This window comes from Coturnix japonica, chromosome 1 (genome assembly GCF_054131305.1).
Source record: "Coturnix japonica strain WE chromosome 1, WE-NBRP24, whole genome shotgun sequence".
NCBI lineage: Eukaryota > Metazoa > Chordata > Aves > Galliformes > Phasianidae > Coturnix > Coturnix japonica.
Window position 1 is genome coordinate 153,098,574 of NC_140663.1, and position 144,179 is coordinate 153,242,752.

At 40.8% G+C, this 144,179-nt stretch overlaps 5 protein-coding genes and 1 long non-coding RNA gene across 35 annotated transcripts; 2 read left to right on the forward strand and 4 right to left on the reverse strand.

Moving 5' to 3' along the window:
- Positions 1–1,195: 1,195 nt before the first annotated feature.
- On the reverse strand, positions 1,196–46,328 carry ZC3H13 (zinc finger CCCH-type containing 13). 25 transcript variants are annotated; one of them, XM_085536128.1, is made up of 20 exons: positions 45,772–46,328; positions 40,246–40,368; positions 39,689–39,798; positions 34,472–34,583; positions 27,585–27,693; positions 24,439–24,578; positions 23,267–23,427; positions 22,373–22,570; positions 20,342–20,434; positions 16,750–17,060; positions 14,814–15,278; positions 14,047–14,226; positions 11,782–12,325; positions 10,583–10,686; positions 9,232–10,245; positions 7,687–8,202; positions 5,126–5,275; positions 4,000–4,200; positions 2,271–2,434; positions 1,196–1,681 (listed from the first exon to the last, which is right to left on the reverse strand). In XM_085536128.1, exons 1-20 carry the CDS (start codon positions 46,048–46,050, stop codon positions 1,511–1,513), a joined length of 5,145 nt encoding a protein of 1,714 aa, XP_085392254.1. In that variant the 5' UTR covers positions 46,051–46,328; the 3' UTR covers positions 1,196–1,510. The 25 variants fall into 25 exon arrangements, with proteins under 25 accessions (XP_085392254.1, XP_085392253.1, XP_015707253.2 ...); XM_085536127.1 differs by having other exon boundaries at positions 5,120–5,275; XM_015851767.3 differs by having other exon boundaries at positions 5,120–5,275; positions 10,583–10,689.
- Positions 46,329–46,678: 350 nt separating this feature from the next.
- CPB2 (carboxypeptidase B2) lies at positions 46,679–58,692 on the reverse strand. Its single transcript, XM_015851772.3, has 11 exons — positions 58,591–58,692; positions 56,159–56,234; positions 53,507–53,631; positions 53,293–53,401; positions 52,641–52,742; positions 51,976–52,080; positions 49,982–50,098; positions 49,080–49,170; positions 48,385–48,587; positions 47,052–47,136; positions 46,679–46,925 (listed from the first exon to the last, which is right to left on the reverse strand). Exons 1-11 carry the CDS (start codon positions 58,659–58,661, stop codon positions 46,741–46,743), a joined length of 1,269 nt encoding a protein of 422 aa, XP_015707258.1. The 5' UTR covers positions 58,662–58,692; the 3' UTR covers positions 46,679–46,740.
- A 1,306-nt stretch (positions 58,693–59,998) lies between these two features.
- LOC107308140 (uncharacterized) lies at positions 59,999–82,530 on the forward strand. Its single transcript, XR_014942109.1, has 4 exons — positions 59,999–60,150; positions 60,401–60,615; positions 70,057–70,165; positions 82,393–82,530. It is a non-coding gene; the product is annotated as an uncharacterized LOC107308140 (long non-coding RNA).
- On the reverse strand, positions 65,068–102,795 carry LCP1 (lymphocyte cytosolic protein 1). Of its 5 annotated transcripts, XM_085536144.1 has the most exons (18): positions 102,679–102,766; positions 92,615–92,750; positions 80,801–80,891; positions 79,397–79,548; positions 78,197–78,326; positions 77,444–77,576; positions 76,955–77,036; positions 75,596–75,761; positions 73,911–74,053; positions 72,394–72,420; positions 71,959–72,054; positions 71,246–71,441; positions 70,573–70,651; positions 70,205–70,319; positions 69,192–69,325; positions 68,612–68,735; positions 68,019–68,143; positions 65,068–66,530 (listed from the first exon to the last, which is right to left on the reverse strand). In XM_085536144.1, exons 2-18 carry the CDS (start codon positions 92,630–92,632, stop codon positions 66,398–66,400), a joined length of 1,944 nt encoding a protein of 647 aa, XP_085392270.1. In that variant the 5' UTR covers positions 92,633–92,750; positions 102,679–102,766; the 3' UTR covers positions 65,068–66,397. The 5 variants fall into 5 exon arrangements, with proteins under 5 accessions (XP_085392270.1, XP_032297985.2, XP_085392267.1 ...); XM_032442094.2 differs by lacking the exon at positions 72,394–72,420 and having other exon boundaries at positions 102,679–102,795; XM_085536141.1 differs by lacking the exons at positions 72,394–72,420; positions 92,615–92,750 and having other exon boundaries at positions 102,679–102,795.
- Positions 102,796–102,873: 78 nt separating this feature from the next.
- LRRC63 (leucine rich repeat containing 63) lies at positions 102,874–120,661 on the forward strand. 2 transcript variants are annotated; one of them, XM_015851775.3, is made up of 10 exons: positions 102,874–102,945; positions 105,453–105,600; positions 108,319–109,248; positions 112,496–112,630; positions 113,245–113,405; positions 117,428–117,526; positions 118,606–118,742; positions 118,840–118,923; positions 119,385–119,624; positions 120,418–120,661. In XM_015851775.3, exons 2-10 carry the CDS (start codon positions 105,513–105,515, stop codon positions 120,578–120,580), a joined length of 2,037 nt encoding a protein of 678 aa, XP_015707261.1. In that variant the 5' UTR covers positions 102,874–102,945; positions 105,453–105,512; the 3' UTR covers positions 120,581–120,661. The 2 variants fall into 2 exon arrangements, with proteins under 2 accessions (XP_015707261.1, XP_032297982.1); XM_032442091.2 differs by having other exon boundaries at positions 108,322–109,248.
- Positions 120,662–126,225: 5,564 nt separating this feature from the next.
- Positions 126,226–143,956, reverse strand: RUBCNL (rubicon like autophagy enhancer). Its single transcript, XM_015851780.3, has 15 exons — positions 143,763–143,956; positions 141,723–141,831; positions 138,565–139,236; positions 134,972–135,057; positions 132,977–133,184; positions 132,231–132,335; positions 131,423–131,465; positions 130,910–131,042; positions 130,516–130,658; positions 129,822–129,886; positions 129,172–129,410; positions 128,432–128,493; positions 127,348–127,501; positions 127,137–127,227; positions 126,226–126,689 (listed from the first exon to the last, which is right to left on the reverse strand). Exons 1-15 carry the CDS (start codon positions 143,829–143,831, stop codon positions 126,577–126,579), a joined length of 2,292 nt encoding a protein of 763 aa, XP_015707266.1. The 5' UTR covers positions 143,832–143,956; the 3' UTR covers positions 126,226–126,576.
- Between the last annotated feature and the right edge of the window lie 223 nt (positions 143,957–144,179).

A 144,179-nucleotide genomic window follows, 5' to 3' on the forward strand; every position in this document is an offset into this window, starting at 1 on the left:
TAATTTAACAAAACTCTCTGAACTCCATCACTGCCTTTACATGGTACAGATGGCCCACTGTCATACTATAGAATCGCAGAATCATAGAATGGTCTGGGTTGAAAGGGACCTCAATGATCATCCAGTTTCAACCCCCCTGCTATGTGCAGGGTCACCAGCCACCAGACCAGGCTACCCAGAGCCACATCCACCTCCCTCTCCCTGCTGGCCACCCCTTTTTTAATGCAGCCCAGAACACAGTTGGTCTTCTGCATCTCTCTCCATCAGCTGGAAATAGCCTAAAAGTACAAACTGAGATAACAAATGTTTTGGACCTAATGCTGGAGCACCTGTAGACACAAGTGCATCCCTCTCCTTATGTTGCTCCAGGTTACAGGCTCCGCCACTGCTCCACTGCTGGAGCCCTATGAAAGGAAATCTGGACAACAAGCCTTTCAGCTACTCTCCTTCCACGTAAAATCAAGCCAAGAGAGAACTGGGTGCATACATCCACCTTGACAGTTTTACAGGAAGAGTGTTTAAAGCAAGCACGGCGTAATTAAATACCAAACAGTGAATCTAGTTTGTGTACTGCAGTCTTAGACAAGGCCGTTTCTTGCTATCAAACATTTTTATGTCTTTTAGGGAAGGAGATTAAAACAGGCCTTAACGTAATTGGAAGCAATGATCTAATACTTCCAGCTTAAAGGCAGCCTTAATGCAGCTATAAAATAGGTAAGAATGAATTTAAGCACTGAATAGCTTTGTTAACTCTTGCTTGGTTTAAGCTACTATATGTCTAAGAACATATATATTTTTAAGACTATTTAACATCCACTGTGGTATTAAAAGCCAACACAACTGTCATTAAGCACAAGACAGATGCAAGACAAGCTCACAACGCTGAACTGTGCAGTCAACATCCCGTATTAGCATGCTGGTTCTAAGCAAAAAAAAAAAGGATAACAAACCAATACCAACCAACCACCAAACCAACCACCAGTAGCTCATAACTCCTTTTTAACCCCCCGTGAAATCTCTCCCTAGAAGGTTTTTCTTCTTAAGTAACTCTTGACGAGCGTTGTCCAAATCCAGATCCACACCAGACTGCTGGAATAAGGATAGGGATTTGGAAAGCAGAAGTAGACAGGCACTTCAGAAACCCCATACATGTATGAAGAGTATGGGGTGGTTCATAATACGGAAAAGATTCATGCACAGTTTTCTTCAGTTTATTATCAGGCAGGGTTATAAACTGCTAAAACCAGACATCTTCACATTATTACACCTGATGCTCCATAAAACAGGATTTTGTTAGCGTGAGATGCATCCTATAAAGCTTGCAGAGAACTTCACACAGAAGTCTTTCTTTTTTACCACATTTATTCACATCCAAAATTATGAATTCTGCATACAAATGGAGTCTTTTCTTCCATCTTCTACAGCTGCTTTCCAACCCATCAGTTCTAAAACATCAATACCAACACTGGTAGTGGGATATCAACTAGAAAGAGCCACTGTTGCCATTTGCTTAAGACACACACAGTTCCTGCTGGATCGCTGGCTGTGGAATTTTACTGTCTTCTGTCTTTTCCTGCCCAGGAACTTGGCACACAGTCTTGCGTTTGAATAACCGTAGACTCAAACGTAACAAGTCGCTGTCCATTGCTGCAGGATTTGTGTAAGTTTGTTTTGTTGCTCCCTGTTGAGATTGAGAAAAAAATAAAAATAGAAAATAGTTGCTTTTAACATGCACGCTGAGAAACTGACCTGAAGAGCTCTCTGTGGCTACAAGTTTAATCACATACATATTCATAAGAAATATCTGGACAACTATAGATTTTTCTATTAGCGCGCAAGATCACAAAACATACCATGGAGTTGGAAATGAATCAGTATTTCCTTTTAAAATTATCCAGGTTCTTTTTCATTTGGAAGAACAGAATCGAATAATTCATTTAAGAGCATGGACTCTCAAGCAGGAAAATAATTCAACCACTGCCTTTGAAATTATATTTTAACCCATTACCTTCAATACTCACTCTCTAAATGCAGAAAGTGCCTCCTCAGAAGTTAAATGCCAAAATAAGAAACAATTTAAGTCTCCAACCTAAAGTAATCTGGCAGCATTATTAAAACATTGACATCTTATGACTTCTCAATAAAAGTCTGTTATTTCCTGCACTAAGTCTGCTCCAGAACAACCAACAGCAACTAGAAAAACCCCCTCCCTAGAGAAACAGTACTACCTGCTTCCACATTTTAGCCACACGCTGTAAAATATCACTTGCCTTTTCATTCTTCATGAGCTGCTTACGAATGGCAGAATCCCTTCTAAAGCACAGAGCTTTACAGCAAGGACCCAGATTGCTGAGAAGACCTGCTCTCTCCTCTTTTCGTAGAAGCGCAGCCATGTTCAAGGCTCCCAGCTCATGTTCAAAGAGGTTTTCTGCATCTACAAAGAATTGGCATTTGCAAAGATGAACAAACACATGGTATTTTTAAATGGTAACATACAATAATATAAATTGACTGGAGTTAAAAAACAATATTGAAGGAGATTTAACAACTATCTTGAAGTTATTCTGTTGGTATTTCTGCCTTCTAAAAAATACCAAGCTACTACTGCAATTTGTAGAAAAAGATTTGTAGAAATCTTTAACCAACCGGTTACAGATTAAATGTAGGTGTACTTCTATGTAGCTTCAGCACTGCAAAGCAGGACTGGCACAGCAATCACAGAGAAGCCTAAAAATTAAGTGACAGCTGTGGGACAGAACATTCAGACTGTGAACATTCATGGTCAGAAATGTGTGACGAAAGGTGTTTCCTGCTAGTATTTATCAGAAGGTAGGTAAAGTTTCACTTCCCTGCAAAACATAGGATAATTGTACCACTGTCAACTCAGGGTTTCAATGGCTAAGTATGAGTGAAATATGGCTATTTATCTATGGCAGTTGAACCTGGAAAACAAGTCAACAAACAGTAGTGAACTGCACCCCACTTCAGGCCTACCTAAAGTAGGCTAATAGTACTCAAAGGCCCAACATAGTTCTTTACTACAGAAAACAGAGAAATGAAGTTAGAACATATCAACCAAAACTGCTTTTCCAGATGGCTCCTAACGCATACCTCTGTAATATCTTTTCTGTGAAATGCTGGCAAAGACAAAAAGAATACAAATGCCTGGACTGTAGTATATTTATTTATAAACCTTTCACAATAAATAGGAAGATACTGAAGATGTTATATAATTAAATATTCTATGTTCTGCCTTTTAATAGTCTGATGCAATCTTCACTATATAGCAAAACATGTGGTGTTTAGCTGAGAATCCTAACAGGAGAAAATGCATATGCTTGAAAGCACAGCGGCAGCTTCACTTGTGGTAACTTTGATGAACAGGAGACTGCACACATCAAAGGAAAAGTAATGGAGACACTTCAACCTCTTTCTCTCTAGAGTAAAGTCTCCTGCAGCCGGGTAGTCTCAAAACAACACAGAGGAACTGCTTGAGAGGCATCTACTATCACTGCTCTGCTGAACTTTATTTCTAGAGATGCATGCAAGGACTGCTGAGGTGGTTTCAGGTAATATTGTAAACAACCAAGTGAATTCTGCTCTGCAGTCCCTGTTGCAAGAAATGCGTGATAAGAGCTGGTGAAGGATAAAGCAAAATTAAAGCTTACAGAGAAAACAGCATTGTTTCTACTTTTATTGTATCAGACAGTTTGCAAGCTCAAGAAGATAAAGTAGTGTGTTATATCAGTTATGGAAATTCCTAGGCATAAGAGCTAGGATTGCTTTTTAAACTAGAGAAAAGCAAATACTGCAAAAAAAAGAACTGTAAGCATCACAGAATTGGAATGCTGGAATTAAGACACTAATCTGATTGATTGATATGCAGCTGTATTAGATTCCTGAAATACTTACACAGTGCTGAGGATACACTAGCAACCATTACATTAAACACTGTTACTAAGAACAAAAGGACAGTTTAATCCCCGAAGAAACAATTACCTTTAGGTTTTTCTAATGCTTTCTGGCACGTCTCTTTAATTTTGGTGAAGAGTTCTGGTCCAGCCAATCGCTTGGAAATGCCAACTCTCAACATAACAGCACCTGGTGTGAACTTTAAGAGCGCAGCCCCAGCCTCTCGTGGTTCTTTTGGCTGCTTTGGCATGAGACTGGACCAATCAACATCTATAACATCCACAGGATCTGCAAAAACATTGACAGAGAATGAGTTATCACAACATTGTCTCCTACCACAGCTGATTAATTTCACAGGCTACATACATTCATCTCCTAAGAGCAATATCTATCAGACAAACATTGCTCTGGAGTTCTCACTAAAGAGAGTTCCTTAGACACTTCAATTAAGAGCACTCAAACTCACTTAGATTGGTGAGAATAAGGTGTATACAATTCCTTAAAGAACATAAAGTTTACTGGCTTAAAATAAACACTCCTAAATTCTGCTTCATTTGGATCCTAACAACTTTGCGAAAGGCTGCTTGGACTCTGCTTAGCCAGCAGATACGGATGCATCACTCAGCCATTCATAGCCATGACAGCACCACTGATGTGCTACGATATATCCAAATTTCATGCTTAAAAACTAGTAACTCAACCCTGGATGCTTCTCTTCTGAAAAGAGAGATGTATTAGTTATCAAATAACCATACAACTATGGGTATAAATTTATTACAGATATGAATGCTGATCATATAACTCAGATGACCTAACTGAAATTATGACAAGTAGAAGACTCCGTGTTTTCCAGCGCATCTGAGAAGCATTCTAGCAATGATAAAATCTGTTCCTAAAAGTATCAGTTCCAAGTAACAACCAATACCAAATGAGACAAATAAAAGCACATTTATAAAACTAAACCCTATCCTCCTAGCTACGTAGAACATAACAAATATTACTTAAAAACATAGCTCTTCATACTCTATGCTTCACAGGCTTACCTGACAGCTACAGGACAAATGAGGAATACTGAGAAGCACACAAACAGCATTCTGAATTCAGAACTACTGTACATTGAAATATTATCTGGAAAGGACAAAGCAGCACCAAATGCAAACTGATCTAAACTTTATATTCAAATAATCACAAAGAGGTTTTGCTATACTTTTACCAGGCATCTTCTCATCTTCCTGTTGATCCTCCCTCTTTTCTGCATCACCTGCCAGGATTTCATCCAGTTCATCATCACTGATTGGCTCGTATTCTCCAGCACCAGATGCCAGTGACTGCACATCATCAATCTTTGCTTCATCTTCTCCTCCTACAGAGGCAGATACATACTGTAGCTTTAAAGGAGTCATTCTTGTTTTCCAAACATGCTTTAAGCAGGTTGAAGAAAAAGAAATTTGCTAAACTACCTTTTGAGTTCTTTGGGATGAATATATTCAAAATGAATATAGGTATTCACTCACAGAGGCAGAAAAACTTGTTTCTCCCACATCCAATATGGCAGTTTGAATTTGACGCATCTTGGTCAATTTGTTTTGTGCAATATTAGTCAAACTACATACTAAAGGCCATACTCAGAAGAAATATATGTTGATGATCTGGTATGCAGTTACAAACGTAAATCTAAGTTAGCACCAACACAAATTCTTCCCACGAATCCTATGATTTCCCACATGAATGCTAACTCAAATATTCCTTAAAGCCAGGAAACATAGGACACTCAAACTCTGCATTCGTGAAAGGCGCATCTGAAGGTACTCCCTCATCTCCAAGCCTGAGAGACCTGACCAAAGCATTCAAAAACCCAACTGTTCAAAATTCAGGCTTAAAGGTACTTGCCAGTCGTGCAGTGTAAAACAGACAGAATTTTTAAGGGTCCTTTCCTGTGGATGATTGTTCTACTATCTTCTATTTTCCTTCTGTGTTAATATGCAATTCCTCATTTCATTTTGTTCTGGGCTTTTTTCTGCCTTTGTAAAAGCTCAAGGAAATGCCACCTTAGCTAACCTAAATATCAGCATGGGCAAAGCAAGTAAAATACATGCTAAAAGAGTGTAAATTAACCATTCAGATCACCTGGTATTGCTTTGGAGGAAACATATACCATAGTGTCATAGAATGGCCTGGGTTGAAAAGGACCACAATGATCATCCAGTTTCAACCACAGTGCTATGTGCAGGGTCACCAACTATTAGACCAAGCTGCCCAGTGCATCACTTAAACCTACTCCTGCAGCAAACACATTAAGGTTCAACACACCACCATAATTAACTATATCCTCAAATATTTTGCTAGAAAATATATTACAGTAAATTCATTCAAATAAATTCCAGACAAATCACCAGAACCAGAAATTGCAATGTTAGCTTTCTATCATCTTTAAAATGAAAATATGGCAATCTCTAAAAGATTTTGTTTCTTATAACTGGGCTTCATGAAGAGAAAATTGTGCCTGACCAATCTGATGCCAGTTTACAATGGAGTGACAGCATCAATGGATAAAGGAGAGGCAACCGTCTACCTGGACTTGTGCAGAGTCTTTAACATGGTCTGGCACTACGTCCTTATCTCTAATTTGGAGAGGGATAGATTTGAAGGCTGGACTATGCATGGATAAAGAGCTGGTTGGATGGTTGCAGCCAGAAGGCTGCTGTCAATGGCTCTATGTCCAGACAGATGGCGGTCACGAGCGGTGTTTCCCTGGGGTATGTCTTGGAACTGGTGCCCTTTCAACATCTTTATCAATGACACAGACAGTGGGACTGCGTGTACCAAGTCTGCTGATGATACCAAGATGAGTGGTGCAGTTAATACAAGGAAAGGATGTCATCCAAATGGATCAACCTCAAAAGAAGGTCCTACGGAAGGCTTCCCATATAAGTTGTAGATGTCCCATCCCCAGACCAAGGTCAGGTTGGATGCAACTCTTGGCAATCTGATCTAGTGCCTGATTTAGTGGCTGGCAGCCCTGCCTGCAGCAGGGGGGCTGGAACCAGATGATCTTTAAAGCCCCTTCCAACCTAAGTAATTCTATGATGATTTACATGCCTTTCTCTGCATTTAGATTCTTGCTTCTTTTATGTTTTTATATAGGTTAGTTCTATTTCCCAAACTCTCTTCTGGTAAAGAAACTGTTTGCCCCTTACTTTACTGATGTTTTCCCCGGTACCACTGGGGATAGCAAACTGAAGCTGCACTTAGTGAGACTAATTCAGCAAAGTCATTTTTGGATCATTCCACCGAGCCATAAATACATTTAACCTACTAATTAGACAACCATTTCTATGATAATTGGACTATGCAGAAAAAAAATCCCAAATAACAGTTGCAAGTCAACACTCATTTTTTTCACTCATTACCTGTCAATTCCAAACTAACAAATAGATGTTAGAATAGTGTACTGAAGCAATTAAATTTTTGGCATTATTCTTCAGCAAACTGGCTATGCAGAAATGTTACACCTTGGCAAAATTACATCTCATATCATTTATGCTTCTTTGACTCAAGATTTCTTTAGAAAAAAACCAACACTAATATTCACATAATTAACACTAAGGAAATGCTCATTATAATTCACCCTCATCCTATTATGCCTACAGATAGAGAGGCTGGAGCCAATATCCCTTTCATTAACAAAGCTTTCTAACATAGCTCTGTTCAGCACTGTGCTAAAAGGCAAAGAATAAAGTATGACAGTCAAGGTGCTTTCCCAGAATATCTCACCTTCTAGACTCTCTACCTTTTCAGCCTCGTTGCCATCTTCAAAACCTTGCAACGGTCCTGAATCTTTGTCAGGTCTTTCCTTCTCCGAAGCTGCAGAATCTCGACAAACACCATCAAATTCTTTTTCATGATCTCTGTCCAGTTTTGTTTCACTGTGTTTTGTCGATTCTTTTTGAGAGGAAACATCAAGAGTTCTGTCCCTCTCTCTTTCAGCAGTATCAGGCAGCTGTCTGTCTCTCTCTCTGTCCAGCTCCCTTCTCTTTTCCCTCTCTCTCTCGCGTTCTCGGAGTCTCTCTCGCTCCCTGCTCCTTGGCCAGTCTTTGTCAATGTCTCGGTCTCGATCCCAGTCTCTCTGTCTTCCCTCTCTCCTGTCTCTGTCTCGCTCTCGATCGTGGTCATGCCGATCTCGCTCCTGAAGCCTTTCCCTGCTGTCAAAGGACCCAGATCTGGAGTGGACCTGACGATCCGATTCAGGAGAACTTCTTCTTGAACTGTGGCTTCTTGAATCTTGACGATCTGAATAAAATATTTTAAATACAGGCATGACAGCAGCTCACGAAACCATTTTAAAACAACAAACTATTTTAAGGAGCCTGGTATAAAAACTGACTTCTGAAAAGTATCATCTGGAAATTAATAATGATATTTCTCCAAGTACCCCCAAAAAGATTTTTGGTGGCTACTTTCCACTATTACAGAAGCAAAACTGAAGTATATAATTTACTCAGAAATTCGAACAAGAATAGGAAAAAAAATAAATAGGAATTATCTCTTAAAATTTATTTTCAAAACATGTTTGTTTTGTTTTTTAAAGCTAGAGATGTCTTGGTTAGCAAATGATAAATTCAGAGATATGTTCTGGCAAAAACCATTATAAGAGTCAAAGCTGATTTAGGAATAAGATATTTTTCTATTGATGTTGTTGATATTTTGCAGAAAATTTTCAGTCATTTCTTTATAGGAATTACAGAAATAAAATAAATCAATCGTGATTCCTTGGATTTGCAATAAAGATGATTTTCATATGCACTGAAAGTATCGCTGTGAAGAATCACAACAGATTTACCTCAGCAAAAGCAGCTCCTCAGATCAAAATGGATCCCTCTCCCTCTCCCAGAACAAAGGGACATTCTGCATAGATCTCAGAATTTCCACATGAAAATGAATGTTGATAATTCATTTAAAAACATTATTTCAATAAAACTAGTTCAGTGTTCTGTTAGCAGAAGGATTTTCTCTTTCAGTTTCATTTGTCCTAGAAATTACTTTATCCTCCAGACACCGCAAGCTGCCAAATCTGACTGAATGTTTTGATATGAACAAAGTGGTAATGATGCCCGATGAGGATAAACTTTTCAAACACAGCAACACTTCCAGGAATCTTGATTCACTCTAGTTTTACTATGAATGGCAGATAACTTCCCTCTCCCTTAATTCTGCTTACAAATTAAGAGAGTATACAGCCATACAAGAACAATTTGGGATTCGTACCTTTGCATTTCCGCAGAGAACAGCAGTCCAGACTCACTAAAAATAGATTCTTACCTGAAGATGTGCTGCGACTGGGCTCCCCTCTTTTCAACTGATCAATTCTGGACTTTCGTTCCCCAGTGATTTCTAAGCTTTTCTTCTCTCTGTCTCTATCCCTGTCCCTAGAGGTACTGTGCAGGATCCTCTTCCGTCCGGTCTGGTCATCGCCACTGCGATGAGCTGACTCATTGGAAGGGGATCGGAGTCTGCTTGAGGCATGGCTCCGATTACTACCAAGACTGCTGCTGCGCTTCTGATCCACGGGTTTACGATGTGGTCCATCATCTATTGTAACATGTGGGGCTTCCACCTTTTCTACTCTCATTCTGTGACTTTTTCTATGGGATTCCTCAGTGCTTCTTTCTGGAACGACAATGTCACCACGTTCTGGAACATCTTCATCAGACCAGTCACTAAATGTTGTCTCTTCTCTTTTCTGGGGGACTTCTGCCACAGCTTTCTCAGGTGGTGCTTCAACCAGTTCCTCTTTTGTCACAGGAGGGGTTCTCGGACCTTTCTTCTTTTTATGATGTGGAACAATTTCTTCATCGGAAACCTCAGAATCACCCTTGGACCTCTTCCGCTTTTTCTCTACGTTCTTCTTTTTTTGACCTTTCTTGGGAGAAAAGACCTGGCTTTCCTCAGTCGTTGATTCATTAGTGTACCTTTCCACCCCACTGTCATCATCTTTCTTTTTCTTTGTGGCCTTCTTCTGTATTTTAGACTTCTTCTTGCTGTCATCGTGCATTCTATCAGAAGCATCTCTTTCTTCAGAGGGACGGCGTCCAAGACTTTCCTGAACCCTGGACCGGGAGCTTTCCGAAGCATCTGGTTGCTCTCTCTGCTTATCTGATGAAGAAATTCTCTCTTTAAACTCTGGTTCTTCATAACGCCGGGAACTTTCCTTTCTGTCTGATTTTCGTTCCTCTTCTTTCCAGCGGCTCTGTCTTTCTTCTGTAATGTGAGAGGGACTCAGAGATCGGGATTCCTGGGGTCGCACAACCTGGCTCAGAAGTCTGTGCTTTTCATCTACAAAATGGTAAAAAAGAATGCATTTGTATAATCTAGAAAGGACAACAGGTGAATACGTGGTACCTTCTGCATGCTAAAAGGTTTCAATCACAACAAATAATCTATCATTTCAGTTACATGCTTTGTTTTCCTGTTGGCTTTTTTTTAACCTGCTGCAGCAGCAACAGACTACTTTTGTTTTTTGGTAAGCATGCATCTTAACAGACATGGAAGGGGAAGAGGAGACCTACAAAAGCTTTCTTCATGTTGTTTTTTTTCTGTTTAAGATTGCAAGTTATTTTCCTTAGGCAAAGGCTAATCCTGGTGCTGCAGCAGACAGCCTACTCCTACTTACTTTTATCATCTCCACTGTTATAAGCATCACTGTCAGGAGAGTGCTCACGGCGACGTTTGGGTGACTGACGAGGGCTTGGACTGCTTTCATTTCGGTGACGCTTCCTGCTGAGCAAATATTTGTAGTCAAATTTCTTGAGGATTCTTTCAAGAAAACATTTTCAATAATTGAGTTTATCATCGCTCTGATCTCTAAAGCATAAGCACCACAAACATAATACTTCTCACACAAGATATACACAAGCAAGAATGACAGAAAGTTTTGTAGCTTTCTAAGTTACATTAAAACCTGAAGTATTTTTTCCTGTCATAAATACGTAAATTATCTTAAACAACAACTCCAATACTTCAAACAACTGTTTGTTTGTTTTTTTACAAGAAGGTATGAAAAAATATTAAAATCACTTTTTTTTTCCTGCGGCAATGATCCTTGCAATGGGCTGACCTCAGCCAGCAGCTAAGCTCCGATTTAAATACTTGCTTTTCCCCCCAAAGGGATGGAGGAGAGCTACATTATTTACAGAGCTCCACAATTCTCTCACACAAAACCTACTATTATATCCAAGCAAAGCTGCAACTCAGGACAACATGGCTTTGCTCATTATTGCTGTCACAATGAGAATTTTATTGTACTAGCTGAAAAAAGAAAAAAAGAGAATCAGTGGCATTTACTTAAAAAACAGAAACATCACACATTTACTTGGGTACTGCTCATGTCTTCACTGTGTAGCCTTCTGGTGTTGAAAAGTCCACAGTGCAAAGGGTAATGTATGTTCACCAGAAACTTGATGAATAAAGTCATGATCTTTGGACCCACACAGCAGCTACCTGTCTCATGAAACTTCAAAAGGTACCACAGCCTGCACCAACAGTGCAATGCCTGCACTGTGAAACCAAGGCCACACAGGCACACTTAGAAGAGGAAATGATATGTTCTGATTCAGTTGTTAAATCCCGAGTTGTTCCATGATTCTGCCCTAGGAAAGCACCATACTAACTTAACCAACACAGCATACACACTGATTTTGTAGCCACTGCCACATGATACACAGATGCAGGGAAGACATGGGTCTAGATTGCACCTTTGCATAAACAGGGTACCCTCTCCTTCCTTATGATACCGTCCTGCTTACTAACTGATTGACATCAACACTAAAAGACATTTTCCTTTTGACTGAAGTAACATTCAGATCCACTTACTTGGACTTCCTTTCTTCGTGGACATCTCTTGAGCTTCTTTCTTCTCGAATATCTTCTCTCTTGTCCCTGCGGTCTTCCCTCCCTTTGTCTTTGTCATCCCAGTCTCTCTGGCGCTCTCTTTCTTTATCTCTGTCTCTACCTCGCTCCCTTTCTCGTTCCCGCTCACGATCTCTTTCACGCTCTCGCTCCCTCTCTCGTTCCTCCCTCTCTCGCTCTCGCTCCTTCTCTCTCTCTCTTTCTCTTTCCCTTTCTCTGTCATGGTCCCGGTCTCGATCACGCTCACGATCCCTATCTTTGTCCCGCTCTCGCTCCCTCTCTCGTTCCCGAGCACGATCTCGTTCCAACTCCCTTTCCTTCTCCCTCTCTCGTTCCCGGTCTCTTTCTCGCTCCCTCTCTCGGTCCCTCTCTCTTTCCCGCTCTCTCTCCCGGGCCCTTTCATCTCTCCTATCATCACTCCGATCTACCCTTCGTTCATCTCGTCTTTCATCCCGCTCAAGGTCATCACTTCGTCCCTGATGTCGTACCGGTGAGCTCGCTCTCTGATCTGTGAAAAGAGGAAAGTTTTGGTTACCAAGTGTTACAGAGATGACGTACACATCACTTCCACTACCCTAATAAAATACTGAGTTTTAGTTTTGACAATATAGATATTGGTTTGCATTAAAAGAGAAGTGACTCCCTGTAGAAACCTGGGTATTCTCTTGGGGATGAGAGGGACACAAAAGGCAGTACTAATTTGGATTTCATATATTTTTTAATCAGTATTTCAGGAGGGAGATTTCCTTACTTTAGAAAGAAGTCACTAGGAAAATTTTATCTTCTACTAGATGTTTCTGAAAGGCTTCAATAGGTAATTATATAACTCAGTCTAGACACTATTAACGCATGATTGTATCATTCAAAATCTTATATAAGATCCTGGAAAGCTCTGAATGACATATGCATGAAAATGAAGTATTATAACTTCCTTAAGAAAATGTTACCTCCAAAAACCAAGCGTCACAGGTTTACAAGAACTCACTACATTTATTTTGCTTCAATTTTTACTCTATATCTCCTGCATACCGCCTATCTCGTCCCAGAGGAGATCCCTGCACAGAAATACAAAACCAATCCAACTGAAAAGGAGAGATGATTTTGGATTACAGAACTCATACCTGTTCTATGTTTTCATATGTCTTCATAGCAGCTGTTTCTCAATGATCAGACAGTGGATCACGGTTATCAAGAAAACTACTCTCATGTATAAAATAACTGATCCAGAAGTCCAGCGAAGCTTGATTATCTAGAGGTATTTGCTCACTGGAGATCTATAGCTAAAGTGTAGCTGCACTTCATTACTTTTTAATATATTTTATTTGAGTATTTCTGTAAATTTTGATGACTTTGTAACAATTTTTGTGCTGATGTTAGAAGTATTTCAGCCATGAAAAACCAGTAAAACTCATTCCACTATACATACCCAAAGCATTATACAATAAACATGGACTGCAGAAATAGAGAGGTCCATCACATTGAGTATACTTCCCTGTACATTGAGACAATGTCCACCAGGGACAAGAAGGCAGAGTTTGAACAGGACTAAGTCAATAAAACATGCATTTCCACTGGTTTAATCAATTTTAATCTTGGAGTGAATTAATAATGATTTAATGCTCCCCCATTACCAGGCAAAATTAAAAGTCAACTTGAATGACATTTCTGCTATAGACGTTAATACTTGTTTTTACAGATCTTAAATCATCAGTTCATGCAATTGGTTCCATGAATAGGTTTCACATTCATCAAATGGTATCTGTAACTATATAGTATGATATATGGGGCATACCTAGCTCTAGGTTTTAGACAAGAGTTCTGTAATATTCATTATGTCAGGCTTTGTGACAAAACATCTACACAAAGCATTTACATTACTCATGATACCTACAAGTATATTAGACGTTTGAACATGGAGTGTCAGCACTTCTTAAATAATCTTATTATTTGAAGCAATGTTCCAATGGTTGGGTATGCCTACCTGGGTACTTTAGTTGAATAAAGAGAGAACAAATATACAGGCTTGCATTTTAAAATCACACTGAAATGTTTCTTTATATGTCACAGAATTAAGTACCAACAAGAATCTATCCTGATACTCCTCCAAATGACAAATTTTAAGACAGTCATCTAATCATGGGAACTACGTATTGTATCTCTGAAGAGGATTCAAAATACTGTGTGTGTGTAATACATATCTATGTGTGTGTAATATAAACATTAAAATACCTCTTTCTCTGTTGTCCCGCCTATCCCGTTCACTATGTCTTCTTTCAAAGGAGGAATCCCTTGCTTGGTCTCGACTATCATAGCGATCCCGATCAGGGTAGCTACTCCTTGATTCCCAACTGTCATGGTAGTTTCCACTACTGCTGTGGCCATCAACCTGGGATCCTCTAGTCCGACTTCCTAATAGTGATGTAACAATATAAAAGATGAGCTCTCACACATATGGAAATCCATTCATGTTTTACACTAACTACAGTATTCATCAAACTGTTCAGTGAAGTGCATCAAACTTTCAAAAATCCTGTCCAAATGTAGAAATCCCCCCCCTTTTTTTTCCTCTTCATCAAAGAAGAAATGGGGATGAGAAGGAAACAGGGTTTTTAAATGCCTACACAGTTGCTTTTGAGAAAATAAAATTGGTGTACAGAACTTGGAGATGTGCTGTACCATACTAATCTACTACACATCAGCCTCTTGCTGCTTGTGGTCCATAGGAAAACCCAGGGTTGGGTGAAAGAATCATTCAGATTGTTTCATGGACTTGAGTTTGTTTTAAACCGGTATGGCAGGATATCAGTGTCACGTCTCTTTTTATAGCAGAAGGGCTATAATTTTAATCAACCATTCTAATTTAATAACAATAAAATTGAACATAACTTAAAAGGATGAACCATTTGGCGTATGTCTTATCAAACAAGGTAATACAGATGTCAAGATTCAATCTCCAATGATAAAGATGTTTATTAGTGTTTTAAATCACGTCATACCTTTGTCAGATAATTCTGGACCTCTGCCTCGACTTCTGCCAGTTCGATCGCTTCTGCTCTCATTTCTGGAATCACTTCTGGAGTCATTCCTTGTTTCAGCACGAGAGCTCTCCTCTCTACCATGGGATCTCCCATAGCTGCGTGAGTCCTCCTGATACTGGTCATCCTTTTTATGGGCATCCCGACTTTCTCTGTCTCTATAGTCATGAGAATCTCGCGTGGAACGTGAGTCTCTTTGATCACGACTATCTTTGTTATCTCTGCTATAATCCCTTGTATCTCTGGAGTCTCGAGTGTCTCTGGATTCCCTCGTCTCCCTCCGATCTCTGTTATCTCTTGTGTCCCTCCGATCTCTTCCATCACGAGATTCTCTATCGTCTCTATGATCCCTGGAGGTACTCTGCTCCTGGTCATAATCACGATCATCTCTTGTTTCTCTTTCTTTTTCCCTTTTCCCTCTAGTTTCTGTAAAATATTTTAAAAAGTATTATATACCCTTCTTAATCAAAGCAAGCAAAAATTTAGAAGACAATATTAAATCAATATCATAAAAATATACTTTGACATACACACAGTAAAGTAGAATTAATATGGGAGAAGGAACATGTGATGCTGCGTAACCATTTAATACTCCATAAGCTCTAAAGATCTCTTTGTGAATTTGAATTTGTATCTTACAAATATTTAGCAATTCAGAAGAGAGCGAATATAGTACAAATAAATTTCTAAGACTTTAGAAAGAAAACACAGCTTAAAGACAGTTATCATTTTTCTTCTGATCATAGGTTCTCTTCTACACACATGCACTTTCTCTACTATAACTAGACCATCTGCTTTTAAGACCTCAATGCTCTGCTAAAATCTTTTTAAAAAATTGTTTGCAATGTTATTACTCCAGGAAAGTGAATTCACAGTAGGTCTAAAAAACGCTGGCAAATGCAATCTCTGTAATTTGTCTCTTGAGAGAAATGGCATGTTTGTCCACTACAACTTCACAGACTTCCAGAAGAAATGATTATTTCTTTGCATGCACCTCACTTAATGAAAAATACTTCAGATAAAGCTATCAGTGATGACTAGATTAGCATTTAGGTGCCTCACAGAAGTGAGCAATAATAGGTACAACTATCCTCCTGCCACCCACCTGATTCAATAGCAGAGAATCACAGAATGGCAACCTTGGGTTGGAAGGTACCTCAAAGATCACCTAGTTCCAACCCCCCTGATGTATACAGGGTTGCCAGCCGCTAGATCAGACTGCCCAGGAACCCATCAAGCCAGGTCTTGAATGCCTTCAAGGATGGGGCACAGACAGATTTAGAGATAACCCCATGACAGATGGGGCATTCACAGCTTCTCTGGGCAGCCTGCTCCAGCACCCTCTGAGTGAAGAATTTCTGATTGTTCAGAATTTCTGAAATTCTGATGATGAAACTTGTAACCTAAACCTCCCCATTTTCAGTTTAAATTCATTCCCCCTTGTCCTATCACTATCTACCTGCATAAAAAAGTCAAAACCCCTCCTGCTTATAAGCTCCTTTCAAGTACTGGAAGATAACAGTGAGGTCTTCCTGGAGCCTTCTCTTCCTCAAACTACCTAACTCCCTCAACCTCTCATCACAGGAGAGGTCCTCCAGCTAGTGCTTCATAAGAAGGTAAGATCACTTACCTACTCTTACCATTACTGCTTCACACAAGGAACACCTAAACAGATGCCTACAAGATCTCCTGAATCAGCTGAGCCTACCTAAGCAGTGCCAACAAAGCAAAGCCATTACACAGCCCCCAGAACAGCAGAGAAAGAATAATACAGATTTCTGATTATTTTCTTCACCACCTTGGCCGCTGGGAAAACGCCATGAACTGAAAACCAAGGTACAAAATGCAACATGCAAACAAATAAAAAACTGTCCTAAAGTGCTATTTTTATTCATACCATCCCGCCTTTCGTGGCGCCTGTCATGAGACTGTGAAGTTCGGTCTCGATTGTGCCTTTCCTTTTCTCTTCCAGGAGATCGGTGTCTTGAAGGGCTTCGCTTCCTCTGAGGAGAAGAGGAAGAACGTGGGGGATAGGGGGAAGATGATCGCCTTGCAGGCGGAGAAGCTGTCCTTTGATAGGAGGGAGAAGGAGTTCTTTTGCGGTGCGGGGAAGGAGAATGTCTTTGAACAGAGGAACCTGACTGCGATGAAGAAGAGTGATGTCTAGAGGATATGGGAGAATGACGTTGGCCAGATGGAGAAGCAGACCTGCAAGAAAGGGTCACAAAAGTTAAATTACTAGACCCTACATAAAATTGAGGGATTAAAATAAACTGTGCATTCTCTATCCTCTGTCTGCTGGAAACAAGTCCTACTTCTTATTTCAAAGCACTGATCTTCAAACAGTTTAGACTTGTATCCTGGAAACTCATATGTATTTACTCAAAGGTTGAACAAACATGGACGTTATGAGCAGGGAAATCTTTTACTTTATAAAGTAAGAAAAAAATATACAGAAAGTTTCTCTCATCTTGGAAATCCTGTAGCTTAACTAAATATCATTTACACAACAGTAATCAGTTTTATTCAAAATATGTTACCACATGCAAATCCAACATAGACACATGAAGCCTTTGAGCTCAGCAGTAGCATTTATACTTTATCAGCATCTAAGCAACTTGCAAGTGCCTTTTCACATGAAATATGCATTGCTCTTAATTCCCAGCTCCCTTCCACTTCAAAAGATTTAAGAGACTCCAAACAAAAGAGGAGTCAGAATAACAATATATTTTCAAACAATTCACTTAAGTAATTTTCTTTTTGCTTTCAAATGTCCTTATAGTGTCAGTAACTTTAAACAAATCTCCAGATCTTACAGATGATTTTCTCATTTTCAGGTGACTGACAAAGGGAGGACTACTTCACCAAAGGCAAGATCTTCCCTACAATATTCCACAATAGCCCAGCAGGCTGTAGTTGGTACAGATACATATGTAATACAACTTTTGCTGAGTATCTTGAAAAGTATCTTGAAAATGTCACAGGAAATTATTCTCAGTGGGATAGCTGATGGACTCCGAATAGAACAAGTTCCAGAGTGCATCGGGTCAGCAGGCTTTCAGAATGTCAAGTTGCTATCGAGAATCACAGAATCACAGAATCACAGAAGCTAAATTAACAGCCAATCACAGAAGCTAAATTAACAGCCATCAATGCTGCTCAGCAATAGATCTCATGGCTAAGGCCATTTTTTCTAATAAACCAAGACTGAGCAGGTAAAAAGATACTCCTCACGTCAAGAATGGAGGAAGAATTCAGCTTCCAAGGAGCAAAGCTCTGGGAACAGAACACTAAGTGTAATCAGTGGTGATCTGAGACAGGAACCCAAGTTTGTATGGAAGTCCTATTTGGATAAAAGACAACATGGTGGGAATCTGCTCTTAACATCAGCATTTCATGCTCCTAATTAATGTCAATGACTCAAGAATTAACTGCCTTCAGAGCCTTTCATCATCAAAGGGTCGCAAAGATGGTGATTCCAGCTCTTGATTATCAACTACAGAACCAGATATACTCTCTAAAGGATGCTCCATGACTTTTCCTTGAAATCAAAGAAAATACTTTACAGAACAGGCTGAAACAAAACTTGAAGCGAGTCACGCATCTCTACTAGAAAAACACTCAGGAAGGTGACAGAAAGGAAGTGATGAGAAAGAAAAATAAATTCAGCCTTTGAACATATTTAACTTAAAAAGGCTGAAGAACAGGTTGCATCTGTTTTTTGATTTAATGCATACTGTGTCTCCAAGTCTATATGTTTGCAGAAAAATACTTCCAGGCCTGGAAATCATCCCACTAAGATGCATCTATAATGGTCAATGCCAGAGACTATTTGTAGTACTCAAGAGCAAACTAAGAATTTGCATCTCTTTATCTGAATATATAAAATAGTATGGGATCCAGCTGATGCATTTTTGTAGATTAGGGATGCCTGGAACACCTACAGACTGTCTAACCTCCAGGATGTTTAAGTGTAACCTCTTTTGTCTGAAAAATAAAAATTCTCAAGGTCTCCTGTGCACGCTACAGGTAAATCATCTTCATGGGTGGCAGGAAAGAGTAAACTCAAATTTCTCTGTCTCCATAAGTGCATATTTACACAGGATGCAGCTTGCTATCACAAGAGGGAAGGCCTGACTACTAAGGGCAGAAGACTGATTCCTGAGGGAACTTGTAGCTCTGTATGCCTCTAAGATGGTAATTTGTTCATGCAGTCACATAAGATCGAAATAGACAGCCTGAAACCGGTAGTAAAGCTCCTGAAGAGCTCAGAGAGTAAAATACAGTCAGAGCCAGAACTGAGAGAATCTAATTTCATAACTTAACATTTTTACATTTACTTTTCACTGGAAACTAGCATAATGTTTCAAACATGTTTCCTTCCCTCTTAACTGAAAGCCTACTTTTCCCTGCTTAACTCCATTCCACAATACTTCAAATGTCTGGATAGAATCCCCATGCAAGTAGTGAGAAACAAAACTCTGTTATAGGCTGGAAATGGGGAAAGGGATGCTGCAGAGGTGTTCTTAACTATCCTTACTACTGGTAACTGCAGGGAGAAATAGGATGCTCTACTCCCTTTCCAATAAACAGGCCAATCTGCAGAAAGTCTCCATCAATAATGCATGGATCAATAAGCTGAGTAACAACAGCAGCATGAGATTGCTTACAACTCTTAGGATATCTCAACAGATGTCATATGTTCATGCTGATAGAACAAGAAAAATAAATCCCATCTGGCATCCTTCCAATACGCTTCCCAGTAAAAGTGTGGAAAATAAGCATACTTTCTATTCCATTACAAAGATTAGGGATACAGTATTTTGTACTATCATTCTGAACTACAGCTTAGCAATTCTTTAAGCCTCAAATAAGAAGCTTTCCCTTTCATTTTTAAAGAAGTAGTAACTTTTCCCAGGGTGGCAAAAGGTTTTATCCTAAGATGCCTAGAATCAGCAGGAATTACGTTTTCTCTGAAGAATCTCTGAAATGGTCCTCAAACTGTACTATTTAGTTAGCACTCTTGCATTTCAGGAAAGGTAGAGCCCAGACTACTAAGTGCATCATAGTGTCCATTTCGGAATGCTGAAATTCTTCTCCTTCTCCAGCTCCAAGATAGATTTCTCATATTTTTTTGCTTTCCAATGAGGGAGAAGAAGAGGAAAAAAAAGGTCCCAAATGATCACAGACTGAGCAAGTCTTGTATCAGGCTTGTGAAGTTCCATGTAAAGCCAAAAATCCAAGAAGAATTGATGAATGGAAGCCTGCACAATGACCTGTGCTTCTGACATGACAAGTACTCTCCATGTAGTACTTGCACAAATAAAGAAAAAAACCACCACCATAAAAAAGCCTCTGAACTCCATTTTTTGAGGCAACCACATACCCACAAATAAACACACATGAACAAGCAGTCAAAGCAATGGAGGAAGTTTCTCAACTAGAACTAATGTGGAAGTAAAATCTATGCAGCTGAACACAACACCCACCTGCGAGAGGGTGAGAAGTTATGCTTGTGAGTCGTCGATTTCACTGGGGCTCGTGAGACTTGTCGTCGCCTTGCAGCAGGTGGCGAATACTCCCTAGAAGGGGAAGAATTACTGCCAGAATGATCTGCAGGACTGGGAGAACGCTTCTGTCTATGGGAACCTTCAGAAGGATCTCTGGGAAACATAAAGAGCAGCTTCCTCAACAGGCGTAACAAGGCAACAGCGCATTTCTATGAGAGAAATTTTACTCACAAGATCAAAAATTACCCTTAAAGAAGGGTTAGTTCCATCTGTAATTCCATATATGAACTTACCTTAAAGTTAGCAGAATTACATAGTGCAAGACATTCACTAACCAATGAATTGCAATATTCAGAACTATAAGACAGTAAAATGAAAACAGGCTTATAATTTTATATAACATTTCAATCAGCAGTGAAACAAAACTTCTATCAGTGGAGACCTGACTTATTGCGTGATTTAAACAATTCTGTAACGTCAGTATTTTATTTAAGAACACTCAAGTTCAAAAGATACTTTGAAGCATTAATCTGTCTGAATGTTCAGCGATTCCACTTACTGTATGTCATGAAGATTATCTTCTATAACAAGAAAGGTCAATGAAAATCCAATATGTAAATCAAAGGCTGCAGTTACCACAGCAATACCTGATTATAGTAAATCCATGAGCCTTGTGACCTCTTCAGTACTACCTTAGTTTTCTATGGTTTACAATAATTAAGTTGGCAAATGCAAGTGAAATAATAGATTTCAAAATAAGTTAGTTTTTACTTTATCAATTAAAAATACACAATTTAGTGGTCTCCCACTCCTAAGTCTTTGCTGTGCTGGTTACGAAAGCAAGCATGTACAAATACTCTATTTTTATCAGGGCAACATAAAGCTTAAAAATGCAAATGCGATATTTATCAACTATTAAAGTTTACGTGACATGACAGCCATGCTTCAAAAGACTAAAGAAATAGTCCTAGCAGTCCACCATTTGAGATATACACATTCATATGTGTATGTATGTAAGTGTGTGTATATATATATATATATGCGTTAGTGATAGAACTAGAGGGAATGGTTTTAAGCTGCTTCAGGGGAGATACAGGCTGGACATTAGGAAGCATTACTTTTCGGAAAGAGTAGTCAGGCATTGGAATGCACTGCCCAGGGAGGTGGTGGAGTCACCAACCATGGGAGTGTTCAAGAAACGCTTGGATGTGGTGCTGAGGAATACGATTTAGCCTGGAAGTATTGGTAATGGTTGGACTAGATGATCTTCTAGGTCTTTTCCAACTTTGATAATTCTGTGAAGTGAAGACATCGCAGAATTCCAGCGGACTTCTTCAGATTTTTTAACCAACCCAAGTCTAAGTGTGCCACCAACAATTTAGAAAGATATTAGTTCTCTAAGATTTCAGAAAAGCAGGCAAGTGGACAAGCAAATGACTTATCCTGTCACCTGTCACCAGTGAGGAGGGGAAATGGCCTCAAGATGCACCAAGGAAAGTTTAGGTTGGACATTACGAAACACTTTGTTACAGAATGGGTAGTTAAACACTGGAATAGGCTCCCCAGGGAGGTGGTTGAGTCACCATCCTTGATATGTTTAAGAGCTGTTTGGATGTGGTACTCAGAGATATGATTTAGCAGAGGGTTGTTAGAGTTAGGGTACTATGGTTAGGCTGTGGTTGGACTTGATGATCTTTGAGGTCTTTTCCAACCTGGGTAATTCTATGATTCTATGATTTTGGCAAATGAATTACTTCATTAATGAATGTCCAACTTCCTGAATAATAATAAACCTTTCCAAAGAGCATCTGAAAAACTTACTGTTATGCATCTTAAACCTGCTGATACGTTACAGATTATCAATCCAAGTAACATACAAAATATTTAACCTGTACCAAAATGGTTGTTGGTAAAGCAGGTGTAAATTCTTGACAATTTGATGTTTATAAAAGATAACTTTAAAAGCTAAGTTACGTTAATGTTAAAAGCCAATAACATAACACAACTTACCTCTGCTTCTCTTTTTTCTCTTTGTGTCTTTCAAAGTCACGACCTCTCTCTTTCACCTCCCTTGTCTTTTCATCTAAACGCTCTTTGCCTTTATGCTTTTCTTTGTGTTTTTTTCCTAAGGGAGTTTCCTCTTGTACTGGAGGAGGAGGACTTGGGGTACGAGGACCTTTCTTTTTACTCTGGTTACTTTTAGAACTCCTAGAGATAAATCAAAAAGAAAAAAAAAAAAGTGTCAATTACTTCAAATAGTGACTTCCCAGATGTTGTCAGGAAAAGCGAAAATGGAAAGGGCTTTGCAGCTTTTAGGATAAGATTCACCACTCCATTAGCAAGCAGTGCTCAATAACTTGACTGAAGGGTACAAATTCACACCGAGCTCTTCAATTTACATCCTTTATTTCTGAAGCAAGCAAGAAAAAATAGAAACTGCTCCCATTAAGACAGAATTGTTTCCTAAAGTTACAATGTCCTCACATGAACTGCATGCAGCACAAGAGCAGAACTCTGAAGTAACTGGTCTGCTTAGACTCCCCATTCTTTAATGCAATACCTCACACACGTACAGAAAATAACTTAAAGAACTCATCCTTTAGTTTTAAAGTTAACTACCTGACTCAGCACAAACCATCCACCTGTTCTGGAATACGTATCTCAGTTCAAAAACATTCACATCATTTTTTCATATAAGTGATCACTGACATAACTGCATAAAGCAGCTGCTGCCATATACTACAAGTCAATAACACTATCTCTGTTCTACCCTCTAACAGGTAGCATCATTTTGCGAAGTTCAGAAAGGAAAGAAGAGTAAAAATGTACTGATTATGAAAACCCCAGTAACAAAAATTAATATAGCTCTCTGCTTCCACATTCTCCCAAGATGCATCTACTGACCTTTGCTGATCCAACAGTGGGGAAGATACAGTAGATGCTTTCTTCTCCTTCTTACTAGCTGAAGAGGAAGACTTCGGACTAGACCTTCGTTTTGGAGACTTGCTAGACTTCCTTGGTGATGGTGATGGTGACATCTTAGACCTAACCACCTCTGGAGAAATCTTGAGGAAAAGAGTACATTAAATGATAAAATGTTGATGCTTAAAAGCTTTGCTATATGCTGACATAGATCACATACATAAATAACAGTCTAGATGTGAGACCTTAAAACATTTACACACCTACTTCAAATAAACTAACCAGAGATTTGAAAAAAGGTGACGTAAAATATGGGGGAAGAGAAGATGACGCAGTCTCATACATTAGAAAAATGTATTACTTGATTAAAATCAGTACAATCCCAGTTAGCAGCCAAGTTTTTCCAGTGCATTATCACATTATCAGATTAAAAAAACAAACAAAAAACAAAATAAAAATTACAAAAAGAAAAAAAAAAAACTTCCCCAAAATTAGGGTTTTCAGTACCCTATTCAAAGCTTTTCATCTGTCACCCTACTTTCCTTTTACAGAATCACAGAATTATCAAGGTTGGAGAAGACCTAGAAGATCATCCAGTCCAACCATAACCAAACCTTTTACATGAAAACCATAACCTTTTACATGAAAAGGAACTTTGTACAAGTTGTGCCTTGTGTTTTCTTCTACATATTACCTCTGTTAAAGGTTTCAAGTCCTTCAATTGCAAAGTTTCTCACTGACTGAGGACAAAACTCAGCTATGGTGCTATATGATGCATGGCCAGGCACTGGATTGGCCTCCCCAGGGAGGTGGTGGAGTCGCCATCCCTGGCAGTGCTCAAGAGACGTCTGGATGAAGAGCTAGGAGATATGGATTAGGGGTTTGCTATAGCTATGGTAATGAGAGGACAGTTGGATGAGATGATCTTATAGGTCCTTTCCATCCTTGAGATTCTATGATTCCATGACAATTGAGCAGATACCCGCAAGTGACATCCAATTAACATGTCAAGACATACACATGCCACTCATATACTATTGTGTAACACAGCAGAGTTCGTCCAGGAAGCTCAGGTCTTCCAGAAAACAAGAGGACTGAAGTGGTTGCTGCTTTTTAAAAAACTTTCCTTAATTTTGCATTTACAGAATACAAACCTCCTTTTTAATGACAATCTCCTCTCGTTTCTCCATGTTTTCCTGTTCCAACTTCATGAGTTCTCTCTGAATCTTCTGGCGCTTCATTTCCAAAGACAGCTCATGATCATAGTCATAGTTAACATCTCCATTATCAGAGTCTTTATTTAAAATAAAAAGGCAAATAGATTAACAAATTGATTATATATGAAATAAATAATATTACTTAGTATACCAGATGTCAAACATTAATATGTCAGTGTCTTTCAAACATTACCTAAATGTATCAACAAAGCAAAACCAAATCTCTCCTCAAATTATCTGTATGAATGTGAAACAAACCAAATTATTAACACACATCTTAAAATTAAAATAGTTAACATCTTTAGTAAGATTTCACTTATTTTAGAAACTTGTAAACTACTAATCTGAAGTAACAATGGAAACCCAGAAAACCACTCATTTCTATTTAAGTAACAAAAATATCTAAAACGAGTGTATTCGCAAAGATCAAAAATATGTGGAGCCCTATTTAATTGGGAAATCTCACACAAAGTGGTTTTAAATAGTAACATTCTATACTAGAGCTTTCTGCTTAATACGGTATCTCACAAAACAACTGATACACTTACATCTATGTACATCTGTACATCTGTAGATTACATCTAGAAACTCACTTTAAAATAAAAGGATAGTCTGCAGGACCTCTTCCACATCATTACTGCTTGGCTTTCACATTAAAAAAAAAAAAGATTCTCTCAATTGTCATTAAGTTCTTAGCAGTTAAAATCACCCCTTTCATGCCACACAACCGATCTCTTGTTGAAAAAGTAAGCAGTTTTATTCACTCTGATTACTTTCCTCATTTTGTTTATGGTTACTTAAGCCTGACATTCAAAAATCACTTTGATAAAATAACCTTTGGAGAAGAAGATATCCCATCTAACATCCATTAGCTTTCGCTCCCCTTCTGACAGACAGGAACTACGTAGAAGTTTTTGCAATAATTATTTTCAGCCTGCTAATTTCCTTCACGTGTCTTGAATGCATGGGAAGTGATTACAGAAAGCTGCAATTCTTAACAGCACACATCCTTACTTCCCAGTCCATCAATTCATTTATATAACACTCAGCTTTAAAAGACAGTCATTCTACTTCATCCATCAGACACTACATCTATGATTAACATCATTTTTAAAAACTCAACATTCTCAAGCTGTAAACCTCAAGGAGTATGAATTAAGGTATTCATATCATATATTTATATAGAAATAGACGTTTTTATGATGCACTTTTTTTCTTTTTACTTAGATTCTGTTTCCATACATACATGTCACACAACAATGCTTCTTAAACCACTCTGAAAATTCAGGTTTAGAAACAGTGAAAATACATTATGGGTTAGTTTTGCTAGGAAGGGAAGAGTTCACTGGGAACAACATTTCCTTTGTAATCCATAGAAGTTATAAAGGTAACAACACAATAAGACTTCTCAGAACTACATTTAAAAGAGCCGCTATCATCTTATTCTCTCAGTCACCTGACAGCTTCTGTCAATACACATCTTCACAAATCCTACTCCAACAGTGTCTTAAAAACACTGCAACATGTAGAGCCCAAACAATAGAAAAGCCACTAATTAATAAAACTTACACAGATGAGCCATCCCAAAAATAACTTACAGTGTACTTCACTGTTAATAGATTCATTGTATCTGAATTTGTTTGAGTAATTTCCCGGGTAATTTACTTTTCCAGAGACACAAATGACCTCTCTGACTATTAAACATTTATTTTCTACAGTTACTAAACTATAATACTAGACAATCAATCATTAATCAACTAACAATTACACTTGTACATTTAGCTAAAATAAGGTATCAGAAAAGGTAAACCCCAGCATCTGAAGATTTCTAATTAGGGAGAGAATGTTTACCAAGGTTTGGTGTAAATTTATAGGCATCTTAATTTAAATGAAAATAATATGTTCTTTCTCCTATTGAATAACATACTCTTCCTCCCTCCCAATATTAATTCAATGTATTTTGTTTAAGAAGGCGCTGTGACTGTCTGCATTTTGTTTCTAAGATATGGAACTTCCAGCTAAACATATGCATTAAGCAAAAGAGCTAAGCATACATATTCATCTGCATAATAGTTTGGGGCTGACACAGCGTAGATAATTGTCTAATACAACTACTACTGATATCTGATATAACGAAGTTCTGCACGAATGTGCGGAAGAACTTCTTTACAGTGAGAGTGACGGAGCACTGGAACAGGCTGCCCAGGGAGGTGGAGTCTCCTTCTCTGGAGATATTCAAGACCCACCTGGACACCTACCTGTGTGACATGGTGTAGGGAGCCTGCTTTGGCAGGGGGGTTGGACTCGATGATCTCTAGAGGTCCCTTCCAACCCCTACAATTCTGTGATTCTGTGATCTAGTATCCTTCTTTATAGAAGAGCTACAAATTCATCAGAGAAAGGAGTGTTTCTTTGTCTGACATCACAACCTTTTGGTAGAGAGAATCCTCAAAGGTCAATCAGAATCCTTCCAACCCCTCTCCATTGTCTTTCAATAGTAGGAGTGTGTTAGGATAGAGACTGTGGTTGAGAATGATTTTCTTGTATTTGGTATTGATAATATTCATCCATTTACTATGCAAACAGTCAAGGGAAAATCTGTATTGCTTTCTCAATCTCCTAGTATTTCAAAAGATGACCAGTAACAAAACACTACCTTTAGCCGTTGTTATTCTAATTGAGCCCTCTTTAATGAGATAGCTAACAAAAATAATGCAAAAACAAAAGATCCCTGCTGACTTCAAAGAAGCCCTCCTTTCTTCTCACTGACCAGTTTCAAGATCATCTTGGATCTGCTATTAATCTGAAGACAAAAGGCTCAGTCACAGCATAGACAATAGCAAAGCTCCTTGCTGTCTGAGGAGTCATAAAAACATGATTTTTACACTAAGTTGGTTTTACTCATCGGCACTCCAACTCTGATTGCACCTTTGCTCTCTTCCAATAATGAACCCTAGTGGCTACTGCATAGAAGCACTCTGCTTAGAAACTGACTCTTTATAACCACTTCTGCCTTACACACAGCCCTGCAGATCTTGTATTTCTTTGAATGGTAGTGAGATGATCAGTTTAATCTTTCTTACCTTCTCTATTTGTTTCCCAGTCTCCATTTTCCTCTTCACTTTCTGGTGTTCTCTCCTTTGTAATTTTTATATCTTCCTTTTCTCTATGTCTTCCTCGTGAAGACTCTTTCTATAAGGGAAAAACACTGCATTAGAGTAAACAACTTTATTTTTTAAAAGAAGCCTGAAGAAGCAGGTACATTTTACATGGTATTTAGGCTGTTCCTTTTTAATAGCACAAAAAGCATTTTCCCCTTTAGCCTGTTGACCATATACCTTCTCAAATAAGCAGAGAATCCAAAGGCAGAATATTCTAACGCGATTTCACATAATCAGTATGCAAATAGCAGATTGGGAAAAGAGAGAAAAAGGGATTTGTCAAATAAGAAGGTTTACAGGCAGGGCAAGAATCAAGCATGTGCCAGAGAATCAAGTTTAAAATGGGAATCTAAAGAACAGATCAGGTTCTTGAAACCATAACTATAACAGCATTAAGAGTTCTCAGCTGTAAGTAAGAATGTCATATGAAAGGAAGATGACCTTTGGAGAAGCTGAACCACTTCACTTGGGAGGATAATGTGGGGAGGGAAAAGGGAGAGGCTAGCAGAAGGAAGTGGGGAAAAAGCCCAAAAGGAAAACGCTGGAATCAGGTTTTCTTAGAAGCTTTATCTTTGCTCATTGGCCCAGTATTAAAAATCAAGCCTATCTACCACAGTAGCACTCACTTAACATTTGGCAAAACAGCATGTGGTATATAGGATCATGATGGTCCTATGGATACCTAAGGATGTCTTTTCTTGGAGGAAACCATTTCAAAAGACAAGTGGATCTGTGCTACTTTCCTCACCCCCCCACCCTGCATTCCAGTAGTAAAGCAACATTGCCTCTGTTGTATCCACACTCTCTAAATAATCTCTCTGGACTCAAGCCAAGTACACGACAAATTCTTTTAACTGTATGCAATCAAAATAATAATAATAATAATAATAATAAAAGAATATCCAAGCATAGAAGACTAATTTATTACATAGGATACCAGAAAGAGCAATTAATGAAAGCCTGCCCCACTCCCCTTTTCTTCTCACCTCCCATAGTGCTTTCTTTTGTCTTTTGGGGATTCTTCAGCGCTGGTACGTTGGACCCCTTATGTGAAGGAAAAGGAAATGCCTGAGAATTTCACTAGCTATTCCCCATTGGGACTTAAGCCATTACTTCATTTAAACCCTTAACACCACCTTAGAGACACAGTGAGGAAATAATACAGTTTCATGGAGAGTCACTCCTAAGTCAGTACAATTAAACTATTCCTTTATTTCTTTAACAATGTCAAACTCTAGCTTAATTACATAAAAAATGACAGAATAAGTACTGCATTTATTTTCCCTAGTAAACTGAACAACACTTCAATGCATAGTTATCTTCAAACCCTTCATCTTGATGCATTAAGTACGTCATATTCAAAGCCTTAAAGGTTTTGAAAAACTGAGCATTTACTAAATGCTACATTCATTTACTAAATGATACAGAGGAACTTTTCATTAAAGAACAATTTTGTGTCAAGTGTAATTTAAAGCAGCTTCTACAGTGAGGAAAAGAGAGATTTTCATCGCTTTACGACAGGTTCTCTAAAAGGATGCACATGGTCCTAACCTACCAAGTCACACAGATTTCCAGCATCAACGCAACATGTACCGAAAGCATTCCAGTCTAAGTACAAAAAACTGTACTAAATTCCAAAGCAACTTACTTGAAAAAGCAACCAAAAAATGACTCATGAGATTCGAAGTTTGCAGCTTTATCAAGTCTCCCCTGAAGCTATTCTCTTGTTTCACTTTGAGCACCTTTGTTTTTCTAGACTGCTCTCCTGGAAGGCTGAATCTGTTCTACAAAAATGCTTATTTTTGCTATAGAATCCAACTAATTCCTACAACTATAATCAAATAATAAACATTAGTTCTTAAAAACACCAGATTCTATTAATTCAACACTATTTGGTAGTAGTGAACTACAGCACGCATGTAGTTCAGCATGTATATCTATGAGGAGTACAGCACCCCTCATAGATACTAACTTTAACAAACACCTCAAGGCCGATTCACAAAGCAACTCGCCAACAAAGAACCTGCAGCTTAATCGGAACAACTTAACAGTCCAAGTTAGAAACCATACAGAACCGGTACGTATCTCACCTACATCTCCAAACTTAAAACCCAACCCAACATACTGAAACAGCCTTTATTTTCTCCTTTCGGAGAAGAGATTCAGTAGTGGCAGCAATGGGGCAGCCATACTTCTAAAAAAGAACCGAGAACAAAATCATCTCCATGAGGAATTTTATTGGGTTCCTGAATAGAGGGGAAGGGAACAGACAATTTTTATGTAAGCATGCTAGTTCACAAGTCAGCACAACTGTATCCGAGCTCGTCCATATGCTAAACAACTCGAGTTCAAATTGTCAGAAGGAAATAATCTGGTAGCACCACATCTTGAAAAAATAAATCTGAGCTTAAAAACTGAGTGTATTTTCCCAGGTCACAAAGTTCAAACACTTAAGTGATGACGGTTTAGAACACATTCACATTTTCTCAAGGAAAAGTCTTCAACATATTCCTTTTACGGTACCTGTTTTACTTACAATGAATTTAATTCCCTCATACTATGGGTGATATTAGTTAATAAGTAAATAATTCATTCATATCCTACACCTTACATCATTTCTTTCTGTCTTTCCCTTACAAAGCAAGAATAAAGTAAATCAATCTCCTAAAGGACAAAAGTATGCCTTTCATATGAAGTTGAAGATAATGCATCCACTTCTGACACATCTGCAAACTACTTCTCTGAAGACTCTGAAAAAAAAAATTCCATTTACTGGAAGAGAAACATTAAACCTTTAGAGCAATATAATTATTTAATTAAAATAATAATTAAAAAACAAAAGGCCTCAAGTTGTGTCAGGGGAGGTTCACGTTGGATATGAGGAAAAATTTATTTTCCAAAAGAGCAGTGAGGCAGTGGCATGGACTGCCCAGGGAGGTGGTGGAGTCACCATCCCTAAAGGTGTTGAAGAAACGTTTAGATGCTGTACTGAGGGACATGGTTTACAGGGAAACATTGGTGGTAGGTGGATTATTGGACTGGATGATCTGGGAGTTCTTTTCCATCCTTGATGATTCTATGATTCTCTAAGTGTAGACAATAGTATAGAAGACACTGCCTATGCTGTTTGCAGGTATAAACTATTTACACATGTTAAACAGATGACTACGATTTAATGTTGAACTTCACGAAAAATGCCACTTAAGAAAAAAAAAGAAAACAAAAAACAAATACACTGCAACTGAATGCTATGAGATTTCATTAAATTTAACATCTACTGAAGTTGAAGTTCCACACTTCCTAAGACATAACTGGAACTCCAGAGCACAAGACTTGAGGTCCACCTGGAGTTCCCACTACAGGGACTCACTGAGTCTGCAAAACACACTTGTCATAAAGTGGTACTTTGCCATTGCTGACAGAGAGAACATTTAAAAGGCTCATACTATCTACAGTACTTACAAGGCAGAAGCTTCAGTTTCAGCCTTGTCAATACACGTACTTACAACAGCAATATAAACTAGTTCAGAAGTGCCTATTGCTTTAATTCTAGAACAACCTATCATGTGTAGATCTATATAGTCTTTTGGTTAGGTACAATACTGTTTTACTCTACACGTAATACCTTCATATCAAAAACTACTACCATAAACATACAAGAAAATGAAGTTTCCTCAAAATGAACAGATTCTGATTTCATTTCAGAGATGGAAGACAATGCTGACCTCCATTTCCAGTGTAAGTATTCAAAAGCCAGTGACAAAAAGCACAGATATGAAAAACGATACACATTCCTCACCAACACCTTTCCTAAATGAAAATTAAGTTCTTCCCACTGTTTCCCAGATCACACAAATCTCCCAGTAGTTGCTTTACGCAATACTTCAAATACTCTAGTCAAACTACCTTCTCATAATTCACAGAAAAAACTCAACAGGAAAATTTCCAACTGAATACGGTAATAGTATGAACCTTTCCTAATTCTTCGTACCATACCTGACACACTAACAGGCAGAACAGAAATAATTCTGAACACAACCCTAAGAATCACAAAAAAACCTTAAGCTCACTGTAGTTATCCAAGTAATACGGTATATTGTCCCTGAAAATAACAGTACAAGACATGAAATAATAAAGAACATGCTTTATAAGCTGCCTGTATAGGCATTTTCTTTCTAAATGCATACAGACTTTATTGGTCATCTTATGTCTCCAAACAATTTGAAACCTCTTTTCTTGGGGAAGATTTTATCTAATTACACTGTCTCAACTTTCCATGGAACCTATTCAAGTTCTTTTTTACCGTATCTTCTAGCAATCAGGTAGAACTATTACATATAATGTAAGTAGCATCTCCCCCTCACATTTGCCATTGTTTCTAGTAGGGTAAAGTATGAATAAGACGCACCTAGTTTACATTCTCTCAATCATACATTATATGCATTCGCAACATCTCCTTTCTTCTATTCTCCCGTCTCCTTCTTACTCCTTGCTTACTCCCAAAAGACCTTTGGCTGTATTGCCTTGCATACAGGTGATCATAACGAAACAGTATTTCAAAAAGATCTGGACCATTAATTCCTACAGCACAATATTAATCATTTTCTATTCCATTTTTATATAACTGGGTTCTGCAACTGTGACTGCACTTTGAATAGATGGTTTCATTGAGCTGTCCACAATAACTTCTTTTCCTACTGGATGATTTCAGTGATTTTTTAAGTATTTATTCATGACTTCTTTGCATTAAATACTTCCTTTGCCGTGCACTGCGTGGCACACATCAATACCACGTTTCATCCACCATTGTACTGCCACTTTTCCCCAGTCCCTACGGTGTTCCTCAGGCTTTATTGATTTCAGTTAGCGTCTCCATATCTTCTGCAAAGTTTGACATTTGGGATGGCCAACATTGTTTTCCACATTCTTAAAGTAATCACTCTTTAGGTGAAGCACCACAGCACCCTCAGTAACTTCACCATTTGAAATCGATCTTAATTTTTCCCCTTAGCTGGTTTTTTATTTGTTATTCTTCGATCTAATCTTCAAAAGCTTTGTTTCAAAAGAAGCTATTTAAGATTTCACTTATACCAGTTCTCTTTTAGCCACTACCCTGTTCAAGTTGCAATGCTAGTAGATCGGTGAAACACAAATTTTGACTGCAGGAATAACGCTCTCTCTTCTTTATTTAAAAATAAACCACATAATTATGAAACTTTTTTATGGAGCAAGCTAACTTCCATTACTTCCAAGTAAAATTAAGAAGCTTTAATAAGAGATGAAAATGTCAATTGCTACATCTCCACCATAACAATGGTTCTAATGATGGAGCAAGAATTTTGTAGTTCAGTCACTTCAGTCTTCTGCTCTTTTAGACATCCTGGTTCTCTGCAATGCAATTCTTGATGACTATCTCTCTGCATCTATTTTCTCCCGAATATTTTCTTTGGATATCTCTTATTTTCCACCGTTGCCTCTGTGCCATTAATACAAAAATTCAGTGGTTTCCTCAGTCCTTGTGTTTTATAATATTGAAGCATATTTCTCTGCAATGTGTTTAACAACTCCTCGGTATTTAACAGATCCACTAATTCTCAAACTCCTTTTGATTCCAGTTCATCTTTATTTGGGGTTTAGTTTATTAAGAGTATTTTATTATCGCATTAATAGAATACTATAAAAAAAACAGTGAACTAATCAAAAGAATTACATCAAAATTAAGAGATGTACCAAGAGAGAAGTTACAGTAAATTTTTAATAATGGTTGGAAAAAAAAACAACCACTTTTCCCACCAACCATGTGCTTAATAACTAAACAGTTTATTCAAACTATCAGAAAATAAAAGAAACACATTTAAGTAAAAGAATCAAAAGACTGAAAGTTTACACAAATTAACAGCAACTGAAAACATGATTGGAAGATAAGCCGTTCTGTTAATTTAATTATAGCAGCTGCTGTTGATTTATTTACACCTTGCAGAAAAATTTATTTTACACAGCAAGTAGGAACAGACCCAGAGAAAAAAAAAAGAATGGTGTTAATACCCGCAGAAGCAAAACTGATTTTTCATAAAGAATTTTTTTAACCATTGTCTATATGAAATCAGTCTTAAAAAACATAATACACTGATGCTATTGTTATACAGAGGCTGCAGAATAATGCCATCAGTTCTGCCCCTATTTGTAACATCAGTGCAGAAACAGGCAATGCAATTTTGAAGTAAATTCTGATATCATAGGGGGTTGTTTGCAGAAAGATGCACAGAAAATGAGAGTGATGATGAATTAACTTGTTGCAAAACCCAAAAGTGAGCAGTTGGGATGGCTGATGAATATGTGAGGAAGAAGATGAAATGAACCAGCACAACAGTGACTGCATTGTCTCATCAAAAGCAAATTTGAGATCAACAGCTGGAGTAGGGATGCATGTAAACAATGGATATCAATAAATGGCACGGGGGGAAAACAATGGATGATTCAAACAACAGTTAATATGTTTTCTTGGAAATATTAAAGAATCTGCACTGTTATTAAATACTGGTTTATCAGTATTTATAACATAATTTAGTCTGTGGGATTTATAAAATCGTTGAGAACCAAAAGATCAAAAAAAAAAAAAAATGCTAAAAAAAATTGCAAAGCAATACAACTGTTAAGACACTTCACATTGAAATATGCCACATGCTATTGTACAAAATGAGCTATTTGTTAAACATTTCAAATATTACAAGTCACCACAAACAGGTTTCTAGGACGCACTGCCCAATTGCTACTGAGGGATTCTGGAGCTCTGCAAACTCCATTCTTACCCTAACAGGAGAGGATGATTCCTCTGTACTTCGTTTCTGTGGCTCAGCCTCAACGTCTTGACGTTTGTTCTTCATTCTTTCCCGGAGATCTCCAGTGGGCCTTTCTGGTGACCTGTATAATACAGAAACTTAATATAACCAGTTCTGTGGGATTATTTTAAAAGGAATACAATCTTAACTATATTTGTTATTAGTATATAGAGAGAGATCTAAACCTCTCAATAGAAGCGATATGGATGAAAACAAAGTATTCAGTTCTACTGGGCTTAAGCCTTTAAAAAAAAAAACCAACAACACCCTCTTTTACATTACCAAGACAGATTAATTGTACGTACATATGGCACTATGTCATGACTCACTGACCACCCTACATCAGCTACAGGTGATCCTAGCCAACAAATTGACTTTTTCTGATCATCATGCAAACGTGTTTCACAATAATTCAGATCGTGTCTTTCCAAATATCTTTAGTCTCCTCCACGTTCTAATCTACGTTGATCTATATAGTCGGTAGTCACAAAGAAGAGCAAGTCCAAACACAGATGGAAGTCCATAAGTGCAGATCACCTGCCCTACTTGTAGATCTCTGACCTACTACCTTGGTCAGAGTGCCACCAAAGAATGGCTACCACAAGGCCACAGAGCACAAAAGCAGAGGAATATTCTTGGAGACCTCCGCTGTTGTCCATCTTGCAATAAGATAATTCTTTTATTATTTAGCTTTAAAATACTGGATGAGCTCTTCCAGTCATACAACCGTGTATTTTCTGTTAAAGGCATTACTGTGATGAGGGGAGAGCAGATATTCTGTACTTCTCAAGCTATCTTTACTATTTTATCATTTCCTACTATAGATTTAAAGGTTGATTTATCCCCTACTGGTTAAAAGAGAACAATTCTTGTGTTCAACAAGTTCTAAGGCAAAGGGGACATAGCAGCTCCTTCAAATGATCTTTCAGTTGAAGAAAATTTCCTCTTCATACAAATCCAGCTTGATATTGAGCTTGGCACTTCTGTGATGGCTCTTAGCTTTAGTCGCGTATACTTCTGTGAAATGGTTGTATGAAAGCACTGGATGTGCAATTAACCATTTACATTTAAGTAATAAAGACCTATGAATGCTATTTTAGCTGATTAGAAGTTCTATCTAATACCCGGATTAAAAAAAAAAAAAAAAAAAGGTATTTGCTATTTTTCCCAGTCTGAATTAGATTCCCTTTAGAAATACTTGTTTCTCCCACATCTCTATCATGCAATATATATATATATTGTTAAAGATTCTCTCTCAGCCTATGCATATAAAACATTTAAATTAGTAAGATTTCATTTTCAACCTGTGCTCATGTGAAACACAGTAATTTATCTCCACCTCCACCTTTGCAATGTTATCTGTATTTAATTCTTTAAACAGCATCACAAGGTTAAGCGTCTTAAGATCTAAGAAGAAAAAGACCAGTGACTGCTCTCCTTGTTAAATGCATTTAATTCATCATGCAGTTGTAAATAAAATCACTCAAGATCAGAGGAAAGGCACAAAACTGGAGCGTGCTGCTTCTTTCAGCACTAACAAGGACTGAAAAAAACACCCAGCACACAAACACAAACAGATTAGTTTCCCAGCGTGCAAAACTGTATCATCTCTAAAGTATCTGAGTTCCTTGAAAGTTAGAATTCAAGGTACTTTCCCCTCCTTTAGGAACAGAATTCCTTTGTACTACCAAAATTCTCTGAAGCATTCCAAATTATATTCCAACATTAAAATGGCAATTCAAAGGTGAAATTTGTAATGGCATTTCAGGTATGGAACAAAGGATCCAGATTTACAAAACTGAATATCAATTTAAAAGGCAAAAGAGATTACAGATCATGTACTAGCAATATTGCTTCTCAAGAAGAGTAATTCTCAGGAAAACCCAGTGGCTGAGGAAGTAGAACTTGCATTAAATGTAGCTCACATACTATCTATAGATATGTAACACTTCTTTATGTATATAAAATACTGGTTTGTTTTTATTTTTTTTAATTGGAGAAGAAAAAAATCAAGTTATTTCACCCTGAATACCTTTTCCCACATAGAAGGGGGGAGAAGAAAGAACTTAGTTTATTAAGAGTAATCAGCCTTGCTTTAAGATTACAAAAGTCATCAGGAAAATACAGGAAAGAAAAATGCTACAGCCTCAGGGTTCTTCTGTTGTTGTGCTCTTTTGTTTGTTTTTGTCTGGTTGGTTGGTTGGTGTCTTTCTTTTTATTATTATATTTCACTTTTCAAGCTTTAGGAATGAAGGCAATGAACCAGTTGTTCTGCACTTTCCTCTGCCAAACATCATAAAAGACAAGAGAGTCAAACACTTAAGACATTTTCAGTCTCATTCTACTAAAGGAGTAGTTACTCGGAAAGCTATGACTGTTTTCAGATATTCTGGTTGAATGCACAGAAAAACAAGTTGGACAACTGGTGCCTTCAGGTGCACCACAAGTTTCATTTTCAGAAATGGCCTCCTTCCTGCATGCTGTTTTTCTCCCTTCCAAAAAGGGGCTTTCTGTTATTCCAAATAAAACACACAGCTGAGTTTCAACGGGAAAACACCATTTCATTCTACAGTTTTAACACCACAGGTCTACAGCGCAACTGGCAGGACCCTTCACATAAAAGGCTCCACAGTATTACCACTGTACACTGAATGAAAACTATTAAGGGGGGAAAAAAAAAAGATCTCTGATGAAATAACACTTCGTGTGGGGCCCATATTTTAAATGTTGAATGTCATCATTAGGCTCCACAGGGAGGTGGTTGAACCGCCATCCCTGGATGTGTTTAAGAGCCGTTTGGATGTGATGCTCAGGGATATGATTTAGCAGAGGGTTGTTAGAGTTAGGGTACTATGGTTAGGCTGCGGCTGGACTTGATCTTCAAGGTCTTTTCCAACCTGGGTAATTCTATGACTCTAAGTTTTGCATATTCTTGTTTGCTTCTGCACTATCTTCCAGAGCCAGAAACAGCCCTCTGGAACAGGCACACATTACAGTGCAACTAGAAGAGAAAATAGTAGGTGTATGTGTATGCATGGGTGTGTATTGGCAGATTAGTACATAATGTACAGAACTGAATGCTCATTAGACATCCTGCTTTTAGTTTCCTGTACAACAACATTTGTACTTTTCAAAATCCATGCTTTTTTTCTTTTTAATCTACTACTGTTGAAGTTTCAGTTTGTTTTTTAAATATAGAGTAAGGAAGTTCAGGAAGGCAAGAGAAAAACACTATAAAGCCACCGATCCTGACAATGGTATAAGACAAACAGGAAAGCTGCCAAGCAACTAACAAAAAGCCAGTGAGAAGAGAAAGAGGGCAAAATTCCTCATGGGACAGCTTATTTACACACAGGGCTTTTCTTGTTGGCTTCTCTTTACTTTAGATGTCTGGAAGACAGGCACGGCTATTACTACATTCTTAAGCTTATCAGGAAAGCTTTATATACAAAAATATGCTGGCTGTTTCTAATAGAAAGATGAAAATTCATAGAAAGATGAAAATTCATGCTGCAAGCAACAGCGTTCATTCTGAAAGCTTATGCATGTTACCTTTAAGAGGCCTTTTTGCACTTCAGAAACAAGCTTTCCTACTGTCTGGTAATGCTCTGAACTACAGGAGGCATTACAGTCAGATCAAACCATTAACAATGAGTCTTACTTCAGGCAGGTATGAAATAAGAGGAGCAAGACAAAGGCAGTACAGTGTGCTGCGTCCAGCCAAACTGTCTGCAAACCAGACAAAAGACTTGACCAGCAGGGAAGGCTGAATGCTTGCAGTTACACCACCAATATGCCCCAGGAACACAGACACTGCTTAAACTGAACTGACATGGAATCAGCTTTGCCTCCATCTTTTTGTTGCTGTAGGGCATTTAAAGACCATATCTATTAAATGTTGAACATACCAGGCAAATGAGAAGCAAGATCTGCCCTTTGACCTGTTTAATATTCTAACAGGAAGAAAAATTTAGTAATAAATCAGCATTATTCTTAAGCATTAGTGGTGACAGTGAAGCAGAAACAAAGCTTTAGTCATTAAAAGAAGCATGACTGCTCTTCAAACCACACACAGTGTGTTCCAAATACTTGAAAGCAAGGAGAAAGTGACGTGTTTTTAAACTTCTCTCTACCAGTAAGTCACACATTTTTCCCCACATTCTGTTCTGCACAGAATGTTCCAAATAAGACCTTTCATACACTGAGAGAAATATTAAGCTTACTGACATACTTTGTATCCCAGCTGCTACCACCTTAGAAGCAAAAGGAGATCAAACAAGCAAAGTCAAGGCCATACTGAGACTGTGGCACTGGAAGAGGAAACAGAACCTCTCGCCAACCTCCTGTTTGACCTTCACTGTGTTGCTTTACACTTCGATGCTTCAGTGCACCTACCCATAATCTACAGGTGACACTGACATTACTGCAGCATCAGGAAACAGTCATTTGTAAAATGTGAAGCTTTCATATAAAGGGGTACTACGCGAAAACTATGCCATCTTTTTGGTAATGACAGGAGTAAAATGTATTACTAACATTCAGATTGTTTAACAGCGTTGCACCACACAAAAGGGAAAGTGGGGAAAAAGTACTTTAAAGGGATAACAACATATGAAGACTTGTTATTATATATATATATATATGTATGTATGTATATGTAGGTGGTATTTTTTTTCCATTTCCTCTCTCTATCTATCTGTCCAATATCTGATAAAGTCACCATGTTCTGTTTGAAGAGTCACCGCTGGAGAGAAAGGACAGAGATACTTCACTTGTGTGAGTATGAAGGCAGAAGGGTTACACGTATGGGATTGCTGCTGTAAGTAGTTACAACATGACGTGTTAGTAAAGGACAGAAAGGCATATCAGAAGCTGCAGTGATGCTACAGACAAAAAAAATTAATGCATTAAGGTACTTGATTTTCCTACTTCAATTTATCCAAGAAATCAATCTGTATTTAGTGGACTCTGCTTTGTAAAGCTGCATGCACACAAAAATCTTGGGAAAACCCATTGCATATTGCCAAATCAGTTGCTTTGAGCAGCTTCATGATACAATCGGTTACTGATATAACATACCATTAGGCACACCACAGTATTTCATTATTTAAAGACAAAAACAAAAGACAGTCGTAAAAGCTATTTTCCTACAGCATGTGAAGAATTCAAAGTGAGTTCTTGATTTACCTTCTATAACTGCTGCTATAGCCTTTACCTCGTGGTGAAGGGCCATGTACGAATCTACATGTGTTCCCATAGAGGCAGTTGCCAGTCTTCAGCCAGTTACGGCACTGTGTCTAAGAGACAGACATCACTGGGTGAATTTCACACTCATTTCTGGAAATACCATTGGTGTGAGTGTGGCAGAACAAACAAATGACTCCACATTAACTCCCATTTATCTGTAATTTCTGTCTATCAGTAATATAACTCTAAAAAAATAATAATAATAATAATAATCAACAATGAGCATCAGGTTTGGCAGAGAAAAATTTAAGTTGGTGGAAATAGTATTAAAAAAGCACAGTACTATTGCTCTTCTCCTGCAGATGGGACGACACACGTAATGTGAAATTCTAGTACTAGTAGTTTGTACACCCATGCGTTAAGGAGCTCTTTTCACCTTCACTAACATCTGTGACAGCTATTTGGCACTTGTGAGCTACTCTTTCCCACCATCTAAAAGACCTGAAAAAGAAGATGCTGGGGTGGGGAGGAAAAAGAAGAATGTTTTTACAACTCACCTCTGCAGTACTTCCAGTGCTGGGTCCAAGCCTTTCAAACACACTGGGTCTTCTGGATGTGCTATCGGATATGGTCTTGGTATTTTCCACTGTGACCTTCCTTCTAATTTTTGACATTTTGTACTACTTCAACCAAAAAAGAAAGCAAAACTGTAAAATCCTTCAGTTTGGGGCTACTGACACCGAACTCACATCAACAAAATAGTATGATACACGTTGCAAGAGTTGCTGCAGAGGTGATGAAGAAATAAAAAGGTCAGAAATGAGTGAAATGTCTTTAATTACAAGGAATGCTTGTTTCAAACTAGGCACTAGAACAGCAGTAATGATCAATTTTCACTTTTATTTTATGAACTGCTTCGGATTCTTCAGCTTCCCTCCAGGAAAGATCACACAGTGTTATTCATTTCAGTAGCAAACAATACACTGTACAGATTCTTGGTCATGTACCTTTGTGCAACAGCTCAAGTGACTTCAGGGGACAAAACCTTTTGACGTTACTTCAATGGTCTCTCAGAAACAGACTCTGTCCACTAAAAACTCCCATTTTCAGAACTGCATCTAAAAATGAAAGTTCCATTTCTTCTTTTTCCTCTTGTTTTTTTCATTGTTACGTGTGAGATCCTATTGAAAACCATCCTGAGAGCATCCACAGTCTGTATTTATTACTGGTTTGTAATGAACAACTACTTGGGACTGGCTGAGTATTGGGAAAAAACAACCACGCTGCAACACAATTCTTAAGCTTATAAAGTAGTAATTAATTTTCATTAAGAACAGATTTTGAAGCAAATACAGTGCAGGTTTGACAAATAATAACTCACAACTTATCTTACCTGACAAAGAAAGGAGTTAATGAATATAAAAATAAAACAAAGCACGATATTGGGCACTTGACATGGACTGTACAAAAAGGGCATAAGAGGCTCTAACAGCTATTGTCCATTCTTTAAGTGCTACCAAAAAAAAACCCAAACCCAACAAGTGACCAATATGGGAAAGCCTGCCAGCTGCAGAACAATTTAAATACCACTCAAAAACACACCTACTATACAGCAACTTCCATTCTGGAGCTCAGTAGTCAGTATAGAATGATCAGCCAAGCACTAATCTCCTACCTTTCTGCTCTTATCCTTGTGTTATTCTGTTCAACACACATAGTAGCTAACTTCTCACACCCAAACACGAGCCACAAATGACAAAAAGCTCATTACAGAATCACAGAATGACCCGGGTTGGAAGGGACCTCAAGGATCACGTAGTTCCAACCCCCCTGCCTGGCAGGGCCACCAAACATACACATTTACTAGATCAGGTTGCCCAGGGCCCCGTCCAACCTGGTCTTGAACACCTCCAAGGACGGGGCATCCACAACCTCCCTGGGCAGCCTGTTCCAGGGCCTAACCACTCTCCTAGTGAAGAACGTCCCCCTAACATCCAACCTAAATCTTCCCTCTTTTAACTCAAAACCATTTCCCCATGTCCTGCTATTGTCAGCCCTTTTGAAGAGTTTGCTCCCCTCCTGGGTGCAATTTCCCTCCAGGTATTGAAAGGCTGCAATGAGGTCACCCCGCAACCTTCTCTTCTTTAGACTGAACAAGGCCAACTCCCTCAGCCTGTCCTCATAGGGGAGGTGCTCCAGTCCCCTGATCATCTTCGTGGCCGTCCTCTGGACCCTTTCCAAAATCTCCATGTCTTTTTTTGTACTGAGGGCTCCACACCTGGACACAGTACTCCAGATGGGGCCTCACAAGAGCAGAGTAGAGAGGGACAATCACCTCCCTATCCCTGCTGACCACCCCTCTCCTGATGGAGCCCAGGATCCCATTTGCTTTCCGGGCTACCAGAGTGCACTGCTGGCTCATGTTGAGTCTTTCGTCCATCAGGACCCCCAGGTCCTTCTCTGCCGAGCTGCTCTCAAGGACCACTCCTCCCAGCCTGTACAAGTGCGATTCACACAACCAGAATAGATATTTAACAATCTAGCCCCCAGCAGCCTGGATTAGTACAAAAGATCACTAGCCCGATCAGCATATGCTCCCATAGCATTCAGACTGTAAGCTTCCATTCTACAGCAAAATGTTACATGCATAGGTATACAAAATATAACACCACTGCAGCCTAGATTTTACAATTGGCACTTTGATAACACCTAGTCTTATTTTCCTTGTACCCTGGTGGAAATTAATTATCTGAATCCCAGTGTGAACTGGGTGATGAGACCTCACTTATCGGTCTGACGTTGGTGCCAAGGAAATAAGCTCTTAGTGAACGCTTCAGCTCCTTTATACGCAACAGAAGGAAGCTAATGCCGTGTACTTGCACTTGAGCCATTCCCCAAGCTCAGCTCTCTTGACTCTTCTCCAAGCCATTGGTGATCTGAAAAACACCATCTCCCAAGCGAGGTTCAGATTACCAAGCACTCAGAGAGCAAAAGATAACCACGTGGTGTATACCAGACATTAAAAACAATGGCTAACATTAAATAGTGCTCTAGAGGATGGAAGCAGACAGTGAAACTATAGAATTCACCAGTAGTAGGAAAATTATTTGGGTTAGTAAAAAACTGTGGAGGAGAGAGATTTCCAGAAATATCTATTAGAGTTAGAAAATCGAGTAATACAACAGCAGGTGAAATGCAAATAAATACAATGTAATGCACACGAGAAGAAATGATTTTGTCTATAAATACTTGATGAGTTCAAATTAGTCCAGTCTTCTGAGAAAAAACAATTAGGAGTCATTGTGGACAGCTCAATGTAGTTACGAAGTCTGACAGGATAAATCACTGAAGTTAGAAAGCAAACATCACCCCTAGGCTGGCTGAGCACCATCCTGTCTCAGGATTGTTCTATTCTGTATTTAAACAAAAAGAAACCCCCACTGAATTGGTAAAGTCCCATGCAGCTACTCTTGAATATAGGATACCCGAATATACTGACGTATGCAAAAGCGTTTTTATTAAGACAATCGCATTCCAAATACTGAACTCGCTTTAAGTGGTTACAGTAAAAAGAACCATATCTGAAACAAAAAGGGTTAGAAGAACGGCACCGGCAATGGCATGGGGGAAGGGCGGGGAGGGTTCAACACATGAAGGACAGATAAAATGAGTGCACCTAATACATAAGTACAGCACAGCAACACGATAGCAGTGTACAAATACAACAAATCTGCAACCATTTTGCCTCCTAATTGGAATATCCTTTTATTCACAAATAATCCAGAGGCAAAATATATTAAAATAAAAGCAAAAATAAAAGCACCAAAACCAACAAATGATCACCACGTTACCCTTTACCCAGCAATTAATACCTTCTTAGAATTCATCTCTATAGGAAATGATGAGGTCTAGGTCTAAAAAAATAGTTCTAAATGAGGAAAGGGAATAGGGCAGAATATCACTGTAACCCAATGGATACTTTGATTCCAGCTACACACCGCACCAAACTTTGTCTGATACCTATAAGGGAATTAAGGAAAACAGCATCCAACCCTGTATCTTCTAAGGTTTGGGAGAAGAAAAATACAACAACCAGCTGCTGTTTCAATCACATAAACACTTGGAACGTGAAAATAAAACACAGGTATGATCCTGTCAACTCTATCCTTAGCCCCACACCCGCTGGTTTCCTATTAGAACTATATGATTTCTAAACGAGCTAATTCATGAGAAATAACTTGAAGCAAATGAGAACAGCATGCTGGGACCTGCACGGCACATTGCTTTCTGCACACACACGTTACCTATCACACATTATCTATCACACGAGGGTTTCACTCCTGCAGCCAGAACCACACGGTGAGAATTCCCTTATCAGGGAACAGAGCTGTGACACACACAGGAGGCAGGGTTAGAGTCCGGGCATGTAATTCATAGACACACTAAGCAATATCCACACATTGAAAGATGCACATCGCATATGAGGGGATGTATCTGAGTATGCAGTCACTCCTGTGCTCATTCCCCCTGAGACCAAACAAGTCAGAGAAACAGAGATTGTGAAAACAACGCTGTATTTGACGCTCTAGATGCAAAATGGCAGCTTTATATTACTGACAAGTACAGAAGTGTTCCCCTTGCTCACAGACAAGTAACCCTGTAATGGTTTCTCACTAGTAACAAATATATTAACTCCCTTAAGAAACACTAAGGCACTGATTTAGGATATAAAGTTGATCTCTCTAAGTTCTACACCTAAGGTTTGGACTGTAACAACCATAAAGCACTACCTGTTCCATACAGGAATAGTAATTGCTGGACTGTCTTCTTGTACATTAGAAATGTTTCACCACTATAACAACTTCTTCACTTGTATATACACCGATGTTATTCTTTAAGAGACTAACTCTGCCACAACATCAATAACAGACTGTTTCTAACTATCTGTAACTTGGAGTGAAATACATGTTTATAAAGTAACATCCTAAGGCACCTAAATGTGGATAGATTTAAGTATATCTATGGGACAATATGTAAGTAACCGAATTACTGAAGCATGGTAAGATTGACACAATATCCAGTGTCCTACGTTTGGAAGTCTTCATACTTTTGCTTAATACTTTTGTTCAATAGAACTATGATCTTACATAAGCCACAAACAAGTCAAAAACATCTGAAATGTGCTTTTCTTCTGTTAGAAAACCCTAATCTTCTGTCAACATCAATCCTGCTTCTACAAGTAAACCAGGAACTGAGATGTAACACAGCAGAAGCAAAGACTGTAAGGAGATGAAGCATCCTTAAAAGTCCAAAACATTGGTATAAGTGCACATCACACACAGCCTAAACATTATCAACACCCTACCCGTGAAGCAGTAAATAATATACGTCCAAAGTAGCAATCAAATCTTAGACATTAAACTCTGATAGAACCTATGACACAAACTGATTGCAATACTCCGGGATTAATTAAATCGTTGACAACCACTAATGACTTAATAAAAGCTTGAAAAGAGGAAAGTGCCAGGGCTGCCCTCCATTTTACCCAATGGAGAGGTCTGAGCTGAAAGGCTTTTGCCTCTGATCACAATGTTCTCATTTCCACATCACAACGCTAATCAAATAGCGATACCTGAAGATGTCCCGTAGTTTCACTACCTAAAATAGTGCTAAAAGCAGTAAAACGGGTAGCTAGCTAATTGTCAAGATTTCAAAGCTTGTTTTATCTCTATGGGATGTCAGCACGTCGACCTGAAGCTGTGGCTAATTTAAAGGATCTGGGGGAGGGGGATCTGGGGGTGGGGGGATCTGAGGGTAGGAGGGTCTGGGGGTAGGGGGATCTGGGGGGCGGTTATTGTGTACGCTCCAGGCAGTTGGCAAACTGACAAAGCAAAAACTCCCTCACGGTTACAGAGAGAAGGGGCCGATCGACGGCAAAGACAAAAGGAGCCACACAAACAGCCCAGAGCCGAGAATGTGGGAGGCCCCGACGAGCCTCCTGCCTGCAGAGACAGCACCCCGAGCGGGCCCAGCGCCTCCTTCCCCCCTACCCCGCTCCATCACGGCCCTCCCGCCGCACTCACCTGCTCCTTCCGCTGCCGCGCCGCTCCCCGCCGCCTCCTCCGCCGCCGCCCGGGGCGGAGAGGGTGGGAGGGGGTGAGGGGGGAGTCCGTCCTCCCGGGCCTGAGAGCGGAGCGACGCGGAGAGGAAGGCAGGGAGCGCCGCCGCTCCCCCAGCCCCACGGCGCCGCTACCGCTCCCGCCCGGCCCCGGCTGCGCTGCCCTCCCGGCCGCCCCTGCGCCGCATGGCGGTGATGGCGTCGGAGGGGGCGGGAGCGAGAGCGGAAGTGGAGGGGACGCCATGTTGGGGAGGGGTGGGTTTGTGGGTAGTTCTCAGTCAGTTGAAGCATAAAACTGGGCTCACATTGTTCTCACTCAATCCCTTCGTCTTCTGTAGTTGTGGTCTGCCCTGTGTTCTTTGTAGATCCCTGCTGCCCCACAACCTTAAAGGATTTAAGACTGTCTATACCGTTTTCCCCTCACAGGATCACAAAATTATCAAGGTTGGAAAAGACCTAGAAGATCATCTAGTCCAACCATTACCAATACTTCCCAGTTAAATCATATTCATCAACACAACATCCAAACGTTTCTTGAACACTCCCATGGTCGGTGACTCCACCACCTCCCTGGGCAGTGCATTCCAATGCCTGACTACCCTTTCTGAGAAGTAATACTTCCTAATGTCCAGCCTGAATCTCCCCTGGCGCAGCTTAAAACCATTCCCTGTGGTCCTATCACTAATGACACAAGAGAAGAGGCTGACCCCCAGCTCACTACAACCTCCCTTCAGGAAGTTATAGAGAGCTATAAGGTCTCCCTTGAGCCTCCTCCAGGCTGAACAATCCCAGCTCCCTCAGCCGCTCCTCATAAGGCCTGTGCTCCCTTATAGTGTTAGACAGTGTATAAAATAAATGTAGTAAAGCAGAAATACTTGTAATTGTTATTTGAGTTACCTAAATATAGTCATGCTGGAATAAATGATAGTCAGTGTTACAAGTTTTGAAGAACATGTTGAGCGATCTCTTTGACAGCAGAAAGTGCTTCTAAACAGGTTGGCCTGATTTGTGCAGAAGGAAGCAAAAATCCATAAGTTCCTGTGTCCCGAAGCTCAATGGTAAAAGAATATTTAATGCCAAGATCATAAGCCCAGTCATCTGAACCTCCAGGAGCTAAATCTGTATAATGAAAAGAGAAAAAGTTACGTCAAAACACAGCTTATATTTTCAGTTCAGAAGCTATTTCCTGTTGCTAACGAGCATATGGTGTCATGCTTATTGTTGTAATAAAAAAATAGTACTTACAAATTGTTTGTGCACCGGGACCAAGTTTATAAATCTTCTTTGTTGTTCTCTTTATAGCATTAGCTGCTTTCTTTGCCAGGCTTTCCTGAAATTAATAAAGCATTATTAGCTTTATAGCCTCGTTATTATATACGTTCAGTTAGGATTTATTTACACCATGCTGAAGATCTCATCTTACTTAAACATGCATATAAAAGTCTCCAGAGAACCCACAAAATGTCATTAAAATTTTCAGCATAAGCCTGTGCTGACATTACTTTCCTACTGTAGATAAAACCATACCTTGGACCTTGCCACCCACTTCATTTTTATTCTTCCTCCTGAATGCACTGGCAGTGGTCACCAATGGAAACACAACATTGGACTGTCTGGGACATTGTCAAAATGGGATGCTTCCATTGCATATATTGTGTGCTTTTTACAGTCCTCTTATCCATGGAACATGAAGTTTAAAAAGATATATATATCTTAAGTGTCATAGGTGATGCATATGGTTAAAAATGACAACAGTATTTGGATCACTACCAGCGTGTGCAAATGTCAACCCTGTATTTTTATAGCCTCTTATTCTCTGTAAGGGCTTGTAGAAGATATCACGTGTACCTTAGGCATGTGTTTTCTTGCCATATAACAAATCCCAAAGAATCAAATCAGATTTTACACCATTTCTGGTCCATTTTTAGTGCTATACAAGAGCCCTTGTTTCAAATAAAAGAGCTTGTTGCCTCAGCACTTGGAGCCTAGGACCACTGCAGGAAACCTAGGAAGTGTGAGAGGAGGAATTCTTTGCTCTAGGGGACTTGATGTCTTTAAATAAAAGAATATTTCTAAGCTGTCTATCATTTTAAATAAGTAACTCTAGCAAACAGCCTTTAATAAAAATAGTGAGTATTTGCCAGATCACCTCATTGCATACGAGAGTGGAGTGTATTTTTTAGAATAACATGCCCAAGTGCTTCCATACAGCTTAGCCACCTATGGTTATATACATGCAAACCATGCAATTTAAGCACAAATTTACAAAGATGTCCTTTCAAAGTGTTCAAAAACTGTGACTCTGCTCTTTTTTTCCCCATCAGCTTCAAAGTACCATTGACTGATGATGTGCTAACAATGTGGAATAAGTATTTCAATTTTCCTAAGGTCTTCAAAAGTAGCTGGCTAGCTTACACACTGATAGACTAGCCCAGAAACCCTGTAAGTTCTTAAGAATGGCAGGAAAAAGCTCATTTCCTATTTCTCAATCTTCATAACATTGTGATTCCCTCATTACAATCCTAACCGAACAGGATAAGAAGTTCTGAAATGTGAAACTTAAGGAAGGGGGATTTACCAGCTCATCGTGGTCTTTGCTTTTGTCCATTGTGTAAGAATATGGAAACAATACCATCTGGGAGTAAGAGTGCATTGTTATATATGCTTTAATGATATATTTGTGATCTCTGATAAAGCGAGCCACGGCTTTCACTTCGGGTTCAGACTCTGGATATGGTCCACAGTATGTCTCATAGCACTCATTGGGAGATGCTCCTCTACCTGTAAGAAAAGAGAATATAGGCTAAATAAAAAGTCCTAAAGAAGAAGATGAAAGCACTCCCGTCTCTTTAAATTTGTCAGGAACAAGGTCGTGAGATGCCTCCTTGAAATCTAACAGTACTAAGTGTTGACTCTTGCAATTTGGTCACAACAGGCCCAGGCAACCCTACAGGCTTGGGGAAGTATGGCTGGAAAGCTGCCTGATGGGAAGGGACCTTGGTGTGCTGATGGACAGTAGGCTGAATATGAGCCAGCAGTGTGCCCAGGTAGCCAAGAAGGCCAATGGCATCCTGGCCTGTATCAGGAATGGTGTGGTGAGCAGGACTGGGGAAGTCATCCTGCCCCTGTATTTGATGTTGGCGAGGGAGCCATTCATCAGTTTGTAGATGCTATTTAGGTGCATTTGTCTTTTTGTGAAAACTTTTTCAAAATTACCAAATCTGTAGGCAAAATCTGAGGCAGAGTTACAACAGAAAGTAAGTAAGGTCATACCACACCACTGTGCATCGAAGTTCCTGTTCATGTCAGTACCAATGCAGCCACTGTTACTGTGCGATGAGCGGCTCTTTCTCCACAGCCGATTCTGTGAAAAGAGACAAACAAATCACATCCAGCTGTGAAAAATGAGGGCAGCATCTCACTTAGCTAAGAGTGATGACTTCCCACTTGTATTTCTACAGAGGCCACATGCCAAGGAAGGGATGGGAGGCCAAGGAAGATTATAAAACCACAATCTGGTTGCCAGTGAGACTTTACAATGAAAAGAGGCATCGCATAAGGTGAGAATTAGTCACATCTGCTCTGATTTCAATGGGTTGGGACTGTAGGAGAAGGGAAGAAGCCACACTGTTTAGCCAGGTATGAGTTTACAAGCCCAAGTCCTATCTTTCTGTACATTGCTAGCAGCATGTGTAAAGATGGAAATTTGGTGTGCATCTGTTAATGTGTGTGTGGGGGGCTATCCAAATAGAAGCCAAACTAGGTTGAAGATCAAAAGAGTGAAATAAAAGCACTCCAAGAACTGAACTGTTGCACAGGAGAAAGGAGTGAATTACTGACTGTAATCTCTGATGCATAGTGTTATTCAGCTTGTGCTGGCTTTGTATCTTTACAAAGGCATTTTCTGACATCTAGAAGCTTAAAAATCCCAGCTTCAGTTGTTTCAGTTGCATTTCCAGCATCTTGGAAAACGCAAAATTACTCTGATTCACACAGCACTTAGTTTCAAGACTTGTTGTGGTTTAAATAGGGCAGAGATGCAGAAATTCCAAGCACAGATGAAAAATCTGGGGCATGTAATTCTAGGATGGAAATTGTGCCCTAGACACACACAGTGATAGTTCCTATAAAGAGCATGTCAGTGTGTTCCAGTCAGTCAGGAAATCTCTACATACAGAGGGTTTGCTCCATGTGTACTCATAGCCATCCACATTCATCACGGGCATGACATAGAAATCAAAGTGCTCCAGAAGTGTTGTCATGATTCGATCTCTCTCGCGCAAATGGATTGCCTATAAAACACAGAAAGATCTTATTAAAAGCATTCGTAATGATGGCTTTCTTACCTTCCAAGGAAGGCACGTGGAGGCCTGTGGCAAATAACTGCAATTATCACACCAGTCGTTTACATTGTAGTCTTTTATTACCTACAGGTGGTGATGAGATAGAGTTGAAGCCTATTAGTAGGAAGGTTTGATCTTTCACTGCTTGTACAAATGGTAGGAACACTCCCTCCCTCTCAAAATACCACAAAGGTAGCAAAAAATAAAGCAAGCAGAAAGAAACCAGGCAATAACATTTTGAGTGGCTGATATACATAACATTGTTTCCACTGGCTTCATTATGTGTTTAATTCACTTGTATGCAGAGAGCAAGCTACATTGCTAGTAGCCCATTTTGAAGGCTTTGCTTTGATAATACCTAACCTGGTTGGTTGTCCACTACCCAGGCATGGATTTTAGTTTGTATAAGTGAGGGTTTTTTAAACTATTAGGATTGATTAAGTCTTTATCATTTAAAGAGGGAGATATATATCTGTATATATATTTCTTTATGCCTTACTTAAAACATATTCTTTCATTTTCAACCCTTCCCCATTTTCCTCAGGCAATGGACTTTCTGTGACTCAAAAGAGAAATGTCAGTCTTTCTACAACATAACAACAAAATTAAATGGTAAAGAATGAAAACATTATAAAGAATGTCTACTATTCACCGCAGAGAGCTACTGATTTTAATGTGTGTGCAGATGGGTATTAATGTCAAGTTTTAAAGCGTTACCTCATGAAGTGATGTAGAAATAAAACTTGAGTTTAAAACGTGTAGATCAGATCAAGGGGATGGAGAAGCTAAATGTTCAGCTTGTTAATTCTGAACAATGCTGCAGGGACATGTCATTGCCAAACTGACAGCATAGCTGGTAATTATCTGGAGCAGCGTGAAAAGAGCAGATACATTTCTCTCTAAGGGAACCTTGCAGGCTGGGATTATGAGTGGGTCAGAAGGTACATTCAGATATGCCCGCTCCTAATTCCTGCAGTCTCCTTTAAAATGTTGTTGTTGAAGTTTAATTGTTGTGACTAAGAGCAGAAAGGAGCACATTTCTTATCATCATCATTTAGTTCCGTCATGGACAAACCATATTTCATATTTTAAGGACTCATCTTTGCTGTTACTTTGACTACAGTTCTGGTGATGATGAGATCTCAATCTCATTTAATTTACATTGATTCTGAACTTTGCTTTTATGAAAAATAACAATAAATAATGTTCCAGCACATTAAATGAGCAACCGGGGCAACCTTGCCTTAGACATAAGGGCTTTAGAAGACTTTTCCTTAGATCGTACAAAGAAATGGGCCATCAATTCAGCATCACAAGTTGAGATGCCTCAAATTGAAAAATTAAGAGTGCAAACCATGGATCTGGTATCTTTTGGCATACATTCGTTCAGTATCCTGAGCAGTGTAGATATAAAAGATATCAAAGATTAGATGCCACTGTTGGTCTGGGGCTGCAAGTGAGGGCTGCTCTTGCTAAGCCCACAGTGTACTGTCATCCCATCATGAATGGGTGCTATACATGTAGCTAAGGGTTGTTGGTCCATGTACTTCAACAGACATACCTTAGAATCTCTCTGAACTGTTTTGCACTTGATCCATTTGTCTTTCCCTTACACATACATAACTCCATCTACTGATATGCACCTACATACACAAACACGTTCATTGCTACATGTTTGTTTTAGGCATAAAACCGATGTTGGTTCTGTGAAAGTAAATGGATTAAGATGTTACACAGCTTGGAGTGAAAACAGAAAGAGAAGGTGATTGGCTTAAAATTATTTTTCTTTGCTCTGAAAATGATAATCAGGTATAGTGTCTACTCACATTGCCTATGAACCACAGACAGAAAGCAGGAGAAATCCATTCTCTAGCATGGATACCGCAGTCAATCCATATAGCACTTTTGGGGTTCTCCTGCCTTTTAGAAAGCTGACAACAGAGAAATTATATTAAAATGTCGCTACTGTAAAACGTAGCACATAAAAGTAGAAGCAAAAAGGGTAACCAAGGTGGAAACAGAAGCTTCCGTCTCATGGGTAGTGCTTAAATTGCTCCTGGACCAGGGTACTGCTCTCATGTATGTTCACGCATGGGCAGAGGGCCATATTCAGGCTGGCTGCAGCAAAGTCCTGACATAGACACAGTGATGGCACCAGGCCCTCATGCCAGGATATCAGATCACCATCTGTGCAGGGCAACGGATCATTTTGGTGTTTTAGTCAGTGGAGGAAGGTAATCCACCATGCCAATATTTCATGCCTTTGGACGATGGCCTAGATGAGGTGACTTCTTTATGACCCAACATGTCCAAATGCCTTTATCTAGCATAATGGCACCTTATCTGAAGAACCTAGCAGACTTCTAAGGCAAACATTTACACATTGTTGAAATGTGCATTTAAATATAGATTTAAGACAATGGTAGGGCCAAACCTCATCACTTTCTTACATTAGTACCTGGAAAGATTTCTCAGTAAGACAAAACTGTACCTTCAAGACATAAAGTGGTCGTTTTTCATATGATGATCCAATATAAATTTTCTCTAGTAGGTCAGAATGGACTCTCACTGTTTCTTCCATCCAGTGATAGATCTGCAAAGATAAAGTGAAACAAGTAGTATATAGATCTTTTTCCGTGGTGTTTTCCTTCATTCCTGAAAGTAGTCTGGACGTGAATTCATTGTTCCTCCCCAAATCCTGCCTTTTTAGCTGACTGGAAAGAAAAGCTAATGATTCAGACCAATGTCCTTTTGCCAACTGACTGCTCCTGAAACAAACAGTGAGATATAGTCACAACACAGTCTAAGCATAGCCCTAAAATTCCTCTTCAGTTTTATTTGGTTAAAATCTTATTCACTTCATGCTTCAAATGTTTAAGTATGTGTACTTTGCTGCTGCATTTTGCTTCTGAGTAGGCTGCATTTGAGTGGTGGTCTGAGGTAATGCGTGTATAATAGATTTTGTCTGGTGCTTTGTTCCTCCTTTATATAGGCATCACACTAATTACAGTTCTCAGTGGCTAAGCAATACAATGATCATTATTTACCTGTTGATGGTTCCTTTCCCTGTCTCCTGTCTTAACCATGAGACAAATTTCACCCCTTAAATGAATCTACTGAGGATTACAACTACAGTATCTTACTTCTGTCATAGAATGGTAGTTTTCATAATATGATGAAGAGCTGCGTGGGTTGACTGTGTCGTTGAGTGTCTGTTTTTCAATAAGTCCTTGAACATCTCCCATCAAAACTCTGGAGGAAAATAAAAAGGCAAAGAAAAAGCACAACTTCCTGATAAAAAAACAGTGTTTCCAAACAAGTGCACTGAAACATTACTGACGAGAAATAAATACATACTTGTGTAGGATGGTCAGTTGCCTTAAACCTGCTTTTATTCTGTTTGTACTGGATGCATTGACATAGAAATGGACTTCTTGGTTCTTCTGGATATTTTCAACAACAACAGGTTGCCAGAGAATGACCTGCAAAGTTTCCAGGAATGTTTTATCTCTTTTCATTTTTACTTTCTTTTTAACAAAGAAAAGAAAACAATACTAACATTTAGTAAGTATTTTGCAAATATTCGAAGCATATGTTTTCAATTTAAGAGACTGCTTATAAAAAGCAGTTTAATGTGTGTTGTGTTATAGCATTCTGCTACTGCTGGAAATGAAATGTGTGTATTTAAGGATTTTTATAATGACTTCTGCACATAAATTCATAAATCAAGAACAAAGACAGGAACATAACCTTTACTGAGATAGCATTTCTAGGATAACAGATATGTTTAGCCCATTATTATGTTACAGATTTTCAAGTCTGCTGAGAGTTATTTTCCCTGAGGGTATTTGGAGAATTAATGAAGATCAGACCAGTCTTTGTACTTATTGTGTTCACTGATTACTTTGATCAGGGAGGAAATAAATGCCAGGAGTGGTTTGAGTATAAGTCAAGATGAAGCAGCAATACAGAGATTAGAAACTGGAAGAAAATAAGAAAATGAGATTCTTCTCGGCAAAATTAAATCTTACACAATAATAAAATCAGAAGCCGACATATTAAATAAGAGAATGAAACTTTGGAAGAAGTAATAGCAAAAGATCTAGGAGCAACAGCGAACAGAAAGTTATGCATGACTTTACAATGTAAATTTACAATGTGAAAAAGGTCACCATCATTCTTGGATGTGTTTTTAAAGAGAGATGCAGCCTGGAGTCACTAGACAGCAGTGTTTATTTTATTCCTTTCAATTGCACCAGTAATATTATGTTCTACTTAGGGCACTATGTTTCCAGTCCTATGTCAGCTGTCAGCTGTTTACCTCATTCATTTCTCAGACAGAATCTATCTGCAAATCCATATGGAAAACTCTCCCATGTTTTCAATCAAAATTTTGGGCAATAAATGGTTTAAGAATTGTGCCCCAGGTATAGGACTGCTGTGTGCCATATGCGTGTCATCAACTCTGGAGCATCTCAGACATTATCAGCAGGGTAGTGGCAGCATCAGCAGTTCAACACTGCTTGGAAAAAGCATCCAAGATGCAAGAGTGATGCTTTGCTCACCAGCACCGATTTCCCTGTGGCCTGGACTGTCATAACATTCATGTTCACATATACCAGTTCAGATTTAGTTTCTCATTGATGTAGACATTCTTTAAATTGAGAATGGGGAAAATAAGGAAATTGAGACTGATGTAGCTGAGGTAACAGAGGAGCAATGAATGGGGGTTATAGGGAAGCTTTCATAATGCATATGATAATTCGTTTCTTTAACCATCATTAGCAATGGTCAATACTTCCCCCAGGGCAGCTACCAAAGACTCAGTCCAAGCGTTCCTGCATCTGGATCTTCTAGTGAAAGCTACATGCAGCCTGTGAGCTATATGATCCTTTGTGTAACATGATAATTTTCAGTTGGCTGGTGTTTTTTGGTTTTGTTTGTTTGTTGCCATATTGTAATCAAGATGATTTGTTGGGAGATACCATTGTATCTTCCCTCTCCATCTCCATCTCCCCACTGTATTTCCTTTTCTCTTTTCCTTTTATTTTCCCTTTCCTTTTCATAGGATCATAGGAAGTTATCATCAACACATTCCAGGAACCTCTTTGATTGCTGGTGCCCTACTGTGTTGTCCCTCCTAAAGATATCAAAATATCTGAAGTCCCCCATGAGGACTGTGTTTTGTCACTGTTTCCCCTTCCCTTTCCCTCTCCCTTGCCTTTTCTTTTCTTTTCCCTTTCCCTTTCCCTTTCCTTTCACCTTCCCCTCTCTCTTCTTGGCTTGTTGAGGCTCTTGTGCATAAGAAAGTGATGAATGACAGGACTGAGGAAAAGATGGAGGAGGGGAGATCTATTTTGTTACAAGAAAGGAGATGAATATTTGAGTTGGCCTGTGGAGATGGAAAAGAACAAAGTGATATGAAGGTGTGTGAACTGAAGGATACGATGCTAGGAGAGACAGCAGAGGACAGAGAAAGACAGGATGTGGGTGGTATCAAAAACTCTCAATCATCCAAGACACATCCTCAATCATCCTAAAAATTATGTTGGCCAAGGGAAACACTGCACATTTTGTTGTAAAGTGTTGGCTGTTGGCTTCAAACTGTGAGGATGTGATTGGGGAAATGCTTTTGAAAAGGAAGAGATGCCTCACTTTAACTAAATAGTCCTACTGAATGAAAGGTTGACATAATAAAAATGTAATGCTTAACAGACTTAGAATGTGAATAAGATGCGGCTTTAAGAAAACTATCTCTTTATATCGTAAATTCAATTCCTATCTTCAAAGCTCTACAAGTCACATTGGTCAAGACTGAACTAATGTGCCAAGATCTCCTAGCAAATATGTTTTCTACTTACTTTATGCTGCTGCTTTACCAGTTTTGCAGTGTCTTGGTACACAAAATCAATTGCAGAAGTCTGAGCTGATATAATGCATTGCTATAACATTATGAAACAATCAGTACAGTTTGTGGTAGAGACCGGACAGACACTGGGAAACATTTACCTCGGTGGTGTTCAGTAAACTCTGAAGGTCTTCAACCTGTTTGTCTGTTTTCGGAAAAGCCCACAAAACTTCATCTCTGAAAGAACAAAAGTATTTAGGTGAAGTGCAAGCACTCGAAACTAGAGCAAAGCTAGGGAAGTAGACTTGGTCTTTCTCATCTTCGCTGACTTGTCTGCCATGAACTCAAAGAAGCTTCATAGTGAAGGTGCTGAGCTCCATTCCAGCCTCTGCTTCTGCCAGTTGTATATATGCAAGAGCTGAGTAGCCAGTGCAAGGGGGAAGTACTTCATCTCTTTAAGGAGATCTCCATCATCTGAATGCTACCTTAATGCCCATTTGCTGGATAAACCCAGCCCTGATCTTCAGCACTCTGCAGGACATGTAGTTCAAAATTGCATTGTGATGTGAATAAAACAAAATAATTCAGGTACACAGAGTAAGCTGGGCCCTTATTATCATTTCTGGGGGGGCTGGATGACTCTCATCCTTTCAGTCCTATGGCGCTGGTGGCAGTGCATAAAGGAAGCCCTATGTACCCACAAGCCCTGGCTGAAAAAAAAAAAGAAAAAGCAGACAGAGTTCTCAAAACAAGCACTTTCAAGCTGTGTAACACGACTGTCAGAACTCATTGTTGTGACTGATTTCAAACCAAGACCCGACAGCATCTGGCAACCAGGTGATTCATCTTTTCTACTTTTAGCTGGGCTCCACACAATCACTGCTGCTTCTCATGCAGAACCAACAACATGCCAGCCTTTTTTTCTGCCTCAGCCATCATCTGACAGAGCATCCAAAGGCAATCAGAGGTAGGCAGGGGTGGCACTTCAACTATTTCATTAGACAAGTGCACGCCAAACTTTGTGTTTAGGGCTATCTTAAAAGTGAATTTGTTTCTTCTGTCTGGGAGAGACTTTTCTCAGGGTAGGGAGAGGGATGTTGTATGAGGTTTCGTGCTACAATTCCCACTCTCCCTGTCCACCCTCTCACTGATGTGCTCTGATACCAGTGACCCCACCATGCCAGGCTCTGCTCACAGATCCCAGCATCTTCAAAACAAGCACTGGAATGGGCTGCTCAAGGAGGTGGTTGAGGCACCATCCCTGAAGATGTTCAAGATGTTGTACTAAAAGACATGGTTTAATGGGGAAATACTGGTAGGTGGATGGTTGGGCTGGATGATCTTGGAGTTCTTTTTTCCAACCTTGGTGATTCTGTGACTCTGTACTTTTCTTAGAGGTCCAGATGCAACGATCACACCATAAACTTTAATACCTAACCATTAATTCCTCCAGCCCTGGCAGTCAAGTGAAAGTAAAAAGTCAGATAAAATATATCACCTTTAAAATCTTGCTAGTTTAGACGTTTTCATAACTGGAGCTGAGAGGGCTAGCCTCATGCTTTCTAGTGGGAAATACCATACTCTTCTGTAAGGATTCAGTGTTTTATTTGCATGTTAGATAAATGAGCCTCCAAGCACCACAGAGCAATATTGCTCCACTGAATTCACCTACAGGTTTATTTAATTCCTCTCTTATCTTAACCCCTCCACCTCCATGGCAATCCACAACAAAATACTGTTGTAACACAAAACAGAGATAAATGACTCTGTTTAAAGGCACAGTCTTAAGAGCAACACTGACTTGGGATACAGAGTCACAGAAGGACTGTGAGTTCTTATTTGTGTGGGCATTTGGGTTCTGAGAGCACGATGTGTTTAATCACATCTCATATAGGTTGTTCCGCTTGTTTAATATCACCACTTATCTTTTTGGTTCTACCTATTAAGACATTGCAGGTTTTAAACCACCTGCCCATACAGAAAATAAAAGCACTTTGGCTGTCTTCATCTCTGACATATGCTCCCATGTTTTAACAACCTATTTGGTTTCAGGCCATTTTGGAAGTTTATAGATAGGTAACAATAAGCTGCTTCTGAAACACTGTACAGATACAAAACAGTTATTCAGAAATGATTTATAACTGGAGAAACAGTCATAAAAGCCGCTTCAGAAAGAAAACAGATTGTTAGCACTTTCTGAAATGGTTTCTCTTTCTACCTCAAGAAGTAATTCATTTAAGGTCTTGTTTTAAGGCAAACAAAACAAATTATTTTTTCCCATTAAGTTTCAAATGCCCTTTATTGGCATTCAAAAGCACTGAATGAACTGAATTGATTTGCACTTAGGCTGGAAAGAATAGTTTTAATATGATTAAAAACATAGGATTTATGGATTCAAAGAAGACTTGGAATAATTTCATTTCCTCCACCATCTATATATTAAATTGAACCACAGATCCAATTACAAGAGCGATAAATAAATGTCAGCGTTTGCCAAATGTTTTCTTATGCAACTTGGAACTACTGTGCCTCAATATTTTCCCTGTCCCACACATCACACACTAAGAACCCAACAGCCACAGCAGGTATTTACCTTGGAAGTGCGAAGGCATTCTTCTCCTGAATCCAGATAAATAGAGTAAAAAAGAGCAAGTACATCATCATCTTCACAGCATCCACAGCGAAACCCAATTCTGTTGCAAAGCCAAGGGTTCGGGACCCATATTACTGATTTCAAAAATGTTATTTGAAGAGTGGTTAAAATTTAATGCTGATCTCACTCAACCCCAACCTCCTGGTAGCTAAGTCAATATGACAGAACTCCCTGGGCAGGCTCTGCTCATATTGAGGTCACCCAGCATAGAAAGGATAAGGTATGTTTGGGGTATTTTCATGTTGACGAGTCACTTTGTCGTCTGTGCCTTTGTTTTATTTCATTGTAGCTACAAGCCACAGACATAAGGAAGAACACCAAGCATGATGTTATGCTCCTGTCGTATTTATCGAGCTCTAGCAGCATGCTTTGCATTCAGTACTCCTACAGCATATCACAGCTGAGCGTGAAGCTGATGAGAGGAGAAGCAATGAGGTTATGAAGTCCAAATGATAAAATCCTAAACAGGAAATATTTTTTTTGCTGGTGTTTGCTAGAGAGAAATGAAGTGGTCCTTAGCCCTTGGCTAAGTGTGTTACAGGTGCAGAGAAAAGGAACAAAATCTGTCTCAGTTTCATCCATGCTATCTTATGTAGAAGGTTCTTCAGGTGACTGGTTTTGTTCCATAGGATGTTCATTACGGAATAGGACCAAGGAGTGAATCCACATATGCCCTATTGGAACACCAGGGAGCCAACACCTGGATGTGAATGAGGATATTCTATTATTTGACACTATAGGAGTAGCTTAAGATTGTAGCTCTGTAGCTGGGAGAAAAATACCTGCAAGCAACCTCTGAGTTAGATAGGATGGATTAGGATTCACCCATCATCCACCTCTAAAACAATTCTAGAATGGTCCAGATAAGAGACAGTGCTTCAGGTCAGCAGGCAGCCATGACTTCAGAGATTGAATACAGTCCTGGCTCTCTTTTATTTAGGTGGGCAGATATATCCTAGAAAGCCAGACTGCAAAGTTTTAGGTGGCCGAAGTCAGTAGAAGTGAATCACCTGGTGATTGTGGGCTCTGTGATCTCTGCAATAATACACAAACACTGAAAATCACCAAACTGAAAACGTGGGGTTGAGCTCAAACTGGACACCCAAAGGAAACAAACAAGCAAACAAATAAAAATGCTTACAGAAAGCTAAGCCACTGACACCTCACCTAGATTTTGTAGTTCCTTCTTTATCTTTTCTAAATGCTGTTCAGAGAAACATGAAGTTTGTTTAAGTCCCACAGGCCATTCCCAGCATGAGAGGTGGGCAGCGCTCTGTTGCCGTGGTTGATTTTTAAACTGATAGTTCAGAGGTTCTCCAGTCACGTAGGCACAAAAGAAGCTGCTGGTAAATGAGAAACTGCAGGAGACTAAACTTGGACATCAAGTTGTTCCCAGCTCTGGAAACACCTGATGCACAAATATAAATGTAAAGAAAAATTAAATCTACTGAGAAAGATGGAGCAGAAGATACTGAAAAAAATAGTGGAATAGACTTACAGGTAACAAAGGATCATTTTCATATATATCTTAACATGATAATTAAGTGGTAAAAGGGACTACTTTAACGCATCTACCTGAGAAGGAAATTCTGGACCAGTGGTAGAAATCAGACATTTCTGTACGTTGACTGATTTCCCTATGGGTTCTCCAGCTTGTCTGCAAAAAGATGGCTCACATCATGTTCGAGAGTCACCATTTGCTTAGTTCTTTCATGGTATTTATTATTATTGTTTCCGATATGTACTGGAGATATTTCATAAACCTACATGAAAAAAGATACAATGGACATCTGAAGAAATCGAAGGTACTCAATGAAATTCTGAGAGAAGGATGTACCCAAGTCCTGTGGTTCAAACACCACACACCAAAATGCAGTGAACAGAAAGGGAAATGTAGGATGGAAGAAGTGAGAGACCATGAGTGTATCCACCACTCTGAAAGCTTCTCAGGGCTCACGGCTCAAGGTAAGATGTGAAACCACTGCCTTTCAAACATGTGCTGGATGTTGTTTATTTGGATCATTTCTGCTTTTTTCCCCCTTCCTTTAGTGTTCAAACTACACAAACAGTATCTCACCCCTCACTTACACAGTCTCAGTAACAAGGATGTGCACAGCATACAAAGGCAGCATCACCAGTTGCCATGCTGGGGTCATTTAATGGCAGCTCTGTACCTACCACAACTCTTACTCCATACCATCATCATGACCTCAAGAGAAGTACCCAACGGGAAGCCTATATAGAGGTTACTGGCCATGAGGTTTGTGCTCTGATGAGCAACCACCTTACACACATTGACTACTCCCAAAGCATCTTCATAAGTAAAACATCTGACATAAGGGATGGGAATGTATTTAGACACCAAACGTAAGCACTGACTTTCCCACTTTCACTCAGCTGTTAGGGATTATCATTTGTCCTTTGGCGTAGGTTGGCATTCCCACCATCCACTCATCTCACCCCCTCAGATGAAGAGATTCAGTGCAGACTGTGGCATCTAAGCGAGACACCTTTTGCTGCTTCCATAGGCACTGCAGAGAAATGAGCACTTTCAGGGAGGAATCATAGAATCATAGAATCACAAGGTTGGATTTGAAAGCACTTTGAAAGCTTCCTTTCTCGAGGAAATATATTTTTCTCCAGTTGGGAAACTCATCAAAACCATTCCTTTCCAGCTCCTGATGAGTCAGCACTGCCTGCTGAAATGCTGCTTTGTCAAACATTCCAGCTGAGTTCAAAGTTTTTGCTGCACCTGAATTAATTATTATTGCTGCTGCACTGAGCAGACTGTGGGCTATACTGAACTGGTGCCTGCATGTATTCATGCAACAGATGAAACCCAAAGCCTTGCAGTTGTACTGTGTAGTCATATCAGCATCCTTTGAATGTTGTGCTGGGGTTGTACTTCATACAGATGAGGCTTTGGCAAATCTTTTACTATATGGTGGTTTAAGACAGGAGGGCCACAAATCTGATCAGAGAGCTGGAGCACCTCTCCTATGGGGACAGGCTGAGAGCTGGAGCTCTTCAGCCTGCAGAAGAGAAGGCTCTGGGGGAATCTCATAGTGGCCTTCTGCCACTGGTGTCATCCCCCTGCCTCTTCTTGCTTCATTAATCTATAATGAGTCCCACCAGGGATAGGCACCCAATGGGTCCATGTGACTTAAGCAAAATACAAGAGCCAAGTGGGTCAGTGCTCTTCCTCTTGATTCTTTTAATTCAGCTTCAAGTGCAAAATTAATATCCTGAAAAATATTTACAGGCTTTTTCCATTTTTTTTGGTTCATTATCACTATTAAAGAGGCCAAAGGTAACCAGCTAGCATCCTTGCATGAGGCAAAGGGTGACTGAAATCTAACTAAACTCTGATCCCCATGGCTTGCTATGTGGTGCAGCTGAGGGCTGCTGCTCATGAGCCACACGAGGATGCAATTAGTTTAACAGCCCTTTATTATGAATGCGGCAGAACAGAATTAGAACTCAATTTACAAGGCTCCCTTTCAAACCCATTCAGCTGTTAAAGCCGCATCATCTTTCAGCTTTCCGAGGCATATAATTGATAAATGGTTTCTCCCTGCACACCTCAGCTCCTCATCTTTATTCATGAACCAATTAATCTCCGTAGGACACTGATCATTTACATACATGGCCAATGTCACCAACCTCTGTCATTTCAGTCTGGAAAGAGTTTTGCAGAGCACGAAACCACCAGGGTGGCAAACTGTGGTTTATCTCCAGCTGCCTGTGCTTCTGGCATTTCTCCCTTATGTCAGTCCCAAATATAATAGTCCAATTCTACCTGTGTTAGAAAATGATGGGTTAACCTGGCAGAAAACGAACCTCTCAGCCCTGTGTGAGTGCTGGTGTGTGACTGCTAGATATGAGCAGAGCCTGAAAATACACGTTCGCTTTGTAGGTTTTGAGTACTCACAAGTTTCCCCCCACCTATTTCATTCATTTTTATCCTTTCGTTGCAGTTTAGCTTTCCAGGTCAGCAAAGAACACGCTGTAGTTCAATTCAGCAGCAAATTGTGTATGCAGGTTGAGGAGGTGAGGATTTGTCAGCGCTGGCTGAACGCTTCCCTCATGAGCTCGGTTTCCTGAAGGGCTGTTATCAGCTTCCACCCAAACAGTGCGTTCCCCAGGTGACTCATGTTTTTTGCTGCCAGTAGATATTGATTTATTTGCCAGTATCTCAACAGCTGGCACTTGAAGTGTGACATTGTTAGACAGAGGACATCAAGGGGAGCCACGGGAACACTTGGGGAAGGTGCCGTATGCACTGTGTGCAGTGAGCGTGCTTTGGCTGAAGTGCAAGAGGATGGATGTACACACCTCTTTCCCTCTGTAAGTCACTCCTAAATTAATGCCTCCTATTTATTTTGGTGAAAACTAGAGGAGATGGTGACCCACCACATCCACTGTTTGGTCTCCATAAATATTCAGTAAGTGTTGGTGAATGACAATGGGTGCAGTTTTTTTTCCAGATGGAGGAATTCAGTGACACACCTTCTGCTTCATACGCACTTCCATGTCGTCCACCATTCTGTCAGAGTGCCCCTCTGCTGCCATCTGTTGCACAACAAAATGTAAAGGAATATTGGTGGGAAGGTTCAACCTCTACTGTTATACCACCAACATCTGCCTCTGGCATCGTGGGCCAACATAATAAAATAAGAGACATTACTTCCACACACCTTTTTTGTGTGTGTACATATCCATATACAGATAGATATATAGCCCTGGAGAAGTGATCCCTGTCCCTGAATGTCCCTGAATGTATCAGCAGATATTCCTTGCTGCATTCCTTTAGATCCTTGACACATGCATTTAATGAGTGCCCACCCTGGGGGAGCTCAGTGCTTCTTAAGCATTATCAGTTCTGTGGCTTTCTGCCCTTTACACAAATTTCAGACATATCTTTACTGTTGAGCGTGTGGCCTATGGGAATACAGGCATTTTTAGGCTTTATTAAGGATCCGTGATGTACTTTCCAAGCAGTAATAACTTGCACCCTGCAAGGAAATTGGGTTTTACTTGAGGAGAACGAAGACTCTGAGGGAAGGAGCCAGGAGAATGATGTGATTTTTGTGGTGGCAGAACTGATCTGCATTAAAAATATGAACAAAGTAAGAATTGAATCAGATATTGATCCTAGTTAGTAGAATTGTAGAATCACAGAATGGCTCGGGTTGAAAGGGATCTCAAAGACCATCCAGTTTCAACTCCTTGCTGTGGGCAGGGCAGACTTTGCTTACCCTAAGGTATATAAGGTCCACTGGTACCACCTTAGATTGGCAGTTGTGGACACCAGCCCCTGAAATTGTGTTCTGCCCTTGCAGGAAGGAGTGATGCCCATTCATTCCCATCTCTGGAGGAAGCAGAAACCTGACTTCATCTGTACGAGAGCACGTGCTGTTGGTATCCCCTTTCTAAAAGTAGCCAGGAGAGATGATTTACAGCAAGGTGTAAAATCCTCATCATGCACCTAATTATGCTCTACTGCACCATGGGGAGATATTTCTTTCTGAGTCCATCTGGTGATGAGACCGTAACCTAAAGCACGTGGATTGATTGCCCTCATGGTTTTATTCTTCTAGTTAGGGTAACTGCTGATGCTTTACTTTTATTCAGATGAATATCTAAGCCTTTTAGAAGCTTGGAAAATGATGATTAATAGCGCAAGGCAAATCAATAATGGAAGTGCTTACAAAGCTGGCTTGATTTGGGAGTGATCCCACAGACAGCTGCTTTCTCTGAGAGAGATGGAAAAAGTTGCACAAAAATTCCAAGCCCTACCCCCTCTACTCCCCCCTCCTCCCCCCCCCTTCATTTTTGGTGATGTTTGTCATGAGATTAACTCATTCAGGAGCAAGCAGGAGCTTTATTACAGGCTGCTATTACCAGTCCACAGAAGCAAAAGCTCAAGTCCATTTCCAAAAACCCCAAACCAACCCAAGTATATTAGTTAAACTGAGGTGATAAGTGAAAATATTTATACACTTACAGTTACAGTTACAGTTAGTCCCACATGTCTGGGTCTGTGACAGCTTTATATTGCACAGGAGACGAGAGATAGGGATGAAGAACTGCTAAGGCACTCACAGCAGCATCTCTGCCGACAGATCTTATTCCCTTTTGCGTGCTGATGGGTGCCGGCACTTTGCCTAGGGTTAAATATCCCAATTTTTCTCCATTTCCCAAAGGAGAGCATTTTCAGAGCTCACTGTCTATCAGTCTCTAAACCTCCAGAGAAGCGATGCCATCTTGCGGCTAGCTGGCACTGCTGCACTGGTGCCAGGGCTCACACATACTCAGCAAAGCCACAGCACTGCTTGGTTAAATTTGTCCTACTTTCAGCTATGGGATGCACAGTTCCCCATCAGCACCCGCTCTGCTCACAGCAAAGACCGCATGTTTGGCTTTATAGAACACTTTATTTGGAGAGACTTCTAATATCATTGGATATCGGCTCTTTATTAAGGCAATTCTGAAAGGGTTGGGGGATGGGGGAAGGGGGAAAACAAGACTGTATCAACAGGATCGCATTAAGGCAAAATTCCCTCTTTCTGCATTTCACCACAGCAAAATCCACGTGAAGGCCAAGACAGAAAATGACTCACACCAAGGAAGAGATTCAGTGCAAACACCCGTTGGCCATCCATGGGCAGGGTGAGGTCCTCAGCTGGGGCAATCTGCAAGAGCCCTGGGAGCTGCTCAGCTGAGGATCCTGGCCTGGGTTCAGGGAAGCATTGAAATGTGTGTTCCATTTATAACCACACATTTAAATGCTCTTCTGAATCAGGGCCACAGCCCTTTGAGTGCAAGTCTGAACAGTTCACTGTTTAATTTTCATTCAGTACATAAATATATCATTCTATATCTCTTTGGTTAACTTCTTACCTCTGGTTTGTTATTGCTACTAACTGAGTGTACCCCCCTAGTTTGCTTAACACACTTGTCATCTCCATCATGCTTTGCAAATCTGCTTAATTTTTAAGTGTATTATGGCATGAAAATGAATGATCCTTTGGAGAACATTCCCCGCAGAGGCTCCAGAGCTCAGCAGCTCTTGGAGGACCAGGGTCCAGCATGGTGCTGTGAGCAGTAATGTAGTCTGTGAGTAATGCCAGTGATGGCAGAGGCAGAGCTTGCAGGTAAAGATACTGCACAGATCACACACCTGCAGCAAACAGCAGACCCACACACTTTCCTCTTTCCATCAGCATTTCTTAAGAGGGTTTCCACCATTCCAAAAAATATAGTCACTAGTACTTGCCCTGGTTGAGGAAACCCGTTTTGCAACCCCTAGTGCAAACTGAAGGAAGTACGGCAGAAGCACTGCCAGAAGCACAAAGACATTTCCAGGCAAAAGCAGTATACAACATTTCATAATCCTAAAAGCCATCTGCACATCCGCAGACAAAGATCTCCAAGTGACCTCTGCCAGATAATCCTGGTACGCATTACTTGGAGGTTATGTATAGGCCTCCTGGAAACCTCATTCAGGAATATGAAATGGTTATATCTAGCAAAGTGGAAAGTAAGGCAAAGAAATCAAGCATATATTTCTATTTGAAATAAAACATTTTCTGGATACACGACTTTCATGTGATCTGGCACCATGGATAATATTCATGCCTTAGGAGCATGAGCACCCTGCATGTTTCCTTGATACAGAGAAGAGCATCCAGTTTGAGGGAATCAAAAGGGTGAATACCAGGCATCAGTGCAAGTCTCTTGTGCTTTAAACTTTCTTCATTCCTTTCCCCATAAGGCAAGCAAACACCGTCATAACCATTTTGGGCTTTACTTCAACCAAGTCTTCTGGGAGGGCATAGACTCTTGCTCCAATTTTTCTCGCCATGGAGATGGCATACCTGCATTGCAAGTGGGGAAAAAGAAACCACAAAGAAATAAATCAGTGCAGAAGCATTAATATTCCCTTTGATAAGAAATTTTTTCATGATTAATACTCAAGTGGGTTGGGAACTTTCTTAGTGGCTCACCAAAATTAAACTATTCTATAGGAACATGAGAGCCATGGTCATAAAGCACTAAATATCTCGTAAAAGATAGAGTATGGGCACCTGATCTAACTGTAGGTGTCCCTGTTCATTGCAGGGGAGTTGGACTAGATGGTCTTTAATGGTCCATTACAGCTCAAATCATTCTGTGATTTCTATGAGTCTAATGTTCTTTCATGGTTAGAGCACTGACTACCTGCAGTAAAGGTTAAACTTGTCTGAAACCCATTTAGTCTCCCATGTCCTGAAAGATTATCCTGACAACACTGGTCTTGCTCCTTTTCTCATTGCTTTTCAATCTCTGTACATAAATAAATTCACAAGGAGGGAAAGCACGAAGCTGATGCTGGTGGACATCTGTGTTGTTGGAAATCAGTGTTCAGGGACTTCTGCTTGAGTTCTACTCAAAATTTGTGATCTGACCTTTCCATAGCCTGTTCAGATCATGTCATTGCAGGACTACTGGCTGATGTCCTGTGGGTATCTGTCTTCTATCTTTATAAGAAAAATGCTACAAAAAAACCCAGGTTCTTTCCACTGCAGAACACATTCGTCTGCAAAATCCCCTCACAAATGCAGAGAGACACTCATGAGGGAAAAAAAGGTAGGGAAAAAGTCAGAGGAAGACATGAGCTGAGGGATGGAAAAAATGTAGTACAGGGAGGATCGTAGAGAGGACAGCAAGGAAAGAAAGGAACGGATGATAGGAAATAGAAGGGTAAAAGAACAGTGGGAAAAGTCTTTATAATAAATATTTGCAGCTGTGATTGCCTTGCAGTCATCCTTTCCTCTTTTGTAGCTGTCAGAAAGCAAAGGAGAAGCTAAGCTGATAAGAGACTGGGAGGTGATCCATGTAACTCTGACAGGACAGGGGATGATGTCCTCAGGATTGCTTCCTGCTAGGAAATCATTTGCACTCCGAAAAGACAGTTTTTCAGGCATGAGTCCTGTCTCCCCTTTCTGCATTAACCATGTCCTTGTACCACCTGTATTTCACTAATCAAGTATCATGACCTCTAATTACTGGTTTTCCTGGCTTACGATTGTTGGCCTTATTCCTCATCTCCAAAAGAGTTTTAAGTTTAATGAGCCAAAATAGGAACTTGGGAAGCCAAGTGATTTTGATCTTGTGAAGTGAATGATAAATCAGGAATTGTGACATTATACACTTCATTTCCAATGATAGCCTTTTTTAGTGCCTAACTTCTGGCCTGCATGCTTTTAACTTTGGAGGTTCTCAGCTGAGGATGTGCCAAATGAGAATGATAGCAGAGTGGTTTTGAAGACAATCAGGCAAGCCTGAGCACAGAGTTAAAAGGAGTTGTGTCACTTGGAACCTACTTAGCATTATTTAGCTTCTCCTCATCATTAAGATCCTCTGTTTTCAGGAGATCGTATTTGATTGATCCTGGTTGAATGGCATCAATGAGGTCAAGGACTGGCATGCTGGTGCTGATTTTGCCATCCTGCATGGATGAAAAACACAATTAGATGCAAGAACAGGAAGATATATCTCTCACAAAGACAGAGTCTGGGCTCCAGAGCAATAGAAGCTCATCTACCATTGAGATCTCTACGAAGTGCTGCTCAGCATGATTCTTCATCTAAGGCAGACTCAGAAACCTTTCATGGAAGGGTTTGATACTTTTCCATACTTTGATTTCATGCATCAAAATGGCATTGAAAGTGCTTTCTGTTATGTTTATATCATCTTTCTACTACCTTTCCGTAATAAAGGCCATTGAATAAAATCTACATATCTGAAAATGCCCTTAAAAGGGAATGAAAAATAACTAAACACTGTACTCGATTATATGGCAATGTAGTGTGTGAGTATACGCATACATATGCCTGCATTCACACCATGTATATAACACGCACAAACACATTGCAGAACAGATTCCTGAGCACAAACTTCTAACAAAAATCTGTACCTTGAAACTGGAGATGGTTGAATCCTTGCCAGCTGCAGTCAGTGTTTCATTGACCCAGTTGACAATGATTTCATCATTCACCTTCTCTCCACCACCGATATCTTCCAGAATACTCAGAGTGTACCTGAAAAGGAAAGCCAGAATATTCACTCAAAGTCTGCCATAACCTCAAACCCAAATAGATCAAATGCACGAACCCATTAGACCTCTTAGACCCCCACACACTCAGAGAATGTATGTATTACAACATAACACGCTAATTCATCTAATGTTTCTTATTCTCCACTCCTCAATACAGAGACATTTCATCTTGTTTTTCTCTCTTCCATGCAACGAACATTCATTCATACTATATGGATGGTGACAATAACCTCCTACATGATTTGGATGTAATGGCCCTGACCTCAAGATAATGTGCTTCATGATCACATCCCTAACTAGGTTACTCTGTCTCTACATCTATGTGCAAACAGATGAAAGAAAAAGCTGTAGCCTGTAAATCCTTTTTGTTAATAGTATCTGGAAATCATTACTATGCCAGCTGTGTCTACACTCCTAAGCTTGTATTTGACTGCCATACCTCCTCATCAACTGCCAGATTAAGGCCAGTGTGAGTGTACGGTTTCCTTCATTCAGATCTTGTCCAGCGATGCCAACAAGGGAGAATTTGGCTTGGTTTTTTCCCAGTTCTACTGCATAGTTGCAGTTTTCAAGCTGTTAATGACAGAATCAGTTAATAAAGTTCAAAAATATGGAAAGAAAGAAGTGGCTGACAAGACATCCTCTATTACTGTACATTCTTTGGATCACTTAGCCCATATCCTCCTGGGCAAACTGGTCTATCCTTTCTGACAGATAATACAGACAATATAGATAATATTTGGCTACCAGCAGCCAGCACCATCCCAAAGATACTAAGATAAGAGTCAGCGTAGAAGGAAATGTTATACTTCATCATCAGAGCTCATAAAACACATTACCCTGGGAAATGTGAATCTGCAGCTCGTGAGCACCTCCAGCAACATGGCACTGCACTGAGACAAAGGATCAATGTCTCAGCCAATAATTCAGGTCAATTAATCACCCCACCCTAAGTGGATGGAGGTATTCACCCAGACAGATGGGAGAAAGCTGTGTATTTAGCAGCAGCTTTGTGATCGGCTCTTGAGGCACCTGGTCAAGAATGCTTATCGTCACTGTCTTCATTTGATGTAGAGGGCAGTGGTCCGGACAGCAGCAATTAAGCTGGTGCCATATGACTCACTCTGGAAATACATTACATTTGGTGACTAAAGCAGTAGCAAAAGTGGTCTGCAAATACAGTTTTCAAATACTGATACAAAAGGTGTCAAGTCTTTTTTACATTATCAGTCCTATTCACTTGTCAATGGAGCTAACGTGAGTCCAATGGAGCTAACGTGAGTCAAACATGTTTCTTTTTTCAGGGTGAAGAATTATTCACTGACTAGACAAAAGAAAACCATGTGATATGTTATACTTGGGGCTGGAGAGCAACACGAGTGCTGGTATTGTTGCTGTAGATATTCCTTGAGGGTAAGGCATTGCTATTGGGGCTATCCCAGCTTTCTGTACCTTTTTCATGTTGCCACCTAGTTTAGGATATGGTGGTTTGTTCACTCTGTTCCAGTCTACTGGCACTTTGATCTTCTCGTAGAGCTGGAAGATAACCAAGGCATCTGACAGATCACTGAAAACAACAAAAAAGATAGATTACTGACCAAATAAATGAAGGAAGGTATTCGGCTGAACCATTAGTACAGGTAAACTTAGTTTCCTAAATAAACATATGTATGTGTATACACACACACATATATATATATATACATATATACTTTTGGACCTTATATGCATATTATTTTAAGGCCTAAAAGTTCTTTTATGTTTTCTATAAACAACTTTCTGGCTGCATGTATTGCCTGAAGTGTAAGGCCTCTCCTTACCTATATAAGTGATTTACACGCGGAGTAACGCCCAGGGAGTTCATCCAGTTCCTGAATGTCCTCTCTTCCCTTGTCTCACCTAAAACAACAGATCTATCAATCAACAGGCCTGCACACCACAGCACTCCAGTAAAACAAATGTCTTGTGATGAAACCATAATTCAGAATTTACAGTGCTCTGAACAATAAACAGAATGAGACACTGGCTGACAAGAGAAATGAGAGAGCACAGTGCATGTAATATTTCTTTGTGACCTAGATATTATAGTATTTAGCTACATTGGCCTTGAAATGCCTTCAAGAATTCAAGAGCCCATGCCCTAGAATAAACAATTTCATTATGAGTTTTTTGAGAAACTTAAAAATAATTGAAAATATAGATTTATTCTGAGAATAAATAACCAGAAGCTCAACAAATGACAAACACATTGATGGTCCTGACCCTAGCCCAGAGCGGGCAGGTATTAGGTTTATGTAAAACCATATTCTTAAATTATGCCCTGAATGAAAGGAATGCCAGATCAACTATTATCTCATGCTGAGAAGCATGCTTTATAGTCCACGGAGGTTCAGACATCCTACAGTCATTTTCATCTTTAACATATCATGAACTCAGAGCTGGAGATTCTGCAGCTAGATGCCCAAAAGCATTCTTTATGTGCACTTTCCTTACCTTCAATAGAGCTCCAGTCGATGTCCTGGTTCTCTGGCTTATGCAGGGCAGGGTATTTGTTGAACAAGTTGGCAATGAATGCCAAGTTCAGCTTTGGGTTCCCCCGGACCACATCAGTGGCTGTGACAAACTGCCGGCACCCCAGCCGCTCTGCCTGCTGCAGCATGCACTCTGCACGCTGCACATCGTCCTTCTCCTGTGCCAGCCAAAAACAGAGATGGAGCCACATCAGCATCACCCCACAGCCCAGCACTGTGTGCACACCAAAGCTTCAGATGATCTTTACCTATAATCCAGCTATCCTGCCATGTTTATTTTAGTTATACAGCACATAAAAGAAGAAGGGTTGGATAAATTCCCAAATAAATACATTTAAATATACTTGCTATATGTTAGTAGTTCATTAGTGTGGTTTAAGAGCTGTTGAATGGGGTTTTGAGCAACTTGCCCTGGCAGGAGATATCTCTGCCCATGGCAGTAGGGTTGGACTAGATGATCTTTAAGGTCCTTTCCAACCCAAACCGTTCCCTGACTCTCTGAATATTTAGAGAAAAGTAAAACACACCATTTATTTATTCAGCTTCTGAAACATACAATCATGCTGCTACACTGAGTTTTCTTGTTTTGTTATCTCGATGCAACTTTGTGTTGACCAGCAATGCAAGTAACAGACAGAAAATATTGGCATCTACTCTGAACTCATCTCATCTTACCCTTAATCCTGACATGTCAATAGTAATAGCTGGAATGCCTTCTTCATCTCCCTTGGGGGCAACTTGGTTCAGCAAATGGTAATAAGCTCTGGAGTCCTGTAACAGACAGAGAAATTAAAGGGAGAAAAATTACATCTAAAGCCCAGATCTTGCGTGCCAGCGCTCTCTTGAACAATGTGCACACATGCTTCATTTTTATTACATCAATCATTGGACTACACAATTAAATTACTAAAGCTAGAAGCACTTAACAATCCCCATTTTATGCTGTGTTTGCCAGATCCACTTCTTCCCTAAGCCAATATGTATACACTACTGAAAGCTAAAAGCATGAGGCAAAATGCTGCATTGCACTTATAAAAAGGACAGCAACAATAAGGAGATGTAAGAATTGATATGATACAAACATCAAATTAGATATAAGAAAATGTATACCTTTATAATGCTGTAGAAGTCAGGCTGCTGAGCATTTAATAAAGGAAAATGCAGAAGGAGAAAGCAGAGGTTTAAAGCAGATTTCAAAGAAATGCTGGAACAGTTATAGAAGAGAAAGCACAACTTTCTAGGACAAAAGTTGAAAACAACAGCATCAGTATCATTATTTTTTCAGGCAAAAGGGCAGGGACAAGACAAGAAGTTCACATTTTTTATGTAGCATCCATGTATGGAAAATATTAATCTACTCTCAAAAGTAACTCAAAGAAGAACTGAAAACAAAGCTGTGTGTTAGTGTAGAAGGACCTGACTGCAAAGAAATATTCTTCAAAAATGTAAAGTAGATGACCTCTTTTTTTTAAAAAAATTTTTTATTGCTTGTTATATGACAAATACCATTTATTAAATATTTTTATATTCCCAAAAATTCTTTATACCCACTACATTTGGAAGGTGGGTATTCATACCAGAATTGAGGTGGAGGGATGCTTTTAGAATCATAGAATCACAGAATGGCCTGGGTTGAAAAGGACTGCAATGATCATCCAGTTTCAACCCCATGCTATGTGCAGGTTGCCAACCACCAGACCAGGCTGCCCAGAACCACATCCAGCCTGGCCTTGAATGCCTCCGGGGATGGGGCATCCACAGCCTCCTTGGGCAACCTGTTCCAGTGTGTCACCACCCTCTGAGTGAAAAACTTCCTCCTAATATCTAACCTAAACCTCCCCTGTCTGAGTTTCAAACCATTCCCCCTTGTCCTATCACTATCCACCCTCATAAACAGGTGGTCCCCCTCCTGTTTATATGCTCCTTTCAAGTACTGGAAGACTGCAGTGAGGTCTCCCCGGAGCCTTCTCTTCTTCAAGCTAAACAAGCCCAGTTCCTTCAACCTTTCCCCATAGGAGAGGTGCTCCAGCCCTCTGATCATCTTAGTGTCCCTCCTCTGGACCTGCTCCAAGAGCTCCACGTCCTTCCTGTACAGGGGGCCCCAGGCCTGTAGAAACTGAACTCTCGGCCTCCAAGAGGTAAATGCGTACCTTATTTTCCAACTGTAAACATGGTGAGTGTAGTTTGTTTTTCAGTAGGATTTCATTAGTTGCCCTCTCAGGCAGCCTATGAAAAGATGAAGAAGACTCCATGCTCTTCCCTTTCCACAGATATTCTGAGATCAGTTTCACACCAGTGAACCAAAAATGTGTTACAACAGAAAATTACAATGTTGTATCATTCTCAAACTCCCCTATTGTCTTCCCTGATGCTTTTTTCTGTGTGTCTTTAGTCATGCTAAATGACTCTTCCTATGCTGTACTGTAGGAAATACCAAATGGAGGAACTGGAATACAACCATCCTCTTCCTCCACATCCAGTTAGTTATACATCTGGGTAGGACAGCCTGGGTAGCCTTCCAAACCAAAGTCTAGGGGAATTTAGGGACATTTAGTGATATGTGATCCTTCTGTGGATGACGTGGTTTGGGGTGTGGAGAGGCTGTTGTTGGTCAGTGTTCTTCATACCTTAATATCTGAGCTGAAGTTGTTGACCTTGTTGCACCCCGCATTCTCCAGGTGATAGTTTGCCCACCTCAGCAGCAGCTCCTCTGGAGACAACCTCATCAGATCTTCCAGGCTCTCTCCTTCTCTCAGAAGAGCAATCAAGGCTAAGTAGGTATAACAGAAAAAAAAAAAACAAAACAAAAACAGTAAATGTCACATACTGCACTATTTACTTGTTCACAGAATTCCTTAAAAATAATAATAATTAAAACAAAACAAAAAAACAGCAGGATGATAGGCAACAGGCAAAAACTGCAAGTAATATTCTGATTAGATATGAGGAAAAATAATTGGCTTCATAAAGAGATTATCACTGGGGTAGGCTCATCAGAGAGAGAAGTCGTCTGGATAAGGGATCCTCGTGGTGTTGATCATGGATTGATTTTTGGATTAATGATGTCTTCTACTTTTTTCTTGGCACACGTAGTAGCAATGTCCACAAAAAGAAGGTAAAAAAGATGATATTCAGTAGGTGGCGTAGCCCAGAGCACCATGAGGAAATCAGACAGAAAGAATGGGATGGTGCTCAGTAACAAAAATGGAGCGAAATTCAATAGTTCCATGTTGAAAGACATTCACTGGGGAATTAATATGAATACCAGCTATTAGCTAGAAGCTTCTTATTACGAACAGAGGATGAGAACAACCTCAGTGTATTAGATGTCTTTTGAGCTAATCTGAGCCACCACATGACATAACCAGGGAAAAAACAATCATGATATTAGCCCATACCAGGTATTTCCCATAGATTTTGGGATATTAGCTGCTCACAAAAGCTCTCTAAATACAATGTCCACATTCAAAAAGGAGAAATTTCACCTGCAACAGCTGTGGAGGAATAAACTATCGGGGAAAGAGAAAACCCAAAAAAGAAATCAAAATGATAATGGCTGACAAACTAAAGTCTGAGATGAGAAATAAAGGAAAACATAACATTATGGGAAGAGAGCCACTAAGCCCGGTAAAGTGACCAGCTTCACCATTATTGCTTCACAACAAAGGAATAAGAACTGGGAATTCTAAGAATGAATCCGTCTGGCTATGAAAGGGTTAGAAGGGTACAAGAGGTGAAGCAATGAAGGTGAAATCTGCATGGTAACAGGAGGAAAGTAGCACCACTGCAGGTTGATCAAACTATCAAACACAGCATCAATGGACTGCATGCACAAATGCAAGGCCTTCCACTGAAGCTAGTTCATGGGTAAGCTGGTGGTTGGATGACCAGACCAGAGAACCTTCAGACAAAATTATTCTATGATTACATAAATCAAGTTTTCCAAAGAAAGGGAGATGTTTGGCACTGGTTTCACTAAAAGAAAGAAAAGCAGTGTAGCGTTTCCTTGATCCCAGGTTTAGACAGAATGAATTCTGTGTTGACTAAAGTGCCAAAACACCAGTACACCTGGATGTAGACCATCACACCCAACTCAGTGAGCATGAAATTGGCTTGGCACAAACAAGCCTACACATAGCCTTGGAGCCTGGAGTGCCAGAACTTGTGGAGAGCAAGAGAAATTAGAGCAGTCAAGAAGACAGACAACAAAGACTTAAATAAAACATTGAATTAAGATAGTTTTTAAAACAGTTGTGCTGAGAAGAGTGTTTAGTAATAACAACAGAGCACTGAAACCAAGAGCCACACATACCTTCATTCCTGCTGATTTCAATGTCAGCAAAGAGTCCAATTTTGATGACTTGCCATAAAAGACCCAAAACCAGATAAGGTTTGCCTTCTTTTAAGTCTTCAGCTCCGATGTTAACAACATGGCACCCAATGGCTGAGGCAGAGTTCAGGGCCAGGTTCAGATTTTCCTAGGGAAGAAAATATCTGAATGACATAATAATGGAGAGCTGAGGGAACAGGAATGCAACTTTATGGAAAAGCCCTTACACCCAAGGTACAAATAAATTGCCAATTGGCAAAGTATACAAAAATACAAAAAACATATGGTCATAGGAATCAGTATAAACCTGTTGTATTTTTAACCCCACATTTCAACCGTGGGTAGAACTGTTCAGGACTCATTATTTTCTGTTTGAACATTGGGATGTGAAATCCAGAGCAGGGAGTGTTCAGGGGAAGCAAAGGGCTTATGTAATTCATAGTGAGGGGCAGAAAGAAAGGTGATATTTCATGAATGTTCTGTTCCTTCACCACTTCCTTACCATTTAAAACAAAAGGTGTAAGTAAATCTGAACAGTAAGTCTGCAACATCTAAAAAGGAGGCTTGATGAGCAGGGCAAGTAAACGAGATGGAATAGCCCAGCAAATACCATTTTTCACACAGATTTGCAACTTTCAAATGAATTTCACTGCTGCTGGCAAGACAGGTAGATTTGATTAGCCATAAAACACAGGGAGAGACACGGTGTAAATTTTCATAAGCTGGAAAAATTGGAGCATTTCAAATTAATTATCTTTTCTCCACCAGACAGCTGTAAAAGGGTTAAGTTAAAGTGGAAGCTGTATTGATCGAATCATGTCTACATGTGACAGGGATTGATCTGGGCTGCATCACTAAGCGATGCTGCTGACCAAAACGATTATAACTGAAAAATGTGGTATACAGCATAAAAATCCAATTTAATGGCTTCTGAGCTTACGTGAGCCTGGCTAATGTTCCATCTAATCAGGGTAGCTGAGGGCTAAACTGGGTTAGGTTCACATTCATTCCATATATCTATTTATATTCTGTGCCCTGTTATATAGATGTCGTTCATATAAAAGTCTCTCTCTATGTACTGCTGTGTGAGAAACGTAATAAAGTTTAAGCAGGTGAAAATTTATTTTTTGTCCAGTTTTTAAATTGCATTTATGTGCAGATGATAGAAATAAAGAAAGGATTCAGTTCTCAAGGTGAAAAAGCACAGACTGTAAAGGACAGGCAGAGGTTCTTGTTCCATCTCAGGCCCAGTGCGCCCCATAATACTGCCTGGACCATAGCTGATATTTGGGTGAGAGCATCCTATGTGGAGAAGCAAGGAGTCCTGTTATGTTTTTGTACCTGTATGGTGAAGGGTGTGAGTTTCTTCTTGTTGATTGTTCTCTCATCAATGGTATCTGGGACTGAAAAGTTGATCATCTTACTGGAAACAAAAGAAAATACAAGACACTAATAGTGACATGCAGATAGAGCCTTTGTCACTACAGGAGAAGTCAAAGAGCTGGAGGGTTACTACACAAACACAGTCATCCTCTGCCTTTTCCATTTGCACTCATTCATGGAATTCTCTAGCAATTATTTTGAGTCACATACTATAAACGTGGGGCAAGGATACCATAATGTGAAGTTGTAGAAGATTATTTTGTGGAAATTCCCATGATAGCACTCAGTATCTTATATTACTTCACATGAAACCCCAAAGTCCTCGAACAAAAGTTAACTACTGGGGTCAGATTTCACTGACTTCTCATTGGAATGGTCTGGAGGCAAAGAAAAATCCTCACTGAACATTAAAGAAGTGTAATCTTTTTAAAGAGAAATATTATTTACCAAAGCACAATGCCATCACCGACTGCCTGGAAGAGATCATCTGTTTCTGGGTTCATTGGGACCACGTGTTTACAGTCAGGGTCCTTCTCAAGGGCTTTATTAATCCAGTTGACAAAGGCATACTTTTCTTCCTCTGTGGACACAACATCAAACCCATCCATTTGCCATGTAACATATTTACCGTCATTTTACTTACAAATGTTCATAGGGGAAAAGAACCTACTAAATCTGGATGTGACCAAACAACAAACTTCAACGAGGGAAGAGGGCTCTGAGGAGACAGGCAAAAGTATAAGCTTGTGAAGCTGAAGGAAAGATGAAAAAGGACGTACGGGATGACTGACTACAGCTGCTGTAAGGGAGCAGAACTTAGTCTTGACACAAAGGGAATTGGGGGGAGCATTTGTTCTGTACAAATAACTAACTCAGCTGAGTGAACCAGACAGCTGTGTAACTGCCCATCCCTAACTTAATCAGAGAATGCAAATATATGTCTTCCTCAGTTAGCCAGACCAGCATGGGGGTGTATAAATGGCTCAGCCAACCATAGAGAAGAAAAGCTGAAAAATGAACAAAATGAGATGACAAGTGCAATGGGCTTGAGTTTACTCAAATCTCCATACTCCTTCACACACAGAGGCCCTGATGGGGTCTTCCCCACATTAGCAGAAAGGTCAGGAACCATTTGCTTTCAGATTTACAGAGGGAAACATTTATTCCTGATTGTTACCAGCACAGGACTCCTGTGCTTACCTGAGTAAGAGTGCTGTGTGCCAGCACTGGACTGCTCCGACGTCCCACCGATAGCACAGATCCCCTCCTTCTTGTTGATTTGTTTTCGGAATGATTTAGCAACGTCGTCGCTCTTCAGGTTTTGGAAAATCTTTCAAGCACAAGAGACAATTTTAGATTTGCAGAGAGTTAAAGCAAACTAAAACCATGAGCTCTTTGGCCATGAGACACGTCCCCTCTTCTTTACACATGGAAGAGCACAACTTACATGTTATTTAGCGGGTATGGGGGAAAGTCTGTGTACCCACTCTGATACTTTCAAAGCCATGAACAAAGACCAGCTCAGTAACAGAAACATCTATGGCATGAAACTGTGGAGCTGAAGTCTGCAGGAGGAGCACCTCTGAAAGTTTCAGTTTGAGAAAAAGGCAAGCAAAAATCTGTTTCTCCACCCTAACTGAAATCCCACTGTTTTGGCATTTTTGACCCAGTTTAGACCAGAGAAAGAACAACTCATTGAAATTTCTTACAGACATGCAGCCATAGCATTACCTCTCCACAACTTAAAACCAAAAAACCCCCATCCTGCTGCGTTAACCAAACCAAAAGATATTAAGACAGTTCAATATGCAGCTGCACTCATTTAATTTGTCCCAGTTAACTGCAGGATTTCTAGTTCAGTTACATCTTCCTGTTATCTTTTCCACTGGGGAAAACCTCAGTGAAACGATGCGCTCATGGCTCTCCTGTGCCCCAGGGACCACCATCGTCTGAGTATCAAGGATAATGAGAATATTCTGGGGAAAAACAAACATTTACCCGCAGAAAAGGCTCTTTCCGGGGAAAACAAATCCTCTGCTGATGCAGTGAACTAAAAATTCCCCAGCTAGTTCTATCATGGCCTCAAATTGTGCCAGGGCTAGTTTAGGTTGGATATTAGGGAACACTTCCTGTCAGGAAGGGTAGTTAAATACTGGAATAGACTCCCCAGGGAGGTGGTTGAATCGCCATCCCTGGATGTGTTTAAGAGCTGTTTGGATGTAGTACTCAGGGATATGATTTAGCAGAGGGTTGTTAGAGTTAGGGTACTATGGTTAGGCTGCGGTTGGACTTGATGATCTTCAAGGTCTTTTCCAACCTGGGTAATTCTATGATTCTATCTTTCAGAAGTTGGTGTGCTTTTATTTCTGTATTTATTCTCTGAAATAACATGCCACTTACTGAAATAAATTCATCAAAGCTGATCCTGCCATTCTCTGAGGTTGTCAAATTCTGAACGAGCTCTCTGGCCTTATATCCTGGGAGGGGGAGGTTGGCTGCCTTCAATACATCTGTTAACTCATTGGCGTCGATGAAGCCGTTCCCACTGACATCTGCAAAGATTAAAATGGACATTTAAGATTCTCCATCAGTTGAATGAAATTTTCTGCGCACGAAGGCTGCTGTTTTTATTTCACCTGAGGAGGTATACATTATGTATAAAGCTCTGTTATTCAGATGTCCATTATCTTCAATCGCAAAATGGTTACAATCATCATTTAACATACAAAAATTCACAGTGGTGAATTTACATGTTTTAGACATAATAATATCATAATGATGCTACAATTAGATATATACAATGGGTATACCGACAAACACGTAAGCAATCTATGGAAAGACTATCCTATACTATATACATATGTATATAGTTACTTTTTTAGTATTCACTTTTTATAGATCTGTGAGTATCTTGTTCTGCACTCTTTCCCCAGAGCAGAGGCTGAGGTGATTTCAAAGAAGCGGGTGTCAGTTTCCTGCGTGGTGAGCTGCAACCAGCCACCACTTGTTGCATGCTGCAAAAAGAGCTGAGCTCAGATAAATACAGGTTGCAGAAGGTATCTGATCTATCTCTGGTCCAGAAAAGGTTCTGGATTTGGAGTGGGAAGCATATGGAAGAGGAACGAATACATCCTTTTAGCCTTTGCTTTGGGTACACTGGACAAACCCCATGCCCTGGTGTTCCAGGTTCCCAGCCTGGACTGCTGTGTGTGCTCAGAAATGAAAGCATCACTACCTGAAGTAGGAAGGACAGCTGGTCAACACACAGCCCAGCAAGGCTGATGGATCTAATGGCTAAAGTAAGGAAGTGGTGAGAAATGCGAGGCCCTCTTCTTAGCATTTGGATAAGCAGTGACAAATCTGCATTACTTTAAGGGAAAGAAAGCAGAGGGGAACTTTGAACCTTGCAAAGGAAATACATATTTGAAAAGTAACCAGAGCTTAAAAGGCCACAGGAAAGGGACTGCACATTTTGTAGCTATTTGCACGTTTGTCCCCTCCAGGCCATTCCTCCCTAGTAGAGGTACTTGATTTGCATTTAAATCAAAATCTATTCCCTTCCCAAGGGTTCCTCTGGAGTAAGCAGCATTCTTAAAGCATTTCTGTTCAGGTTTCCAAGCTGTATCCCCAAATCTGCTGCTCTGTCTGCAGGATGCTGCATGGCGTGCTGTGGTTTTGCTGGGAGCTCTGCAGAACAGGCAGGAGACTCTGCGGTTTGTGATCAGCGCTGCTGGAAGCTCATTTCACCACAGCCAGCTGGTTTACCAGCAAAGAGAGTTCACACTCACGGCATCTCTCACTCACCCACTTTGCTGAACGCCTCGCGGAGCTCCGCCATCTCCTCCTCTGAGAAGTGCGCTGCCGATGCCATGCTTTGCCTCTTCAAGGTGCAGGTCTGCAAGAGGAGAGCACACATGTTCATGGGGTGCTTCCTTGGGCTTGTAAGCATCACAAAAAAGAGGGATTTTCATTACGGAAATAATAAGATTTTTTTTTGAGTAAGCAGCATGGATCGGAATTCTCAAAGCAGATGAAAACCTTCTCTGCATCCTGAAACTGAGCAATGGATTAAAGCCTTGAGTATCTGAGATAGAAGTCTATGCCACTGCTGTTGTTTTGCCAACTCCTATTCATTAATCCCAACCCACTTCACTGGAATTCAATCCTACCCCTAACTTTTCTTCATCATGGAGAGAACAAAGTGACGTTGTTCCTTGCAATTCCCCCTTTGGAAACACTATTTCCCATAACTTGTGTGCTCCCTTGGCCTGCTCCTTGAGCTCTGGGGTGCAGATGACCCTCGCTCTGTCCATGCAGAGTGTTTAGGTACTTGCTCACTGAGATGTCTGAGGCTGGCAGTGCTTAAATAACACATGGCTGAAGGAAAATGGCATGTCTTTCCCTGCCTCAAAGCCAGGAGGAAGGATGAGACTGGAATTATTTGAGTTATTAAAAAAGGTGCCTGGAAATTCAAAGTTTGCTTCTGTTTGTCACAATATTCACCACACTGACAGACGATACACACTGTACCTACCCCACTGCTTTTTACTGCACCTACCATCCCTCACACCACAGAGGAAACCTTCCAGGAGGCAGGCAATCTATCATTCTGTGTTTGTGAGAGTGACTCCAGTGTCCTATGTCTCTTTAAGTATTAATTACCCAGTCAACTATTTAAATAGAATACAATGGAAACATGAGCTGATCTTGGAAATAAGTGGCTGTAGTTGCAGCGTTTAAATAAAATAAAATAAAATCAGAAAAGAAATTAAAAAATACCACATTGCCAGGCAGAAAACAGCAATGCATTCTGGCTGCTAGGATTCCAAATTCTATAGAAAGATTTCCATGTAAGAGTTAAAAAATGACAGATTTGCTACAGCCCTCTACAAACACACGGTATATCTGGCCTTCAGATTTAATACTCCTAAATTCATGCATTGATTCCTTCTATCAATGAAGAATACTATAGAAATGGGTTTGAGATTGCTTAAAGGCAATTTTGTGTGGTTGACTTTTTGTCTGTTGTCTCCCTGTAGTATCACGCTTTAGCTGCCTTATCACTTTGATTTTAGATATACCTTACAGAGAAATATATGTTTATTCACAACAACTTCTATAAGTAGAGAAATGCAGCATAATCAAAGGCTATTGCTTTCAGGGCCCACAGATATGTGTGAAGTTTTCAGCACAATGAATGATAGCTATTGTAATACTACTATAAAATTGGAAGTGATTCTAACAACCGTATATTTGTGGACAATCTTGAAGTTCTTTTCTCAGCCTTCAGTGGCAGTCAGGTTCTACTTGTCTCTTATGTGTCTGGACCTTAACATGGGAGTTTTGGGAGCAAAATCCTTCCTTCTATTAATACTTATTATTAAAATGTACCCTAGGGTCTTGAAGGAACTGGCTGATGTGGTTGCCAGGACATTCTCCATCACATCTGAAGAGTCGTGGCTGTCAGGGGAAGTTCCTTGTGACTGCATGTAAAAAGGGACGTGTAAGAAAGAGGAAAGGAAGACCTGGAGAACTACAGACTGGTGAGAGTCACATCTGGGCCTGGGAAGCTCATGGAGCAGATCCTCCTGGAAGAGATGTTAAATCAGGTGCAAGATGAGGAGATGATCAAAGGCAGCCACCATGGCTTCAATAAGGAAAATCATGCCTCACCAATCTAGTGGCCTTCTACAATGAAGTGACAGCATTGGTGGATGAAGGACGGGTAACTGATGTCACCTACCACTATGGGTCCATCCTGAGCTAGTACTTTTTATTATCTTTATCAATGACATAGACAGTGGAATTGAGGGCACTCTTAGCAGGTTTGCAGTTTGCATCAAGCTGAGTAGACCCATAAAACTCAACAAAGCCAAGTGCAAGGTGGTACACTATGGTCAAGGGAATCTCAGATATGCATACAGGCTGGGTGAAGAATGCACTGAGAGCACCACTGAAAGAAAGGATTTGGGTGTTCTGTTAGATGAAAAGCTTGAAACAATCCAGCAGTGTGCACTTGCAGTTGTAGCCTGGAAGGCCAGTTGCATCCTGGGCTGCATTTCTAGATAAAATGAACAGACATAATAACCAGGAATTTTCCTGATCGCCTTTAGATCTGTTAAATACAGAGAATTCTATTAATAGCACACATTTTTACACCTGTGTATACTAACAATATACAGTAGAATGAGGGGCTTTGCTGCAGTAAACCCTTCTGATATCCATTTTAGGCCAATATGACCCTCTCCCTTGCAAATGTGGCTACATTTAGCAGGACTCTGAGCTCAGGTCAAGAACGTGTCCTACATCACCCACAGACTGGTTGTACTTGGGTGATGGAGGAACCATTACTGTTGGTTCCAAAGCACAATTGAGTTATACAAAATTGAAAGTCATCATTGTTTCTGAAATTGTTCAAGCAGTAAACCACAGCATATGGAAATCAAGAGAGAAAAGGAACTATAAAAGTCCAAAGCATTAAACAGTGACAGAAAATGAGCACATGCATTTTTAAAAGACTTCTTTACTACATGTAAGCTGTATACTTTGCTTAAGTCATTAAAAGTAAAGCATGTTTGGGCACATAGAAATGAAAAATGCTTTTGGAAAGTGGTGTAGGAGACCAGGTGCAGTATTTTCTTTCTGATTTTATATGCCAAGAGTAGAGCAATTCACTTCTAGAGGTGAAATACTTTCAGAGCCTTGCTGTCCACAGTGCAAACTGAAATCCCTTGGGCACCCCATCAGGAGGGCATTCAACAGCTCTAGGTAAATGACCCAGTTACTGATAATGCACAAGGTACTGCAAGAAGATGGTACACATCTCTGATCCAAACTGTTTGCAAATCAGTGCAAGACAGACGCAGAGAAAAGGTGCAGAAAATGATATACAAGCAAAGGAGTACATGTGGATATGAAGAGCAATGTGAACAAGTTGAAACAGCTTCTTTCAAGGAGCAAAGGGAATACTGGCTGATGAAAAATGGGTGATGTTCCTATTTGCCACAGAGTAAGCCCACTGTTGCAGCATTACATTTCACAAACATACACGTAGGTACTCAGAATCAATGTAACTGTGAGGTTTGTGTCAATAAAGTTGAATAAATGACTACTATCCAGTCATTTTATACTATCATGGCTTTATTTCATTAATGCTCTAGCACTGTCTTAGTAATACAGTCCCCTCTAAATAGCTGGAGAGTGATCAGATAAAGGTTTACATGTTTTCCCTGTCATAGAATTTCCCTACTTTGTTTTGCCTTCTTCTTTTCAGACTTGCTTTTTGACAGTGATGTAACATCGAGAAATTGCCTCTTGCAAAATACAGCTTTAGAATTGCATGGGGAAGCAGAAGATGGTGCTCGCTTCAACTCTCGTGCTCAAAATTGTGTAATCTACCTTATTACAGTTCACAGCTCCAGCTCCAGCCCTTTACTCTTCTTGTCCCATCCACAAATTCAGCTTCCAAATGTCTGCCTTTCTATAAGGGTTGGGGAGCACTTCCCCAGCTCTTGCTTTTCTAGCTGATTTCAGAGCCGTGACCTGTAACCTTCTCACGTACAGCCCACCTTGAACAATGCCAAGAGCAGGTGGAAATAAAAGACGTGCCCCTAGAGTCGCCTAGAAGCTCAAGATAGATTTGAAACATCAGATCTAAGGAAATAGGGACTATCTTGAACATATCTGTTATTTGCCCCATTCTTGCATCCTTGAGACACTTCTCATTTCTATTTGTTCATGGGAATATCACTAATAGGACTTCCCAGAAATATTTCCTTCTATCGTTTTCTCACAAGGTTCTGCAAACAAGTCCATATATCCCCTAACATTGCTACCACCTCTTTTCATGCATTTCTGTTCATATCATGTGTCTGAATCAGTGTTTCCTAAGCATGGAAGGACCAAGGAGGAGACAAGAGAGATCTATGAGTGAGGCTCTTTTAAATGTTTTCCTTCTGGTGAAAAGTGTTGACATCCTTGGCCTCATCAGGGAGTGAAAAAAAGAGAAATTACTCCGTGGATCTCATGCTGAAAGAAGAATCAATGTTATAACCACAACAGCGTAACCTAGAACTTCCTCAATTTTAAAGTTTCATCTTGCACTCACTGGCCAAAATGAACACCTTTAACTAAAATGACAGAAGAAAAATCATCTTGTTGACAATCAACAAACTCTTTTGCATAATTCAGAAGAGTTTATCTCACAGTGTAGCTTCAAGTTCTTTGCCTGTGTTACCATCATGCACATCTTTCATGTATTGATTAGTACCTATTGTTATTCCAGCTCTGAGTAAAACAAAGTGCTTGTATCCCTGCACCAGCAGGGTGAACCATAACACACCCACAGCCAAGCAGCATAGCAAGGTTAACAGAATTCTCCAGGTTGGACGTTAGAAAAAACTTCTTTACAGAAAGGGTAGTTAAGTACTGGAATTGGCTCCCCAGGGAGGTGGTTGAGTCACCATCCCTGGATGTGTTTAAGAGCCGTTTGGATGTGGTACTCAGGGATAGGATTTAGCAGAAGGTTGTTAGAGTTAGGTGCTGGTTAGGCTGTGATTGGACCTGATGATCTTTAAGGTCTTTTCCAGCCTGGGTAATTCAATGATCAACATTCCATGATCAGCTCCAGCTTAAACAAACAGTCACATTGGTGCCTTCTACTGTAGACTGGTGTTACAGCTTCCACCCAGATTGCCTAGATACTTATTTGTGATAGTTTTTTCTCTGCTAGTGATGTACAATAAAAACCAGAATCAGTTTTGTTTTCAATTTCCTGAACAATACTGAAAGAAATTACAAATCCTAAGGTAAAAACATACTTGGGTCTATTAGCAGCATGTGATTTATTCAAATTGTCACAGTGGTTTCCATCTGGATAGGATCTTACTTTTGGAATACAAACAGGAATCTTTGTGAAGCTGTGGCAAATACTTCCTCTCTGATATTTGTTAGGAGTTCCCAATTCAGCCTATACTAAATGACAATCTCTGCCTCAAAGGTATTGTAAAAAACGAGTAACTGCAGCAGAAAAAATCTCACCATGAATACAGCTGCTGAGATTGTTGAGCTTCAGATATTTTATTTCATGCAGAATTTGAAGAAGCACAGAGAAAAGACATTTGTCACTGTTTAGAAAGCAACTTGGTGATGCTCCATGAGTTATTCTCTTAATGTTCTGTTTTATAAAGCACCTGGATCCTAAATCAAACATGAATCAACAGGCCATAGGAAGGAAAAATCCACAGAGCTTGCAGAGGAAAAGAGAACTCTTTCCAATATGTCACCCAGCAGCAGAGAACGCTCGTCCTTCATGGAAATTAAGGCCTGAGGACACAGAGCGGTGAAGCCATAAATACTGTCCTCTTGCAACACACCAGGGAGATGCAGTACATGTGTATATTGTTTTTTTTACATCAAAGCCTGCAAATCTCTTCTTAATTAAGAAAAAATATTGATCTAGTAGACTTTTACATTTTTTGTTGAGTCACTTGTCTTTTCCATCCCTTTACCAGTACAGCCTAGCTATGTTATAAGGGGAAAAAAAATGGGAATTCCATAAAAATAGGAACATTTTGACTTCTGAAAGCTTTGTGTGATTTTTTTCTTCCCCTTTTTTTGTTGTTTTTAACCCAAGCCATGATGAGAAACAGCTTGTCTCTCAGCAGATTTCCTATTTGGAATAGAAAGCCCTGATCTGCCTGGCCTCAACTTTACCCACTATGGTGAAGCATCTCCAGGTACACAGAGTTACTCTATGCCTTCCCTACCATGACCAGGGTTTCAGACAAGGCACAAAACCCTGGAGCAGACAGTTATAAACCTCTCTTCCTGTTCCTGTGATGTAGTCATACCACAAACCCATGGCATAAGGTCTGGTCACAAAGTCCTGACTCAGTTCCAGATGTCCTGCAAGAGCTGTGTCTGACACAAGACAAGGAGACCACAGCTGATATTTCCAGCTCCCTGGCAGGAAAGCAGTTCCTCTGTGCAAGGAAAATATTAAAAACATGTTCCCAACATAAAAAGTAGATGGATATATATTTTTAGATGATTCCACCTCAATTCACTGAACTTGCACTGGGCAACTGCATCAGCAAATGGAGCAAGTAGAGGCAGAGTCCTCTTGTGTCCATTCCCCCTGAACAATATCTTATCATAGAATCACAGAATCTTTAAGGCTGGAAAGATCTCTAAGACCATCTAGTCCAACCATCCGCATACCACCAATACTGCCCACTGAGCACATCACTCAGTGCCACTCCTCACAGTTCTTGAACACCTCCAGGGATGGTGACTCCACCATCTCCCTGGGCAGCCTGTGCCACTGCCTCACCACTATTTAGGAGAAGAAATTTTTCCTACCATCCTACTTTCCTACGGGTTTGATACAACCTGAACCTCCCCTTGACTTTTTGTTGTGCTCCTTGAGCCCCAAACATCCTCCACTTGTCTCACCCATTCCTCCCCCTGGGCTCTGCCTCTGCATTAGAAGCCCCACTTATCAATCATTACCACTTCCCAGTAACCTATCACAGCAAGCAATTTTCAAGCAGGCTGAGCGAAACCAGTGCAATCCCCCACGTGGTTTATTCTCTGTTCTGCAGCTTTCCCCTTTGATGATTGAAAAGATGCACAGAGCAACCAATGCATCCTACAACACAGCTGGATTCAGGATGCTGGATGCATTTCAAGTTTTCTTCATACATATTTTTCATTTTGATAAGTATTTTACACTTTGTATCAGCATTTCACTGGAGTCTGCTGCTTTGCATGAAAGGATTAGAGTATGAAAATCAGCTACATTTCTGAATGTGCTGTATTTTCTTGACCTCTTCTCCTCCACATTACTCAATGTGCATAATACAATGATATGGCATGGATAGCAGGTTTTGTGGGTAGGGAGGAAGAACAAACACCACTGGACTCGTTTAAATATCACAAGTTGTATAGAGGACCTCATCATGCCCATTCCTGCAGGCATTCAAGGCCAGGCTGGATGTGGCTCTGGGCAGCCTGGTCTGGTGGTTGGTGACCCTGCACATAGCAGGGGGGTTGGAACTCAATGATCACTGTGGTCCTTTTCAACCCAGGCCATTCTATGATTCTATGATCATTTACAACTATAACAGAAGTGTGAGTCCAGACTCACACTAGATGCAACTGAGGAAACACTTCAAAACCACAGCATAATACAACCCCTGCTCCCTCTTCTAATCTACTTTGTGCACATTTTCCTTAGTTAAACAAAGCTGGGCTCCACAGTCAGGATTGAAGCAGAAATCCCCACAGTAGCTATCAGCAGGCAGGCAGGTACTTCCCAGTCCTTCCTGGTTCTAGCATTCACATTTTGGTGGAGTTTCCCACCATGGAGGGGATTTCCCCTCCTCCTCTCTGCCCAGAAGAGCCACATCCCCAGGCCTCCGCAGCCTTTCCAGTGCCATCTTGGGAGGGTGAACTGCTTCATATCGGAGTTTCTCCAAACAAGAGATTTCAGGGCATGATCTGTTTCTATCAAGGCAATCAAACAGCCTTCTCCTGAGCACCCTCCACATCTCTGGCCACACTATCTAATCTGCCTTTTACTGGGGGTAATCTTCACTTGGGATCCACAGCAGTGAGGGGTTACTCAAGCAAGAACTGTCTAAACTAACAAAAAAATACCCTGTTTGTTTGAAAAGTCAAGTTGCTTGCGGGCTTATGGGTCAGTTTACAGTGTTCTGGCCAAATTTACATACTGAGGAACAAAAACATATACCTACAGCTCTTACAGAGCAAAAATGTAAGACCAAATATTCCTGTTCTCAATAGCATTTTTGTAGTCATTTGCAAGTCAAAGTTCATCTACAGCCCAAGCTGAAATCCCAAAGAAGTCACAGGATAAGTCTGACCAACTTCAACCATCAAGACATTAAAAGGCAGATACAATGTCAGGATCAATCCATATTACTGCTTTTTTATTTGTTTTTCTTTTTAAAGCAGAAATCTCTATTATAATCAGGATCCCAATTAATCAGTTTTATTTATTCTCTGGAGAGCAAAACTACGCTTGTAACAGCCTACAAAGAATGTCCTCACAGGCAGCAGAGCACAATGTAAATAAAACTAGCTGAAATACACCAGGTTTATGAGTGGATGTTTTTCATCACTGGAGTTAGAATCACCCTTTTACAGGGATCCACTAAACAACAGCTTACTTCTTCCCATCCTGCCAACTAATCCTATCATTCAAAGGCAACCACCCCACTCAAACACTGCTCAACTACATCCACCCAATATCCTGAAGGTCCTTATGAAGGCTCTGCATGAGACAACTAGAAAATGCTTCACACACAAAGCAAACTCATACTCCTTCATGGCAACCACAATTTCCTGTTCAGTTCAACTGCCTGCACGCTCAGTGAGGGCAGCTTGTTGAAAAACAGCAGGTGCTGTGCTCTTACCTCCCAGGCTCACGCTTGTAGGTCCCAACTAGTGGAACAAGTGCTCGTCAGCTGCAAGTCCAATAGAAAGGGAAGTTCTTCTTAAAAAAAAATAAGACTTACTGTGGGATGGTAAGCTGCAAAGTGGATGTTGAAACGGGTTGCTGCACGCCAAGCAAATCTGCAGAGCAACTTGAGCCCAAGAGTGCAAGCCCAAGACTGAGCCCTGTGGAGGAAGTGGCGGGTAACAAAACGTCATAGATGAAATAGATGATTTTGTCTTTATAAGGAAATTTAGCATTCTCTGGTCTTCCTCACCACCTCCTCATAATTTTACCTCTCTTCTGTTTCTTTCTCTTTCACTGACTGCACGCGTGCACACACGCAATTTTACTCCTTCTCTCCTTTGCAATAAAATCAGACATGTTTTAGCTTCGACATCTGCAGTCCTACTCCCTGCAGTCACAGCAATGTTGGCTGTGAAGCAACTAGGAATAGGATGAGAGGGAATGGCTACAAGTAGTGCCAGGGGAGACTCATATTGGATGTTAGGAAAAATTTCTTCTATGAAAGAGAGGTGATGTCCTGGAACAGGCTGCACAGAGAGGTGGGTAAGTTAACGTCCCTGGAGGTGTTCAAGAAACATTTAGCTGTTGTACCAAGGGACAGCGGTTTAGTGGGGAAATACTGGCAGGTGGATGGTTGGACTGGATGATCTTGGAGGTCTTTTCCAGACTTGGTGGTTCAGTGATTCTATGGTAGTGTCTCCAAGGATGGAGACTCCTCAGCACCTCTGTGCAACCTCTACCAACATTTGACTGCACTTGCTGTGAACACTTTTTTCCTTGCATGCAGCTGGAATTTCCCTTGTTGCAGGTTGTTGCTTTTTATTCTCATGGTACACTTCTAAAATAAAGTCTGTTTCAGTCTTCTCTATCAGCTCCAGTTAGGTAGGTACAAGAAAGTGTCTCTCAGCTTTCTCCTTGAACAAGACTTCTCCACCTCTCCTCATACTTCATGTGCTGCTGCCCTTAGCTATGCTGGTGTCCAAAGATCTTGTGCTGGAAGGCATCACACAGGACGCAGCACTCACTGAGCTCACAACTGGCACTGACTTCAAGGACACATTTCCCAGATACACAGAGGGTCAAACACAAAAGCATTAAATATGGATGCAAACACAAGTTGTCTTTCAATGCTGATGAAAGAAGAGCATTAAGAGAACTGAAAATATAACATCAAAAGACAAAAGTGATTCATTGACCCATGGGGATTTTAAGAAGTGTTCAACATTAACAGAAAAATTCCCACTACTTTCCACAGGTTGAAGAATGATCCTTCACCTTTTTTATATAACTTCTGTTTTAACTTTTACCTTTGCAAATACACAGCTGAAAAAAGAACCAAATTGAGTAGATTTATGTAGTCAGGATTCACTATACGAGCCGGACCATCAGCTACATGATAATGTATGGGACTTCAGGAAAACCCTCTCATGAACAAAATCCCCATACTTATGATCCCATCCTTGAAGCACACATAGATTTACTGTATTGAAACATATTGAAGGTATTTCTGATAGCATTCTGATAGCATGTCCATTAGAAAAATAAATGCCCAGTTATCTCTTTGATATTCTCACAGTGATTCTGTACAGAAATCACCTGTATATTTTCCAGTTTCTTCTGTCCCTGAACAGTTCTGTTGTAACTTGAGCAGCAAATCCTTATACACAGCGTGGGAAGGATTTCCATGATGTAAATGTGAAGACTGGGGATGGTGTTTTAAATTGGCTTTCAAGTTAATACAACACCACTTTGGCTTCTTGTTATTTGACAAGGTATTCCTCTATTGCATTTCATTATGTGCATTTCATTATCTGCATCCTCTATTGCATTTCATTATGTGACAGACTGTGCCACAGCTCTTCTTCCTCCTTCCTTTTCTAGGATGTTTAACACCAGCCTGGTAAGTGTTTGTCCCAACTTTCTTCTTATAGGCTTTTTAAAAATCCCTAATGATTTCTGCTGCTCTCCAAAGCATCTCCTTGAATGCTGCAACACAGGGAAGAGGACACCAAATTCCAGGCCATTATTTGGTATTTCACTGCTTGCTTTAAATGTAACATATAACTTGCACAGGAAAACCAGAGGTAGGTGTTTCCTTACCAGAGATGTTTGCAATATCCTCTCTTGGGTTATTTGAGTTTACATAGAAGGTAGATGAGAAACTCAGATTTTCCTCTCAAATGTGTGTAAGTTTCTATTAATCTTAGAATGCACTCAGTTCTGTGTGTTCAGTGTACTGCATTGATTAATACCAGCATGTCCCAATATGCACCACCTAAACAATGCTCGGAGATGCAAGTTCAGTGGGGAGAGGATTTAAAAGGATTTAAAAGGAAGTACAAAATAAAGATTTTGAGGCACTTGTCATGTGGACCATGAATCCTTTCCCATTTTTCTGCCTTATTTCAAGGCCTTCTGGGGTGTCTCTGTGTACTCCCAATAATGCTGTTTCACCAAGCGGCATTAAGCTTAAGTATTCTTTGCACACAACTCCAGCTGAAGTTCTGGCACAATACCCTATTTAAATTCTGCACCGTGAGCCATCAGACAAATAACAATTTCAATGGGCAGCACTGAATTACATTTAGCTGGTGGGATGCAGCAATCAACTCCAGCCTGCAAGTGGTTGATTCATACCCGTGTAATGTTCATTTGTGGCACTGAGGACAATGTATGACTATAGGACAGGATATAACAACAGGCTCTCTAGTGTAATCTCTTACACAGGGCAGAATGCTGCAGGCAATCATTGTAGTATCAGTTTTAGAAGAGTTATTAATCCTAACTCTTCAGTATAAGTAGTGTGTATTTTGTAATAAGGCACGCTTACGGTTAGCAAGACAAGCTGGTGTCACAATAGGATGTGCTGCAATACTGAGTTCAATGTCCATTGCTGTCCCATGCTTAAAAACAAAATATGGCTGATCAACAGTCACACTTTGTGTGAACAAGCATCCCCAGCAGAGGACTGAGAAGGGATCTGCCCCAGGCAACAGTCTCCTGGTAGGAATCAAGAAAGGATATTCCTGCAATAGCCTTTTCTGCCTTTTTCCAGGCTGCTTCTACATCAGTTTCTCCAAAAGTCATGCTTTATAAAATCACATGGTCACATAATGCAATGCCTTCCTCACCTCTGCTGATGCAGTCATGGATTGTATACACGCTGTCCGTGCAATAAAATGTACAGGATGGAAAGCGTGTGGTGTGGAGAAGAGTGGGGATAGGCACACAGATCTTCACAGATGTCAGTGGAAGGTTCCCATGGACCTGCAAAAAGTCTTTGTTTGAATGACACAGTTTTAACTGAACCCAGAGCCTCACTGTCTGTGAAAAAATAGGGCAAATCAAAATTAAATGAAATTATTTAATAAGTGATCTAATTTAGAGAAGCATTATCTTACTGTCATAAAAATACAAAGGACCCAGTCCAATTCCCACTGCATTTCAGTGCACATCTGAGTTACAGCTTTGTTCAGTGTGACCCTGTTCTTGTCCCTGCTAAAGTTGGTGTCGCTTCCTGCAGCCACTAGTGATTACAGCACTGGCATGTCTGCTTTGTTTCTGAAAGCAGACCCTAAGAACTGTATCCCACCTGCCTAAAAAAGTCCTGAGAATGCAAAGTAATGATGGGTGAAACCACTGAACTTATCACAGTATGGATCCTGGGAGTATTTTTTTTGGGGGGGGGGGATGTATATCACAATACCAGAAAATCTCGGTGCAATAACAGCATCTTACTGTCTCAGCTTGTTCAAGGAATGAGTAGGGCAGAGTCACTTCACCTCCAGATAGAGCAATGTGCCACCATAACTCCCTTCCCTGGTATATGGGATCTCCAGCACCTCTGTGCCAGGGCCCACCTACAGCCATGTCCCTGTTGTAACAGCCAAGAAACAGCAGTGACATGCTGCATGGAGCAACATCTAGACTTGTACACTGGCCCACGGAGAGATGGAGGCATGTAAAAAGAAGTTATTTCATATAGAGAAGGGCATTTTTTTTGCTGGGGTCATTCCAAGAATGAGCAGCTTTCCATACTTTACTCTTTTCCCTATACCTGGACACAAGAGTAACCAGGATGATTCTGCATGCTTGTGCAGCTTCCAGTTTTCAAACTCCTAACTCTGGCTTTGAGTCTTCTAAGGAAATCTTTACTTTGGTTTCAATGACAAGTTGCACTGCTTGGTAATCCAGATGAGTTATACAGATCGAGGATGATATGGGTAGACAGTTTCCACAAAGCAAAGCAAAAGATCACTCCTAAAGAGGGAGTACAACCAACCTACAAAGAGTTACGCTCCCCTGAATGTATGTGGGGGACCTAGAAGAGGATACTGTCTGTTGGCAGAGTAGGCCATACAGTTATCAATCGTGATAGAGCAGATATCTCCAAGGCTAGGGGTGAAATCTGGGCTGTGAGTTTTGGTACCAAAGTGGAAAATCATTTGCTCCAAAGAGATCCTTTACACTGAAGCAGGAGATCTGTGTCTGAAGGTTTTACTTAGGGCCAAGCCCCAGGCACTTGTGCTAAGAGCTCAGTCTTACTTACAAGACACAAAGAACAAGATTGATTTCCCGCAGGCAGTTTGAACTTTGAGCGAGAGGCATTTATGCGAGTGAAAAATGAAGTAGCAAAGAAAAAAAACTCCTGTAAAACGAAAGCAATAATAAATAAGTAACATGAAAGCGTACACCCCAATACAAATTTTATAGGCTACACCCAGCCATGAATTATTGAGCAGAACTATCCATTTGTTGCAATAGGGAGTACTAGTGAAATATTAATAACAGCGTAAAGGCTAATCTTGTGTTTATACTTGGTGTGGGAGAAAGAATGGGTCAGAAAAGTCTGGCCATTATTAACACAAAAAAGAGCAATAAGGACAGTGGTTTATCATGGATTTTAAGTAGAAGAAAAGAACTAATGCTCCTCAGGCTGTCATGGAAAAATGATGGATCCTCGTGTCTTATACAGGGATCGACATTGACTCTACAAGCTGATAAACCCAGCTCCAGAAGGATAAGGGTTCACAAGTGGCATTCACTAATACTATTGCAACAATACTGACTCTCTCGATTCTGTTTTTACTACTCTGAAAAGCAGAGTGTCAGCTAAATCCTGACTTTCCCTGGTTTCTAAGCTGCTGTGTTTCAGGAAATATTTCATCTTCATGATTGGGAGAAATGAGTGAATATGGGATTTCAGCGGCTCAGAGGCTTGCAGAAGTAAAAAGTATGGAGAAGCAGAAGGAAAACAAATGCTTTATTTTAAATTATAATTATTGTGACAGTTGTTTTGCAAAGCTGGGAGGAAATAAAGCCGTGATTTTTAAGCATCTGAATCACACAAAGGCTGTCTCACAGTTAAGCAACCTTCTTTATTTGTTAGACTTCTAGTCTCAATGTCACCTCCTGGTGGCTTTGGCACTGCAGCACAACGGGCTTCCCTGCACTCCCTCCCTTTCCTGCTCTGGGAGCAAAGGCAATTCCACCGCCAGAATTCAAGTACCCACTTTCTGCTGCAAAGGCAGGGGGAAAATAAACACAATTACAGATGAATCTGCTCTCTAGAACAAGTTCTCCACCAGCAGCTTTTTGCCAAGGGTCTTAGAAAAGAGGGATGTGGTTTGCTTTGGATCCAGAAAGAAACCTGCACATGAACACTTACACAACAGAATGAAATCTTCTGTGCACACAGGCATGCTTGCAAGCATATCTTCGTGTATACTCTGTCATTATACTTTGATTTTAAATTCTTTTAAGTGTTGGAAAACTCACCTTCATAAACCATTTGTTTTGCTGTTGGCTTGTTTTTCATTTTTTTTCGCTCAGCTTCTTTAAAAATCATATTGCTGTATTTCTTCCTCTTTTGTTTTACACATTTCTCTTTATTCTCTCATTTTCTCTTTGCCCATTTTCTGTATTTTTTTTTTCATTCTCTCCCTTCCTCCTGCCATTTCCTCACTCCTCCTGATTCCTACCCTACCAGTTCCTATTTACTTGCTCCCACACCAACATTCTTCTTACTGTTTCTTTGAGCATTCGGTTCACAAGCCCCACTTCTCACATGCATTTTCCAAGCCTGGAGTCACTGGCCCCAAATTCTGCACTGAAACTGCCACAAGATGCTCTTCAGAAACTCCTCAGTGTAGTTACTGGTTCCCTATCTGCTGAGGAAGTTTGCTTTCCCCAGGAGGAACTTGCTGTGTTTCTCCAGCACATACCAAAAAAAACAACCCAACTCCTACAAAATCTGGACAGCAAATGCCTGACCCATGGGGTTTCATTTCCAGTCTCATTGCAGTTGTGCTCAGAGCAGGCTCTGCTCCCAGCTCAGCGTCAGGGGCTCACCACCATTCTGTGGGGCAAAGATGAAGGTCACTGCTAGGTTGAGGCTGCAGGATGACAAAAATATTGTTGAATCCAACAAACTTGTACCTGCTGCATCCTTATTTTTGGGAAAATGTTATTCTCTTTCCTGACAAATCTGGTCCCAGTTTTTGTGGTGTTTTGTTTTTTTTTAAATTATTATTTTATTTTATTTTTAAATGGTGTTTAAGAAAATCTGAGTTATGGTTTATATTGGCTGAACATGAGCCAGCAGTGTGGCCAGGTGGCCAAGAAGGCCAACAGCATCTTGGCTTGTATCAGAAACAGTGCAGACAGCAGCAGCAGGGAAATGATCCTGTACTCAACTCTGGTGAGGCTGAACCTCGAGTACTGTGTTCAGTTTTGGACCCCTCACTACAAGAAAGGCACTGAGGCCCTGATGTGTGTCCAGAGAAAGGCAATAAACCTGCGAGAGGTCTGGAGCACATCTTATAAGGAGCAGCTGAGGGAACGGGGATTATTGAGTCTGGAGAAGAAGAGGCTCAGGGGAGAACTTATAGCTCTCTACAGTGCCTGAGACTGTGACAAAGTGGGGGTTGGCATCTTCTCCCAAGTAACAGTGACTGGATGAGAGGGAATGGCCTTAAGTTGCACCATCTTTCCAACAGGTCTTCCAAGCAACACTTAGAAAATTAGTGAGCACTTAAGGAAAGGCTGCACTCTTCTGACCATCATTTCTTGGAAATACCCCCACAACATTGGTTATGTGCACCTAATGCAAATGTGGGAGTTTTGAAATCCCACCTTACACAAACTAGTTCAAAAGCTGGTAGCAACCGAGCTGTAGTTGACTAATGCATTTTAATTCTAGTGTATAAAAATATACATATTATATATATATATACACCTATATGTGCATATCCACAAGAGTGATAACTCATGGTCTGAAACAGTGGTTTAGCCACTGGCCATTCCATCCTCTCCCAAAATTCTGCTTGCCCAAAACTTTCCACTTGTTTGTGTGGGACTTGCAATTATGAAAGTAGATTTTGATGAAGCTTGGGTATTGGGATGCAAATGAGAACTACACACAAAGGCAAATGCATAGCTGTTCAGCAAGGCTAGACAGGAAGGTGATCTGAAAATCAGTGTGAAGTGATAGTCTTCATTGGAGGGGTGTTTTTAAGTTGGCTTGAAAAATGAATGCATGTAGTATCACCAGTGATAAATGAAATGAAAAGTAGGCAGGAGATGGCAGCCTTTAAAATATTTTAATTCCTCCTGGTACCAGAAATCAGATGAAAAACATGTCAGCTATCCACTTATATACAGGAGATTGAAGACGAGTCTAAAGAACCTTTAGCACGAACATTTTCTTTCTCTGACTATAACCCTTTCTCATTTTCTGCCAACTACCTCTTTCTGACACAGCGATTTGTCTGAGGCGAGCAGAAGATAAAAGAACTTTATTCGTAACATAAAAATCACAGAACTGACTACTGGCCCATCCTGTAACATGGATACCATCGTAAAAGGCACAGAACACTACTTCCCCCTTGCAGGACTTTTAACTATTTGTCCCAAACATCCTGTATATATTGACACTTTCAGTATGATGTAAAAACCAGCAACTTCTGCAGATCTCAGTGACATGCCTATGAAAGGCAGTTTCTTTTTAAAGAGTTTACGGTCAGTGCTATTTCTGAAGAACAGTATTTGGTGAGAACAGGAGACCCACAGAGGATGACAACCTCGCTTCATCAGGAAGGGAATAGCACAGTGTTAACTTCTCTGCCCTGATGTATCCTCACACCACCCATGAGGACCAACTATTGTATGAGCTTACAGGCAGAAGATGCCCCAGGCTCATCACTTGATGGCACCTAAGCTCTCCCATCAGGTAAAAAGGAAGAGCACCGCACTCTTATACTGCATTAACCCCACCAGCCCACTTGTTAGGCTTTGGGTCTACTGGTGAGGATGTTTTCCAATGATTTTAGACATTTAGCAAGGGAAGTGCAGTCAATGTTTTTGTCCAAATCCACTCAAACTGGTAGATAACAATCTATACAGCAGTGTCTTAGTCCTAGGAGTAACTGCATAGGTGTTACTAGAAAGTATCTGGTGAGGATGAATCTCTCCTAATGAACAGAGCCCAAGCCACTGGGAGAGCACACCCAGAAATGGCAAGTTGAGTGCTTTTTTAATGCAGAACTGCTAAGAGAAACAAAGGGTTTTTTTAAAGGAACACTTGAACTACTTCATGTTATTCATCAGTAAAATTATACGTTCTGAGATTGCAGCCTATTGCTCACCTTTGTTTTAATCACAGCTCTGATTAGTGTTGTTCATTAAAGCCAAGCTGATCAAATCACAAACATGCAAATGACCTCTCTGTACCTGCAAAACTTCATTCAAGTATCTTGTGTAATCTTTGCCATTTCTTGAGTGAAAACTCACAAACGATGAGGTTGAGACATGGAAGACTTAAAAGAAGAGACTTTCAGAAAGCCTAATGCATTTTGCTCTCTGGGACCTTACAGAGTACAGCTTTCTGACAGCAAACGATCAGCGTTTTACAGAGACTTCTCTGTTTTTACTTCCCTGTCTTAAACTGGGTACTGTAAAAGCCACAATTTGTTTTGAAAACTCTGACCCGGATACACAAGTGAGAAAAAAAAATGAGGCCATAAAACCAGCAAATATATGTAAGAGGGAAGAATCAACGATAGTTTGCCAAACTTAACCAGTAAGCACCAGTTAAATTTTCAAGCATTTGTATTGCATGAGTAAAATACCACAATCTGTTCTTAATGTTTCTCCTTACAGCATATCAGCAAGTCACCGTGGTATACAACCAGGCATAAATGCTTTAAATTTTATTGACACTTAGGAGCACAGATGCTTTCAAATTTTCAAAAAGGCTATAAAGCTTGAATTGATGTTTCAACATATGGCTTAAGTGATTTATTTTCTTGTAAATGCTAAGAAGTGTTTACCTAGAAGATCCGCTCATACCTCGTCTTTCAATTTCTTCCCATAAGTTGGGAGGGAGTGTTGATCTGCCTGAGGGGAGAAGGGCACTACAGAAAGACCTGGATAGACTGGATCAATGGGCCAAAGTTAACGGCATGAGTTTCAATAGGGCCAAGTGTCGGGTCGTGCATTTTGGTCACAACAATCCCAAGCAACCCTACAGGCTTGGGGAAGTGTGGCTGGAGAGCTGCCTGATGGAAAGGGACCTTGGTGTGCTGATGGACAGTCAGCTGAATATGAGCCAGCAGTGTGCCCAGGTAGCCAAGAAGGCCAATAGCATCCTGGCTTGTATCAGGAATGGTGTGGTGAGCAGGACTAGGGAAGTCATCCTGCCCCTGTACTCAGCATTGGTGAGGCCTCACCTTGAGTACTGTGTTCAGTTTTGGGCACCTCAGTACAAAAAGGACATGGAGGTGCTGGAGTAGGTCCAGAGAAGGGCAACAAGACTTGTGAAGGGCTTGGAAAATCCACACTATGAGGAGAGGCTGAGGGAGCTGGGGCTGTTTAGTCTGGGGCTGAGGAGGCTGAGGGGAGACCTTATCGCTCTCTTCCAGTATCTGAAAGGTGCTTACAGTGAAAGTGGGGCAAGTCTCTTCTCCCTGATGACAAGTGACTGGATGAGGAGAAATGGCCTCAAGTTGCACCAAGGTAAGTTTAGGTTGGATATCAGGAAACATTTCTTCAAAGAAAGGGTAGTTAAGCACTGGAATAAGCTCCCCAGGGAGGTGGTTGAATCGCCATCCCTGGATGTGTTTAAGAGCCATTTAGATGTGGTGCTCAGGGATATGATTTAGTGTAGGGTTGTTAGAGTTAGGGTACTATGGTTAGGCTGTGGTTGGACTTGATGATCTTCAAGGTCTTTTCCAACCTGGGTAATTCTATGATTCTATGATTCCATGATAAGCCACAGAAGAAAAAACTATATTGACAACTTTCCAGTCACCCAGAAGCTTCTGTTTATACAAAAACTGGAGAATGCTCTCATGTAGCTTTTCATAATCCTGAAACAAAGAAGTACCTAATCTTAGATACGTGTCTTCCATGATTCAACTTGAAACTTCTCCATAACAGAAGATACTTGCTGCTTTTTGCATCTTTGCTATTTAACATGATCTGCATATAAAACTATGAAAAAGCAATATATATATATATTATATATATACATATATATTTGCCATTGACAGGGATAGGCAATTCCATTCCAACGTGGCAATGTTTGCTTAAAAAAAAAAAAACGAACAAATTATACGTTTAGAGAAGTTTAGAAGACTGCTTTATTTCCAGATTAAGCAATATAACAGGAAGATGACAGGAACTGTACTGAGGGAAGACAATCCTCTGATAGGAAATACAGCTATTTCTGTTTACAGGAACAAAGCTATGTTGTAAAATACTGAAGTCTTTGAAACAGTTATCTTTTCGCTGCAGTTTTACTGTGCTTTGTCTTTGGGAAAGTTGATTCCAGAAATCATAGTGACCTTTTTAACTAAAAAATTTATGGATTCATTGACATTAGTATAACATGGAATGTATGTGTTGCCATTCTGCTGTCCCAAAGATGCTGACATGAGTTTTAACCATGCCTTTCCATCCTAGAGTATCCAGTATAAAAAGGCTGAGAAGAAAAGACTGCAGATATATTTGGTCAAAAGGGACCAAAGTCATTTACCCATATTTCCTGCTCAGTGGATGATGTGAAAATGAAATGCTGCAAGGAAGGAGGCTTCTCTGATGTAAAAGCATGCATGCTTTCTTAGCTCATACGTATGACTGTTCCCAGCCAAAATCATAGAATCACAGAATATCCTGAGTTGGAAGGGACCCACAGGGATCAAGTGTAACTCCCGGCTCCAAGCAGTATCACCCAAAATCATAGAATCATAAATGGCCTGGGTTGAAAAGGACCACAATGATCATCCAGTGTCAATCCCCCTGCTATGTGCAGGGTCACAGACCAGGCTGCCAAAGGCACATCCAGCCCTCCCTTGATTGCACACAATCTATCTGGGCAAATGATCAACATTCTGCATGAAAATGGCTTGTAAAGATAAAACGAAACACTTACACCTTATTCTGAAGTTTTGTTTGCAGAAGAAAACCTTATGGAACAACTTCCATGGCTTCCTGAAACAGTAGTAGTTAAAGACATGCATTCACAATCTAGAAAGTCTACTAATGCTCCAACAGCTCTGTATCCATCCTGTACTGGGGGCCCCAGGCTTGGACACAGTACTGCAGCTGGGGCCTTGTGAGGGCAGAGTAGAGGGGGACAGTCACCCCCCAGCCTCAAAACTGAAGTGTGGGTTCTGCACTAACAAGGAAAATCGTATCATTTCTGATGGAGGACCGTATGTTCAAGAGAAAAAACTGATGGATATCTGTGATGATCACTGTGGAAGCAGCTAATAGACTCCATCCAACCAACCAGCCACCTGGGGCAGATCATTAGTGATCTACCCAAAAGGTTCCATCCAGACAGAGCCTTGCTAGGCCGCACTGCCACAGTGCCATCATTACCTGCACCATTGGCTCACCCCCACAACACCAGGTGTAGTGGGGCTCAGCCAACAACAAACCCTGTTCAAGTCAGCATTCAGCTGAAGAGAAAGTACACATTTTGGCATGGGCTTGTTTAATTACACCTACTGCTGCTCACCAAATCAAAGCAAAGACCACAGCCCAGTGCCATGTTGTCAACAGCACCAACACAAACAGCAGGAAGACTCCGATCTCCTGTTATGCTTCTAGGCTTCCCCAAAGGCATCACTTCCAAGGATTCCCAGTCCCAGGTGCATGCTCTGGTCCTATCTGACCTAAAGGTACCATGAGTCACCCCATCCCACCTCCCACAGAGCACTGGGATGGAGCTGCAATGGGTTCCCACCATAGTCCTTGGTAGCCACACCTCCATGGAGACATCAATGTCACTGCTGTGCAGAGATGGTGACATGGTGGGTCCTGCCCCAATCAGCTCACAGCCCAACACGGGAGGGCTGATGGTGCAGATGTCAGAGGTATCTCTGAACTGTGACGCTCTGATTTTAATCTTGCAATGCTTAGCACGGGAACAAACGATCAATGAATCACTCGGGCATACTATCGATCCTTGAGTGATGATTACATAAAACGAATGTAAATGCCTCAGTGCCTCACACAAATAATTCCCCGCTGGCGTCTGCTATGCGTGTTGCGGCCATACCTTTAATTTCATTTACATGGTTTCATTTATAGGAGATTTTTCCCTCATCCTCTGCCCCTCACTGACCTTTACCCATGCACAAGGGAGGAGCAGAAGCAGAGGGAGCGCAGGGAGGGACATCGATCGCTTCCACTCTGGGAAGAAAGCATTATAACCTTGCAGGCAGGGGACAAACAGCAGAGTCATCTGCAACACACAAACAGCTTCTCTCCACTTTCCATAGCGAGTCAAAGAAATGACCTTCAGATATTCTCCAAACTAGCACTGCTTATAAAGGAGTTGTCATTTGGGGAGGGGGACTCTGTGGATAAAAAAAAGGAACGTAGAGAACAAACGCTGAGATATATAAAGTATATAAAGGTGGTTTGGGGACACAGAACGTTGGCGTAAGGGTGTATTCATCACTCCGGTCCAACAGAGCTGCCGGCACCGTGTGCCCTCAGCCCTCAGCTCCGTGTCCCTCACAGCCGACTCTTCCATCCCCGGAGCGCACCGACACCGCACACCGCGTGTTAAGCCCCCAACCCAGCCGTCCGACCCCGGTTACCCCCGCACTCCCTCGGTTACCCCCGCACCGAGCCGCCCTGGATCCTACAGCGACTCCTACCCGTGCGGCGCAAGGATAATTACCAGCCAAGAGGCACGATGCAACAGGCGGTGCCGGCACCCGGCGCGGGGCGGGCGGGATACCGCAATCCCACCGCCTGCCGACACCCGCTCCGCGCCGGGACGCGACACCTGCACCCCGCCCCAATCCTCTTTGACCCGCCCCCTATTCAATAAGACCAGGCCCCTTGTGCTAAGCCCCGCCTCACAACCACATAACTACGCCCCCACCCAGCCCTACTCGCTGAGGTGGCTGTTGGCGGGAGCTGCTCCTGAGGAGGCAGGTGTAGGGTGAGTTTCCTCTCAGGCACCTCAGATCCTACGTGAAGTGAGATGGAGCGGTTATGGCTGCCTGTGTTTCTCTGGAGTTTTTACCCCGAGCCAACTGCTTGCACTCACTGCCAGAAGCAATTTGTCTCCATTTGCATCCTCAGTCTTCAGTTTCTTTTCCAGTCCGTTCTACCGCTGGTGGTTTGCAGGCAGTGCTCCTCAAGGTATTGGTGAACAGTTATGGCTGTCAGGTGAAGTTCCTGATGGCTAGAAAAAAAGGCAATCACAGAATTATCAAGGTTGGAAAAGACCTAGAAGATCATCTAGTCCAACCATTACCAATACTTCCCAGCTAAATCATATTCATCAACACAACATCCAGACGTTTACTTGAACACTCCCATGGTCGGTGACTCCACCACCTCCCTGGGTAGTGCATTCCAATGCCTGACTACCCTTTTTGAGAAGTAATGGTGTCACACCTGTGTTTAAAGATAGAAAGAATGACCCAGGGAACTACCAATCTGTCAACCTCACCTCAGTGGTGGGGGAACAGCAGATCCTCCTGAAAGCTATGCTAAGATACATGCAAGTGAGGGAGGTGATATGGGATAACCAGCATGGCTTCATCAGGGGTACGTACTGCCTGACCAAACCTCTTGCTTTTTATGACGGTGAAGCAGTGCCAGTGGACAACCACCAGACAACACCAGACTTCAGTAAGGCTTTTGATATGGTCCCATGTAACATCCTTCTCTTCAAAATGGAAAGATACATGTTTATCAGGTAGGTTGGAAGGAGCTTTTTCTCTCAGAGAGTAGTCAGGCACTGGAATGGCTGCCCAGGGACGTGGTGGAGTCGCCATCCCTGTCATTGTTCAAGAAGCACCTGGATAGGGAGCTAGGAGATATGGTTTAGGGGTTTCCTGTAGGCATGGTAAAGGGAGGACAGTTGGACTAGATGATCTTATAGGTCCTTTCCAACCTTGTGGTTCTATGATTCTATGATTCTATGATTGTTCAGTGGATGAGGAACTGATTACAAGACTCGGATGGTAAGATGTAGTGAATCACCTAGGAAGTCAAGACATGACTATGGAGTGTTTTTTGTTTTTTTTTTCCTGTTCTTGAAACTGACCTTTGGCTTGGTAAGAATTCCTGCATTGTGGGTTGTTGTTGTTATTGGTTTATTATCATTATTATTATGCTTGCTGTGATGTTTGACTACTTGTTCAAACTTGCCGTGGTTAACATTGAACTCCAGGCTTCCTTTTTAAGCTTCTGCCTCTTCCATTATTCATCCCCTTATGTGGGGATGCAGTATTCAAGAGGCATCTGGATGAAAAGCTATAAGATATGGTTTAGTGGCTTGTGGTAGCAATGGTAATGGGAACATGGTTGGACTAGATGATCTTGAAGGTCCTTTCCAACCTTGTGATTCTATTATTCTATTGCCATTCAATTTTGTAAGGTAAATGTCAAATCTGAACTTGATCCTGCTCACATGCTTCAGGACTGTGTTCATTCTTTCCATCACAATTTTTGTTGATCACAGTCTTTATAGTGCTATACTTCCATTTAAATTAATCTTGTCCACGTGGAAATCTGCTTTGAAGTCTCAAGCTTAGCTATTTTCAAAATGATCCACTGAAGTATTTTTGTCTCCTAGAGATCCCCTTGTTCTCAGGTTCATGTGAGAATTTTCTTAATCTTTGTAGATGTTCCCACGAGCCAGTAGTTTTCTGATTACAGCACTTCTCATTTCTCACCATCTCTGGTTTGCCTTCTGTGCTTTCCTTCTGATTACAAGTTCTTTAAGGCTGTGTCTTTATGTTATTTCATGTCTTATGTCATATTAGCTCTATATCATAACAACAGGAAATAAAAAACTTAAACTCTTTAATCTGGAACGTACCTAACCTTGAAAATCACTGCAAAGCAGAAATGTGGTAAACTTGGCTGGTGGTGAGAGGACTTCTGAAACCAAATCAGGAGTTCTATGGTTTAAATCAATATCATCGTATGCGATCATAATCTAAAAGGAAGCCGGAAAGAAGCATAAATACACGACTTGCATACTCAGCTATTTTTTTTGTTTTCTAAACTGGGTTAACTGTTGCTCATACTAAATCTGTTTATCCAGCAGAAAACTATTTCTGACACCTTTCAGAATGCATAACGTGGGGTGCTTCTCTAATTTCCTGCTCCTCCTTTTCCTCAGACAAGGAAAACTTTGCCTTCTGTGAGGCAAAAAAAAAAGTGCTGAAAATCATTCTTTAGTGGAAGCATTCCAAGGTTAATGGAATAGCTCTTCCAGGTTCTTTTTATAATATCACTGATTTATTTCTTGAAACACTAATGATAATTAGAAAAACTGTTGAACTGATCACTAAGGGAACGTCTTTCCCTTTCTGGCCACTTGTACCATGTTAATGATTCTTGTATTGCCCAGTTTATATGAGCAGACCATTCATAGTTCAGCACATTAAACTGTAGATGACCATTTCTTTTGTTTTGTCTTCTTGACAGATTTTTCTCATCTTTGGAAACATCTTCAGCCATCTGTCAGGAACAAAGGCAAAGCAGAAAATGACTGAGCAGCCAAAACTACTTCGTAGACCTCTGCCTCGTAAGGTGCCATCTAAACTGTCTACATCAAGGGAGAAGGTTGGTAAAGGTAAATTATATAAAAACAGTTCTTGTAGTGCATAGTTTCAAATTCCTTATGTTCTCTGCAGTTAACATGGAAGAAGATGAATCTGTTGGTTAATCTGTACATTCACAACAGAGCATAGGGAATTACCCATGCTGGCTTCAGTCAGGCAGTTCTAATGCTGAAGCTCCTTGGCAGTGCAATATGGAAGGTGCTGAACAAGGTTAATGTTCAGTGCAAGCATACTAATGCATGTTGATGCTAGCTCAGCCTCATAGCGAGTGCAAAATGTGCTGCAGGTGGTCTATTTGTTATTGCTGTGGCTGGTCAACAAGTGATCTACACTAATCATAGAATCATAAAATGGTTTGGGTTGGAAGAGACCTTTGAGAACATCTAGTTCTAACCCCCTGCTATAGGCAGGGACGCTTCCCTCTAGACCAGGTTGCTCAAAGACCCATCCAGCCTGGTCTTACCAGCAAGTGTTGTAAGCTGCTAGAGCAAAGCATTGTGAATAGGACTGTGTGATTATCTGAACCACTGCATCTCTCTGGGAGAAAGTTTATGTAAAATAGTGGAAGATTAGTTGAGACAGGTGTAGGAACCTGAGTCTGCCACTTTTCTGACTTTAGCTTGTCCGAGAAAATAAGATAAAACATGAGAAACTGATGGTTTTGGGAAAAGTTGTATTGGAACAGATGAGAGTCAAACCATTGGGGTAGTGATATACAACTTAGATTGAGAGAAAATAAGAAAAAATATTCTGGGGAGATGGTTATATTCTTAAAATTCACGTTCATGTAAAAAGACATATATGAGCTTGTATTATTCTAAGGGCATCGGGGAAATCTATTTAAGAACAAGAAACTTGCAGTGCAGTATGGTTCAGAAATAAATAGGCATTTTATGTGCCAGTATACATGAATGAAAAGCTCTTTTCGGTTTATATAAAGTAGCTATTGATTAAATATTTAAGCACTAACCTTTAAAAATAAAAAGAGAAAAACAATAAAATGATCCATAATAAAATATTTTTAACACAAGCGATGTAAGAAGCTGGAAGCTATTCACTGATCCTGAAACCAGATCTATACAAAAGATTATTGGTGTTTGAACAGATTCACTGACTTCAGTCAAAACTGTGAGACCCTGGGATCTGCTGTAGAAAGGTGGCATACAGAATTTGTCAACGTTTTGTTTCTCTCACTGATTCACATGTGAAAATTAATGTAATATAAAATAATAAAAATCATATCAAAGATCAGTGCTGTCCCTACAAACTGATCTAAAGAGAACAGAACATTTACTGCTTTTTGTTTTCCTCTGGGTTCTGTAATTCTGTTAAGAGTATCTAAATAGCTAAAACTATTCTGTCTTCATGGAATCATGGAGACCACCAGAAGGAACAAAATATTTTGTATTATGTTTGAAATAAATTATAAGCAACTTTGTTGCAGCTCATTTGTTTATTAGGGGGGGGTTGTTTGGTTGGTTTTGTGGTTTTTTTAGAACACTGTCATGATATATTTGTAATTATTAATAGGTAACACTAACTGTAAAGGAATAATGATGACATATTGTGTAATATCTTTATGAAAGTACTAAAAATGTTAAGAAGAATTCAGTTAAAAAGAAGGCCTTGATATTATTAGGCCCTTCTGAGGACTATTTTGAAAGCCTGGTAAAATCCATTTGATGCATTTCCAGCCTGGTGCTGTTGAAACAGATGTAAGTATTTCTGGCTCAGGACCAGAGCTATGCTTCAATGATTTAAAACATTTTAAAAGTGATAGATAAGCCTTTTATCCTCGGAGTTTTATTGTGATGGCTTTTCTTGTAGTAGAGCATATGATTCGTGTTGGTTGCTATTTATAGATTATGTATTTATAAAGTACACCTGACAAGAATCCAAGATCAGTGCAATAAAGTTTGTTCAAGGATCATTTCTCCAAATGTAACCGTTGCACCTGACAGATACTTAAACAGCAGCATGAGCACTGATCAAAAAGCAACTCTTCAGCAATGGTGTTTCAATCATTTTTGGGGACAGAATTGTTTTGTGCTTCACGAAGTGTGAGACTGAGACCTGGGGCCAGGAGCTCTGAGCTAGGAAAGAAAGATGAGCCTTTTAGTGGTACGTCGTAACTGTTTTTTTCTGCAGATAACTATAGAAAGGGAGGATGTAATACAATAAAGCAGTTGACTGCAAATGCAGAAGAAATTTCAGGGAGATATGGTGGTGGACTGTGCCTGATAAAGAGCTTGAAGTTGTCAGCCACAATACTGGAGGGCAAGAAATCCAGGGAGATAACCCAATGGTCACAGCTTTTTTGGGGAGCTAAGCTGCAACAGAGAGCTAGAGAGAGTGGCTTCTGCTTTAGCAGGTCCCAGAAAATGAGTTTCCCTAGCAAAGGGAACAAAACATCAAGCTTATGGAACTATACAAGCTAAATGGAGAGTAATTTTGTAAGAATTTCTTGGTTGATAAAAGTGTTCAGGACTAATTACTTTCGGGTGCAGTACAGTTTGGAAGCAGGGGTCTAGCTGAGGAGCCAATAGACCTACAAAATGAGCCCTAGTAGCAAAGTGGCAATTATGTGAGGAGCATGAAATGAACCTCAGTGGTGTGGGATACTAGGGTTCAACAACATCGCACCACACATGCTACTCATTAAACTGAGATGAATAAGCTAAGTCAGTAGAATTTCTAAGCCTCATTCTCAATGTCTTTCTTGTTTTCAGCAGGCAGGGGTTTTGGACAATACCGAGCTAGAGCAGTGAAGAGTACGAATGATAAAAATGGAAAAGCAGTGCCTGACAGTTGTGCCAGTACTCAAGGGCAAGTCAAGCAGACAGATGTTTCCTTCAGCCATGGTCACGTTTCCCAGAATCCGGTGAAAACCCAGCCCAAAGATACATTCCTGTCTGTTCATCAAGGTCAAACACAAATCCAACCCAAAGATCTCCTTCAGTCTCTGTACCAGTCTGGCAGTGTCCATCCCCAGTCTGACCACATTTCTTCTTGTCCAGTACATTTCCAACACCGACATGTATGTCAGTTTAATCAAGATAGTAAATATGGACAAACACAGGTCCAGTCCAAAAAGACAGGTTTTTATGACCAAAGGAGAGGTTTGAAAACAACTTTCCCCTCAGAAGACGTGAAGCAGAAGGGTGATCTAGTTTTTAAGAATAATAACTCTGCACATTGGTCTTTACGAGGCAACGCTGCAAGCTTGGTCGATCAATATGAAATTATCTGCTCATGCAGCCAAATCCCAAACCAAAGCAAAGAGAAAAATGTGATTTCTTCCAAAATTCCTAGGAGAGATTTTATTCTTACTACAAGTCCCAGTGGGCCTGATTACTTCTCATTTTGCAAGAATCATAAATGCTCTTATATGAAGCGTCAAAAATTACAGAGCGCTGGCCCTGTCCATTCCACTCCTCCTGTATTTACACTGGAAAGTTTAGCTGCAGGTTCTTCTCACCATCTGCCTTTGAAGACAACACTCAAAAAGCCAATTGTTTCCCGCTACAACTGTGAAGTCCTCAGTAAACGATTAATGACTGAAAACAGGAGTTTGCAGACTAAAGTTAACACGGTGATTTTGGCTGACATTGCTTTACCTGCAGATGAAACAAGAAAGCCTGAGCAACAGAAGTTCCTAGGTAATTAACATTAAACATTGTAGTATCTTTTTTGTTGGCACGGTGTTTTATTATAAACATTTTTCTAACAATCTCTTGCAGGGGGGAACGGAAATCTTTGTTTGTGTCTTTGAATTTGGGTCTTTGAATTTACCCTCATTACTTGAGAAATAATTAGTACAGAATGATAGTTTGTGGTAACTAAAGGAAATGTTGTGTCTTCAGGTAACAGCAAGTGTGATTTAAATGTATGTAACTTCATTATAACAGATGGTGTATGGGAACTGTTCATTTAAGTCTTTGAAAATGGTGGGTCCATTAATCACCAGGGTTTAGGAAGGCAATTCTGACCCTTGTATGGGTCTTTGGCCTTGTTTTCTTGTATCTTACTGAATGCAAAATGAAGAACATACTTAGAATCATAGTATCACAGGATCATTAAGGTTGGAGAAGACCTCTAAGATCATCTAGTTCAGCTGTCAGCCCATCACCATTACACCACTAACCATGTCCCTCATTTCTGTGTTTCTTGAACATCTCCAGGGATGGAGACTCCACCTACCTACCTTAGCAGCCTGTGCTGGTGCTTGACAACTCCTCTGTAAATGAAACATTTCCTAATATCCAACCTGAACCTCCCCTGGTGCAACTTATGGCAATTCCCTCTCATCCTATCACAATTACTTGGGAGAAGAGGATGACCTCCACCTCACCATGCCCTCCTTTCAGGGAGCTGTAAAGAGCATTCGGGTCTCCCCTGAGCATCCTCTTCTCCAGACTCAGCCATCCCAGTTCCCTCAGCTGCTCTTCATAAGACTTGTGCCCCAGACCCTTCACGGTTTCAGTGTCCTTCTCTGGTCATGCTCCAGCTTAAGATATATTTGTTTTTGCAGGATTTTATTCAGAACTGACCAGTGTCCTACTGTGTCTTGTATTAATGATATTGGATATTGCAAAAATAGTTGAGCTGATGTAAGCCAGAAGAAGAGAAAAGTAGAAGGAAGAAGCAATGAGGAATTCTGTATCCTGATGTTGCTTCCAGTCACATAGAAGCTTGGAACCTCAGCACTAAAGACTCTGCCTGAGCTGGAGGAAGAGCAGTGAATTCCCTAGAGGATTAATTTTAGCTTTCTCAGTGCTTCTCCAACTAAGTTTCCTTCCACAGCTATAGTAGAGAAAAGCCTTCCATGGGTTCCATCCTGGGATGCCTTAAAGTGAAACTGGGTTTAACAAAGTTTAAAGGCACGGAGGTACACCCAAAAGCTGACATTTTTTAATTACCCTGCATGAATTCAGCCTTTTTTCTCTTAGACAGCCAAGTCTCAAACGTATTCCTTGGTATCAGTTTTCTACTACTGACAAGTGATTAACTGTGACTCATGGGAAGGAGTGTTTGTCTCATTCTTCCACTGTGGCAGTCTAGAAGCAGGTACAGTTATTTCTGTACTATCGCTATAAATCATTAGCTCAGTGGAAATGGTGTGTCAGTGCATGGTAATAATATGAAAGGTGGAAATGCACAGTCTCAAATAGTGGTCACGCTTAGGGACTGTGTGTGCTTTGGCACAGGAGATGCAATTCTGGTTATTGACGTGTTTCTGTTGCATAGGCACAGCCTCAAGATGGAAGCTGGTACTGCAGTGTCCCTTTCTCCCTCTCCTTCTCAGGCGGAGGCATCCCTTCTTCCTAACTTTGAGTGTTACCTCAGAACCATTTTTAAAGAGATCTGTGAAGCTGGCAAACCACTGCTACCTTAAGTGGTGCATGCTGAAACTGAAACCCCAGGGAGGCAGTTCATACCACCCAATGTGATAGCCCTCAAGTTGATCACTTAATCATAACTAGTAGTGCATGCTTCTTCCTTAACCCACGGAGAGAGGGACAGAAACTTTCAGAAGGCTTTTCAGAAGTACTAACCCAAGGTAGACATCTAAGATGAACGGAATGAATGAAACACAAAGTAGATATCTACTGTTTGACCATTTACAATAAAATACCGCTTTGCAGTGACATTTAGTGACTGCCACTTTATGTTATACACCCATGGTCAGCTGCATGAAAAGGAGCAGACCATGGCAATGCTATTTTAAGCACATAAACTCAAAGCTGTTCACTGTAGCCAGCAATGAGGCTCTATTCTGGCTGCTGCACCACAGATGATTGTGATGGTGATTGTGGCTTAGAGGAAGGCGTTACTTGAGATTAATTGAGAGAACCAGTAAATGGAGTTTGTGCAGCTGTTAAGCTATATATTTGTTCACCTCCTGGTACTGGTTGGGTGAATTATTGTCTGATGTTGGATTTTAGTGCTGAAAATGCTTTTCTGTGAAACTCTTTCGTAACAGTGTCAGCATAAACCTTTTTATGATCAATCTTTTTATGATCAATCTTAGGCTCAGATTTTCTAGGACATAATTACTTCTTATGCAGGCTGGGCCCAGCTGGCTGGAAAATGTTTTGCACAGAAGACTTGGTGGATGACAAGTTTAATGTGATCCAGCATCACGTCCTTGTGGCAAAGAAAACCACTCACGTATTGACAATATTATAAGAAGCATAGCCAGCAGTTCAATGGAGGTGATTATAGCTTCATATTCAGCAGTTGTAAAGCCACACCTGGAGAACTGTGTCCAGCTTGGGACTCCCAGCTATAGGACAGATATCGATACACTCCAGCAGAGGCTGACAAAAATGGTCAGGAAACTGAAGCAGCCGACATACGAGAGACTGAAAGTTGAGTTTGTACAGTCTGGAGAGGAGATGCTTAAAGAGTGCTCCTACTTCTTAAAGGGACAGCTTAAAGGGGGATCCTACTTCTGTCTTCAGCTAGTCAAACTCTTCTCAGAAGTTCATGGTGACAGAGAAGAGGCAACTGACACCAGCTGGGAAATGGAAAGTCCTCATTAGATATAAGGAAGCCTATGCTGTCTTGGTCAAACACTGGCACAGGCTGCTAGGAGAAGTTGTGGATTTACATCCTTGGAGACAACCAGCAGGAAAAGGCCCTGAGCAACCTGATCTAGTCCTGCTTTGAATAGGTAGATGGATCTGATCTCTTGGAGATCCTTTTCATTAAGAATTATTTTATGATTCTGTGTGTTTCTTGTACCTACTGAAGCTTTAAAATGTATCTCTTATATCTAAAGTCTTTCTTACTGCATTTGAATAATTTGTAGGGCTTTTGTGCAATCAGATTCTGAACCATATATATTAAAGAATCTATTTCTTGTGTATGCAACATCTGCTATTACTTTACACTTCTCTTTAGAAATGGCCTCACAAGAGAAAACAAGAAAATCTGATACACCAGAAGAAGTTTTGCAAGAACAAAAGACAGAAAAGGCGTATATTATACATTATGTAAAGTTAACCGATCCTGATAGAGAAGAAGGACCCCTTTCAGGTACGAACAAGGTTTATGTGCAGTAGTCATAAAATGGTGCGGAGATGGATCATTCTCAGAACTATGTCACGACAGCATCAGCCTGTAGGGGGCTACAGACACTACATAGTGTTGACGTAGCAAAGTAGTGGAATTATAGCGTAAGAAAATAATATACGATAGTGACCTGGCTTTGGAGTGACAGTGAGGTTGAAGGCACAAGACCTAAAGCACTCAGGAGAAAGGTGCTACTTCTGAACCTTTTGGGGTTCAAAAGCAATCCAACACAATGACGACTCTGTAGTCTCTATCTCAGCAAATAGTAACTATGGAGGAAGGCAAAATACTGTCATTACTGCAGGCCATAATCCAATTCTACTGTTTTTTTGGAATAAAGAACTATTCTCCTATCAAAGGAAGAGATTGTAAAGGACCTGCAAGCCTTATATTTCTATGCAGACATTCATGAGCCAAATGTATTACTATGTGAGAGTCTTGTCTGTGTTTGGCAACACAGAATATAAATCAGTAGATTCGGGAAGTCTGCAGAACACCTCTCATTCAGTCTTTATTATCTAATGTTTACTTTCCCTTAAGAAGCTCTGTAATGCTTGACATGCTTTTTCATATCATAGATGCTAATGATGCCCCTGACAGCAGTAGTGTGGAGGGTGACTGGGAAACCAGATTCCATTTTATGGCAAACAGGAAAGATGAAGAGGAAAAGCTGATATACAGATCCCAAGTGAAAGTATGGCATTGCTTCTTGAACAGGAAGACTGATCTCAGCCTTCAGGTATAGACATCAGAGATGCAGTACACAGAGTGCTGTATTTAATAGTCAGTTTTCATTCCAAGTATCTTTTGGTTTTGCAACATCATCCACAAAAAAGCACAATCTTAAAGTTGGTCCTGGAGAAATGAATGAAAAAAGAAGTGACTAGAATGATTAGAATGGTTTTGATAAAATTAGATCAGATGTAGGGATAGCTCTTTTACATGTCATTCAACCCAAATTATGTCAGCACCATGAAAAAGACTCACCAGATGTGGAAAATGAGAGAAAATTCCTCCTGCTTTTGGTAAGAAACCAGCAGAGATTTCTTATTTTCAGGGTTTCTGTGAGTTTGCCTGCTGATATAAACGTTGTCCATTCATGGATGTGAACCAGCCATTCTTGCCAGATAAAGCTTCAACCAAATTGATAGTTGGGATTCTCTGCCAGAATTCATGTTCCTGACTGTGAATGAACACAATGAAATAGTTTTCTATGCCACCTTTATATAAATGGTTTGGAGGCTTCAACCTACTGCCTGCTGCAGGCATTCATAGGAGTAGGAGCTGGTATCTGGATAAGCAAAATCCTTCTTGGAGGTAGACGGTGTTTCACATATAGACTTGAATTCTCAGAATAAATACATCTACTCCAAAGGTAGATGGGGAAAAACTGATCAGGGATTTGGGGAACAATTCTAACTTAAAACTTTCTGGTTTGCCTTAAGCAAATGCTGTGGGTAAGTTAGCTGTAAGTATTTAAATCCTTTTACTGGGATCTTGAAAGAACTGGTATTATTGTTTCCCATTCTATCATCTAGAAAACCTATTGAAATGTCAGTATTCCCAGTGAATTTGATCAGTATCTGAGACTGCTATGCTGTGATGAGGCTGCTTGGAAGAAATGATAACAAATGTCCCGTGTTGTTTGCCAGCAGCAATATGGTAAAAAACATTGCCTGATACCTGTTCATTTTGACATCCTCTGCTACCACGTACATAAGAACTGTCATTATCAAACTGAGCAGATTGTGTTACTTTATGATCCATTTCTGCAAATTTCAGCAAAATGGAAACTGGCAATGACAGAGATGGAAATACCAGAACTATCGTCATGAGCTAACGCTGCTGGAACTTCTCTTTTTTTAGTACTATAAAATACAAGTATTGATTTTTCACCTTCTCGCCAGCAATACCCTTAAGTGGTTATAGAAAAAGATATTTATAGAACTTTTTTTTTTTCTCTTTGCTGAGAAGTGTACAATAATTTAACTCTTCTGATATATAAATAACCTCCAAAGCATCCGAATCAATGGAGCTACTCCACACTTTACCAGCAAAGAGCTGAGATCTTCAGGTGATTCCTACTTATGTGGATAGGATATTTGTTGTTCAAATGGATGTTATTCAACCTATCCACATTTTACCTAGTTACTCAGTGAATTATTTGCTGATGTTGCTGTTATTTTGCATATCTATTTTGAGGCATCTCACTGGGCCTCACCTCAAACTAAAAACATCCTTTGTATATGGTCATCTCTGGTGAAATCTTCCTTGCTGTGCTGCATTTGCGCTTCATCAGGAGTAGCTGCAGAAATTATTTCAAATTACTTAAGAATACTCATATGCCACTGCAATGTCCCTGCCTTAGGGAGGCCTGTTCTCCTGATGCATGTTGCAGAGAGGTCCAGGCTTGCCTTGGAGTGAGCTGATGTTTTCACACCAAAATATGTGGTTGCAAGGATGGATCTGCAGGTTAGCCAAGTAGCACTGCATTGCTATGGCTGTGCTATTTCCCTTTCTGGAGCAATCTGGTCAGTTATTCCTAAAGTCTCCCCACTGCTACCTGAGAACAGACACTGTATAACTTCATGCAGCTTTTCTGAGTCCTCCAGTAATGGGAATGTGAAGATTTGTCACCTTGTACTTTTGTTATTTATGGGAGAACAGACAGACATGATGTTTTGATGTTTTGGACTGGGGTTGTGTGCCTTAAAATTGTCACCATGTCTAGAAATTCCAGAAGTCAGGGTGAAATCAGTAAAGATATCTGTGTAAAGGAATAGCGTGATCAATACTTTGAGTCATGCTAAGCTTTAAAAGCAAACTGAAAACTGGAGAGAGGCCTCAGTAAGCTTCATTGGCCACCACTGAAAATAAGTCCAAAATCCTCCAATACAATTAATATATAAAAGTCGTCAATGCTTTCAGTTTTCTTTCAGATATCTTTATCTCTGTTTTACAAAGCAGAGTCTTATTTGTCTAAGGCACCTTTCCTTTGAAGTATTAAAAAAGAAGTGTTGATTCATTAAAAGATTAAGTAACAATATTATTTTCCTGAGTTACAAAAAAAGTCAAAGAAGTTACCATTTGTTGAATATAAAACAATCCCAGATGTTATCCATATTGCTTTCTTTTGTGAACAGGAACTATTTTTTTCAGTGTCTGAGAAAGGTATTAGATATGAAAGCATGTTTTCCATGTTTTCATGCAACTCTACAGTAAGTATTGCTTTTGTGATTGAAGATGAAATTAGAAGGGCCAGCAGAAGCAATAAGGCACTCTGGAAATGGCAGAGGTACATTCCTTTTCCAGTCTCACTGACTGCCAGCCTTCCTGCTTAGTTCCAGCTGGGAATCCCAATGCCATCATCTGCTTTAAGCTGAAACAGGCCTAATTTCCGGGCTTTGCTGCTATTTCAGAAACCATTCACACATTTAGAAACAGAAACGCTTTGAACTGAAAAAGGGAAGGGCTTACATGTGAAGCAGAACCACTTCAATTCACACAGCTTAGTAAATGTCTTGTCAACATACTCCTTCTTGGGCTATGTTGGTTAGAACGCAAAGTGCCTCTGTTTCAATTCCACATCCTCAAAGAGCTTTACATTCATATATCTATTTACTATAACTCTTAGATTGTACTGTATTGTATTATAACCCTTAGATCCAGATTCGATATGACCACTAGCAATTTAGTAGATAGTGTATGTTATGAATACCGTGTATCTGCCATGAAAATGATAGGTAATTCTGGCCTACAAGGAACAAGAGGCTAGATTCATATATCTCTTATTTGAAATTGTATGTGACATTAATTAAATATTATCTCAGCATTTATGTAGTAACAATAACCGCATACTTTCTGGAGAGGTCATAATAATGCTGAAGCAGCATTCTCCCGGCAGAGCCTAGTATAGAACTTTCCATGTTAGATTTGAAAGTAAGAGTTCACTAAAGGAGCAAAAAAATGAAAAAGAGCTTCACTGCCTGAATCTGGAGATGTCTGGATTGCATGTTATGGGATTTTTGGATCCACTTTAGAGAGTGAGTGTATTCCAGAACTAGACTATATGGGTTGAGCTGATAAATCAGGTATACTTTAGGGAAAAAGGGAAGTCTAACATGGTTTGAACAACATTTGAAAGTAGGTGAAAAAGAAAAAGTAAGCCAAAAATCACAGAGCTTCGGGCAGCTACAGAACTGGGCCACTTATTTCATGGAATGATTAGGAAAGCAGCCAGAATGAGGGCACTAATAAGAGAGGATCTCGGTGCTCTTAGTGATTGCAGAAGGGAGATCCATAGCCAAAAGCTATTCTATGTAAGTGCAGCCTGTTCTCAAGCAGGCCAGCCAGGCAGGGCATGTGCCACCCAGTACCACTTGACCCATGGGAAGGGATTGCTTTTGGTATTTTGGTAAATTGAGTAGAAAGTTGCATTATGGACTGTGTCCATACTTGAGAAAAGAGAACAGGTTATTTGGACCTGATGGAAATGAGTGGGGATGACAGTGGAGGACTTTGTGGCAAGAGTCAAGGTGGGTTGGGCTTTGTGTTTGCTAACATTGTCTTCAGGCGTATCAGCGATGCTGCTTAAGCTGCCTGCATCCAAAGAAGAATCAAACTGTGGTATTTCTAACCTTTATGACACATCTGTGAGCCCTACGGAACTGTTCTTAAGGATGTTACTTACAGCATGTAAGTTAAAAGGCTGAGAGATTTCCTTACGCAGCTCACCCATTCTTTTATATACATTTCTTTTAGGCCTATTTTTTGTTTCACCTTCCAGACCTGACCCCATTGATGGATACACTGGTCCGCCTTAACTTGTCATTCAATAATTTACTCTTCTTTCCCACAGAGGTATGTACTGCTCATTAAGTCCAACCCCCAATTTCCCAGTGTCTTGTTTCTCCAAGCACTGCACATGACAGCATGCACACTATCATGCTTCCTGAGGCAGAGATAGCTATGTAGTTACATAGTCTCCTCCATTCAGGCTGTGTTTGCCTTGACAAAGGCTGTGCTTGGCCAACTTTACATTACAGATACAGACTGGAAGGGTTCTGGAGGTTCTCCAGTCCAAACTCTCGGTCAGAGCAGTGCTAGTTTAGACCTTCTCATGTCTTCCTCAACAGCACAGAGCCCCTGAGCTATAGGAGGTAAAACAATGTTTTTCAAACCTTTCCAAAATGTGATCCTGCCTTTCTGACTCACCATCTGTATGCAGCCAGGCATACAAGAGCTTAAGAAGTGAGATGAATAACTGAAGTAATAGTGCTCCTAGTAGCTAACAGTCCCCTTTGAAAACATTCACAACTCTTTTTTGTGATTTTGATCCGTGATTTGAAAAACACTGCAGTAGCCCTTTTAAAACTAGGAATCGTAGAATCACTAAGGCTGGAAAAACCTCCAAGAACATCCAGTCCAACCTTTTCTCAACCACCACTATTGCCCACTCAGCTACGTTTCTCAGCACAACATCTGAGTGTTTCAGAACCCTTTCAGGGACAGCGACTCCACCACCTGCCTGGGCAGCCCCTTCCAGTGTCTGACCACTCTTACAGGGAAAAAAAACACCTCATCAAATTGAAGAATATAAATCAGGTTATTTCTGTAGGGTCTTTTTAAATGCTGACCAAACAAAATATGTTTTTTGCCCATTTCCATTCACACGTTGTCAGCAGAAGCATCTTTGAAGTAGCACTTGATATTCTTCAGTTCTCAATTGCAGTGTTGTAATCAATACAGTAAGTGATTGGCAATTGTGTCTCATGCAGTATCTGCAGTAATACTAATCTATATATGCAGTAATTGTATTAGCTAATCTTATTATATTTGTTTCCCCATTCTTCCAGCATAGTTTACTGTTACAGAACAGTGACACACTGTGTGATGAACAGATGTTGGTTTTATCATCCCTTGTCCTCTTCCCTTCTCAGTTATTTAATATTAAATCCTTGCAAGTCCTTGTGCTCCGGAGCAACCCCATCAGAAAGATCCCAAATGACATTCACAAATTGAAGTCACTGAAGAAACTGACTATTTCCTTTAACTTGCTATCAGAACTTCCATCTGGGTAAGTTATTTTTAATTCATTGAGAGGTTTATTCTGATTTTTGCGTTTCTCTGTCATTTAGGTTTCTAATTCTTACTTCTGTTTTCTTTCTTTATAGCTTGTTTTTATTAGAAGATCTCTGGTACCTGGACATTGCCTATAATTATATTAGCTCTATTCCTAATGACATCAAGAACGTCAGGTATATAGGCAACATAAACTAAATTAAGGTTTCTACAGCATAATATGTGGACCATATTTGGATGTTAATTATAGAAGTGAACACGTAAGGAAGATTCAGTGTATGCTCTCTCTTCCTTCTCCTATCCTACGTGAAAAGCTCATTTAAACTGAAATGGTAAATGACAGCTGTATAACTGTGTCACTTGATGGTAGCTGTAAGTCAAATATTCACATGCAGAATGTGCTTGTTCTCTCATTTGGACCTACATACTTATCTTTCATGATAACTCAGATATTTAAATTGTATCTAGAAAAATGTTATAGGTACAATTTTATCCAGTATGTAAAGCATGCTGTAAGAAACACACTGTGTTGTATGCGTAAGTGGCTTAGTAGTTCATCTAATGAGAGTTAGGCAATTATGTAAACCATTGTCACATTATGATATGGTGTGAACAACCTATAACCTATAAATTACAGGAAGCTTGAGTATTTGAATGCTGAAGGGAACCAGCTCTCTGCTTTGCCATCTGGGGTTTTGAGTCTTCCACTAAAATTCCTCGGGATAGAAAATAATTTCATACACCCTTTGTTATGGAATGAGGAGATTCAGAACCAACCTCAGAAGCTGATTCATCTGGCTGCCCTTTGCTTCTCCACAAACAATCTAAAGGAAAGATACGACAACATCACAGAAGATATTAAAAAGATTTTGGATGAGTAAGTAACACAAAGTTACATCTCGTTTCCTTGCCCAACAGAGGAGTATTGTGTGCAAAAAATAGTTAGTTGGCTCCTAATGAGAAACTCTGCGAGTGTTAGGTGTGTGGAAGTCCATACTTTGTCCATTCCTTCACATGAAATTAGTGTTGATCAGTGAAATGCTACTAAATACTGCAGTAGTATTAATAGTTGTAGTTCCAGGTAGGTATACTCAGTTCACATTTTGAGTTTATCTGAGTGAATGTGAAAATACAGTTCATTAAGATTCATTGGATGCTGCATGCAAATACATTGTTCTGTTTAATATGCCTACGAGTTTACACAGCCACCTGTCCTCCAGGCAAAACTTGTGTTGCAGCTTCATGTTCTGGCTCTACATTGAGCCGGTCTGTTGGGAAGGGAGATTGAGCTGAAGCTTACAGCTGAGATGAAAATGATGTCAGCTCCAGTTCTGGGAATTGCAGTTATTTTCTTCCCTGCTTCTCCATTCCACCCCAACTGCACGGCACAACCTTCTATTTTTGATGTGTCCGTCTCCTCCTTCCCCAGGGGAGCCATGCAGGCTGTGCATTAAGGCTGGGGTAATTACTTCTTTGGAACAGAGCAGGCTTCTGCTAAAGTGGAACTGAGGAAATTTAAGCATCTTCTTCTATGATTCTTCATAGTCATTCTGAGGCCAGATAATTTCTTTTAGTTGTGCTTTTGAGTGAGGAAGTAGAACGGCTGTGGGTGGGTTTGTAGCCTTAGGAGGAGGATGCGAAGTCTTTGATCTAATTTCTTACCGTTTCAGTTTTACTGTCTGTGACTGCTGCAGTGGACCTCGATATGGCGAAGGACTTCAGCTCGTCCAAATGTACAGAAATAATGTATTTAAATTTGGAAGGCTTCCTTTTCACTTCTATGCCTGCTCATCGTCCTGCCATAGAAACTTTGCGTCTCAGCCTGAAGTTTGACTACGGTGCTTTGTGAAAAGGTATCTGGGCTGAAGAGGAACTGTGAATGGGATAAAATAGTTCAGAAATGCGAGATCTTGTGTTGTGTCATTCAGGTGGACGGCCTGGCACTCTGCTGGTGTGACGGGATCACTTGCTGTGACTCCATCCTTCTTAAAGTGCTTTCAGCTCTGAATGGTCTGCTTCATGTCAATGAATATGTAGCTGTATTGAAATGAAATGCAGACTCAGCTCTATGTAAAGTCAGTGAAGTTAGATGCTGACCCTGTGTTTCCTCAGTGGGGAAGACAGCCTACAACAGATCAGGGATCAGAGCTCCTTCTTCCAGTTTTGTGTTTGTAGTACAGCACAGTCAATGCTTTGTGTTGTTTCCCACCTCGTATCAGTGAAAGTGTTAAAATATACAAAGACACTGAAACTCATTTGCCATTATAGGAAAGTAAAAAACTTAAATCATCTGATTTTATTATCAATCAATACGGCTGCTGAACTGTGACGTGTAGCAGATTCTTTGCATCTTTAATTAAATGATCAAAATCCATTATAAAGGCAGCTATGACCCAGAGACAGTCCAGAGGGAGGAAGAGGGAAAAGCTAAGGGAGAGATGGAAATCTAATGGCATTCTTGACTGGCACTCTACTGGGATGATTCACAAGGAGTCGAAACTGCCTCAGCATAAGCAGTGCTTTTCACCTCCTGGTAGGTGCTCCAGCCTCTGCACAGGTGTGCATGGAATACAACTTCTTCTTCACTTGCTCTACTAATGATAATAAAAGAACAAACTGCTTTATCTGTGCTGAGACTTTAATAGAAGCAGTGTTTAGTTGGACGTATATTCAGTGCGAGTACCCAGCTATGGGCTGCCAGGAATGGGGCTGGTGGCAGCGTGCATAGGGAAAGAAGTTAGATAAATGTAAACGCAAAAGCAGAAATGGATGGTCCAGAAAGAGAAAGAGAACCAAAAGGGGGAATTCAGAAGTTTAACAGAACTCATGGGCATTACAGTGATCTTAGCTTGGAGCTGGCTGGCTGAGAACAGATGGGAGCAGGGCTATGCCACGCTGGCTTGAGGAGGTGGATTGTGTCAGCTCCTGTCCTAGTTGCTATGCCCTTAGGGAATGGTTGTCCTCCTCCTTCCGAAAGCATTTGCTAATGTTGAGATGTTCTGGGGATATCTTCAATAGTTTCTTGCATTATTTTAGGAATGGCTGTAAAGCTTCTCAGGAGTAATTAATAGAAAATATCTGTTGTGCACAGGTTGAGGCTGTCCATTGGGACTGCATTGGCCAAATAAATACCTACAGGGGAACCAAAGTGCTAAGACAGCTATCGCCCTGCTTAATACAGCAGTTTATAAACCTGAATTGAGTTATGTACAGCCAGCTCCCTCTAGTGGTATTTTACCTGAAGTTCTAATGCCTTGTGAGAATGGGTTTTGGTTTGTTGGTCTGCCTGCAGGCTTATTTGCATTGGTGGCAGGTGAGGTGGAAGGAAGGAAGGCTAAGGGTTTTGGAATAGCACTGTCGGCAAATGCTAGAGGAAGAGGAAAGGAAATGCTAAAGGGAGAAGGGGTGGCTGTAGAAAACCAGAAACCCCTGGTAGAATCAGAGTGAACATTGTGTCTGTGGGAACTCATAGAGAAGAGGATGGGGTAGGATGGGCCTGAGGAGTCTTCCCATGGAAAGGAGACCTGAGAATACAAAAATGTGAGAAATACTGCTGGGAAAATGTAAGGTTAAGGTAATCACACTTCTTTGGTGAGCATGAAACACAGTGTTTGGATGAGACATTTATGGAGGTGGGCCCTGGGTCCAGCAGCAGAAGCCTCAAGGCTGGATTGAGGGCTTCCTGTTGAGTTTCCCACCTCCTGGAAAGGAGCATGGAGCTGCAGGAGGCATGGGAAGGGTCCCAGCCAGCACCAGACTGGTGAAGCAGCTGAAGCAGCAGTTGCATGCATTTGCTTTATAAAAGGGGAAGTGCATTTGTTAACTAGACAGAAAAAGGTTTTGAAATAGGAAGTATGTAGGATACACTGGTAGCTATTTCTGCTTTCCCATCAATCTGGCAAGGAGTTTGGCCTCTCCAGCTCAGGAACAGAACCAGTCTGACCACTGGAACTGGCTAAAGGAGCACTATGGCAATAAACACAGTGCTACAGAACAACAGGGAGTACTAGGCATCTTCAAAGGCATTATAGCGTGGCCTTGGACAGTCAGATCACCTATTCTAAGCATGCTGTGTGAGGTGGTTGATGAGCAAAGTTGCTAACATGGGTGAAACAGAGCAGAACAAAATTTCTCTTTACTAAAGGGGATAGATGGGGCCTCTTCACCCTTATTCATCCTTCTTGAGAGTCTGCCTGCATCCCTCTTGTGTCTCCAAAAGTCAATGATGTGCCTCAGCTCAGGATGCTGTCCTACGTCTGGGATGTGCTTCCAGCTGAACCAGAATTTGCTGGGGCTGCTTTACACTCAGCTCCACTTTGCTTCCATTTTGCTCTGCAAAAGAATGCTAACGCTTTTCTCAGGCTACTCACCTCTTCAGATTTGCTTACTTCAGAGACTGATCAATCTTTTGTGTGCTTCCAAGCAGCCACGGGGCTCTGCTTCAGTCGTACACCCCCACACTTTTGTCTAGGCTGATGCAGACCCATGTGGATTGCATTCCCAGCTCGGAAATGGTCTGGCCCTGTCAGCACTGTGCCGAGCAGCTTATCCTGCCATTGCTATTACAACCAGATGTTACTTGGGTCTGAGTTAGATTAGGAAATTCTCTGCTACACAAGAAGCATAAACATATCCTCTGCTGACTTAGCACAAAAATACTGCTTGTGCTCTTTTGTCTCATCCACAAAACGTGTAGGAAGCCTGAAAACATACTCTGTGCCAATGAAACCATTCCAGCTTTGATCTAATTTCACCTTCTGAGAAACTGGAGAGAGGGAACTTGATTTACAGTAACCATTGGACTGAGATGAGAGCACAGGAAAACAGCTCCCAGTCACCGGTGAGGCACCAATAAATTCTCCTTTCCCACACTGTGCTCCTTAACAGACAAGAGCAGCATTTCTCAGCTGCTTCAGAGTTACTGGCTTGCTTTGAATTGACTACACCACCACCTTAGCAAAGCACTTCCACCTCTGGACCACTTAGAACTGAAACCGAAAGAAAAATACATGTAACAGCATAAACAAAAGTGCTACAAAATCAAGTAAAACTTAGCAGCAAGAGTGAGATGTTTGTACCCTTTGAAAACCTGTTCCTATAGAAATCAGTAATTCAATAGTCTTGAATTCTGTTAGCAAAGTAAGACAGGCTGCTACTAGGAAAAGGTTTCTCTGTCTTGTGTCTCCAACATACAGCCAGTAGAATCCTCAGCAGTGCTCCTGTTGTGTGAACATGGCATTATGGAATGTCACTGGATAGAAGGGGCATTGGTTCACGTTGCTTGAGCAATGGCTGAACAGTTGTGTCTCTTGCATCAGTGTTCAGTGTTGCTTCTTAAACAACTCTTACCTTGGATCTGCATTATAGTCTAGTCTAACCTCATAAAAAATCAAACTCCAAGACTTACTTACGGAGACATGCTCAGTAATATTAAGCTTCTTAGGACAATACCAAACCTCACAACTTGATTTAGAGAACGCAGTTCATAGGATAATATAATTGTTTGAGTTGGAAAGTGGCACTGAGAACACATCATAGGTACAGGCTTCAGTCACCCATGCCTTGCTTCTCACTACAGAAACAAAACTATGGTCTCAGCATCTGCCGGTCTTGACCCTCCTCAGTCTGCTCCCCCAGAATAGCAAATAATAACCTGTTATGGCTTCCAACACGTGACCAACAGTTCTTCTTGCTTTCTTGTCACCAGCTGAATGTTTTTACTAGTTTTACTTGACCTACAGCAGTAATGATCCTTCTGGGTCTTTCCTCTAACTACTTGAATTCATCAAGGATAGTCTCTTGTAATTAACTGTATTCAACTGATGAGGAAATGCTGAGATCACGTTGTGATACTTAGCTACGATTAGCCAGGATAAGCTGTACATGCTCTATGGAGACCTGGACTTAGCCTGGACTTAACTGAGTGGATGTAAAATGTGAAACTCAGCCTCTGGCTCCCCCCCACTACATACATCTGTATATCTCAAGCATTTGTGAAAAGCACAGCCAGAAACCAGATTAGCTCTTCTAAATATGTGAATAATGAAAAAGATGCATTAAGTTACCCCGCAGGTTATCCCACGGAAGGATTATTCAAGTGAGCTCCTTTGTAAGCAGAAAATCCCTACAGCAAGGCCTTTCATGTGATTCAGTTAGTTGTGCACCCGACTTTAATGTTATGCAAGAGTAAATTCTCATTTAACACGGTCAGCTAAATAAGCAGGATTCTTCTCATCACGTCTTAGTCTACACGTCAGTATCCCTTTGGTGATGTTGAGTAAGAGATGATAATCTTGCTTGAGCAGTAAGTAGTTGGTCTGTTTTTGGCCACAGAGAAAAACAGCTAAGTGGAACAGTTGGCAAGTCCACTACTTCACATACTGTGAGTCCTAGCACAGAGATGGACTAAAATAGAGCCTGGTTACAGATATCTGTCCTTTTCCTTACAAAATACTGGAGCCAGAAGGCAGGGAGAGGAAGAACAAAATGCAAAATGAAAATGATAAATTCAAAATATTAAGGGCATCTTCGTGGAGAGAGCACAGCTTTAAGTACATGCTTGCAAGATCTGAGGCTTCTCTGGCAGGACTGTGGTAGAGACAGTGGGTATGTCCTATGGCAAGCCCATGCAGAAGCAGGTTTATCCTGAAGAACTGCAGTCTGTGAGAAAGCCCCACTGTTGGAGTAGTTTCTGAAGGACTGTATCCCATGTGAGGGGAAAGTGTGAGGAGAAAGGAGCAGTGGTTTCTTCTGTTATAGCATGACCAGCACCCCTATTCCCCTGCACTGCTTAGGATGAGAGGAGAAGAGGGAATAACTGGGTAATGTTAAGCCTGGGAAAAATGAGGGTAAGGTGTTTCTCACCCTCCTACTCAATTTTTAATTGGCAATACATAAAATTGATTCTAAGTTCAGTCTGTTTTGATCATGACGTTAATTGTTAAAGGAGCTGCCTGTCTTTATCTTGGCCCACGAGCTTTTCCATCCTACTTCCTCTTTCTGTCCTGTTGAGGAGAGAGAGTGACCGAGCAGCTGGGAGGGTATCTGGCAGACAGCAAGTGTAAACACATCACAAGCTGCTGTAAGTCAGTTTAAAAGACAAACTTACAATCCACAGTTCACATCAAGTGTTCACCAGAAGAGAAATTCAGATCAGCTTCTACATAGGAAGAACTTCTTTACAGAAAGGGTAGTTAGGTACTGGAATAGGCTCCCCAGGGGGGTGGCTGAATCGCCATCCCTGGATGTGTTTAAGAGCTGTTTGGATGTGGTGCTCAGGGATATGATTTAGTGTAGGGTTTTTAGAGTTAGGGTACTGGTTAGGCTGCGGTTGGACTTGATCTTCAAAGTCTTTTCCAACCTGGGTAATTCTATGATTCTATGATAAAGCTTGCAAACAAGCTTCTTATATTGTAAAATCTTACATGAATATGACTTCATGTTTCACCTCTTTTTCTACTTCCAAAATCTGACACAGGTAAGGATTTCCAGGACTTGTTTACTATCTATACATTATTTGCATAATTACAGAGAAGAATCATTTTTACATGGAAGGAATACAATATTAAAGATCTTACATATAAGAACAAAACAGCAACAAAATGCTGCTCCCAGAATTAACATCCAGGTTTTCTGTCACCAGTTAAGATGAAACTCCTTAAGGGAGAGTTCAGGGATGGTATTAAAGGCCTTTTTTTGGTTCCTTTCTCTTTTTTTTTTCCCCTAAAGGAAACATGCATTTAAAATAGTAATGTCTAAAACAACATCATTCAATACTCAGTCATGCACCTGAAGACTTGGCTTTGAGCAACCATCAGAGGAATCCAGTTTCACAGAGGCACCTGTGATGGAGTTTCTGAAAGCGTCCTCCGAGCTGCGATCCGCAGACATTTGGGGCAGCCTCCAGCCTTGAAACAGGCTTTGTGAAAGCACGCTTTGCACTCTGTTTATAAACACAAGCAGTTTAAAATCCAGGAAAAGAAAATAATCAATCAGTAGCTACATTCCTTTAAGAATGTTCTGCCTGGTTCACCCAAGTGTAAAAGTAAACAGAAGCAGCATAAAACCAGGGCAACAATAACCACTGTAATAACTACGACCAACTGTTTTGGTAAGATTCCCAGGATTTACAGTGAATGTTGGTGAAATGTGATATAGCAGCAGGACAGCACTGATCCAGCCTCCCCCAGCAGCTGTAATTATGATCAGACAAGCCCCTGTTTTTACTCTCTGAATTTACTGGTACAAGACAGCCACCACAGGCTGGTTTTCAAATACACACACTATTAGAGTTCTCAAATATACATGCAAGTTCTCAGTCTTTTCCTACAGTAACAGTTGGAACAGATTTACACAAAGAAGGAGGAAAAGTGTTTGCTCTGGAACGTACCTGTGCACCTTTTGCATTTGGAAATCTGAAATGCAAAGAGCAGATCTGCACTCTGACAGAATTCACAGATAAATCCTTTTGCTTGACAGAGCTACAGGAGTGGAAAGAAAGTTGGTTTACTTTTTAAGTTTAATCCAGGAAAAAATTACTTGGGAACGTTGACAGGGCTATTCCTCACACCAAGGACACAAGGGTACCAACCCTTCCTTACCTCACAGCCATCAACGTGAGAGGTGGAGCTCTTCAGAATGTCTTTAAGAAGGGGCAGTAACTGCCCTCGTTTGATCTTCACCAGATCATCCAATGAGAAGAGATGCAGCTCCTCCGTCAGATGGCTGGGGACCCGTTCAAATTCTTTCAGTACGCTACAAAGAAACCCAACAAAAAATCCACGTCGATTTACAAAATCCCATACCGCATCTAGTGCAGTAAACCTGGCTTATTTACTTTTTCTTGCTAATGAGTTTTCATACAGCATAGATGACTATTAGGTGATCTACACTTGTGCAAAGAACACAAACACTGAAAGTATAACTATTACGTCCCACATATGGCCAATACAGAAGGTGCAGCGAAGATCTTAGTGCTTATTTCTATAATTGAATCACAACGTTGTGCAGAAGAAATGCATTAAAATATCCATTTCATTTTGATGAACAACACATAACTGATGACTTTCTTAAAGAAATCCACGTTGAAGCGATAACAGAACTTACTTTTAAGGCTTATTTTGCTCATGGCTGTTTTTAGAGATGTCAGCAATTCTGCAGTGATTTCATCATTCACGTGTCTAACCACTGTTTACGCCCTTAGTTTGAGAAGTCATACGCCAAAGATCTTTAGGTTGCAGCAATAAGCAAGATGAGCTTCATGCCTCCTCATATTCTAGCATTTATCACATTGGGTTACTACTTTCATTTTCATATTTGGATACAACAAACTGAACTGAGCATATGACAAAGTTCTAGAAGGAATCTACGAACACTTAATGATCTTCTTTGTTTGCTTGTTGGTTTTTCAATACAACATCTCATAGAGGTAGATAATATCTGGCCTTTTAGGAGCTAATGACAACCAAAGACATACAAAGCAGGAATAAAAGCTACCACTTAAAAAGCTGCTCTTCACTCAACATTTGTAGTGCAATGGGAAGAAGTTCTGTTACCAGATTTTTCACTAATTATCAGATAAGCTCATTGAAAATTGCACTCAAAAGTCTCCAGAGAAGACTGTGAGATATACCAGATATATGTGTGGTTTATAAGCTATTTCTCACTCATAATCATGGCCCATACCTTTCACCAAACCTGCAGGTTTTCAAAAGCTTTTTTAAATGAAAAAGCTGTTCTTGTGTCTCCTAAAAGATAAAAAGGAGAGAAAAAAAACCAACAATTTGTAAATGAAAGAGTATTGCTTATAAGTGAGAAAACAGTCAGAAACTCGTGAGTGTATCGGTTGTAATTGGAAAGAAGGAATTTCACACTCAGCACAAACTTTAACAAGTGGATTTTCTAATGCATGAAGGGACAAGGAATGCTGAGACTACTTTTATTCACTGACAAGCGAAACAATTCTTGGTGCTGCCAACTGCTCCACATCAGCTCACCAAGGTGCAAGATAAGAAGGCAGAGCAGCCCTCCTTGTAGGAAGTACAACCTTCAGACGAGTCAAAGGTGTTTTACTAAAAGCTCGTAAAATTAAGGAGTCATTCAAAACCTCCAGAACTGTCCAATATTCAATTGCTGAGCAGAAGTAAATATTTACTGCGGAAGCCCAGCTATTCATTGAACTAAAATCAATTAAGGAAATGCCTCCTGTAGATGGGAAGAAATGAAACTTCTGGCATAGATTGGAGACTTCTCCCTGCTCCCTCATTATCTGTGGGCAAGTCCCAGAAGTGGTGATGAGACAAGTGTTAGTGTAGAAAACTCTGACCCCTTCCCCCACACACAGCAAGGACAACTGGCTCTGAAGAGTCCTTCCCAAAAAGTCTCAGATCCACGGCTTCAAAAACATAAGATAATCCACCACTTACCCTCACCCTGTCCATTTCCTTAGATTTCGTATAGAGGGCTTTGTTAATAGAGGACACATTGAAAATGGGTTGCTGCCAGATGCTGTCCAGGAGGTGTTTAGAGAAGTTGCATACGTAATATTTCTTGAAGTCCCACTTCATGAGGATTCGGGCAGGAATTGCAGACTGAGCATAACTGTGGCAACAGTCACAAAAGTATTTCCCCAGGTAGTCACAATAGCGGAGTCTCCTGATATACTCTGCAGGGACACAGGTAGCAATGACACTGTGAATATTTAGGGGATGTACTTCTTGATGGTACACTGTTTCTGTCTAAATAACTCCTATCTAATGGAGAGAAGGGCAAGGAATTTCCTTGTCTTCCAGCCTGAAGGCTTAATTGTTTGTAGCTTTCTCTGTTTTATTGTTGACTGTCACTGTGTCTCACAAGGACATCAAGTATCAAGTACTGTATTCTGTCCACAATACAAAATGCTGAGCAGTGGCAATGGGCTACACCACCCCTTTTATTGTAGGCACAGCCAGCAGTGAGATTTTCCTTCTAGCTCAGACACAATTCTACAACTGTGCTATATCTATGCTGATAAGTATTACAGCTTGATTATCACTTACAAGTATATTTTTTTCTTTTCTCTTTTGATAATACTTACTGCTTTCTATTGGGGTTCCACAACCAACACACGTAAAGTTTTGGGCAGCTACCACCGCATCTCTCCTGCATACAGAGATAAATGGTTACGCCTTCCACTATAAAATGCAGTTTTATTATCATTTTCCCCAGCTTGAGAGACAGTTTTCCCTTCCTTGGACAGTGACCCTTTCCTTGAGCACCTCCATGGACAGCGACTTCACCCCCTCCTCCCTAGGCAGCCTGTGCCAATGCCTCACCACTCTTTCTGAGAAGAAATTCTTCCTAATACCCAACCTGAATGTCCCCCAGTGCAACTTGAGGCCATCACCTCTCATCATACCGCTGTTACCTGGGTGCAGAGGCTGAGCCCCACATCACCATAACCTCCTTTCCAGGGAACTGTAGGGAACAATGAGATCTCCTCTAAGCTTTCTCTTCTCCAGACTGAACCATCCCAATCCCTTAGCCCTTCCCCACAGGACTGCGCTCCATACCCTTTGTGTAAAAGTGCACACACTGTGTTAATCAAGGCGTGCCAACAGAGGGGAAACATATGCCATCTGCTTTCCAAAGCTGTTGACAGACACTGCAGAAAGCTGTGCCATGCAATAGCTCTAATCTTAGCTTCTATTAAATCACCCTTCCATTAATTTCAGCATGTTTTAGACAAGCCTCCATTGCTACACAGTCAGTACTCACTTAATTGGACTTACTTGACTGAAGGGTGAATGCTAAATATAATCTGAGATCTTGGTGGGGACCAGCCAGAAGATCCTCTTAATTTAGACAGCAGCTTTATTTCTTCAGCCAGATTCAAACTGGATTCGAGCTCTCTTGGAATCTCTTCTTTCACAGACTATTGGGTAAAACAAACTCATGAAGATGAACATGTTCATACCCAGACATGTTAAATGATAGAAGTCTTCTCCCTTTGTGCTTCTGGATTTTAAACTTTGATTTTGACCTGCAAGCAATTCCCACACTTAAATTCCTTCACATCAGTCCCAACAGAAGGGCTTCCCACTATCCATAACAGGGAGAGAACTGCAGTGAGATAGTTACTTGAGGAACAGAATAAAGAGCCCGCTGTTCTCGGCTCAGACTCACTCTCTGTTTAGATGAGCTCAGGCAGCCAGACAGTTGCACTGCAGATTCTGTTTGCAACCACTGTTTTCTGAAAGCTCTGCACAACTCCTGAGCTGTTGCTTCAGCAGAATTGCTGCCTGGTTCAAAAGACGATCTGAAAGTTAAGCAATAAAGACAGTGAAAAATGGCAGCATGACATCAACAGCTTCACTGCTTCTTCTGCATCCCCGAAGAGCTGTCTTTCATCCCTTCATTCCTATTCCCTTGCTTTGATACACCCAGGCCCTCGAAGAGCTGCATACACCGCCCTCCAGCAAGACTCCAAGAACTGATGAATGCTTTGTGAAGCCAAGTACCACATAAACATTTGCTGTCAAGCAGCATTCCTTCCTCTTCCTTGGTGAGTACCATATTTTCCACTCCCACACCTTTCCCCAGCCCATCCAGAAGAGTCACCAGACCCAGCAGAAAAGGTAGTGCCACTGCACCGGGCTTAAATGGCAAAGGCTGTTACACGAAAATACAAAGCATTACCTTTCCTTTGAGGTCACAGACAGATTTTCAAGGTGTTCGAGTTCTGTGGTAAAGGAGAAAACTTGATCAAATTATCCATGAAACAAAGCTTCTGTTACTCAGCACTGTTTTATATCTATCTTCTATTTTAATACAGGTATCAGTCTCTAATACATTCATCTTATACAGCACCCTTGTTAGATGTGGGAAATAACCTCAGGCTGTAAAAAAAGGCACAAGGAGGCTGAATTTCTGCAGAGCTAAGACACAGATAAAAATAATAATCATCTGTTAACAGGAGAAAATAAGATGGAGGTTAAACATCGCTCAGGCCACTTATAAGGGTTCATATTTCTGTATATGTGAAAACTAGAAGGTAAGCAGAGAAACATTGGGTTCGCTGAAGAGCAGAGCACTGGCAACTAAAGGCATAGTGATAATCTGCTCTACTCCAAGATCAGAGGTAGAGCTGCCTGAAGCCTAATAGTTTTCTAGTTAAATATATAATATATACTGTCCTAAATTCTCCCAAACAACGCTGCTACAGTTGGCTGAGGCTGTAAATTAAATGTGAGTTCCTCATTTGTTCACTCAAATTAATTTGCTTTAAGCATAGCTGTAATCCTTCAGACCTACAAAGATATTTCATTTGCAGAGAGGAAATCCTGCACCACCCAGGGGTTTCTGCATGTTTTCTACCAAGACTCACGTCTACACAGCTCTTTCCATTTTGCCATTCAATCTCTGCACTTACTAAGTCAATAAATTTTCCAAGTGATGCAACAAACTCAGCTGAACAATAAAGCTGTTTCTGCAATTAAAGTCTTACCAATGATGACATATTCATCCTCTGAGTCACTGGGGCAAGGAAGTCCAGTAGCCTCGTGATGCAGTGGTAGATGTACTGAGGAGCTGCCCATCAGCATGCCACAGCCTGACCAGAACAAAGAAGGCACCAATAAAGCTATCCAGCATCTACAGAGTAGCTGCAATTACACTCATCACTTTTCTTTGCTTCCCCAAACTTCTAGCACACAGCCTCTATCTGCAAGACTTTGAGACACACAGAGTGGAGTCCTGGGAGGTTGTCATGCAGCATCTTTCCCGGTTTCTTAGGGAGAAGCTTCTAGAAACTAAAATACAAGTTTTAACAGCAGCCTCTCCAAGTGCACACCATTCATTTTCCCTAGAAGCTGCCACCTAGACTTAAGTTACGCCTCTTAATACTTGTATTACTCAAGAGATTTAAATCTACTTAAAAATGCATGTGCTGACACAAGCATTACAGTGCCAGGAAGACTTATTAACCTGCTTCAAACTAAATGTACATGGATACTCAGGGCAATTCCACTCAAACCAATTGCATGGCATGATCTGCAAACTGCAGAATTCAGCACAGGAGGAAAGAGCTACACTTCAAATCCTGCAAATGAGGATTTAAGTATGGAGAGACTCAATAAAGCTGACAAGGGGATATGGTTGCAAGCAATGCCCAAGTTCATTTGGTGTTTTCTTGCACAAGAATACACAGCAATGGCTGCCAGAAAATGCGGCGTTACAGATGGAGGAACTTGCCTTCATAACCGCTGTCTGTGGAGGCAACAGAAGAATCAGACTTCTTTTCTCCAGGATAAGAAGATAACTCCGAATCAGTGTGATAGCTGCCATCTGACCCACTCGTTTCATCCACACCCCAAGACTCTGCTTGCTGGCTTAGGATATTACATTTCATCTTTTCCAGGGATGCTATGATCATATCCGCAACAAAGAAGTGGGCGTTCTCCTGGACACAAGATAAGAACACTCATTAGTATGCTGTACATTCAATATTCACCTTAGGGGACATTAAAGGTGTCATTTTCCACATGCTTTTCCTATTCAAGAAATGAAAATGTACGGCTGTTTCACCTTTCATTCACACACTCAAAAAAACCACCCCAAGGCCAATTTGGAGACAATACCCTAAAGGCAACTGCCCAGATAATTGTCTCACCCTTGATTAAAACACACAATTTACTTTTATCTTGCCCATCTTTAGATACAAAGGAACTTAATTACATGCCTAACTGATGTATATGTACGCATTTTTGGGCTTCTAGTTACGCTGACTTTTTTAATATACAAATGTGAATCCATGCAGTGTATTTAACAGGATTTAATTTCAAGTTATGGTATCATTGCAAGTTGAGTACAAGCAGTTTTTGCATTCATGCTAACATGGATGAGGCCAGAAGGGATAGGCTATAAAATGAACTGCAGGTGCTCAGATCTGATGGGTGGTATAGAAACTCAGCATACTCTCTCTCTCCCTTCTACTGTATGTACCTGCACTGTTCAAAATCAAACCTCTCAGCTCCTGTGCTGGTACCTAAAGGTAGAGATTCTATGTGCAGAATAATTCAAGTATTCTTGGAGTGACTTAAGATCAGGAAATTCACTTGTGTCAGTATTTATGGCAACTCCTACAAGCATGAAGAAAGGTACTGGTGCTTAAAAATACCCTAAATCTTATAGAGCACAGCAGACATCTCCACTGCACTCTTACTGTCCGGAGCCAAATCCTTTCTTATCGTCCACATTAATCTCAGAAGTCTCAGTAGGTGTTTAAAGAAACTTCTTTCACTTAGTGTTGATTAATATCACTTAGTTCTCCAGAGTCTTTCAGTGAATCTCTGGACATGCCATTAAAAAAGGAAAGCAATGAATGCACTTTTTCCTTTTAAGAGGCAAAGAGGCTGTTCTGAAGATCCAAAAGCTGCTGCAAACATTGGTTAACCCCAGGCTAGAGGAAGAGCACAGCATACCAGCACGACCTGCTGACAGAAGCAGTCAGGAGTTTATCTGAGAACAATTGTGAAACAATACAGATTCTGGTGCTCCTATACACAGCAGGACTATCAGCTTTCAGCTCTGCCTGCTGTTAGGGTCCGTCACCTTGGGAAGGAGCTCAGCTGTGACACCTTCTCATTTCCCTTCCCTCCCACTCACATCACAGTGGGATGTCTTCCTACATCACCTGGCCCACATCCCTCCTGGCACAGGATTACAACGCTCAGACTTCCTGACACTCTGTGTACCTTAGTGGGTTTTTCAATCTGCTCCCTGGTCTCCTGGTGACAGAGCAAATTATATTGGTGTTGGTAGAGAAATATACCACCTCCTTTCCAAAGTACCTTTTGCAAAAGCAACATGTAAAACCTTAGGTCGCAAACCTATTTTTCATTTGCATATAGTTACTTTAAAGTCACCGTAGAGCAAATCGACTTTGCAAAATTTCATTGGGAAAACATATTGGTGCTAGGTGGATGGTTGGACTGGATGATCTTAGAGGTCTTTTCTAACCTTGGTGATTCTATGATTCTATATTTCTTGGCCCTTCATAAGCAGGTAGGTCAGTGCAGATGACCTCCAGAGGCCACTTCCAACCTCAGTCCTTCTGTGATTCTGTGAAAATGGTGGAAAAAATAGTTCTAAAATATGTCTGTTACTGTGAAATGCCTCGTTCCATCTGGTTTCATACCTATAAAAATGGAAAATATCATTGTTGCAATATATTTTTGCTGTTCTCACCTTCTCCACATCTTCTGGAAGCACAAAGATGTCCTGCAATGTACGATTCAAGGGTACAGCACTTACGTTCAAAAGGGAAGCAGAACCTGTGGATATAATAAGTAATAATAAGTCACCAATATCTGATGAATCTTTGTCCAGACTTACAGGATTCATTCAATCACTGCTGGTCTTGTGCAATTACAGCAGTTTGAAAGAAATTTTGTCTTCATGTTACCATATCCTTCCTTGTAGGATATGCTTCCTTGAATGCTTGAAAGGAGCATATAAACAGGAGGGGGAACAACTGTTTACAAGGGTGGATAGTGATGGTTTGAAACTGAAACAGGGGAGGTTTAGGTTAGATATTAGAAGGAAGTTTTTCACTCAAAGGGTGGTGACGCACTGGAACAGGTTGCCCAAGGAGGCTGTGGATGCCCCATCCCTGGAGGCATTCAATGCCAGGCTGGATGTGGCTCTGGGCAGCCTGGTCTGGTGGCTGGTGACCCTGCACATAGCAGGGGGGTTGAAACTGGATGATCATTGTGGTCCTTTTCAACCCAGGTCATTCTGTGATTCTATAAAAAAAAACTCATCACCTACCATTAAGAACTTTCCACCATTCACTAAAAGTTAGCATATGTTTTCCTGCAGACTTAAAATGCTGTACGCACTAAGGAGGTACAAAAGGAAAAAATGGAGGGGCTGACGATCTGATTCTTCATAAGAATTTTAATCACTGAAGCAAACTCAACACCTAATTAGGTTATTGCCATACCTATTCCATGAATCCTATTACTGGAAAAAAAGTATCTGAGGAGTAAAGTAAGTGCTAAAGACCCCACAGCTTGATAAAATCCTGTATTCTTATCAGTTGGGATAAGAAACATCCTCCTAATTAAAAACAAGCAGAAATAAGGGAACAAAAATATTATTTACCTTTACATATGATTTAGATATATAATTGTGAAACCTAATGGAGCTTTCTCTACTGCTTACCTTATTCACCCGTCTTCCATCTTTTAATAGTATAAAGCAGGAAAACAATTCTGGTTTCATAGTTTCAAATACAACTTACTTCTGTTCTACATGAAAACAACGTTCTGCACCACGTGACGACTGGTGCTATACAGAAATAGGGGAGGAAAAAAAAGGAACATCCATGTCTCACTGAAACCATGGAAGAGTTTCAGCATGTCACATGTTACTAAAGCTGCCCAGGAATGTAAGTGAGGGTAAAATCAAGAGTTGGGGAATTAAGAATGGGGAATCCCAACAGGAAGCATAATGAGACTCACATTTTGCTCAAGAGATTTACCAGTAGAAATTACCACATTTCCCTCACTTCTCTATGGAGGAGGATGTCATGTCCATGCTGAGGCAATGTGGTTGGGATGACAAGTACAAAAGCAGGCAGAAAACTAAATAAAGACCCATGCTAAGGAATGTGTATTTTGTAAAAGCACTTAAAAACACAGAATACATCACTACAGACAGGTTCTCCTGGGATCAAGGTGTACTGTGACGCTTAGCTTGAACAATTACTATGTGAAAAGTTTTACTCCCATTCCCAGAAGCTGTGTGGGAAATGGAGGATGTCACAGAGAATCACAGAATCACAGAATGACCCGGGTTGGAAGGGACCTCAAGGATCATGAAGTTCCAACCCCCCTGCCTGGCAGGGCCACCAAACATACACATTTACTAGATCAGGTTGCCCAGGGCCCCGTCCAACCTGGTCTTGAATACCTCCAAGGACGGGGCATCCACAACCTCCCTGGGCAGCCTGTTCCAGGGCCTAACCACTCTCCTAGTGAAGAACTTCCCCCTAACATCCAACCTAAACCTAACCTAGAGAACTGCAGTAGATCTCTGGACTCATGCAACAACCAAGTGAGCATCACAGGAACCGTGCAAGGCAAAGCCTCTTCCCAGTCAAAGGCATGGGGAGAGTGTTTTGTGCCAGCTCTGTATTTCAGCAGCATGGGCAGACTCCAGGGAAGGAGTCCAGTGCATCCAACATCAGGATTCACCCTGGGTCTGATTCAAAGTGACGTGGTTGGCTTCTGTCCCTGAGCACCATTCAATGCCCGGAGGCTGCTAAGGCTGTGGAAGGAGTGCTTACAGCCACAGAAGGAAATGACCTTGGCATACCCAATGGTTAAATGCAGGAACAAGTCTCCTGAAATACCTGTGACACAGCAGCCTCAACAAATCTGTCACACGCTCTCCATTAGCACCAAGGAGCTTTTTCAGGTCACATAACTAAGGTCACGCTTCTTCAGCCACCTGGCTGCTGTGTTCCTGTGTTCCTTCTGCAGTGAAGCAGGAGCATTACTGATCCAACAGAAACCTATGACATGTCCAACTTGTGCCAGAAACCTGAGTCACACGCAACTTATTCTCATACACGTGCCCTGTGGTCCCTGATGACATTTGGAGCCTTGGCTGTTTCCCAGACCGAGCTCCCAAAACCTGTGTGACTGGCTGAACCCAGCTCCCAGCATGGGGTGTGGTTTCCTTCTCCTTGCTTCTACCCAGCAGGCTTCAAACGCTTTGTGCCTGGGTCAGCAAACAAAATACCCAGCCTGGGTCAGCAAACAAAATACCCAGAGGAAGCAAACAGCTCTGCCGTCCTAACAGAGGAAGCAAACAACCAACAGCTCTGCCATCCTAACAGTTGACAACAGCCTGTCCCGGATGACAAAGCTCTGACTATTAAAGGATCCCATTCCTGCAGAGGGGAATTTGAGGTGTTGCTGCCAACTCGAGTCCTGAGAGTTGCCTTCAGCAAACAGCTAGGAAGCATCAGACCTTAGAAACAAAGCTTAGCAGAGAGTCAATTCCAAGCCTTTGCTTTTCAATTTAACATGAAGGTAGGCTGACTGCTCCTTCCTATTTCTCCTCTTTCCAGCCCCCAAAAAGAAGGTTTCAGTTGCACCATCCTTTTGGAACCCAGCATCTAGTAAGGCTGAGCTCCATACCACTGCAGGAACAGAAGGAGGCACAACACTCATTAGCAACCATCAGTCTGCAGAATAGGCATCCATACAGACAGAAACTGGTAAGAAAGAATCCGATCTGGGTCTGGAGAGGCTTTGAGAGAGCTGGTGCAATTGAGAAAGGGAAGAGGAGTGAAAGTAGTCCAGCTCCTGTACAAGTCCCTTAGTCAAACCAAGGATGGATGTTAATTCCTTCCCTCCAAAAACGTAAGTAAAAGCAGAATTGCAGGACTGCCTGCCTTCTAGTTCATGTCAAACACAGGGAGAGGAGGCTGTGCACACTGAGATCTATGCTGTCTGCTATCAGAAGAAAAGCAACACTGAAGAAACGATGAAGCTACTGGAAGTCTCATCCGTGGGATGTTCTATATTGATTGCAGTTGAGTGACACTGGAGGCTGCATACCAAAGAAGCATTTCTGAGTCAACGAAATGCCTTGTTTCACTGCCTCCTTCATTTTGAAGCTTCCTCTTTCTTTCCTCCCCCCTATTTTGAATGACAGCATTAGCGTTCACCATAAATAGGGCCAACTTCAGTTTCATTTACATGGTCTTTCCTTTCCTAGCACAGAAATAGCGAAACAATAAAGTGATGTGTGAAATGTCAAGTTACCTGTTCGATTGAATGGCTCCAACTGGGAAAACACACAGGGAGAGCTGCTGTCAGCATTGCTGACTTTTGCAGGCTCTGAAGCAGCAGGGTGTTTAAATAGATCCGTTGGCTTACTACCAGTTGAATCCGGAGGAAGCCTTGTTAAAGCCAAGTCTTGTTCAGGGAAAAGATTTTGGCATTCTTTTTCAGGATGCACGACAGCTGAAGTGACAGTGCCTCCCGTTAATGTCACTTGCGTAAAGCAGTCTCGCTTCAGAGGGGATACGTCTGAAAGAGTGAAGCCATTCAGGGAGGAATTAGCAGGATCCTTGTTGGAATAACATGGATGAAAGAAAGTATCCAGGGCAGGTCCAGAGGAATCACAGTTTGTATTGTCCCAGCAGGCTCGGTGCCGTGTAAACCTAACGTCTGTTTGTGTGCAGGCAGTGCTCTGATGGACAGAATCATTGTCAGTGTCGTCATCGTTCTCCCCATTGCTGCTTTCCTCCCATCGCTCCAGGTCGCTGTCAGGGTTCTCAGCTCCCTGCATGGTGGTGTGCTCTGACAGCAGAGAGGGCTTCAGACCAGATGCACTTAGAACAGACACCAGGATGTCTTTGATAGCTTCAGCACTATCTGGATATGATGCCAAACTTCCGGCATGTCCAATTACAGCTGGCCTGGAGTATTCATCTGTTAAAAAAAAAAAAAAAAAAAAAAAAAAAAAAAAGAAGAGAAAGATAGTTAGGAGATGATAATAATAAAAACAAAGTTAATTTACAAAATGAATAAAATGCATGTTATTTTCAGCATGAGTGAGAAGAAAGGGAAGAACTGAATCACAGAATCACAGAATTGTAGGGGTTGGAAGGGACCTCTAAAGATCATTGAGTCCAACCCCCCTGCCAAAGCAGGTTCCCTACACCATGTCACACAGGTAGGCGTCCAGGCAGGTCTTGAATATCTCCAGAGAAAGAGACTCCACCACCTCCCAGGGCAGCCTGTTCCAGTGCTCCGTCACCCTCATCGTAAAGTTCTTCGGCACATTCATGCGGAACTTCCTATGCTGAAGTTAACAGACACGACTGTGTGCATTCAAGAAGGATTTTGCATTAAGCAATCAGGAAGCAATTCTATCGTTGATAAGGCCAAGTCATAAACCAACAGTAAAGAATGCTTCTTCTAGCCAAACATCAGCTAAGACTTTAATGATGGCCAATTGTCAGCATGCTCAGAAACATCCTAGCTCTGCCAGCACCGATGAGCTACAGATAGGTAACTTAATCCCTGCTACCCACTGTTTGGTTCCATTGCCAGTAAACAGAAAGTCACATTATAGCAAGACAAGTGCAGGATCAGTACAATGACAAGAAAAAGACGTGCACAGCTAGTAATGAAAGTTCATGTCCTTGCATGTTTCAGTTTAGTCAGACACTCCTCTATCACAAAGGCTAAAGTAACCTTTGGTCCATTAAATGGGAGCAGCAACATTTACAGGATATCAGTTCTGTCACAGTGAGCTCTTTATAATGCCTATGTGAGCCACGGCCCTACGTGATCTACTGCAAAACTGGAGATCAACAGAAAACTGGAAAGCTGTGTTAAGTATGATGTAGGAGGGTGTGCTGCAGTCAGTAGATATCAACAAATAAACTGAACCCGAATCCTATACCTTCCACAAATGCTCCATAAGAACTGCAGTCATCTCAGAATGGAGAGGTTGGACACAGAGTCTATGTTCTTCAGAAGAAACTATCAGCCTCATCACAACAAAGCTAACAGCTGTCTGCTTTGGGGAAGATAAGGCTCTTGTAAAACTCTAAGAATAGGTACAATCAAAGAGATTCATTTCCAGGGCAAAGGGCTGTTAGTTCAGACCACAAGGAATGTTAAACCCCACTAGTGAAAATAGAAGTAAAGCTCACAGACTACAGACTTTGCCCAGAGATTGTTCTCCTTGGGCATATCTCAACAGGAAACAACAAACCTCCCCATGAGTAACTCCCCTGGAAACCAGCGTGTGCTCAAACTGCTCCTTAGATAAGAAAGCTTAGTAATGAAGGGATCCAAAACATGCAGTCTGGATAAGCAAGTCTATAAACAGCAAGCCCTCCTCAAGAAAGAAACTGAAAAAGTTAACTGTTAGAAACATGGTCTTCAAGCTGTACTGCGAGAGCTCCTGCAAACTTGTCCTCACGAAATCAGGCCAAAATTAGTTCACCACACTTTAACATTGGTTGAGACCAGCCACTAGGAACAAAGCTCTTGTACAAACAGCAGCAAAACAGCAGTTTTTATTGACTGCATTTGCAAAGCAGACGGTGCTAGAAGCACCCTGACAACACAGTCAACCATGGTATAGTTTAAAGGCAGGAATGGGAAAACGAAACCAAGCTGATTTTCAAACAAATATATTTTGATCTTCTAAAGAAAAAGAGTGTAATTTTGATATCTATCAAGGGGTTCAGTTGTACAGGAATACTGTAACCTGAGGCTTATCCCTGATGTGGTGCTCAGGGATATGATTTAGCAGAGGGATGTTAGAGTTAGGGTACTACGGTTAGGCTGTGGTCGGATTTGATGATCTTCAAGGTCTTTTCCAACCTGGGTAGTTCTATGATTCTATGATTCTGACCTATAAACTTTTCCATGCAAGACACAACATTTAGTCTGTCTACACTGTCTCCAATTCTGCTCTGCACTCCTACTGCAAAGGCCATCCTGGCAGCCTTCCTATTTACTCCCCAGCATCACAGAGCATAAATCATACAGCTGTGCTGACTCTATCTGTTAAACAAGTGTTCTTAGGTGACTCAAGAGAAAGCAGGTTTTTAAACTGTAACACAGTTAAACTTGGAGAAAAAGAACAGACAAAAAAACACCAGCACCACATCTTAAGTTACTTCCAGAAATAGCTTGGTTCCAATTTGAAAAATATCTCAATTTCCATTCCGTAACAGAGAGTCATGTGAGTAATTATGGTAATACAAAAACCTAAGAAATGATTCCTTCCGAACCCTACAATGCACTTTGATGTTGTCCCATGTTAAAAGCCAATTAGCAGTGTTCTTTCTCCAACGAGGCTGCAGTTGTTTAGCTCACACCAACATCAACAGATTTACCAGCACTCAAATACCAGTAAAGTTCCCTAGGAGGTGTCTTGGAATGAATTAACGTACCTGAGAGGACTGAAATTTGAGGTGTCGGAGCAAGGCAGCTAATCCTCACTGAGAGATTTGAAGAAAACGCCGACTCGGTAAAATCCACTTTCAGGTTTTCAGCACTTAACTAGGACAAGAACACACAGAAAACTTGGTTATAGGAGACTCTGGTAGTGACACCTCAGCCTCACCATCAGGGGACAAAGAGCTAAGGCCACTGCTTGCCTGGGAGTCCCATCAAATGCATGCTCTGCTAAAGACCACTGGCATCTTAACTCTGTATTTCACAAGGCAGGTGAATTTCAGTGTCCAGGCCCCATCCAGGTTGGATGGGGCTCTGGGCAGCCTGGTCTAGTATTAAATGTGGAGGTTGGTGGTCGTGCCTGTGGCTGGAGATTCACAATCCTTGAGGTCTCTTCCAACCCTGGCCATTCTGTGATTCTTTGATGCCTAGAGCTTTAATAATTACAAAATAACAAGATAGATAAAGCAGACCAAGTCTCTAAAGAGAGACGTTTTCCTCTCACCTGTTTTCTTTCTTGGAAGAGATTATCACTACCTGGAACTCAAGGAGCTGCAGTGTACAGCTGGAAAGAAAGGCCAGTTTAGCTGTATAGGAAGCCCTGACCTCCAAGCTGCCTGATCACCCAGCATTATCAACTGACATCAAATGTGGTCATGCACCCATGGCAGCCTAATTTGTTATAATGTTACTATACGGAGCTGACGTCAGCAACTTGGTTGCACAAAGCAAATGACACAACAGGACAACACTTGACCTGGCATACAGCCGGCTGGTTTAAGATGGCAAAAAAACAATGTGAACACAATTCAAACAGATTGAGCAGATTTGTAGCAGATAAGCACTTTCTTTTGTGTGGTCATGCCATTTCCAGTTTCCATTTTGACCCTGTAAGCCAAATTTAATCATATTGTCAACCTAGCATGAGCTGAATCAGGGCAAGCAGTTTAGCACGGGTACTGAGGGAAGTAAAATGCACTAATACACTCCCATAAGGAAGCAAGGTACGCCTGGACCATCAAAGCAAAAGATCAACTGCCTAAAACTGCAAATTCGTTGTATGGGTCATGCATTAACCTCTCATTCCTTCATAGAATGGCTAAGGTTGGAAGGGACCTTAAAGCCCATCTAGTTCTGGCAGGGCAGCTACCCACTAGATCAAGCTGCCCAGGGTCCTATTCAATCTGACTGACCCTAAGGGTTCTGAAGGGCATATTGTCTCACAGTTAGATGTGTCCATGCAGAAGTGTCCAAAGAATCACATACAGGATCACTGTGATTCCATACAAAGAGAAAGGAACAAGGTAGCTGCCCTCTGCCAGCCCACGTTTCCCTTTTCATGCTCCTGTGGGAGAGTGAGGTGATCCAGATGTCAGATTTAGCCCAGATACCTTCAGACTCATGGAAAGCAGAAGTTTCCAAGCTACAAAACCACAAGGCATTTCCCTTTCTTTCAACAGAAGAATAACTCTTCAGAGCAAGCATGCTGAATTGCAAATATTTAGTGTCAGCACTTAGAAAAATATACTGTTTGGTATCCGATAGGGCCTTTATTTTGCCTCTCTAAAAGAGAGGAAACATTGTGCAGGCAGACTTTATACATCTATTACTGATAACGCTTGGTAGAACAGTACTTCCAGTGTTACCTTCCAATATTTAAAGGGAGTTTATCAACATGAGGGAAATCGACTTCTTACATGGGTAGACAAGGGGGAATGGTTTCTAACTAAAGGAAGGGAGATTTAGATTAGATGTCAAGGGGACGAGATGCTGGGACTTTAGCTATGCCACAGCTCTATCAGTATTGAACTACCAAACAGCAACAAGTAATTAAGGAACACTCAGAAGGAAATCAGCCAACAGATGTAGTAAACCACATTCCCCATAACATGAAGCAGTCGAGCCTTTCCTCCCACCTCCTCAATACTGGGAACGCGTTAAAATTCAGCTCTGCTTTTAAGATCTCGGTTATTTAGGCACGCTGGGGGTGAAGCCCCATCTGAAGCTCTCCATCCCGCAGCCTCTCTCCTCCTCACCTTTCCGGAGCCGCGCTGCCTGAAGGCTCCCAGCCACTGCATGGACAGACATGACGGGGACACGTTCATCGTTGTCGTCGGACCTGGAAGTAAACGGGGCGCTGAGATCGGGTGGTCGCCCCGATCTCCCCTCCAGGCCCCTCTCCTCACTCACTCCCCGCAGCTCCCAGCCGCAGTCCCGGCCTCCGAAGGGCGGGAGGGACGCGGCTGAGGGGGCGGTGCTGAGGGGCGGAACGCCCGCCTCTCTTCACGGCGGGCTGCTGAGGAAGAAGGGGGACGAACCTGTGGAAAAATAGGGAGCAAATAAAATCCTCTTGCCTTTTTTTCCCGAGGTTGACCGAAATAAAAGAGAGGATGAAGCGAAGTAAATCCCTATCAGTGAGATTGCGGTTAATGAAAGGGTCTGTAGGCCCGGAG

Bases quoted from the DNA above. Each gene is read 5' to 3' on its own strand.
- ZC3H13 (XM_015851762.3), bottom strand. From the start codon at position 46,050: ATGGCGTCCCCTCCACTTCCGCTCTCGCTCCCGCCCCCTCCGACGCCA. The intron at 20,516-22,372 runs GTAAGTTGTGTT...TATGTTTCCCAG, and splicing joins GAGAAAAAAGAGAAGCAGAG to AGATCCTTCTGAAGGTTCCC. The intron at 10,690-11,781 runs GTAAGTGGATCT...ATATTTGCTCAG, and splicing joins CACGAAGAAAGGAAGTCCAA to CAGGAAGCGTCACCGAAATG.
- CPB2 (XM_015851772.3), bottom strand. From the start codon at position 58,661: ATGATGATGTACTTGCTCTTTTTTACTCTATTTATCTGGATTCAGGAG. The intron at 47,137-48,384 runs GTAAATCCCCCT...TATTAATTTCAG, and splicing joins GCAAAGACCACGATGAGCTG to GAAAGCCTGGCAAAGAAAGC. The intron at 46,926-47,051 runs GTAAGTACTATT...TTCATTATACAG, and splicing joins TCCCGGTGCACAAACAATTT to ATTTAGCTCCTGGAGGTTCA.
- LCP1 (XM_085536144.1), bottom strand. The intron at 77,037-77,443 runs GTAAATAATATT...TTTTGTTTCCAG, and splicing joins GGTGATGGCATTGTGCTTTG to TAAGATGATCAACTTTTCAG. The intron at 70,652-71,245 runs GTAAGGAAAGTG...CTGTTGTTTTAG, and splicing joins CGACTGGAGCTCTATTGAAG to GTGAGACAAGGGAAGAGAGG.
- LRRC63 (XM_015851775.3), top strand. From the start codon at position 105,513: ATGACTGAGCAGCCAAAACTACTTCGTAGACCTCTGCCTCGTAAGGTG. The intron at 105,601-108,318 runs GTAAATTATATA...TCTTGTTTTCAG, and splicing joins AAGGGAGAAGGTTGGTAAAG to CAGGCAGGGGTTTTGGACAA. The intron at 118,924-119,384 runs GTATATAGGCAA...TATAAATTACAG, and splicing joins AATGACATCAAGAACGTCAG to GAAGCTTGAGTATTTGAATG.
- RUBCNL (XM_015851780.3), bottom strand. From the start codon at position 143,831: ATGAACGTGTCCCCGTCATGTCTGTCCATGCAGTGGCTGGGAGCCTTC. The intron at 133,185-134,971 runs GTGAGAACAGCA...TCTTGTGTCCAG, and splicing joins TTCCAGAAGATGTGGAGAAG to GAGAACGCCCACTTCTTTGT. The intron at 132,336-132,976 runs GCAAGTTCCTCC...TGTTCTGGTCAG, and splicing joins CACAGACAGCGGTTATGAAG to GCTGTGGCATGCTGATGGGC.